General features: G+C 27.4%; 6 protein-coding genes across 12 annotated transcripts in view; 4 read left to right on the top strand and 2 right to left on the bottom strand.

Moving 5' to 3' along the window:
- The first annotated feature begins 6,072 nt into the window (after positions 1-6,072).
- Positions 6,073-19,081, top strand: LOC136980943 (patched domain-containing protein 3-like). Its single transcript, XM_067277142.1, has 4 exons — positions 6,073-6,220; positions 10,083-11,090; positions 17,368-17,694; positions 17,772-19,081. The coding sequence occupies exons 1-4, from the start codon at positions 6,073-6,075 to the stop codon at positions 19,079-19,081; spliced, it is 2,793 nt and encodes a 930-aa protein (XP_067133243.1).
- A 14,777-nt stretch (positions 19,082-33,858) lies between these two features.
- On the top strand, positions 33,859-40,889 carry LOC136980998 (patched domain-containing protein 3-like). Of its 4 annotated transcripts, none has more exons than XM_067277213.1 (4): positions 33,859-33,935; positions 34,008-35,010; positions 37,635-37,961; positions 39,574-40,889. In XM_067277213.1, exons 2-4 carry the CDS (start codon positions 34,020-34,022, stop codon positions 39,813-39,815), a joined length of 1,560 nt encoding a protein of 519 aa, XP_067133314.1. In that variant the 5' UTR covers positions 33,859-33,935; positions 34,008-34,019; the 3' UTR covers positions 39,816-40,889. The 4 variants fall into 4 exon arrangements, with proteins under 4 accessions (XP_067133314.1, XP_067133317.1, XP_067133315.1 ...); XM_067277216.1 differs by lacking the exon at positions 33,859-33,935 and having other exon boundaries at positions 34,006-34,200; positions 34,318-35,010; XM_067277214.1 differs by lacking the exon at positions 33,859-33,935 and having other exon boundaries at positions 34,006-35,010; positions 37,668-37,961.
- On the top strand, positions 39,941-40,903 carry LOC136980942 (patched domain-containing protein 3-like). Its single transcript, XM_067277141.1, has one exon. The coding sequence runs from the start codon at positions 39,941-39,943 to the stop codon at positions 40,901-40,903; it is 963 nt and encodes a 320-aa protein (XP_067133242.1).
- Positions 40,904-56,693: 15,790 nt separating this feature from the next.
- LOC136980922 (single insulin-like growth factor-binding domain protein-2) lies at positions 56,694-57,670 on the top strand. The gene is made up of 3 exons (XM_067277122.1): positions 56,694-56,824; positions 57,161-57,269; positions 57,351-57,670. Exons 1-3 carry the CDS (start codon positions 56,781-56,783, stop codon positions 57,483-57,485), a joined length of 288 nt encoding a protein of 95 aa, XP_067133223.1. The 5' UTR covers positions 56,694-56,780; the 3' UTR covers positions 57,486-57,670.
- Positions 57,671-59,353: 1,683 nt separating this feature from the next.
- Positions 59,354-113,757, bottom strand: LOC136980920 (uncharacterized). Of its 4 annotated transcripts, none has more exons than XM_067277119.1 (3): positions 113,706-113,757; positions 70,277-70,377; positions 59,354-62,214 (listed from the first exon to the last, which is right to left on the bottom strand). In XM_067277119.1, the coding sequence occupies exons 2-3, from the start codon at positions 70,356-70,358 to the stop codon at positions 59,621-59,623; spliced, it is 2,676 nt and encodes an 891-aa protein (XP_067133220.1). In that variant the 5' UTR covers positions 70,359-70,377; positions 113,706-113,757; the 3' UTR covers positions 59,354-59,620. The 4 variants fall into 4 exon arrangements, with proteins under 4 accessions (XP_067133220.1, XP_067133219.1, XP_067133221.1 ...); XM_067277118.1 differs by lacking the exon at positions 113,706-113,757 and adding an exon at positions 75,375-75,884; XM_067277120.1 differs by lacking the exon at positions 113,706-113,757 and adding an exon at positions 75,375-75,884 and having other exon boundaries at positions 59,354-62,211.
- A 29,493-nt stretch (positions 113,758-143,250) lies between these two features.
- LOC136980981 (leucine-rich repeat neuronal protein 1-like) overlaps positions 143,251-144,179 on the bottom strand; it is a 3,082-nt gene continuing 2,153 nt past the window's right edge. Inside the window, exon 1 of the mRNA XM_067277181.1 lies at positions 143,251-144,179. This exon is cut by the window's right edge and continues 2,153 nt beyond it. The gene's annotated coding sequence lies outside the window, so the exon portion shown is untranslated.

Here is a 144,179-nt window from a genome sequence, read left to right as displayed (position 1 = left end):
AAGACCAGAATTAAAGAACATGAAGCAGCAATCAGACTCAAATATAACCAATCACCATGGACCGATCACTGCAGCAAATTCGGATGCACAATCGATAAAAAAAGTGTAAAAATAATCCACAGAGAGAAGGACAACTACTTACGAAAATTCAAAGAACACTTTACAATAGTCAATAAAAGCAACACAATAAATCTAAACAACGGCATGGAGGTAGACGAAGTGTGGGAGGAAATGGGGAGGGGCTTAAGAAACGCAAATAAACTAAACGAAGGACAGTTAGAAATGCCTCGGGGGACGGTGACATAAACACCTCATAACGGAATGGTCTTAAAAAAGGTTAGTACCGAATAATACTAACAATAATAAAATTTGAAATAATCCCTTACAATAATTTGTGTTAAATCAATCTAAATAATGTAATAATTATAATAATTGTAATAACTCTTTATGACTAGTCCAAAAAAACTGTAATAATCTTTTATAACTTATATATATTAAGAAACCCATCTACAATAATTAATGTAACAAATGTATTCTCTACCAATTGTAGAAATGTAACACCTGATGAGGGGCGCAAAATAAACGGAAAAGATTGCACCCGAAATGCATAGTGAAATAAAGAATAATGTGAATAAAACCCAATAGTCTTTGTCTCTGATGAAATGCGGTACAGACGAAATAACTACGGTTAAACTAACTGTGAAGTTAAATCAATTAATTTATTGAAAAAAAGAAAATTTTTTCAAGGGAAATTGATACTTAAGCAATATATACAAAAAACCGCACCATTAACGTCTAATACTTATACTAAAATAATAACTTTTAGAAACAGAAATAAAATAATACAAAAAAATAAAAATACAACAGAAATAATTTATAATACCTAATACCATTTTTTAAAAAATAACTTCTCAAAAAACTTAAATTATTTAAAGTCTTATCTTCTAATTTTGATCAAATTTTTATACAAAATAATCTAGATTCCGAGAATACCCTCTCTGATTCAACTCTTGTTGGAACGAATGGTATATTAAATAATCAAATACTATTTGAATATACTTCCCCCGTACTTTTTCTTGGCAGAAGTACTCTAATTATTCTTTTACTATTTGTTTCCAATCTTTCGTGTTTTTTGCTTGTGGAACCGACTCTTCTTGACATTCTGTTTTTTTGTTTGATAAGGTCATAGAGTTTCTGCTATTGATAATTTGACATTAGGTGTAGAAATATCAATATTTTCGTTATTTGACTTTGAATTGGAATCCAAAGCAGGATCATTTAAGTGTCTCTGACTACTCTCAACGATAATCGAAAGTATTTCGACAATGCTTTTGATTATTGATGCTTTACTGTTTATATTAAAAATGTCATAATTTTCTTCACCCGACAAAACCAAATTAGAGTCTGTCAAATAGTGTAACATGTCTGAATAAACAGTCATTCTTTCCTTTATGCTATATATTAATGCTTTTTTTAGTTCAACGCTTAAAAAATGTATTTTGGTTGGTTAATTCATCCAACATAAATTTCAAAGTAACATCGGCTACATATAAATTAGTCTTTTCATTGCAGTGTTTCAACGGCTAACTTAATGGGTTGCAGGCTTGAGATTATATTTGTAGTAATTTTATTTCTCTGTCATTGAAATCTAAGTTCAGTTTCAAATCTATTAGACTTTTTCGGACAGCATCTTTAAGTAATAAAAATCTTTCCAGCATGTTTAGTAAGCTATTCCACCTGGTTCTACAATCTAAAATTAAAGAAAGTTCTTTTTCAATAATTTCATTGACAAATTTTTGTAGTAATGTATTTTTGGTTGGCGATTTTCTAAAAAGTCTTACTATCTGTCGTATTTCTGTAATTGAAAAAATTAAATTCTGCATTTTGTAGAGCAAGTTCGGTACAGCCAGTAGTTTCTTTGTTTATTTCAAAGTTATCGTATTCAACGTCCGAATTATCGGAATCAGAATCAGAATCTGCAGTAAGTAGTAAATTAGCATTATATTCATCATCATCCTGTACGTCTGATGTGCTTATATTGTAAAGAACTTTTATGACTGCAGTTTGCAATCCATGTACAGTACAAGACATAACTGATGGTTTTTATTGAGTAATTTCATCGTTTTCTTAATAACGTACAGCTCTGTCCGATGTTATGCAGACAATATTTTTCAAAGAAATTTGAAATTGTTTTAATTTATTTTCTATTAATTCTGCGCATACCTCAGCAGGCGCAGGTCCATAAATTCGACTAAATCCAAGATTACCCAAGAAAATAATACATATTTTGCACAATCTTAAGGCATAATATTAGAATCTTGTAATAAATATTTGTATTTAATTATTTTAAACAGTTGTTAGAAGTAAAAAATTTTAATGTTATATTACAATAATGTGGGAACGCCGAGAGGTAGGACGAAGTCGTACCTCCTTTTTTTCGGCAAACGGGTCGGCAACACCCAGCCCACTGTCGCGGATGGCTAAAATTTAATGATATCCCGACTTGTCGGGATTGGGTACGTATCGGTCAGGTCGAGTGTAGGAAGCGTGTGGGTTCGTCGATAAGTTAAGGCGATATTCGAAATAACGGAACCATGATGAAAACAAATAACGATTTATTTAGACAGATAAACAAAATACAGGGAATAGATCTACGCTGACGCGTCCGGTTCCTAACCGCGGGGGAGAGAGAGAGTTTACAAATTTCGGGGTCATACCTCTTCCTAGGATGTATCGGCTGTAATCGTAAGAGTAATCGTATGGATAAGCAGGAGGATCGGTCGTTATCCGGTCGTGGAGGTTGGCAAGAGGATCGGTCGTGACGTCTCGTCGTCGGCGGGCTTCGGAGTCCTCGGGTTTCGGCCCTCGATTCTCGACTCGAATCAGACGGGACGTGCGTCTCTTCGGACCTTCAGCGACCCCGTTCTCTGCCTTTTCCCCCTTATATACTACAGGTCACGTTATCTTCGATCACCAATCGCGATAGTTGGTGAATCGCTGATGATTCGATCTCCGTGACTAAGAGTTTGGATCCGGAGAGAAAGGAAGTGCTTTTCGACGGCGGAAGGCTGCACATCCTTTGAATTTCGACCTTTTCTTCAATTTTTCACGAGGGGATTTGAACAACAACAAAAAAAGATTTTCGGGCGGGTTAAACCTGGTCCTCACAATAATATTGCGTTAATGTCCTGTCATAATGTGGTGTGTTCAAAATTGCTATTAATTTAAAAAATACGTGAAATATTTAAGTATTATTATTTTTAAATATTAAAAAAGGAAATATTTACTTATTCTTTAAGAAAAGCGTTGATTGTAAACATTTTAAACGTTTAAAAATCTCAAAAACTGCAGAGCACAAATCCCATATGATAACTAGCTCTTTCTGTACGATTTACAGCGCCTCTCAAACCCAAGACAGTTTAAGTTAAAATCAAACAGAAAAATATCTCACATAAAATTAATAATCAGGTATATTGTTACTTACACTTACCTGTTTTTTTTTTTTTATTTTCAATGTCCCTTTAGGCCTTTCAAATATCTATAAACACAATATTTTCTACATAAAAATTTCTAGTATGGATTTTTCATTTACCGAATTACCAGTAAATTTCAAAAATTTACCGGTAAGTTTACCGAATGATTTTTTGTCAATTTATCGGTTAACCGGTAAATCGGTAAACCGGTGTACAATCCCTAGCAGTTTATAACTGTACGAATGTAGTATATTTTAAAAAAAATTATGATGTTTATATGTATAGAAATTTACAGACTTAATATTTAATAAATCACAAGTGTAATTATTTATATAGATAAACATATGGGAATAAAAGTTGTAAAAATCGTCTGCTGAGAGACGAACAGTCCGAAATGCATATCGATTTTGAAATAAAAGATATTAACTGAATGGACAATTAATCGTTAACGGAATATATGCATGATTAAAAATTAATTGTTTGTTTAACGTTACATGACTTTCATACTTATGGGATTCATATTCTCACCTACTCCTGTAATTATTATGTCTAAATAATTAATTTCTCTTTTTCAACTTCTACTTCAAACTGAATATATTTATGTAGCATGTTAGCATATTCGCTTATTTTTTCCGCTAAAATTATATTGATTTAATTAATTGAAGTTAAAATAAGAAAATATTGTCAATATATCGGACATAAAAATTTCGCACTTTTCAAATTAGCAATTTCATAATCCGTCTTGGACACACATTTCTTCTCATTGGGTATCAAAACCGACTCTGTCGATATTCCCTCTACTTGAATATAAATGTTTTTGAAGCACGACAAAATTATTTATAATTGTAAATTCGATTAGAGGTTTATATACTCAGCAACTTGATACCTGTTTATTGTTTCTTTGATCGTATTAAGTTTAATAGAAGGTTACATTAATTTAATATCCAATTTGATCATACGATGCGATGGGTTTACCTTTCTTTTAGTAATCTTAATTAATTCATCAGTATTTTCGATGCTATAACTCCCGTACAAAATTTTTAAAAATAGTTCTAGATTACACATCGTAGAATATCGAAAATATATTATAGGTCGACACTTTCTATCCAGTTTATGTTTTTAACCTTATGATAAGTTTTGGTAAGTTTATCTGAGTAAAATCCAAAATTTGTTGTTATGCTGGCTTGCGAATAACACATTAGATCATTAGGGATACTAAATTAGCGACTTGTCACTCTGCATAAGCAGTCCTTTCTTACCTTTGACCTGCATATACCTTATCTCATATACTAATCTTTGTGCGTAATATAATACGTTAACGTCTATAGGCTAACGTATACATCGTCAATTTTTCGAGAGAAATAGAAAAAGACGATTTTATTAAAATAAACAATTGGCAAGAGCCTTACTTTATTTACTTTATTTCGAATGTCTCGTTTGTTTACGTTATTCTCTCCCGGTTGTTATGTATACGTAATAAGAGAAAGAATTGATATTGTGCCAAATTTAATTCTCCGAGTTTTTTGCAAATTTCTACATTTTGATATCGCCTGAATCCAAAAAAGTCAACACAAACAAACAAAAGGCCCCAACTCAGTGTGTACAAACTTCCGGTCCAAACCGAAAGTTACGTTATTTCAATTGAAAAATTTTCTTCACAAAGAGCCTTTTATCTGTTTATAAAATTCTTCTTTATTTTAGGATATCTTCTTTCAATATTAAGTTGATCAAATTTAAAAGCCATCCTGGACTGTTCACGTGTTTCAAGTTGTCATTAATTTTATCGTGAATTATTGATGGGTAAATATTCTTGATGGGTAATGACATTATTCTAATATTTTTATGGATTTTTATTGTTTTCAATTTCTGATACAATTCATCTGTAGTGTTTATACCACCGGCTTCGGCAAAGTATAAAATACAAGGGCATCGTACAATATATAAGTAGCATCAATCTAAGGTCGAAAGTTAAAACTCACGAATTTTCTGTCGTTTGTTGTTAATGGAATTTGAGGCTATTTTTTCGGATTACGGAAAAGGAAACACATACCCCTTGACCCCGAATGTACTGAGGCTCCTCTTTTATACTATACTTAGAATTATCATATGAACTTCATTTACTTTTAAGAAATAATTGTAAAGTATACATGACATAATAGTTTATGTCAATTAAGGAACTATATGTAATCGGGTTTTTATAGATTTTAGCTCTGAATATAAAATTTGGATCTCGTTTAGAAAAGTCAGTGTATAGATGAATATGAATTGGTATCTATTGTATTATTTATCTTTAACACCTTAATTTCGTACTTAACCTTATTATTTAGCTTTTGTAACGGGGTATTATTAAGTTTTTTCATAAATATTATTAATGTCTCTTCTACTATTAAAATATAATGTTTAATAACCATTACTATAATTTGCTTAGTTTTATCAGCTTTAATTAATTTCAATTTATCGTTCATAAGCTTATTTGCTGGCTCAATATTACTTTTATATTTAGCCAATATACGTTAATTTTATTTGATTTATTTCATTTTGTTTCTTGAATATTTTCTTTTATTCTAATGTCATTAAGAATCTAAAAGCCTTATCATTGATGTATGACAAGTTCGAAGTATTTGAACAAGAAGGTGAGCTTAAAGAAGAACAATGTTTCTCTATTGACACACAGAAGAAAACTTTGGCTCCAAATTGTTCTGAAAGGTTATCTGCCGTACAGAACAACTACAGAAAGAAATTACAGAGTAATAAAATGTATTTCAAAAATGCAATTTCAGCACAACAAAAAAGAGGGAAATTTTGGATTTCAGTAGGATAAGAATACATACACTAAAATTTTATAAGAATACAAAGATTTAACATAAGGTTAAAAACATAAACTGGGTAGAAAATGTTGTCCTATAATATATTTTCGATATTCTTCGATGTATAATCTAGAACTATTTTTTAAATCTTTTTACAGGTTTATAAAATCAAACATACGGATATATTAATTAACAGATTTTTTAAAAAATGAACCCATCTTTTCGTGTGATAAGTTTGGATATAAAATCAACATATCCTTTATTAAACTTAATATGATTAAAGAAACATTAAACAGGTATCAAGTTTCGCTGCATATATAAAAACTTAATGGAATTTATAATTATAAATAATTTCTTGTTAGTGTTTCAAATTGATTTTACAGCCAAGTAAATGGAATATCGACGAGGCCGGTTGTAGGTTACAAATCAATAGAAATGTATATGTCCCAGGCTGACTGCAAGCAAAATTGATACTTTGAAAGATGTGAAATTTTAACCCTGATATGTTAATGACATTTTCTTATTTTATGATAACAATATGATTTCAGCCGAAAAAACAAGTGAATATGCTACCATGCTACATGAAAAAATACAGTTTGAAACAGAAGAGTAGATGAAAAATATCAATTTCGTAAATATGAAATGTTATGTAATATAAAACGTCTATTAATTTTAAATAATATTGTCTGAAAAAATTAAGAAAAATGCATATATAATAAAAATAATGAAAATATTATTAAAAGAAAAGGTATAAAAAACTGGAAAAATTTCATAAATATTCGTTAAATGTATATCCTAAGAACCTTTAAAAAAATGGAAGGATGAATACGTTTTTCATAAATTTAAAGTTTAAATAAAACCACAGTCTTTTCGATATTTTCACTTTTCGCATACAGTATACAGTCAAACCTGTTTTTATGCGGTGGATAGGGACCGCATAAAAAAGTCTCACATAGAAAATAGCTCGTTTTAAAATCGTAGTCTTAGTTTCTAAGGAAATTACCTTTCTCTTCGCTTTGTTTTTGCCCTTATTCATTTTCAGGGATTATGTCTAAACATAAAATAAAAATCCTAAAATTTTATATCTAAATAGAAAAAATAATACAGTACATTTACCTTCAATTTACGCTTTGAAATGAATCTTATCTTAATGGTCCAGGAATGTGAAAGCACTTTGAAGGTTTAATTAACGTAATTAAAACACACGTAAAATTTATTGACAACAGATGTCAGCACTTGACTGCATCGCCTTGTCTATTGTCTGTTTTACATATTTTTGTCCACGTGGTGTTTTGTTGACTTAAAAAATAAATTATTACATTTTTCGCATATTCATGCAATAATATTGCTATAATAAGTTCATTTATGCTATAATAAGTTTATTTAGCTATAATATGTCAACGTGAGACATGACAAAACGCATGAGACTAGTCGCCAACTATACCGCACAAATAAAAAATCGCACAAAAAAAGACCGCATAAAAACAGGTTTGACTGTATATGTTACGGTGAATGACCGATATTCGGCGAATGTTGACATTCAGCATGCATGGTGAATGTTGAATAAAAATATTTTTATTACGTTAAGACAAGAATGCAACTTCTTGTCTTAACGTCAACGTTAATATGTCAAAATAGGAGAAAGCTTAAGTAACATCACATGCAAATAAACTGTTGAACCTAAAACGAACGGTGGCCTACATTCTAAATCATTGAATAAAGTAATAGAATAATAAACTTACACATAAATTATATGATTAACATTATACAATCTTATTTATTGCAATAACTGTCATGGCACTTTAAATTACACAACAGTCCCTTGCTTTTACAACTGCATTTATTCGTGGAACACTTCTTTTTGCAATGACAGCGTGTATAGCCATGCTCTCCACTTTTCGAATTATCTTCAGCTGCATCTTTCAACGATATTTCTTGAGAAGAAATCTTATCTATGGAAAGTAACTTTCCTTTACAAATTACGAACTGATTACGGCTATAAAGCTGACAAACCGATCCCCACCTCACGGGATCGAAAGAACAAAAACGCCATCCAGTGACAAAGTGAGCGGTTTCTTCCAAACCGTTGCCGAGAAAACAGGTACGACCTTGGCCTACCTCCGACTATCCACAAAGAATTTGGCGACAGACTGTTGCCTCTCGATCGACATCGGTTTCTCGGGTGTCGTTTTTGACCTCCACCAAAGGTTATCATTGCTTGTCGACATACACAAGCGATTGTTCGAATGTATAATAACATAACCAAATATTCAGTCTTTCACCGACGTATGTTGTATCTGTGGACATTCACCTTAGAATATTGACATTCTCTAATTTCGATCTTTCACAGTAACATATGTAAAAATTATTTGAAAAATAGAATTTAATAAATTTACTACAGCATTTGCTCTCTCTCAAAAGGATAGAGTATCAACGTTACTACGTGAGAAAGAAAATAAAGAAATAAAGGAATCAAAACAATTTATGTAGTTTACAAAATATTTTGTACTTGTCAAAATCAATCTAAATATTATAAAGGAGAAACGAAAAAAACTCGAAAAATGATTAAACGGGCTTCCTAGTCACTATTAGATTAGATATTTTCGCCTGAGCATATTCTAACGTGCAACTGGACACAAAATGTGTATGGAAAATTTTGAATTGTGCAGTGGAAATTCCGTATTTGTGCAGTAATTAATTGTCCGATTCTGGTTTTATAAGTATTTGTTTCCTCCAGATATGTTAAAGTTAAGATAATTACCTAAATTTTATAGTGTATCGAAAAACCTGTCTAAAACGGAACCCGAATAAAAATGAAATTATCCTAAACGCAAGAAAATTTTTTTCGGAACGGAGCGATTTTTAATGTTAAAAGAGACCCGGTTCAAAACGGAAATGCATTCGGTACCGTGCGATTCCGGTATACACTTGGTTTACTGTATATTATATTCGGTACACGAAAAATGAGGTACGAAAAGAATGTCGGCAGGATTTACAATTTGTATTGAACATATACAATAGATATTTTTTACGCAGCCGCAACATTAATATTATCATTTAAAACTATAATTCACATCTACAGTGCACTTATCGAATTTTAAGTTATGTCATATGCAGGCTCACGTGTAACGATTAAAATTGAACGATTATTGAAATTAATATATAATTATATCAATCTAAGATTTGTATTATTGTCCTTATTTTCCATTTATGTCTTTTAGAAAACCTTATTAACCCAAAACAAAACCGGTAGTTGTGGAAACTCGGTTGTGTGGGAAACAAACGTTAAATTAAGTCCTGATTATGACCTGGCCATGCTATTTTCATTTTAGTTATGGAAATTGTAATGTTAATACAAATAATATAAAAAATACTGTTTAAAGAAAAAATTACTATGAAAAGAAGTAGTAAACAACATTCTGCTATGTTAAAAAAGAAAATTGTAAATACTGCAACATTCATTTAAATAATGGCATTAATATTCATGCATGTTGAGATAGAATTGTATCAATACAATTGTCACTGGAGAGGCCGAAGCATTGTCAGTTTAACGGAATGTGCGAATAAATTGTAATTGTATGGTGATGTTTAATAATTAAAGCAACTGTTCTATTTCAAGTATCCTTTAAATGTTTTTTAAACTACTTCTGAAGTCGGAAGAGGCAAAGGTTTTCTTCTAGAATTTTATATAGTTACAGGTATTAATAAAACTAATTTCCACTCTGTTGCTACGTTTTTAAATTTTTATCATTTTTACTATATACTTATAGATATTTTCACTAATAAAACGTTTTTTAAATAGTTTCAGTTTTTTCCAGATTTGCAATGAAATTTAAATACCTGAGTATTTACTTATCGCAGAAGCTGAAGGAATTAGGATTACGTGTTGGTAGAAATCCTATTTACTTTATCGTCGTTCCAATCATTGTATCCATGGTATTAGCTACGGGTCTTCATAAGTGGCACGATGAAAGGAATATTAAATATTTATTTGAACCCAGGAATACCAGACATGTTAAAGAAGAAGGAATTATAGCAAGACTATTTCCAATGGACCTATCTTCCGATGCATACATGGAAAGGATGAACAGAGAACCAAGTATAGCAGTAGTCTTAGTTACAGCCAAAGACGAAGGATCCGTGCTTCGAAAAAAAGTATTTCGAGAAATTATTCAATTAGATGAAATTATTCAAAATATAAAAACTGCAGACAATTTCACATACAAAGATTTGTGCGCAAGAAATAACAAGAGATGCTTCGAGAATTCTATTTTATTCATGCAAAATGAAATGGAAATGATGGAAAATAAAACTTATACCATTAAATATCCGTTACAAGAAATAAGTAGATACAAATTTCAACTAAATAGTTTATTTTTAGGAGGTGTTCGAAAGACTCCGGAAGATTACGTGAAAAGCGCGAAAGCGTTGCGACTCCTTTACTATTTAAATGATGATTCGTGTAATGAAAGAAACAGAGTAGAACAATGGCAAAATTTGTTTTCGGATCGTATTGCATCTAGTACTTTTGAGTACATTACAGTCGATCGATACACGTCGATCACAATGGAAATGGAACTACTTACAGTCATGTATCGTTTACTTCCTAAACTTCCGATTGCAATGTTAGCAGTAGTAATATTTTCAATGCTGACTTGCCTGTATAACAGTTGGATCGAGAGCAAACCTTGGATCGGAGTCATTGCATTAATATCGGGAGGAATGTCTTTGGCTTCGTCATTTGGATTGATCATGTATTTTAATACGCCGTTCGTGGCTCCAGCTGGATTTATACCCTTTCTAATTATAGGTAAGAATCGTAAGTTGTTTAAAATTATATAAACTTTTTTTCCCACCGTATTAATATAGCCCTTCACTCTTAAATTGATACTATATGCAGATAAAGATAATTGTAGATTTTGAGGTTTATTTGAATTGCTATCGGACTCGATTGGTAACCTGTGCAAACTTCACGCTAATTGTGATGCACCTGGTGTTGATAGGTTAGCATTGCGTAAATTTCGATAGAATAAAGAAATAAACACATTGGTTTATTTTTAAAAAGAAACTGTTTCGAAAATGTAAATTTCCGTCCGCCCACGAGACAGTTTATCTGGTACTTGATGTATTCTGTATAATATATAGAAATCTATATGACAACGTTGATCGCAGAAAAAAATTTGTAGATAGATATTTGTACTATTCTCAGTGAAATATTCGCTGAGAGTTGATCTCAAGCACAATATTCGATCTCTCGATGTTCCACTGTTCTTATAATTATTGGTTTCATTACGCTTTGATAAGAAATTGGTCTCCTCTGGTCATGAATATACGCTTTAAAGAGATTGCATAATGGCACGACATAGAAAACGTGACAATAAAATTACGTTTCCACACTGCAGAATTGAATATTAGAAGCTCGCGGGCCGCACATTCCGGGCTGCATGTTTCTAATCGATAACTAAAAAGTTACGTCACCAACATGCTTTCTGAACTTAATTTTACTTCTATTTATCAGTTTTAATTTTTAAAATTTGTTATTTTTAAACATGTTCACCTGTTAATTTTCTACAGGAAATAGCAATTTATATTATTTTATAAGACAAGATTTTAAAAATTTTTTAATGTTATTTATTTAATATTGTTTTACTTATTTACCTTGATTTTATCTCATGTAGAACCCTTTTTTAAACAATTTTATCCAGTCAGTTGCCTAATTCTTAATTTCGATTTGTAATTAATAATCAGCTCTATACGTAAAAAAATTTTTAAAAATGTTATCTATATAGTGTGATATAAATAACATCTATTATTTCTTTTGTAAAAAAAATAAGTGTCATTAAGACCGGAATTGCATTTTCTTTATTAATAAAGTTTATATCAATAACTATTATTTCCGTGATAAGTTAATAAAAAAATCCACAGATACCAGTAACGGTACGATTAATTTTAAGTGTGTACTGAACGTACGAGTCGTAATAAATGAGCTTTTATTATAGTAGGAGCTGGGCTTCTTCACTTGAATCACGAAAATATCAATCAAGCGAATCAAGAGGAAGCTATGCTTCTTGATTTACGTAACACCACACCTTTCACCAGGTGCGTCAAAATTTAGATCGAGATAGCCGATTGACCTCTGATCGCACCGAAAACACTTAATCACGTCAAAAGTTGAACGATATGCGAGAATCTTGTAAAAATTTGAGCAATATATCTAACAGAATGTTATTATCTGCGTATGAAGAGGTGTTTAGATACCACTTAATATTTTTTAAATATTGCGGTTTTTCTGTGGGAAACACGAATTGCACTAAAACAAATTTGAAATAAAAACAATAAAAATCGAAAAATTGCCCATTAGAAAATCATTTCATTATATTTGCTAATGAGCAAATTTTAGCTTATTTAAATATTAAAAATGGGTGGAAATACCGAATAAAAAATATGGAGCTTAATTATAATGCATTACAGTGGCGTGCCGTGACATTTGATGATAGGAAAGCTGTGTTTCTGTAAGAAGCCGACTTTCAGGGGCAATCAATTAATCGCGCGTCAGGGCCCGTTCGTATTCGTTTGTTCGATAAGCCAGTAAAAACCGTACTTCTTTAAATGTATTTTTAATAGATTATCTGACGTACTTAATAAATAAGAAAGTTCAATATAATTACCTCCGTTATTAGATTCAATAAATTCCCTACGCCCTCTAAATGCCAATTCTTGCTTTAAGAAAAAACATATAACGTCTATTAATTTAGATATACCTATTAATCGTAATTATCTCGTTATAATTTTCAATATTTATTTTATATTGTCTACCAATGTTAAATTCTATTCCGCTTTGATTTCCGAATTGCTTCAATTTTACGAAAGAATCGTCACTCGTTATAAATTTTATCGTCGAAATGTCTAAATTTTTTTGTCGACTTACTTATATTTAATTTAGACATTGGTCTTTCTCTTTTAATAATGTTTTCTTTTTCATTATATGGTCTTGAGCCAAAACTTTTTTAAAATAATTTTTTTAACCACTATCCACGATATAAGGGCTAAAATTAAAATTATCAGAAAAACTTACTTGGTAAAACAAAATGTGTGACGAATATACATGCCTAGTACAAAAAATTCTTCAAATGTATGAATATACTTTTAAAAAAACTTATAATTAAATATAACTTTGTGAAGAAACGTACATAAAAATAACAAAATATTCTTTACTTTTTAAATCTTAAAACACTTAGTGAAATGGCTCCCTACAAGTGGCTAATGAATGGAATCGGAGACGGTCCAGGTAGACGTGTGCGTGCCAAATCCCGAGGGTGCCGATACCGGTCGATTTCAAATGCCTCTTTTGTCGCATCACTAGTATTTATCAAACGACGCCACAGGGTTGTTGTAGATTTTAAACGTTTCTCACCGTAGCCGTAAAAATCTAAATATGTTAAACTTAACAGATTGTCCGTCGTTCGTTTTCTAACTAATTCGTTTTAGGACCTGGTGCTCACGGAAATTTCCAAAATTTACAACTTTTCGGTCACTCTCATTGAACTGGAAAAATTTCTGTCTTTATTACATTTAATATTACGAAGAGATCAGACCCCACTGTACTCGGCAAGAGATTGGTTCGGTTAAGCTTCTGTTTAAGTAAAATTTCGGCTCTTTCATCGGGGTCTTATTTATGTTTCTAATTCCTAATCACTTAATTATTTAACTACTACTTAAGTAAAAATAAGTCGAAACCGGTTACTTTGTACTTGAATATCTGTAGTCTTGGGAAAAAAGTGGAAAGACAAATTTTTATCACAACAGATACATAAATCGTAAATTTAAGGAAAATAAATTCTAGAGCTTTTCTTTACGTACCATTGTACGTCTCGTTCAATAAATTCGATCGTAAATGATGCTGCCAAAGTAACAGTTAATTTTTTAACATTATACTAGAATTGTATACGTATTTTCTGCATCCCCTTACAGAAGGGACATACTAAATTGTAATATCACCGGTTTAACATTGAAATCCGTAAGTAATATAAGATGGGAGAGCGGAATAAACGCAGAATAAATATATCAAATATTTTAATGGATTTTTTTAAAACTCCTGTCAACTATACAGAACTATCATAACATACCAGTAAATTCCTATTGGTTGGAATAAGTTATAAATCTAGTCTACAGTGGGCAACTTTTTTATAACGTGGGCCAGAATAAATTTTACGTTTATTCCGCGGGCCGTAGTAGTTAATTGACGCCTTCTTATGACTCGTAATTTTTTTAGTCTGCAAATACGAAATAAATAAATAAAAAGTTAATTACTACATTTATTTATCTTATCGTTTTTGAAAATTACAAAGAATTGGAATTTTTCCAATTTAATAATCTATTAAAGATCTCGCGGGCCGGATAGAAACTTTTCGCGAGCCGTAGCTGGCCCGCGGGCTGGGGGTTGCCCGCCGTTGATCTAGTCTACTCGTGATTCGCATAATCTGGCGAGGGCGGCCGAATATCTAGCGGGCAGGCGGCTAACAGCCCACAACCGGTCCGGGATATAAAATTAGATGCTTTATGCGTGTGTCGCTTCTACCAGCTAAACCGGATGAGGTTGGTGCTCTGTAAACCGCATGTGCCAATGCCTATATAATATGGCTGATTGGAAATTGACCCGGTTTCGACATTCCTTCCGCCACTGAATTATTCGAATATACAATAGCAATCTTATCGGTTTTTTTTCACATGTAGTATAGAAATTTGTAAAAGTTTCATAATGCAGTTATAATAAAATACTAATTTTAATTAATGCAAAGTACGTTAAAATATGAAAATTTATATTTTATAAAATACAAGGGAAGGTCATTGGAAGGTGGAATCGGCGCTTCCATCGCTTCCAATGACGGCACGCCACTGATGCATTATAATTTCGTATAACTAAATAGAAGTTACCAGTCTGAAATTGAAATTCCGAATCTTTATATTAAAAGCTGCTGTGAAATTGCAATACAAAACGTGATACAAGAGCTAATGAACACAAAATAAACGATTCTGTGAAGAAAGAACATTTATTAGATTAGTTCAGTGTTTTTCAGCGTTTTTATTATCTCACTTGAACCTATAATTAAATTTACGCGGAAAAATCACGTGATTTAAAGTTGTGTTAACATTCTATTGCCATATTACTTGCCGCTTAATCTAATTACTTTTATCTGTATTTCATGTGAATTAAATAAAATAATAATGTTTTTCCTTAAAAATAGAAGCAGGCTACTTAAATTAATAATTTTTATTTATATAAGAAAAGCAATTAATGATTTTTGTGAAACCGTGTTGTATTATTCTTCGAAGTATCAAACACAAATCCGTGTTAATAACAACCACTTGGCTTTTTTCCACCTTTATTTAGTTGATACGGTACACGTTTCGGGCCTTATGCCCCTCATCAGTCAACAGTTCCTCCCCCAGTATGGCACTTGTACACGGTAAGTTTGGACATTACAAACTCGAGGATAAAAGTTATAAAATTCTTTTACATCTGTTTTGAGTTAAAAAGTACAACTATTTAGTATAACAATAAATTTACATTAACTGTGAATAAAACTGGGACAAGTTCTTACTTTGTTGTTCTCTTGTACTTCTTAGTAGATGGTTAATACACAGTACATTTTCAAAGGTCGTTCGAGCACTTTTGGCTCGTTTATGTTGAGACAGAATCCAGAAAAATTTTTTTAAAAGACAAATTTGTAGACCAACTTTGGGTATAAGTTTTAGTCTGAACTTTCCCCTGTTGAACGTTGTTTAGGTTTTGCGACATTTAAAATTTGCATAACTACATGGGTTGAAATGAAGTGAGCCTCCTAGCGGTATTTTTGGTAAGATATTGAGATTTATTGTATCTTTTAACTAATATTAAAATTTATAATATATTTAACCAGTTTTTATTAATATTTATACTTGTATTTTTGTTTATACAATTTTTTGATTTAATTATAGCAAAACTTTCTTTAAACTTTCTATTATATATGTCTTTTTCTTTATACAAAACTTTGGTGTTATCCTTATCAATATTACAATTATTTATTAAGCAGTGGTCGTGGAAAACGGATTGCATCCTTTGGTGCTTCATATCAGCTATATGTTCTTTTATTCTTATTTTTAGTTTCCGTTTTGTTTCTCCGATGTAGGTATGTGGGTCTTTGCAAGTACATGGTATTTCGTAAACGACGTTTTTGGATTCTTCGATGTTTTCATTAAGTTGTTTTTTTCTTTTATTTATTATCCGTGATTGCAATTTTTGATATTTTGGTGCCAATTTTATATTTATTTTTCTCATTTCTTTGTTTATTTCTTCGTAGAGTCCTTTTATGTATGGGAAACTTTTGTATTTTATATCTTGTACCGTATCAAGTAAATAAAGGTGGAAAAAAGCCAAGTGGTTGTTATTAACACGGATTTGTGTTTGATACTTCAAAAGCAATTAATATTAAAACTTGATTAGCATTTAAAAGTGGCACGATAATTGTCTTTAGAAACCTGCCCAAGTCTCGCTATTTCTGAGTTAAAATACAGTAGAGACTCGTTCATCGGAACCCCGGTAATCGGAATCGCCGGTAATCGGCACGATTTTCAGTCGGACTTTGTCGTGCTGAATCGAACGTTTTTGATACTAAATTTACTTCTAAAGTATAATTTTCATGTTTTTTATATTCTTTAATATATTTATTTTGTTTGTACAAAATGCGGAAATAATTTTTAACGATACGATAGCCTCGATTATTATTATAAAAATTTTCGTTAGGCTTAAAATCGACGAAAATTCAACACGAAGCGACACGCAAAGGAGAAAAATTTGAACATTGGACAGGTTAATATATTTATTCGTACATAATCGGTAATCGGAACAAATTACTAATCTGAATAACCCCAGTCCTCAATTGATTCCGATTTTTCGGTTCTCTACTGTAATTTGTATTCAATGTGGGCAATTATAGATATATTTTTGATTTTAAAAAAAAATTTCGTTTTAAATGAAATAAGTCGGTTCTATTTATGACATTCGCTGTACAATTTCTAGGTTTTCAAAACAATAGATTTCGTTTCAGGTATAGGCATGGACGACGCGTTTGTCTTTTTAGCTGCATGGAAAAAAACTGACCCACAGAAGACCGTACCGGACAGACTCTCAGAAGTTTATTCGGAATCCGCCATTTCTGTTACCGTAACTTCTGTCACGAATTTCATAGCTTTCATTTCAGGACTGTTCACCCCTTTCAGAGCCATATTTTATGTTTCTTTATACGCATCGATTGCTGTTGTTTTCTGTTACGTTTATCAAATAACGTTTGTTGGTGCATGCATGGCATTTTTTGGATATGTGGAGAAACAAGGGAGACATTCTTTATTCTTCACAAAAATAAATACTCAGAAAGGTAAGAATCACATAATGAATCTTTTCCTCATTACTACTGAAACTAACAAGAATATTTATTCATTTATTTGTTTACAGAAAACCGTTCTTGGATTCGAAAGTTTCTGTTTTCTACTCAATCCTGGAAATCTACCAAGAATAATGTTGTTCCTACGTCATCAATTTTCATTCGATTCGGTTATATTTTATCTACTTGGTACGTGAAAATAATTATTTTCTTCATCAGCGCCAGTTTCGTTGCTGTAGCACTTTGGGGCATGACTCACACAAAACTTTATGGATCACTTTCCTACGCGGCGACATATGATTCATATTTTGTAGAATATTATAAAAAATATTTGAACAATTTCAATCACTTCGAATACAGATTTCAAATCGTTATCGATCAAGAAATAAATTACGCAGATGTACAAATTCAGAATGAAATAGAGAACTTTTTCTCAGAAATGGAGCGAGAAGGATTAATTGCAGATTTTCTTACCGAGTCTTGGCTCAGAGTTTATTTAAAATTCCTGAAGGACGAAAGAATCCGATTATCTGTACAATCATTTAACATAAGCGATACAAAGGATTTTATCTCAATTTTGCGCAGTGTTTTTTTACGTCATCCTTCTGCCCGACGATTTCGTAAGGATATTGCATTCAACAGCGATTATACAGCTATTGCGGGAAGCAGATTTCTTTATCAAAGTAATTTTACTACGGAAGATTCGTTACCTTTAATTTTTGTAAACATGAGGAAACTCACTGAAAAAATGCCTTTTAGTGTATTTTCGTATCAGGTTTTGTCTTATTGGGTCGATAGCATTGAATTGCAGGTAAAATTTACTGTGCAATTGTTATGTACTGTTGTGATCATCGTAATTTTTGTTACTTTCGTTTTTATAGCAGACATTTTCGTCACGTTAGCTGTTGTTCTTTCTATCGTTACTATCGAAATATGCACTTTGGGTTATATGGCTCTGTGGAATGTCGAGTTGTCACCAGTGTCTATAATCGTTTTAGTCATGTGCGCTGGCTTTTCGGTCGATTATTCTGCTCATATTGCTCATGCTTATAGATATTGTCACTCTGAAGATCCCAATGAACGTCTTCGTCATAGCATATATTCTATGGGATACGCAATATTTCAAGGTAGTGCGACAACAATAATATCCGTGTTACCTTTAGCCATTCCTTTGGCTTATATATTTGTCGCGAGTTTTAAAATAATTTTTTTGGTTATTTTATTTTCTTCTATTAATGCTCTGATATTTTTGCCAGTTCTTCTGTCCACATTGAATTACGTCAAATTGAAAATATGCGACAGAAAGAAACGTAATAAAAATCTTGATACAGTTGATGGGCATACAAATGTCGGTTTTTCTGTTTCAGAAACAGCAACATAAATGTCATATAAAGTAAATATTCGTGTTCCTTTTCTTTTTAATGTGGATAACTCTCTGTATTCGAGATGGTTATTTATTTTTTTTTGTTTTTTTGAAATTTCGAAAATACCAAAAAAGGTTTACGAGAAAGGCGAATTAGGTTTTCGTGGATTAAGCCAAAGTGGCTGAACTGAAGCATGTTTCAGTCTCGAAAATACTTAAAATTTTGCGGATGATTCAATAAACTAATATACCAATTAATGTTTTTTTAATCATATGTTTAATGATATTTTTATTATTAGTTTTACATTTTAAGATGATTGTTGAGGAGTGAAGTAATTTGGAAAAGCTGAGTTATTGATGATTGATGGGATTTTATATTCATGTCCTTTAAAACTTAAGCAACGAAAACCACACTGCTTCGAAACTCGGTGAAATTTAATACTTTGGTCAGCAATAGGGTCTTATTTTTGTAACTTCTTGCACTCGCTATGGTCGTTAACTGTATTAGCAGTTTTCCTGTTCCTGATCTTTTTCGTTGTTGTAAAAATTTTCTGTAAAATGCTGTCTTCATCCGTGGATTCTAAATCTTATTGGTATAGAGTATGTTTTCAGCTTCTTCTGATTAAATGTGCTAAAACTCCTCAACTCTTAATTGCTTTGCAATCTTCTATTGATATAGCCTACTAAAATATGGATTTGTTATTATTATTGATATATAGGTGTAGGCAATTACTGAATATATATTTGTCTGTGGCATAAATTTTGTCATGTTTATTGCTGTACTACGATGATTTTAGTATAACGGTAGTTATTGTACTTTGCTTGACTTTATTAAAAAGTGTAAAAATCGGCGATAACAGAGAGTACTTTTTACAAATTTGTATTGCATTTGAAATATTGTAAAAGCAATTCGCGGATATAAGAAATGTTTCACTGACAGTCGTTTGGACGGTCGTAACTTTTGAATTGCGAATTAGTAAAGTAGCGAGTAACTAGAATTATTTTTATGTGGATAAAATAAGAAAAATGTTAGCAGCTACGCATTGTGTCTTCTTATTTGTAGAAAATATATCTTCAATATTTTATTTGCCGTATTTTCCAGAGTATAAGACGACTTTTTAAGCCAGGAAAATCTTCTCAAAAGTCGGGGATCATCTTATATGCCGGAAAGTACGGTACGTTCAAATAAATATAAGTACTCAATCAAAGTTTTTATTATATGAAAATGTTTGGACAATCAACAATTTTATTTAAACTGTGGAAAAGTGAGAGGAAACGTCAATAATTTATGTATTCTCAGTTTTTATTCAGTTACTTTCTTTAAAGTAAACTTTATATACTAAGTTTATAATTAAAATCATTCATTAAATATTAAGAATAATGAATTCTCGTTGAAGAAGCGCGTAAAATATCAATACTATATAATATTTCAAGTCTTTCTTTCATTGTAGCATTGATGATTAACGGTACGATGTTAATTTTGTTTAATCACACGTTCATTAACATTTTTACAAATTTTCAAATCAATTAAAGCACAGAATAAGGTGAGTTATTATAAAAATGTAATTATAAAAACAATCAGTTTAATCGGAAAAAATGTACGTAAGTAATGTATTTGATCGATAAAATGTACACTTTTACTTCCTTGATTTTATTATTATTTTTAAATGATGAAAAAGTAATACTAATAAATAAGTTCTTGTAATTAAAAAAAGTTATTTTTTAACTTCCAATAGTTTTGTGTTTCAAAGGTATAAAGGCAGTGATTACAAATTTTATCCAAATTAACGAATTATATATTCACACCGTAATTACTTGCATAGTCTTAGGGAAAAATGTATACGCGTATTTTGTGCAAAATTTTGTCATATTGCCCATAAGATGTTCATTTTCGAAAAAGGTCGAACTACCATTTTGAAAGATGTAAAAAGTCGAGTCGAGAGATTGTCAAATTTCGTTAGAAAGTAATAAATAAAGCACGACAAATCAGCAGGAAGGTCATTATAGTTATCGGCAGGCAAGAATTGTACAATTATTAATGACATTTCTAACAATGATAGAAGTTTGAGATCATTTCCGTTATTTCCAAACATTTTTGTAAGCAAACTTATCATACTTCTGTATGCAAACTTAACCTCTGAGTAATATCTTTCCGAAACAGAAGGTATTAGTAATTTATTTATCAATCTTCGGGCTACAATTATCAGAGAATTTTACAATTTCTTAATAAACTCTGCGTGACGGTTTTTCACATTTAGACGCATATTTTGCAATATAGTTTTAAACAGTAGTTTTAGCAACCATTGGTGTTAATTGTGCGAGTATCCACGCATCTAGCAATGTGTCGCCATCTACTGGCACAAATATAGATTTTAGTGAATTTTAAAGTGTTTATTTGCGATAATTACGTAATTGTTCAATAGATATTCTTCACAATTTAATCAGTGATTCTTCTCATCTTGTACTAATTTGCAGAATTTGTAAAAATCGGGAATGATTTCGTTGAGTTATCGCGTCAGAGATCGATCATTTTCGAATTATAAGTCTTCGCTAACGGTTCAGACTAATTAGATGTAAAAATCTTCAACCATTTTATAAAATTACAGTTTTAGTATTTCACATTTTAAAACTTAAAATTTTTCTTTTATTTGTTAAACACTTAATTTTCTTGAATTAATATTCCTCAATGTCCTTAATTTATAATAAAGTTATTTTCGTCTACAAGTGCGTAATTTCTATTATCAGGACTTATTATACTGGTTTTAAAAATTCTGCAACACAGTTTCACAGATCAGAAATTTATTTTATTTAGTATACCTGAACACATATATTTAACTATTGTGTTTCGAACTCTCTCGTCCCTCATCAGCGGGTATTTACGAAGTAAATTCTATATAAATTAAAATTATAAATAATTTTAAAAACAACATTTTTTACATTTCCCGATAAGTTTGCCAACATTAATATAAAATTCTTACATTTTTAAAACTTTTTTCTCTACATCTACTCTTTCCAACCGACAAACAATTTCCCACGACAACAATAGTAAAACTGTAAACTCAAACCTGTACAATAACAATTCAATTTCTTATCATTTAGCATTATCACAATTTTACATTTAGACATTATAAAAAGTACAAACTAAATAAATTACAAAGAAAAAACAAAAGAAACAAGGAACAGACAAGAAACGAACGTAATGATAATTTCTTTCTAAATAAATACAATAAATTAGTTAAGAATATAAAATAACCGAGTCTTTAAGAAACAGAAGTGTATGAAAGACAATTAATCCTGAATACGACAGATGTTGAAATCCGGAGGCAAAAAATAAGAAAGTTATCATACTTTTTTCGGCGATCGCGCGATGATCGGGAGTTGCGTCGCTCTCTCCGCTAAGCCTATCGCGTGTTTAGCAGGCAGTCCGGCAAGTCGGCCACATATACCTTCAACAAAGGCAGATGTTGATCCACGAGCACACTGATCTTCTACAGTTTGAGTTAAGTTTTTTTTGCACACCCTTACGCTCGTCGACCTCGGGGGGAGGGGGGCTACGGCTCCTCAGTCTCGCTATCGCTCGCGGTCGGCTAGTACTACGAGTCGACCGCGCGCGATCGGAAGTCGCGATGCTTGAACAAAAGGGAGAAAGAAAGGAACTGGCGTTCGACTGTTCGTGCTCCTGACGGACTCCTCCGGGAGGGGAGCTGCCGATTGTTTAACGTCACTAGTTATTGATTCACGGTAGTTCTTGAACAAAAGAAAAAAAAAAGCAAGTGGCGTTCGACTGTTGGTGCAATTTCTTGCCTTTCAGAGTGCTTTTTTTTGTTTGCAGACTTTACCGCGAGATGGCAGCACTAGCAACTACGGTGCCATCTGCACGAAAGCATTAAAAAAGTATGATAACTTTTTTATTTTTCGTCTCCGGTCCAAATGTACGGTATCGTTGAGCTCGTCTCGGTCCCCTTAGTTCAGATATATACCCAAAGTCACGAAACTCTATAGGTGGTAATCTATAGTATCCCCAAAATGTTTATGTTGAATGATTATCCGAAAAATTCGTTGAACAAATGGATTAAAAATCTGACAAATGAAAAACAATTAAATATAATAGATAAAGAAAAAAGTTTTGTTAAAATAAAATATATTCCTAAATTGTTTGAAAGAATTAAAAATGTATTAAATAGTAGAATTAACTTAATACCGGGAAAAGTAAATACAACTAAAAAATATCTATGTTATAGAAATGAAGGAAAATATGACATATTAGAAAAAAAGGAGTAGTATATATCTTTAATTCTAGTTGTAAACCAGAAAAAAATATATATTGGAGAAACAAAAATAAAAATAAAAATAGTGTTATAGTATATAGTACATCAGAGCAATAAGGGGAAATTATGCAAATTTAGTAGTAGCAGAGCATTGTAATTCTACAGGTTGTAAAATAGTATTAAAATCAGTAAAAATAAGGGGAAAAAAATAATTATAAAAGACAACTCTATGAACATATCAATATAATCAGACAAAACAACAGAATAAATAATAACACGGGACGAGAAATACACTAATCGTGGAGAAGAATCTTAGAGGAAGGGGCGTGTCAGAAATATAAACAGAAAGACCGACAAAAGCGTAGAAGAATAAGTCAAACTGAACAAGAAGAAATGTAAGTGTAAAAATCAGTGGCGTGCCGTGACATTTGATGATAGGGAAGCTGTGTTTCTGTAAGAAGCCGACTTACAGGGGCAATCAATTAATTGCGCGTCAGGGCCCGTTCGTATTCGTTTGTTCGATAAGCCAGTAAAAACCATATACTTCTTTAAATGTATTTTTAATAGATTATCTGACGTACTTAATAAATAAGAAAGTTCAATATAATTACCTCCGTTATTAGATTCAATAAATTCCCTATGCCCTCTAAATGCCAATTCTCGCTTTAAGAAAAAACATATAACATCTATTAATTTAGATATACCTATTAATCGTAATTATCTCGTTATAATTTTCAATATTTATTTTATATTGTCTACCAATGTTAAATTCTATTCCGCTTTGATTTTCAAATTGCTTCAATTTTACGAAAGAATCGTCATTCGTCATAAATTTTATTGTCAAAATGTCGAAATTTTTTTGTTGACGTATTTATATTTAATTTAGGAATCGGTCTTTCTCTTTTAATAATGTTTTCTTTTTCATTATATGGTCTTGAGCCAAAACTTTTTTAAAATAAATTTTTGAATCACTAGCCACGATATAAGGGCTAAAATTAAAATTATCAGAAAAACTTACTTGGTAAAACAAAATGTGTGACGAATATACATGCCTAGTACAAAAAATTCTTCAATTGTATGAATATACTTTTAAAGGAACTTATAATTAAATATAACTTTGTGAAGAAACGTACATAAAAATAACAAAATATTCTTTACTTTTTAAATCTTAAAAACACTTAGTGAAATGGCTCCCTACAAGTGGCTAATGAATGGAATCGGAGACGGTCCAGGTAGACGTGTGCGTGCCAAATCCCGAGGGTGCCGATACCGGTCGATGTCAAATGCCTCTTTTGTCGCATCACTAGTATTTATCAAAGGACGCCACAGGGTTGTTGTAGATTTTAAACGTTTCTCACCGTAGCCGTAAAAATCTAAATATGTTAAACTTAACAGATTGTCCGTCGTTCGTTTTTTAACTAATTCGTTTTAGGACCAGGTGCTCACGGAAATTTCCAAAATTTACAACTTTTCGGTCACTCTCATTGAACTGGAAAAATTTCTGTCTTTATTACATTTAATATTACGAAGAGATCAGACCCCACTGTACTCGGCAAGAGATTGGTTCGGTTAAGCTTCTGTTTAAGTAAAATTTCGGCTCTTTCATCAGGGTTTTGTTTATGTTTCTAATTCCCTAATCGTTTAATTATTTAACTACTTCTTAAGTAGTAATAAGTTGAAACCAGTTACTTTGTACTTGAATATCTGTAGTCTTGGGAAAGAAGTGGAAAGAAATTTTTATGACAACTGATACATAAATCGTAAATTTAAGGAAAATAAATTCTAGAGCATTTTTGTACCATTGTACAGCACATCTCATTCATTAAATTTGGTTGTAAATGATGCTGCCAAAGTAACAGTTAATTTTTTAACACTACTAGAATTGTACACGTTTTTTCTGCATCCCCTTACAGATGGGACATACTAAATCGTAATATCACCGGTTTAACATTGAAATTCGTAAGTAATATAAGATGGTAGAGCAGAATAAACGCAGAATAAATATATCAAATATTTTAATGGATTTTTTTTAAAACTCCTGTCAACTATACAGAACTATCATAAAAACATGCCAGTAAATTCCTACCGGTTGGGTTAAGTTATAAATCTAGTCTACAGTGGGCAACCTTTTTTATATCGTGGGCCAGAATAAATTTTACGTTTTTTCCGCGGCCGTAGTAGTTAATTGACGCCTTCTTGTGACTTGTAATTTTTTTAGTCTGCAAATATGAAATAAATAAATAAAAAGTTAATTACTACATTTATTTCTCTTATTGTTTTCGAAAATTACAAAGAATTGGAAAAATAACTATTAATTAGTTATTTTCCAATTCAATAATCCATTAAAAATCTCGAGGGCCGGATAGAAATTTGTCTTGGGAAAGAAGTGGAATGGTCTTGAGCCAAAATTTTTGCGAGCCGTAGCTGGCCCGCGGGCCGGGGTTTGCCCGCCGTTGATCTACTCTGCTCATGATTCACATAATCGGGCGAGGGTGGCCGAATATCCAGCAGGCGGCTAACAGCCCACAACCGGTCCGGGATATAAAATTAGATGCCTTTATGCGTGTGTTGCTTCTACCAGCTAAACCGGGTGAGGTTGGTGCTCTGCAAACCGCATGTGACAATGCCTATATAATCTGGCTGATTGGAAACTAACCCGGTTTCGACACTCCTTCCGCCACTGAATTATTCGAATATACAATAGCAATCTTATCGGTTTTTTTCACATGTAGTATAGAAATTTGTAAAAGATACATAATGCAGTTATAATAAAATATTAATTTTAATTAATGCAAAATACGTTAAAATATGAAAATTTATATTTTATAAAATACAAAGAAAGATCATTGGAAGGTGGAATCGACGCTTCCATCGCTTCCAATGACGGCACGCCACTGGTAAAAATAATGTTTAAATGTAAAATTGTGATAATGCTAAGTGATAAGAAATTGAATTGTTATCGTACAGGTTTGAGTTTAGTTTTACCATTGTTGTCGTGGAAAATTGTTCGTCGGTTGGAAAGAGTAGATGAAAGAAAAAAGTTTTAAAAATGTAAGAATTTTATATTAATGTTGGCAAACTTATCGGGAAATGTAAAAAATGTTGTTTTTAAAATTATTTATAATTTTAATTTATATAGAATTTACTTCGTAAATACCTGCTGATGAGGGACGAGAGAGTTCGAAACGCAATAGTTAAATGTATGTGTTGAGGTATATAATAAATAAAATAAATTTCTGATCTGTGAAACTGTGTTGCAGAATCCTTAAAACCAGTATAATAAGTCCTGATAATAGAAATTACGCACTTGTAGACGAAAATAACTTTATAACTTAATTTTCTTACTTCCCGGTTGTTATATATAACAGAGGAAAAGTATAGCGATTGGTCAAAAAATAATCCCCCAGGATTTTTACATTTTCGGAGTTCAGAACACCTTAAAACGTAGAGAAATGCAAAACAAATTCGTGAGTAATTTTTGTATGTATGGATGTTAGTGTCTTTAGTGGGGCACAATGTTGTTCGCCCTCTTTGAAGCTTAATAACTCCCGTGCTTTTTGTCGAAAACTTCTGAAATTTTGCACGGAGGTTTGCTTATTAGAGGAAGTGGTGCTTTTAAATTTTGGTGATTAAAGGCCGAGGGGGTGGGAAGATAATGGGAGCCGTGTGTATCTCGAGTAGGGTCAAACTTAATGACGATTTTCCTCGTTTCTAGCATTTACAAATTTTTATAAAACCTAAAGCTATCTTCAAAATTAAGCTTTATATCAATTTATTATAATTAATTATATAAAAAAGTTTTAAATAAAATATTTTAACAAATGGCGCCACACTTAGTTTTAAATCTTGCCGAGAAATGTGGATTTTTTTTTTTTATTACAATAACAGCAAACTAAGTTCTTTGTGCATTGTATACAAGTATATTACATGTATGTACAGCAAATAACAGTGGTTTCTTGATGGACGGGAAACATTTCTTTCAGATTGCAAAAAAAACATTAACTTGGGTTTGATTTGCAATTAGCTTGTCTTACGAATCTTGGAGTTTATGTAAACAAAAGTCTATCTGCAATTTCAGGAGTTTATGTCCTAATGATGAAAGAAATTCTTGTTTATTTTCTAATTTCTTTCCAGAAGGATTTACAGTAAATTCTCTCGACGAACGATGTACGCATTTATGCACGCAGCACTGATCGCTATTTTCTTCAAACTGGAAAACTTTTCTCTACATTGTACTCAATTAATATACAAAAACATCTGCAAAAGAAACAAAGATTACAAACAAAAACAGCATTAGTAGAAACATTCTGAAAACCGTCAGCAATGACCGTAAATAAAAAAGTACGCAAACGTCACAGTGCTAACAAAATACATGAGAGTCAAGAATAAAATCACGTAACTGTATCCAGTATGGCCTACTCAAGCTTTCCGATTGTTTGCAAAGTTAAAAAGAGATGGAGAGATTCTAAAGAGGAAGCATTTCGGAACAGTAAATGAAAAGGAGACATTTTAAGAATATTTACATGGGTGCAGTTAAACGTTTTATAAAAGGTGCCACTTAGGCCTAATTACATGTCTCTTTGTTCATCAAAAATTATACACGATTTGAAAATAAAGTAATGCAATGTTACTTGAATAAGTTTGTAAGTTTCTGAGAATATTATTTACATCTTCGTTGAAATACTTTCATATAAGAATACACAAAAAAGCTATTTTTATGAACAAGTATTAAGCCAGTAGTGTGAGCGAATTCGTATGTATGTGACGATTGCTGACGATTGTGGAGGAAAGATGAGTCTTTAATGGCGTGAATATCCCCCCAGTTCTCACAAAATTGTCTGAAATAATTCTTGGCTGTTTGTGAATGTGTTGTAACTTCTGACCTAACGATATAATTATGGAAAGAGGATTAGTTTAATTTCTGATGAGTGATGATGATGGAGAGGGACGATAAAATAATAAGCAAATTTTCACTGATGGAATACTTGAACGACACAGGTACTATTTCATCTTACTTTAGTGATTATTACAGAGAAATTTATTATCATCATCATTTGTATTCCACATTGACTAGCATTTTGTTATAATTGTTTGCAATGAAATCAAATTTCCATTGAAAATATTTGTTGTTACCAAGTTTTTCATTCTGCAAAAAAGAACGTAATAAAACGAATAAAAATTGTGACACGGTCACAATGCCGGGTTCTAATTTTTAATCGTTTTTCATTTAAAATATATGCTCTTACACTGTTCACTCATGGAAGAAAAAACTTAAGTGGAGGTCATCTCTAGAACAAAATCTCGTCTGTAGAGAAACTCGTGAATTATCAAAGGATTAATCATTAGAAAATGATGATGGTTAATCTGCAAAGAAACTGCCAACTTTAGAAATGATTCTCATAACATCAGAAGAGACAAAAACCCAGCTCAAATATTAACCCCTCAACAGTGGAACAGTCAGCCGTGGCGCTACCACTTACATTTAGTTGTAGAGAAGAAGCGTGGGAAATTTTTTAAAAATTTTCCCACGCGTTTTTCTCGTTTCCTTTAGGAAAAAAAATTTTTAAACAGTTACGTCTAGTAAAGAAAAAATCTTTCTTTATCGTCACATAATTTTTTTATATGTGAATTTTTTCGCGGTTATTTTTTGCTAAATTTTTTTTTCAAATTTATATTAAATTCTTTTGTGATTTTCCATCCGTTACAATTTTTTCAAAAGTTTTCAATTTATTATCAATTTTATATAATTTTTTAAAGTTTCAGGCATTTAAGTTATGACGATTTTTTCCAACCTGCCAATCAAATTCAACAAAATATAATTGACAGTTAACGAATTTCATCCACAACGGTAGTTGACATAAGGTTATGTTTACAACTACGACGCCTGGCGGCCTTTCCCCCAGACTGAAATGTGGTGAAGGTCGTCTCGTGTCCTGCTTTCTTTAGAAGTGACGTAATCAATGTAAATAAAACAAAATTTCAGCACATCTTTTATTTAAAATCTTAAAATTCGTTGTTCAAATTTACACCGAAATATTAAAGCGGTTTAAAATATTAGCATTTCGTAAATAAACTTACTTTACATATAATAAATTTAAATAAATTAAACTTTAAGGTAATTCTCACCAGCCAAATCTTTGTAATCCGTCTCTCTTGAAAGGTCCAGTTGTCATGAATTCATGCACGTTTGGGACAAATTAGTCTCTTGCTACTTGTATCTGTTGTTCAAAGTTTTTGCATATATGGACCATTTATTTTGAAAGTGGTGTAAGTCCATTTTTAAAAAATGAGATATTACGTAATTTATGCTTAATTCAGTGTAAACTTTTTATTTTAACTAGTTAGTATTTAATTTCTTAAAAAATGCTCATGCTTTGTCTAGTTTAAAATTTGTCGGTAAAAGACATTGCGGAACCATTGATTATGAAAGTGGTGTAAGTTCAATTTGCATACACAGGTGTCAGGTGTTAGTACCTTAATCCAGAACGGATGTTTTTTGAATCCTGAATTAAACATAAGAAAAATGTATACTTTGTACTTGGAAAAATGTAAAGAAAATAACTTGTATTCAGTTAATGAATGGACATACAGGAAAATCTTTAAACGAAATTTCAAGTTACATTTCCATTTGCCACGTAAAGATACCTGTGCAAGATGCGGTTTCTTTGATATGAAAATTAAGACAAAAACTGATGTCGAAGAAAAGGCAATTATTGTTAAAAGACATGATGCTCTCTTGAAAGATTCTGAATTAGCAAGAAAAGCATTACAAGAAGACAAAGTTCTGGCATCAAAAAATGGCGATAAATACTTTGCCTTTTCTTTTGACTTACAAAAAGCCTTACCATACCCCAAATTATCCGTCTCAATCGCATATTATAAGCGAAATATGTATGTTTTAAACGAGGGATTTCACAATTTACACGACGATAAAGTTAATATGTACGTGTGGGACGAAACCACTGCTTCCAGGGATCACAAGAAGTAGCTTCTTGCTGTTTGAAACATTTACGAAATGTAACGACTCAATCTCGTGTTATTGCATAAAGTGATATGTGCACAGGGCAAAATCGAAATTTTAAAATGGCATTGATGTGGTTAAGGGTTGTCCAGTCGTTTGAAAATAACATTGAAACAATAGATCACAAATTTTTACTCTCCGGGCATTCATACCTTCTAAACGATGCAGATTTCGGTATTATAGAAATGGCACTACGAAAAAAGAATTTCCTGTACACACCACAGGATTGTTATGATGTCATAAAAGAATGTAGATGACGTAATAAATTCGTTTTGCAGGAAATGAAACGAGAGGATTTTGTTTCAACACAAAATCTACAGAACGCAATCAAAAAACAGATAAGCAGAAACACTAATGGAGAAAAAGTCAATTGGTTGCAAATATGTTGGATGAGATTTCTCAAAAGTGCACCATATACTATTTTATATAAAACATCTATGGAGGACAAAGAATTTAGGACTGTAAGTTTATTACCAACATATCCGGGAAGACCGCCAAAATTTGAAAAATTCGACCTGACGCCTTTATATCACGATGCTACTACTTACGAAAAATATAAGGACATGGAGCAGTTATTACCCTACATAACTCCTGTGCGTCATGAATATTTTAAAACACTGCCACATGAAGAGCACAAGTAAATATTACCAATATGTTATGTTAATTATAACAATATAATTAACGTTTAAAATTAAAAATACTACTACTATTTTATGTTTTGTTATTATTTGTAAATGAAATTGGATTAATATGAAATATTTTAAGTGATATTTGATTTTTAAAAATTGAAATTAAACGATTTTTACAATTGACTAATTTTGAAAGTGGTGTAAGTCCTTTTCCAGCTCGTAAATACACATTATTTTAGTTAAATTCGCCTAAAACAAATTTCTATAGTCAATTTACGTATCGATAAATCAGTAAAAACATTGCCAGACTTGATATAATTAACCTATATTTTTTCATTGACAGATATGTTATACTTTCATTTTCTCGAAACAAGAGAAAATGGACTTACATCACTTACAAAATAAACGGTCCATATATATATCTCTATTTTGTATTTTGACTTCTGACTTTTATTATACAGTAAACTCTCGATTATCCGTGTGAGGATTATCCAGTTTGCGGATTATCCGTGCATAAATTTAATTTTAAAAAAAATTATATGTGTATGTGTTTTTTTAAATAGTTACAACACGGCCCTGAATTCTGTTGACACTTTGTTGAAGTACATCGACCAATGGGAATTCGAGTATAACGACGTAATAGCTCCTAGAAAAGTTCGAAATGATATTAAAAAGTCATTAAAAGATTCCTGCAAACAAACCAAAATCACAGATTTTCTTAATAATAATGAGCATTAAACATGTTAAAATTATTGTCTGCCTTAGAAATGTATATAATATGTTGTATTTTAGAAATAAATAATTATAGTTCGGATTATCCGTGTTGTACGATTATCCGTGCCACCTCTCTCCCACCATTAGCCCGGATAATCGGTAGTTTACTGTATATCATTAATAAATGTCTTTAAATTTAATTAATCAGTTGAGAGAATTACTTCTGTGTTGTTTCTAGTCAAATTCCTCATTTAGCCTTTTAGCCCAAGTCTCCATACCTGTCACTCAGAGTGAAAGAGGTTGTGATCCAATCTCAACTGGTGTCAGGGGTAGGATGGTTGCATTTTTCATGTACAGTACAGTACAACAGTTGATTGGTAATAGTATTCTACTTGATTGACAACCCTCTTTTTTGCTTCAGCTAAAGAAAATGAATGGCTGTTTAGAGGTGAAATATTGTTATTTTGAGCTGATAAATTAATTGAATAAATTTTGCCTTAATTCTTTCTTTGCTGTCATTGTATATGTTCAGTAGTTATATGATTTTATTCTACATCAAAGTTTTTTGTCGCGTTCTTTGAAAGGATTTTCTGCTGCCCAATTGTATAATACCTGAGTACTTTTTTACTCAGGTATTATGCTAGATTAAGTAGGTAGATGTATGGTTCTCAGACAAAAGATTCCACGATGATCGTGATAAAGAAGTTAAGAATAAATGGCCTGTTCCAAAAGTTAATATACTGACTTTTTATTTAATGACTGTTCAGCTTAACATATCATTAATTAGTTTTTTCACGTTGCTAGACATCTTAGCAGCATGTCTACACCTGTTTCAAGATGATCGGTTAAGTCAAACGCACACAATCTCTGTTTGTGTAAGATAGTGTTTTATTGATAACACGTCCTTACGTTTGAAATGGAGAAAAATCTCGAACAACGTTACGCTATCAAGTTTTGTGTGAAACTCAAGAAATCTGCAAATGTCTCAGTTGCAGATTTAACCGAAGCCTACGAAGATACCACTTTATCGAGAAACATGGTGTTTAGATGGCACGAAGGTCCAGTGTAAAGAGGATGCTTATCATTTTTTTAAATATTCGTGGAATTGTGCACAAAGTATTTTACTTTCAGGATAGACAGTTAATCAGGCCCTCTACAAAGATGTCTTGGAACAACTTCGAAAAAGGGTCAAGCAAGTCCTCCTGTGTGACCTCGCAAGGGTCGTACTTCAAAGGAGATCGTTTATACTTTGATGTAACTCTTGTGTATTTTGAAATAAAAAATCAGTAAGTTACTTTTGGGATAGACCTTATATATCATTGGAAACTCCCTGTAGGTACCATTCGAATGTTTATAAATAATTAGTTGAAATGTTATTGCGAAGACACAGTAGTATTTTATGTAACCAAATGAAACATCAAGATATTTAATATTAATATAAAAAAAAAAGTTCATAACATTTTTATTTGCCCAATTCATGTAAGATATTGCATTATTCTAAGCTCATGTATGCAATTATCTTTAGGTAAAATTCAAATTTAGAAGAGAAAAAATGGATTTAAATTGTTTCATATTTACGAAAATATGTCAAACATGAATAATATTTTCATATATAAAATTCGAACTGTAGAGAATTGGACTGATGAATTTAAGCAAAACTTGGGCGATCTGCCAAGGGAATTCCTCAGAGGGATTCCTATGGAAAACTGTCTTTTATTTAGATGTTAGAAAAGCAAATAAATCCTGGAAAATTTCATTTGGCATGCACGTTGGTTTTATTCACTTCAACATTGGTAGGTGTTTCTATTTGTAGGAATTTCCCTACCTGTTATTGCCTTTGTTTGTTCTGGAAAGACCTTACACCATACATTGGTTTACGGTTTTCCAGGAAGAAAATGAAGGAATTCTCTCATTAGTTATAAATATCTCTAGTTATTTATTGATATTTTTAAAATTTGATGCAAAATTTAAAATATTTATTAACTTTGTTGAATAATAAATTATATCCTGTATATTTCTTGGAAAACTAAGAGTCAATATTTTGTAATTTTTACTATAGACGAAACTGATTGGTCAATCGTCTTGTTTACATTTATATTTTCTTTTATACGGGATAAATTTCCTTATTAATTACTTAGTTCTGTGTAACTGTATTAAGATCTATCGATTTAATAAAATCATTTAAATCTTTGCATTTTGAATACAGAAAACTGCTTAACATTCAAAATATTCTATTAAAGGTATGTTAATTTAGATACATTATTATATACATTATTATAGAATTGACGTAATTAAATTTTTTATTATTATAGAATTAAGTTATTATGAAATTAAAGGCCTTTAGCGAATATTTATCGAAGAAATTTAAATACTTGGGTAGGTATGTGGCTACAAACCCGAGTTATTTCATCGTATTTCCTGTATTTGTGTCAATTATACTAGCTACTGGATTTCAAAAATTCCATACAGAAAATGGTTTGAAACTCTTAATTGGACCTACTAATGGTAAGTTTATCAACCAAGAAGCTGTAATAGAAAGATTATTTCCTATGGATTTATCATCCAATGCAAGTCTACAAAGAATGAATAGGGAAGCTTGTGTAGCAATTGTTATAATTACAGCAAAGGACGAAGGATCCGTGCTTCGAAAGGATCTGTTTGAAGAAGTGTTACAATTAAACACGATCATTAAGGATATCATCTTGGAAGATTTCGAAAAGCTAAGATATGAGGACATATGTGCGCAAAACAATGGAAGATGCTTTGAGAACACCATTCTTCTTCTCGAAGACAAAATTAAAGAAATGGAAGGAGGAAACTATTCCATAAAATATCCACTCAGTAAAGGAGGAAGTTACAATTTTCATCTGAATAATTTGTTTTTAGGAGGAGTCGAAGTTGATGATGACGATAATGTAAAGACTGCGAAATCTGTAAGGTTATTTTATTATTTAAACGATGGTTCAACTTACAAGAAATTCATCGCGGAAAAATGGCTGAGTTTATTTCTAGATACGTTGGCCGAAATGGACTTTCAGAACATAAGCATAAATAGATACACTTCGTTAACAATCGAAAAAGAACTCAATGGTCTTATAGAAAAAATAATCCCTAGATTTTCCATAGCAGTTGTGGAGATTTTTGTATTTTCTGTGATAACGTGTTTATTTAATAATTGGATCGAAAGCAAACCTTGGATGGGATTAATAGTATTGTTGTCGAGTGGCATGGCTTTGGCCTCGTCTTTCGGTGTCGTCATGTATTTTAATCAACCATTTGTCGCATCTGATGGATCTATACCTTTCTTAATTTTAGGTAAGTTCATTCTTTATACTTTAATATTTAAGAAAATTTCGAAAAATATTTTTTATGCTATAAAGCGTACCATTCAGGAAATATGTTATAAGCTTATATAAGTTATGGGTCTATTTATAGATACGGTTGAGTCAGTTTAAAGTCATAAACAAGAATGTTTTATTAGTTAATTATGTCTCTGTGTACTTGATTCTATTTTAAATTATCATCATCTACTAGGACTTCTCTGTAATAATAGGATTATTATACTGGTATGAGGGACCAAGTAAAACAAAAGGGATATATTCAGGTAAAGTAGGTAAAAATATGGAAATTCTGTTTTTATTTTGACTATTGTTTCTTCTTTGTCCAATCAATCACACCAGTATAATAAGTTCTATTACTATAGATAAGTCCTAGTAGATGATAACAATTTAAAATAGGTGTTTTATATAGCATTAAATAGAAATTCGTTCTTTCTGAAAACAAATAGTTTTTTATATGTTTAGAATTTTTCTACTTCACATAAAATTTCATTATTTAAAATTTTATATGCAGGAAACGATGGATATATTTGTATGAAAAGCAAATGGATCGTTCGATTATAAAAATCCTTCGAAATATGGATTGTAGGATTAATGGGATATGGCATACACAACAAATGGGTAATCTGCTAAGAGGGGGTTGTCTCCCGAGAAGACTTTTATTGATAACTGGTCCCTATTTAGGTGAGGAAATGTGAGGAAAACCTGGAAAACTGCATGTCGTCAGTTCGATTGCGAGATGCGAACCCACGACTGATTATCGGTGTTCGATGGTTTTATCCAAAAACATTCGAAATATTTTGAACTTTACTAAAATCATCCCAATAATTCACTGGACTTTTTTTTGTGCCGATTGGATGGACAAGATGGTTAACCGTGGCTTGTGGCTTCTCTTCCATTGATCCAGTCTTTCGGAGCTTTTCAGCAATTTTGTAATTACCACTTGCGAGACACTTGCTCTATGGAGGTATCGCTAATTAAATGCATTTATAATGAATGACGCGTGAACTCCTTTGTTTAGACCCTTTATTTTCCATTGGATTACATTAGGGACCGCGGTAGATCAATTGTATAGTTTTAAGTATATCTTGTGCCTTTGTAGTATACCTGGAGTAATAAAACAACAGAGGATGATCTGTATTCATTCCTCACGCAATAGCGTTATTTAACACATCAACAAAAAAAGAAAATAGATTCACTTCATAACTGTTCTGCTTTCCAACTAATCGTTAATCCTAATGATTGGAGGTGAAAAACAAGAGCACCCTCACAATTTTTTCCTCCAAATTCGTTAGAATTTGGAGAAAAAATTAATTTTATGTATCTTATGATTCCATTTCTATTTAAAGAATTTCAGGCGAATTCAAGATGGCGGTTGTCGGATTGACACACACAAAGATTGTTGATCTTAGAAATAACACGTTTCTATTATGTCAAAATTTTCTCTGCCCAATTCAGTTTAATTTTATAAGGGTATTAAACAGCTTAAAAACTCACCCTGAAATGCGAAGCAAATTAATATTAAAAAATCCAGCAACGAGTTGCTTAACTTTTCCGGAAACATTTGGTGGCGCCATCTGTTATCATATTTTATTTTTAAAATTTCTAATATTTTTAACTATTATAAAATGGCAAAAATCTTAATTTCGTAGGTAGGAATGGGTTTTATAAAAAATTGTAAATGCTAATAACGAGTAAACACTTTAATCATCAAGATTTAATAGCATCAATCTCCTAATACACAAACCTCGCTGCAAAATTTCAGAAATTTTTGACAAAAAGACACGGGAGTTATTAATCTTGGCTTTTCGAAGCAATATCATAAACTTTTTATTTTTGTCTCTGCACTTCGCGTTTTTGCTTTATCAAAGTGGTGACGTGGTGAAGCTGTCGAGAACAAATTTCAAAGGCATTCTTTGTTTTCCTATACCCATACTGCACAGTGGCTAATCGGATTCAATCCTTTAATTTACACTGGTAGTGGGCTCGAGTTGGAGCTTGGGCCGACAGGCTGGCTCGTGAAGTTTTCTAGGTTTTCTTAGTGTCGATAACATCTTAATAGGGCCAGTTTTCCTTACAAGTCCTCCCAGAAGTCACATTCCCTCGATTGGCAGATGTTACGTGCCAGGATCTAAAACCAATCAATCACCCATATATACTCACACATTGAATTATTTTCTTTTTGAGTGGCTCATTTTTTCGCGTAGCATACGAGCTACTCAAAAAATAATACAAACATAAAGGTTAAGATATCTTTTTACAAATGCCAAATCTTTCGAGTATTCGTGTTGCGCCGTGTTTCGTAATTTTTACTTGGGCAATAGTAAAACGTATCTAACCCGGCGTGTGTTATATAGAGTATATGCCTACTGCGGTACTAAATAGGTTTTCCTGTAATATTTTAGTATTATTTGGGGAAATTGGTTGGGATGTTTTGGTTAGATAGGGAACGAGTTAGAATTGTTTTCATAAGAAATATACAGAATGCATTAAATTCAGATAATACGGTTACAGAAAATATAGGTATAATTATTATATTCATAAATACTCTGTATTTTATAGTTATCGAGATGTTTTCTATACACGGTTCTTTCATTTCAGGTATAGGTATGGATGACGCATTCATATTTTTAGCTGCTTGGAAGAGAACAGACCCGACAATGAGCGTGGTAAACAGAATGGAGAAAGTTTATTCTGAATCCGCCATTTCTGTTACTATAACTTCAGTCACTAATTTTATAGCATTTTTGTCTGGGCTTGCCACTCCGTATAGAATAGTAAAAAATTTGTGTATGTACGCATCGCTGGCTGTAGTTTTCTGCTACGTTTATCAACTGACGTTTGTTGGAGCGTGTATGGCCCTTACAGGATATCTGGAAAAACAAAATAGGCATTCTCTATTTTTAATAAAATTGGATAAGCCAAATGGTAAATATATTAGTTCAAAACATTGATAAAACCTGAAGTAAAAGGTATATTTTTCAAAATTTGCATAGATGCTGTTATAGTTTAACAATACAACAAATAATAATTTAAATGCAGTAGACTTTCGTCGATAACTCAAAGTGGAAAGAACAGAGAAAATGTTTCAAGTTACGGAAACGACCATTAGTTTTATATATATTTTCTCATCGACAATTCATCGCTTCTTAATTAACAATGGTTGCAATATAACTTTTATATTGCAACCCTTAGATAACGGGGTTGTTTAAAACTTTGAATTGCGATACAGAAAGGTTATTGTGCAAAAGATGTTATCGAATGATGCGGTCGACCTCCTCGATAGCATCTTATTTTATGAATGTTGTTTTTAGAAAGCCTCTTAAATGCTTTAAAGCCTTTTTGGCTTTTGTAGATGTACGAGGAGCAGGATATTTTGTCCTTTACAGGATTTATTTCTTTTTTATCTTCGTCGAGTTTCTTGCACTTGATACCTCAGCTATGGTGACATATTCAACTAATTATTCTCGGGCATCTAGATAATTGTCAATGTTAACAAAATTTTCGATGACACTTTTTCACTACTCACCGATCAGCCTTCTTTAATAAAGTTGATAGTTTCTGATGGAAATTCTGATTTCTTTGAAGCATCGACAAATTGTTGACCGAAACACACTCTTGTAAAAGTAATTTGCAACAGTGCTTTTCAAACTTCATTTCAAGCTCTGTCAATCATTCACATTGCATCTAGTTTACTCCAAACTCACCTGATCTATCTTCGATAATATGCAACAATCTTTCGCACAATAGGCTAATAGAAAATTTTGAACAGTCCCCCTGATTTAAAGGTCGCAATAAAAAAGTTTTATTTGCTAACAAATATTAAACTGTTAAAGCTTTCAGAATGGAAACGTGCACTGTAATTATCGATAAAAAAAATATTTTTGTTTTTGACAATCATGCTAGGGGTAAGACAACAAAGGAGGAAGTTAAGAGACAGCGACCCGGAAGTAATTCACTCAGAATCTTATTCAATGTTAAAACTATCAAGACTTATTTAACATAAAACTATTGACGAATACGACACTAAAACATTAACAATTAAACTTATTCCAACGTCTTATTATACCTTCGAGAAAGAAAGCGTACAAAATTAACTTGCATGTCGACCTTCCTAAATTCCTAATAATCACTTGACTCATAGTATCCGAAAGGAACAGTTCTTATTTAATCAGTTTCGGGTAAGACGAGACGGAGGATCGAATCATCTTTGGGCAATGTGGCGGGAGCCAAACACCGCACTTGGAGCACCTTCTCTCTCCTCTTCTTTTTATTCGGTTCTTCTCCACTCCCTCCGTGATGAAATTACTGTTTGAAGTATACCAGAAATGTGTTATTTATTATAATATATTTTCAAATAAGTAATTCAGCTGTTGCATTCATTTATTCTTTAATGTTACATACTGTTGTTTAAGTTCTTGTGTCTTATTGTTACAGAATAAACACTTAACGTTAATTACTATTATTTATTTATTTAGTTAGTTTTGTTTAAATGTTTTCAGATAGAATTTATAATAATTAAAATATGTATGACTTTCAGAAAACCAGGCTTGGATTCGAAGATTTTTCTGCACTAATTGGAGTTGGGAATCCAAAAATGGAAGAAAGAATTGCATTTCTTTAATATGGATTCATCTTGGAAACATTTTATCAATTTGGTATGTCAAAATCATCGTCGTGTTAATATTGTTTGGTCAAATTTCGGTAGGAATTTGGGAATTACGAAAACTCAGCACGTCGGAAATTTTGCCGATACTGTTGCTTACGATTCATACTTTGTAAAATACTACAAAAATTATTACAAATATTTCAATCGGTATAATGTTAGATTCCAGATTATTATAAACGACGAAGTCAATTATGCAAATAAAAATATTCAGGAACAAATAGAAAAACTTGTAACAGATATGCAAAATGAAAATTTAATCGAGGATTCTTTAACAGAATCGTGGCTCAGATCGTATTTAGAATTTCTCAATGACAAAAAGGCTTCTAACATCATAAGACTATTTAATATAACGGATAACAAAGATTTTATAACTGTTTTGCGTAAGTTCTTCCTTCGTCATCCTGCTGCTCGGCACTTTACAAACGACATAGCCTTCAATTCTAATTACACGTCTATAATCGGAAGTAGATTTTTCTGTCAATCTAAAACCATCAACTGCGATGAAGAATTTGTTAACGTCATGAAATCTATGAGAAATATTGCAGATAATGCATCCTTTAATGTCTTCCCTTACCATTTTCTTTCCTATTATTTCGACGATGTGGAGCAGCATATCAGCTTTATTACACAAATATTAAGTGGTATCATAGTTATAATTATTATTGTTTATTTCATTTTTATACCGGATGGAATCATTACTTTCTCTGTTGCCTTCTCAATAATTTTCACTGAAATTTGCGCCTTAGGTTTCATGGCCTTGTGGGATGTCCACTTGGACCCCGTTTCTATCAATATTTTAATTATGTCTTCAGGATTTTGCGCTGATTTCTCGACTCATTTTGCTTACCGTTACATAGAAAATGACAGCGAAGACCATAACAAACGTCTTCGTAACACTATTTGTTCCGTAGGATTTGCCATATTCCAAGGAAGCGTAACAACAATTTTCTCCATAATACACTTAGCATTTCCTATAGCTTACACATTTCTTGTCGCATTTAAAGTAATATTTTTAGTTACTTCACTTTCTGTACTAAATGCTTTGGTATATTTACCCGTTTTGTTAGTAATCATGAACACTATGAAGCAAAAACTATGTAGGAACAAGAAGAAAGTCATTATTAATAACAATATAAATAAAAGCGTTAATGGAAATATAAATTCCGGTTATCAATTTACCCAAACTTCATTACGTTTGTAATCACATCACACTTTCTCCTCTAAATAATAAAGAATGAAGTATGAGGCCTTAAACTGGAGCCACGAATCGCCAGGCTTTAATTGCAGCTTGATTATTTTATGTGTAATTCTGCCATTATGTAGAAAACTTAACATTTTTTAAATTGTAGTTTATATGTATTACGGGGAAATTTGAATTTTTTTTGTACGAGTAAAATGTAATAAATTAAATAACCCCCAAAAAAAGTATTTTAATGACTCTAAAACACGCACTGTCAGAGTTTAATATAATTATTTTCCCGAACCGTTAGTAAATTCCACTATATTGATGCAATAAGCCACTCGGAGGCTTGTTTTAACCACTATAAGTGGGTTGTACAGGGTGGTTAGAATTAAACTGAAGTAGAATTGCGTGGATGCTTGCTGAACCGAAATGAATGAAAGTTAGTTCACATGCAACGAAAAAAATTACTTGAAATTTTCACCATCGTGGAAAAATTTGGCGCTGCAAATACAATTATAAGACAAGCGAACAAAATTTTATTATAACAATAAAATTATATTTTATATATTTGCAGTGTGCTCGATACAGGATCCTTCTTTGTCGATTACATAAATCGTAAAAACCACGTTATCAACTGTCATACGTAACATTTCAAAGGGAATCTGGGAGACACATTGCACTGTGCTAGCCTTCAGTTCTTTCCAATAACCTTACAGCCAGAATCTTACATTTTCTGCTGAACAGCGCCACATTTCCTCCTATGGTAAAAATGTCAACTAATTTTTCTCTCCATAAATCTCTTCCGGATATCTGCATTGCAAGTATATCGTGTTTCATTACAACCGGCTCCACGTGTATCTGACGAGTTAGTCCAACCACTTTGTATGAAGACCAGACTCGAATTGTCATTCAAGTCCCTCGCTCTATAGAATATGAACAATAAATTATGGAATGTCTTACATAAATAAAAAGTAGCCCTTTTTATTAAAAACTTTAAATTTTTCCGACAAATCTCACAAATTCAAATTATTATATTTAATAAACTGGACTGTGATCGTATCTTTTCCTACATGTGTCCTTTCTCAAAAGGTTCGTGCCGAAATCTATACGAACCTCCTAGTAGAGGACATCAAGTGACCAAAGTAGTATTGCAGTCGCGTTTAAAGTACATTCGTGAGATGCTTATAAAGTGAAAGGACATGGTAAGGTGATGACACAATGAGTTAACAATAACCACGATGATCATATTCCAGCGAAATGTCTTTGATACAAATTTAAATTCTTAAACAAGAAAAAAACGATTAAAATTTTGGGAATTGTAAGTATACAGAGTGGCTTAAAAGTCACTCTGTATACTTACAATAAATACCTGAATTTAGAATTTTGATTTAATTATTATAATATCAATATTTAAACTTTGAATTAAGAGCAATAATTTTCCTGATTACATTAATCTAACTTATCATATGATAAGTTAGATTAATATTAAGGAAAATTTTTAATAAATATATTTGCTTATGTTATATATATATATATATATATATATATATACTAAATATGAAATATGAAGGAAAAGCATAGGCGAAAATTTTACGTTTAATTTTCTTAAATTCAATTTAAGAATGTTAAATTAAATCATTCAAATATAATTTTAACGTTTTAATATTTGATGCCTTTTTATATCATCTAAGAGACGTAATAACTATCTTCGTATTCATTTAGACCTATATAAAATTGAACATAAAGTAAATAAAGATTTAATTAAAGGTAAAGATCCTCTTCAATTTTCAGTTTCAGAAAAGTTCTTCATCTTCATCAATTGAAGATAAAGAGAGAATTTTTATCAATTGAAGAAAAGATGAGGATTCTCAACAACAAGTCACTGTTTTCTTTATAAAAAACGTTGGTTAATGTTACCTATGGTTCCAAAATGGCGGCTCGTCTCTGATTCCAGCAAATAGAAGCTAGGAAACAGTGGGGACACACGTTCTAACCTAACCTAACGTATTCTAATAATTTTGTTTGTAATAATTATGATAAATTATTAGAATAGGTTAGGTTAGGTTAGAACGTGTTTCCTATCTTCTATTTGCTGGAATCAGAGACGAGCCGCCATTTTGGAACCATAGGTAACATTTACCAAAACGTTCTATTAGAAGGAAACTTAAATTAAAATTGCAGAAGTACAGCACACCCCACTTAAACTGATAACAATAATATATAATAGTTGTCTGCGCTTGCTGTTAATCGGTTTCGTATCTTCGACACGAAACCGAGATAAATAAATGCCATTTTATCGAAATTAGGAGAAAATTTAAAGTTTTTTCTTGAATTATCTAATACATATTATAACATTTCCTGATTATATACGAGGAAAATGATAAATCAAACATATGGCAAAATAAGAGAAAAGTTATACTTCCTCATTGATAGAGAAAGTATACTTCTACACGCATAATTCTGGTAATTATATATAGAGAATTATTTTAAAATGTAGAATATATATAAAGAATTTATTTCTAGAATATACAGCAATGTTTAAATATATTTGCAATTCGATAAATTATATAATATTTTAATAAATTTCTTCGTTAATTTATCAATAAGACTCAATAATCTTCTTTGTAAACACACTTGCACGAAAATTTCTAAACGATTTATCCAAGATGTAAATAAATTTTTCTTTAATGAAAATGTATGTAGAAATTAGTAGCTTTTTTTAAACCATCCCGAGAAAAGTTTGAAAAGCTCCGATTCACAGTACAAGAATGGATCCGATTCGAGCTCCAAAGGTTGACTAAATGGCATCTTATCGCTTAAATATGTATTAAATTCCTTTAATATGGAACATTCGCTGTATAAAATCTGAAGCAGTTCCATGATGTTTCTGTTTCCCATTAGTTCTCGTAAAGGAATGTTTAGCGGGCGAAATTCTGAAGATGTTCCATATGTATGTGGAGAAGCAGCGAAACATTCCAAATCGCAGGAAATTCTCTCCTTCAGGCACCATATTTCTGTCAGCCATTCACTTTGGGACAAGTATTGGTTCTTTTCTAATTTAATTTCCCAATTGTTGATGAGGGTCTTCATAACTGCTGACTTTTCTAAAACTCTTAGATCTTCAAGCAAGCGACATAATCCTTCTAAATCAATGATATTTGGATGTGTAGTCGACGAATACTTCTTGAATAGATTCAAGCATTTTTCTTTAAATTCGCGGCTATCTTCTACATGTATTTTTTCCAATTTTGAAACGATAAACTTAGTTAAATCATTCTCCATTTTTTACAGATTTGTTTTCAATTATCGACGATTCCACTTATTATTGAGTTTGTTTTTTATTTGGAATATTATTATATCATTCTTGGTTAACAATATGAAAATCTCAATTTGAAATACGCAGTTTTGGCATAGGATTTTTAAAATTTAATATGTATATAAAAATATAAAAGTCACAATTTACTCTTTATAAAATAAGAATTTCTATTAATATAAAGAATAAAGTAAAAAAATAATAGTGAAAAATCCTGAATGTATTTAATATGTAAAACCAAAGAAGGTGTCTCCCGGGTGAATTTTACTAATGCAAATTGGCTCTATTTATATTTTATACAGGCGAAGAAAACCCAAGAAATTCCATATATTCAACGTTTTGGTTAAGCTCGAACCCGTGACCAATTGCCAGTGTTCGGTAGCTTTATTCATTCGATTAACTGTAAATACGAACAAACGAAAATACAAATTTTAACACAAATTAATTTAACAGTTCGTGTAAAGCAAACAATATATATTTTCATCACATGCAGACTGTTTTTATTTAATTAGTGGTGTTTATATAGTTTTGTATGAGCCTTGCACCCATTCCGATCCAAAGTATAATTGAAAAGAATTCTAATTCCGACTTTTTTTTATGAAATAAAATTTATTGGGATTGGTTCTGACCAAAACTCATTCTTGTCTGTCATCTTAAACATCTAAAAGATGCATAAATTTATAAATATGCAGTATTTTCCTGTTCGTCTTGGGAATCGAACAACTTTGGTTTAGTTTTATTTTGTTTATTTATTGTGACATTATCACAATGCCGGACTGCAATTTTTCGTTACACTTCTCTGTTTTAGTAGTGTTTTGTCCCTGTACATCACTCTTTTCCTGATAACAACAGAATCGCGCCGGTCATCTATGTACCTCGGTTCTGGGAAAATTTTTGACTAAAAACACGTAACTTCCGGTCTAGAACGGAAGTTCGTATATAATTTATCGGTGTGGTGGCTTGGATATGGAAGGCTTAGGTGCTTCCTGCCCCTAAGCTTTCCATATCTGGTCTCGAATTTCATCTATCTAACACCGTTCTCGATATTAAGTAAAGACAGACAACAGATGGACGACAGAGAGAATTTACAGGTCTACATTTTTTACAAATGGCGGTCCTTTACATAATCAAGAACTTTACATAAAATTTAAGACTAATGAAAATTTCGATAAGGTTATAAATAAGTTTGAAGTAAATGTAACTGTGAAGAAAAAAATTCACTTTGAAGAATATGTTGAGAGTCTTTAAAAAGTCCAATTCATGGGAGGTTTTTCATAAAAAATACATTGACGAAACAATAATAGAAATCTGCTATGAATGTCTTAACAGGTCTTGAATAAGTGTAAAATAGTTTTTCATTACATTCATAAAGCATTATTAGTATAGCCTGCTACTCAAGAAAAATAACTGATATATTGATTCTCAGATACAATTGGTACTTGTGTATTGAAAGGATTAAAAGGATTCATTTTGAGTGGATGAATTTAATGTTAATCTACATTTGGTGATTTACACTTGTCTTGTGGGAAGTGTTGTTGCTCAATTCATTTCTTACTTAGAGTTAACTGCAAACAGGTGTCAACATTGTTCCAATAACACTTGCACAAAAGGAACATTGAAAGAAACTGATACAAACCATGAAATGCAATTTAAAATAGATGACTAATTCATATTGGACAAGAATCCCTTTCGAGTCAATGTTTAATAGTGTTAATTAATTAGCATTATTTGGAAAATTAGTGTTTTAATAATGTTTTTTTTTACAACTTCATAATACTTTTGATATCTCAATATATAAAATCTCTCTTAAATTTTAAGTGTGGTTTCATTCCTCAAAACTGATATTTTTCTTGTGAAAACTTAATGTTTTTAAAGGAAAAATATTATATTCTCTCCTTTATAGAAAAACACTGAAGTATTATTTTCTAAAACAAAGTAAAATTTAAATTCAAAGATGACAAGAAAATTTTCTTTGCAAATATTTATGATAATCAAGTGTCAAATTTTAAATTGTTTAAGAAAACGTTCAAATAAGTTATTTATAAGACAAAAGTTGAATTCAATGCTTAATAAACTGAATAATTACTTTGAAGTTTATATAATATTTTATTATAATAATACAACGTATAATACACCAATATAAACAAATACAATACAATGTACAGTACAATAACAAAGGCACATATAATAAGGAAATGACAACTGGAAAAATAAGTCAATGAAACGAAAGATGAATAATACAACATGGAATATATTTTCAACTTACATTTGAGTCAACAGTAGAATAGCGTATCTAAAATTCAATAACCCAAGAAGAAGAATATTTTTTCACCAAAATTTCTTTTGAATTTTCTTAGATAAAATCTAAATAATAAATTAAAAATTGCAATAAGTTCGTCCACAAATCAAAACACTATAATATTGTACTGAAAACAGAAGTTTTATAAATCTATTTAAACAGTAAATTACCTGAATGTTTAGAAAAATAATACAAAATTTAATAATGTTTTAGTCACTTTATATTAATAAATAAAATTATTTGTAAACTTTGGCTTGTTGTCAACAATATATACTCTGTGCTAATGTATATTATATTGTGTATATATGTAAACATATACAGGTTATATTTCATATGTTAATGTATACAGTGTTTCTCAAAAGTAACTTTATAGAAAATTGTGCGGAGAAACCTGTAGGAAAAGCATTAGAGCAAGTGTAAAGAGTACTGGTTATCTTTTGGGTTTTCAATATTGTCAAACTGCAATACTGTGCATTTAATTACAAGAAAATACAGAAAAATTTTCTTATTTTCGACCATTTCTTATCAAAATGTAAAAATATTTTACGATTCTAGACCTAGCAATGTAATGAATCTCTACACCTATTTGGCTTTATTGTTGTTTTTATATAAATTTATCAGGAATCCTGCATAAATCTACAGTGAACAGTATCAATAAATAAAAACAATTTACTTTATTTACTGAAATACACTGCTTAATGATACATAATATTTTAAATTCATATATAAACGTATAATATCCTAACATACTTGTATAATCTATAATATAATATATAAAAAAATACAAATATAAAGCTAGTATCTATTAATTTATATAGGCTTTTTTTAAGTAAAGAATTCAATTGTATTGTTGATAACACTAAGAATTGTTTGTATTATCGTCAACAGATGGCTGTAGTGGAAAAATTCTTCCTCCATTCTATAGTCTCGCAATTAATATACCTTAAAGTTTTATTGATTTTAGCGTCACGTAAATATTATAATTTTAAATATTTAAATATATATAAACTTTTATTTTTCAATAAACAGTTTGCAGAAAAAATCTTAATAAATTATTAAATATTTATTAAGAGTCTTTATTATAGCTTTATTTATTTATTTTGATTTTTGCAAAAAGTTTTACACAATAAATTTTATAGAATTTATCAGAAAATAAGTCGACAAACGATGGATATTTCAAAGTCAAAATTACTATTCTTTGTTGATTTTAAGAAAAGAATTGACATCCTTTACTGGACTAAAAATATTCTTCGATTCGAGAGAGAAGAATTGTTTACTCTTATTTCAAAAATATAAGAATCTGTAATGTCTTTTTAATGCTCTTTCAGAACGATACAGAAAATGATACGAGAGTAAACTAAAGGATTATATATCTGTATTGAAACAAATATTTATCTCGATGATAAAAAATAAAAAACAAGTCTGGTAATTCGAGAACATTTTTAAAATTTAATACCTTTATAAACTATTATAAATCAGTAAACACTAATTTTTATAAACACATAAATTTATTATAAATAGGCAGATTTTGAGTATAAACTGGTATTTTACGTACTGTAAGTAAATTTTTCTTATGTTTTTTAAGCAAATATAATTTATACATATTGATTGTTTTATATAAGTATATATGTATTGTATTTAATATATATATTATTTATAATTTATATACAAAAGCTTATTGTAAATTCTACTTAGAAAGTTAATTACATTTTCTTTGATAAAATAAAAAATTTAAATACGAGAATTCATCGAAAAAATTGACATATTTAAGGGCATTACAGTTTAAAACTTTTTATTTGATGGAAATTAAAAGGTCTCTTATAAAATATAGACTATCAAGAGTTTAAATCTGGCTTCGTTAAGACATATAATACGCAGTGGTTAGTCAAGCCAGATTGGTACAGTACATGAGCTAAATAAGCATCTACTTATTAACTGTAGCTTAGGGCCTCACATTTTTATATGTATTATTATTTGGCGGAGGGGGAGAGTCTGTTATATGTTATTGCTTAGGGCCATAACAAATATGAGTCCCCTGTGGCTAGTCATTAAACATTCTATATAAAGTATACATTACCCGTATAAATATCTTAAAATATATTTTTAAACTCCTTAAATTGGTGAAATTCATAAAATGTAAATCAACCGCAACATTTTCTAACGAGGCAATAGGGATTTAATTTTTACCTACGAAAATTGACTATTTTCTAAAAATATAATTCGAAATATCATTTACTAAAATATAAATGATCGAGATAAAAATTTATAGAAAATCAATTGAAATAATCTACATGACATATCTAAATTCGAACTCACGAATCTGCATTACACGAAATTCGTTTAAATTTCTAATTTATTCAAATATCTAACGATGATAATCGATTTTAAGAATCGTACGAAAGTATATTTTTATCTATTGTACAATTTATTCATTTAAAATATATATATATATATATATATATATGATATATTGAAACCGGTAAGTTGATGTGATAAGGTTAGAATAATTTATTCTTGAAACAGAATAATAGTTTTACTATGAAAAGTTTTTGATATTAAAAGTTGATCCTAGAAAACATTTTCTTATTTGAAACGGATCAAAATAAGAAGGTATAATGCCTTAAGATTTCCTGTATTAAAGATATCAGGGCAGAGAAACAAGATAAAGTCTCCAGAGGCTGAAGATTTCAAGATGCAGTCGACGTAGACTATTCTGACATTCCATACAAGGAAAGACTATTATTGAAGTGTATTATCCGCGCAGGAATCCAATGTTAGTGTCACTAATTTCTCATGTAACTGCTGGGAATTTGTTACAGAATGGAAATATCTGTCGATAAACGTCTCTTCTATATAGCACTGACTCATTGGATGCTATCAATACGAAAGAAATTCTCGTACGTATTTATATAATTTGTATGCAAAATGACTACTTAATTTTAAAAATTGTATACGTAATTTACAATTAATGAACGTTTGTATAACTGTATAAAGCTGTAATTTGATTTAATTGTTATTTTTAACGAAAAATAATCGATTTCGATTGCTTCTTTTAAATTCGATTTTCACAAAATAATCGATTTCGATTATTTTATCGAAACGATTAAAATCGATTATTTACAAATGTTTTTTTACAATTATTTCTACATTTATTGCCTTAATAAAATAAAACTTTTTGGTATCAATTAATGCATTTTATAAAATTCATTATAAAAACCATTTTGATTTAAGATTATTTTATTTTATGATATTATTAAGTTAATATTGGAATTTTATACAAATTACTGTATTTTTAATTGTCTTTTATATATATATGTACTGTACAAAATGTATGTTTTTTTACATTATTCAAAAATAGCGTTACTAAATACAATCATCAATTGGTATTTACAAGAAAAAAATTCTGGAAAATATTATTTCGTATAAATTTGCTAGTCTATATACATGAATATAACTTAAATAAACATAAATTTGTATGTTCTATATTCTTTTATATATAATATATTATGCATACGAAAATATAAAATTCTAAAACAGGAAAATTTGAGTTATTTTACGGAAAAGAACATATTCGGGACAGTGGAACAGAAAAACAGAACGTATAATTATTTTATTTTTAGTTATTTTCAATTACATGTATTGTAACAAAATATTTGATTTCGAAATATCCAGTAAACATTATCTGATAAACAAAATATAAATTTTTAAAATTTTTTTATCGTTTCGATTAATTTAATTACATTTAAAAGTGGCATTAATATATAAATTCATATATTAACCTGTTAATTATTGATAAAGATATAAATATAACAATAAAATGATTGTATACTGTATTACTTACACAATGCCACAAAGGATTTTAAGTAAGGCCACTTGTTATCACCCTATTCAAAATCACTATAATTAATTTTATTGACTGTAAACTAATAATTTACATATACGACTTGCTGTAGCTCTGTTATAGTATATATAAAGGCCATCGTTAAATAATAATAATAGATAATATATATAAATTGTTTTTAACAATGGAGATATGCCTTCGTAGCTTGAGGTCCTATGTTTAGATTATATACAGTAAGTACTGGCATATACAGTAAATATCTATCCCTGCTAATGATAATGGGGTAAGATGATGTAAAAACAAATGAATAATTTAAGTTTTTTTCTCTGTTTTACGAGTATTATAGATTCAACTGGTGATAACATAATGCTGCAAATATAATTACTATAATAAACGTTATTATAGTAATTATATTTTATTGCCTTTTACAAAAATTAAGTAGGCCTATATAGTATCTCTGTATAATCATTTATTTTATGATATAAATTTATTATTTAAACAGTGATGTTTTTATGCTAGAATTGCAATTTTAGAACGAAATGAAGCGGTATATTCACTAGACTCTTGCTAATCCGGCCGTCCCCTCCATACAGGAGTGCCAGATTAACAAGAGCGCCGGATTACTAAGCCTGTGTAGACCTGTTGCCCTTGTGTTTTTAACCTTTTTAGAGCTGTACTGTTTATATTAATATGAAATTATGTACTGTAAAATCACACATACGTTTCTCAAGAAAGCAGAAAAATATCGTATAATTGCAATTATACTATATTTTTCTGCTTTATTATCAATAAAAACGCTTTTCGATTATTTTTAATCGAAGTTTTATAAATAAATTCTAAAATTTTATATATTTAAGTAATAAATTATACACTTACTATTTACACAATTATAACATCAAACCATACACAAATCAAATTTATTAATTTATATAGTGATGAATTTAAATATATTCATTACTATATAGATTGATAAGTTTGATTTGTGTATAGTAGCATAAATTATAGGATTATTACTTAATGGGTCTATTATGTATGAGGCAAGAATTGCAATATTATATCATGATCATATATATCATATTTAATATTCTATATAAATGTGTACTATTATAGTAAATTGTAATGAATTGATCAATATATTTATTCTAAAATTTATATGTATTATAATATAAATTTATTGTAAATTTATACTTGATAAGTAATAGAAAAACTCTATTAAAAAATTTATTCTTTATCATGATCTTGAATTCTGGATATTAAAGACAACTTTATGCTTTAATTTTTATTATTTTTCTGTAATATAATATGCTAAAACATGAGATTACTAAGCAAAATTATAGATTGTACGCTTATAATACTGTATAATATTTATCTATATAATAAGACTAGAATTTTCAAATAACCATGTCTCACTTTCCACTATTTTGGCATTAATGTACTGTACATGTAGGATAATATTTGAATATAAAATATATCTTAAATTATACTGTTACATTAAATTATTATTAATTAATGACTAATTCTATTCTAGTTTAATTATTTTTGGCTATAGCAGAGGGAAAGTATGGCAATCGAGCAAAAAAATTACACCTCCCCAAGATTTTTATATTTTTGGACTCAGGACACTTTTAAATGTCGAGATATGCAAAAAAATTGGGGGGTTTTCTGTATATATGAAAGTTAGTGTGGGGGGACACCATTTTGTTCACCCTGTTTGAAGCTTAATAACTCCTGTGCTTTTTGTCGAAAATTTCTAAAATTTTGCAGGGAAGTTTGTGTATTAGGAGATTGATGCTATTAAATTTTAATGGTTAAAGATCGAGGTTAGTGGGGAGACATACGCGAAAGCGAAATCTATTTCCAATTCTTTAAAATACTTGAGTATGAATTAATTAAATGTACATTTTATACGTTACTTTGGAGCTTACTTAATGTAGATAAACCATAGTGGCCCTCCTCCCTGCCATTCCGGTTATTAAGCATAAAAACGATTCTGAGAATAACTTCTCGAGTTGGCATTCTTGTATTCATCTCATTATTATTATTATTATTTTAATTTTATGCTATTAACGAAAATACTATCGTAAATTAAATTTTGGTCAGTAGAATTGACGTCATTTCTTTTAAATTTAATGGCGCCTAAGAGAAGAACTCTTACATAAATCCCTGCGTAAAACCCTGCACGCTACGCAAAATGGCACAGTATGCCCAGTGGCGCATTATAACTTCATGGAACCTAGGCAAATTTGAATTAGGGGCCCTTGTACAGTTTTGACTTTAGATATTTTTCTTCGGGAGAATTTTTGGGGAAATATTTTCTTGTAAAAGGTTGGTTTGAGGTCTCCTGTCAGTGAGTGAGTATGCCATTTTGTCCTAATCCGTGTCATTCACACATCGGCTAATTAAACCTTAACAACACGATGCTTTCATGAAAAACGTGATTAACACGTATTAATATAAATTAACATTTTCCTTGGTACTAATCCTGAATTGCATTTAGTGAATTGTAGAATCATCAAGAAACTAAACAGTAATAGATACATAATAATACATGAATGGGCTTAAGTTTAAGTGATCAAATTAAACCTATCCAACAATGCCCCATTGAAATTAAGCTTAATGATCATTAGTACTCACCAGGATGTAGCAATAACAATGTTATCTATTAGCAACGAATAAAAACATTATATTTCCCCAATTTATTTGTAACATAACAATTTTTTACTACAAATGTTCTGATGGGTTTAACAAAGTATAAACATAATCGAGTTTGTCAAAATTGTAACTATTTTAACCAAGAAAAATTCTTTCTTTTTAATACACTAAAGAAGCAAATTTCTGTTTTTAAATCTTCAAATTAATGATGTTTCTATTATTTTTACTTAAAATACTTAACAAGAGTCTGTTGAATAGCTTCTGTTATACTTTCGCTAAATAAATTCCCTTATAATAACTGGTATACACAGTCCAACTTTTAAACTTCTTTTTTGTTGGCATCATCATTTATAAAACTGTCAATAGCTTCGTCAATCAAATGCAGAACTTCAGAAAATTGTTTTGCTGTTAAAGTTGGGATCAAATGCAGAACTTCAGAGAATTGTTTTGCTGTTAACTAAAGAGAATTGTTTTGTTGTTAAATTGTTAACTCAATCAAATGCAGAACTTCAGAGAATTGTTTTGCTGTTAACTTCAGAGAATTGTTTTGCTGTTAACTAAAGAGAATTGTTTTGTTGTTAAATTGTTAACTCAATCAAATGCAGAACTTCAGAGAATTGTTTTGCTGTTAACTAAAGAGAATTGTTTTGCTGTTAAACAGAAATTTCTTTTAAAGTGCATTCTTCGGGAGCACTTTAATTAATGCAGATGGATTCATGTTTGTGAATCCAGCTACATTAACTATTCGTCGCTAATTTCCTCAGTATTTAAGAAAAGAAATTCATCTATCATTCTCATCAAATTTCTATTTTGCGCCAAACACATTCATACACGAAGATTTCACCTCCTCCCCATGAGCATAAAATATTTTCTACGGCATTCATTATGTTAAAAGTTACTAAAATTTCTGTATAGTAGTTTTATCTTGCCCATCAGCGGCACTTATAAGTTACTGAAATGTTCGTCCTAGATAGTAACTTTTAAAATTTGAAATGACTTCCTGATCCATTGGAAGGATCAATGATGTGGTATTAGGAAGCAAAAAAATAAAAATAAAATTTACATTTTCTGATAAGTCGTCAAGATAAACCGGGTGACCAGCAGCATTATCGAAGTTCTGTTTAATACAATAGGCTTTCATTTTAGGAATAGCACGGTCAGAACCCCAGTCTTTAAATAAACCCGCTGTTGTCCAGGCTTTTTTTTCTTTGCTCTCCAGCGGACAGAAACTCTATTCTTTGAATATCCTTTCATAGCTCTGGGATTTTCTGAATGATAGATAAGAAGAGATTTAAATTTTAAAATCGCCATTTGCGTTTCCTCCTAAAATTAGAGTTAGTCTATCTTTACTGGACCTAAATCCTGATGCAGGTTTTCTGTTTTAGCGATGTAAGTTGTAGTTTGATAGACGTATCTAAAATAACGTAATCTCGTCTACGTTAATGACTTGTTTCGGTGTATAACCACTTTCACTAATTATCACTCTCAGCTCTGTATAAACGTTCTTCAGCTACGATATCTGCACTGGTTCTTTCGCCCTCTAACGAAATGCTATGTAGATTTGCGCGTACGTTGAATCGCTCAAACCAATCATGGCCAGCTTTAAATTTTTCTTTCTTGTCGATAGAACCTGCACTAAAATCGCAAGTTAGGGACAGTCCGTTAATTACGTGTACAACTTTTAAGCCCGTTCTGAATCCTCTCTCTCCATTGTGTATAATGATGTATCCATGGCAAACCCTTCTCTTCAATTACGTGTATAAAAGTTCACGGAACCCCTCTGACATTGAAGAAATAACTAAAAAGTTCTGTAAATATTTTATAACTGATAATTTATTAGCATGACTAGAGAAAAGGCTTATAAGAGCAAAATTTGCATGCCAATAACACCACTAAAAAAAATCCACGTAGGCAATTCTTCGACCCCCTTCCTTCTCGTTTTCCCCCAACTTTTGCAACTATCTTTAAACTGTACACGTAATTAATTTTGTATCATTCAGACAAAATAAATTAAATTTTATCATCAGAACACCTCTTGTGATAGTCATAAATTTTGCAGGCTATTTTTCAAAGTTGTAGGAGCCATACCAAGAGCCTTTTCCTTTATCCACAGCCTTCTCTCCGGCATAAAATCTAGTAAAACTTCTAATTTCGTTTCCAATCTGATGCCTTTCTTCAGCTTCTCACTTATGATGTATCAAAAATTGCACGTATACTAAACTGAGCACAAACTCTTGCTCTATAAACTAAACTAAAAATGCTTTAAACTTGACTTTTAATCGTTAAATACAATGAACGTTGCATGAAAGACGTAACCAGCTAAATTCTTAATATCATCCATATATACTTTAAAGGGCTTAGTCTCGGTATAATGGTTTAAAATCTCAGCCCGGAAAAAGGTCATTAGTCTAGTCATCACAATGCTGAGACTTTAAGGGATAATGCTCGATATCACCTTGTTATAAATCAGTAATTTCTAGCAATACCACACGATGTAAACGGTAATTTTACGACTCAAAACGAAATTTTGGTATTTAATTTTCAACGCTGGAAAGCGAGGCCTTGGTGTAAGTTACTCTAATTTATTTCTTCCCATCAATGTGGCTAAATATTACCGTTTCCTTTTACTTAAATGCAAATTACTCTTGAATCTTAACAGCGGAAATTCTCTTCTAAACATATTCAATTTTCTAGCATCGCAATTTGATTGCTTACATTCATGAAAATTTAAATGGAAAATTACCCAGCAAGTCAGAAACGAAATCAAATATTTTAAATTATCATAAACAAAATTTATATTCATAAAAAAAATAACTATAATAAATTTATATATTTTTTTACATGTTAAAATTATATTTATATACAAAATTATTTATCTTACAGGTTACTTTTAAGTTATAAAATCAATTTGAATTGCTGAGTAGATACTGGAATATGGTAAACGATATCATAAAAGTATCGAATGTATCTGAATTTTAAAGAGAAAAATTGAAATTCTTTTTTGTTATTTGTTAAAATAATTTATTATGAATCGGAAAATTACTTTTTTTTTTTTTTTAAATTTATAAATCAAACATTGACTTTCAAATTGGTGGGTTATGTGTCATTCTTTAAACACTCGGTAAACAAGGATGAATATTAACGAGTGTTATTGATTTTTGACACTGATTACTTCACATTTTCAAAGTAAAACCCTTGGGAATAAACTGGTAAATCTTTTGTAAACTTTAATCTATTTTAACTTTAATTTTCTTAAAATTTCTCCTTTAAAATGATTAGTTATTGATCTGTTTGTTTACCGAAGTAAATTAGCGATTGCGATTGGATACACGATTATTTCTTATGTAAATATTTTTATTTATTAAATTAATAAGCAAATTATGCTTATTATTATCAAATCTTTACTAGTTTAATATTAATAATATCGCATAATGTAACGTGAAGTTTCTAAGTCAGCATCATGTAACGTCGCCATGATGCTTTCGAATGCTCACGAAATTCCAACCTAATCTAAATGGAAGCGTGAATATTACCGAAAGTAATTCGAATTTAAAATATTAAGAATATATTTTAAAATTTTATTCTTAATATATTTATGAAAATAAATGTTTAAAGCTTTAATAATTAATTTTATCATCTGTCGTGCATTGCTACTGATTATCTTCAATAACAGGATGATATTTTTTCATTCAGGATGCATTCACTTCCATAAAATTTTAATTATATAGATTAAAATTACTAAATTTTCCTTATTAAATTTATATATTTCTATACAGAACATATTTAGAAGATGAGAACTTCAAGCATCTTATTAATTTTTATCGTTATTGCGAGGTAAGTAATTTAATTAATTTCTTAAAAATTCCACATTTTATTAATTAATATAACTCATAAAAATTTAATTAATTTTTATGTAATAAAAATATAATTTACTTCTGTAATTCTAATTAAGAAAATAACATAATTTATTATTTATTAATTAATTAAACTATTAAATAATTAACGCTTAATTTTCGATATTATTTATTATAAATGTGTATATTATCTGTAAAACTATTTATTAATTAAGTTTTTTTAATGATATTTACTGTTCTAATTATTTTAATAATTAATTGATTGCAGTAATTACATTAAAACAATTGAATTTCATTTGTTTTTTTTTTATTGAAGTACTAACGCGTGCGACTTTTGTTATAACATCGAATGTCAACCCCCACCCGAAGATTGCTCATTTGGCACAGTTTTAGACGGTTGTGGTTGTTGTCAAGTGTGTGCTAAGGTAAAAGAATATTAATTTCCGCCATCTTATTTTACTTTTTTAAAGTTTTGTAATCATTAATTATAATTATCTGACTGGCAGGGTGAAGGAGAAAGTTGTGGAGGTGCTTGGGATGTAGAAGGAATATGCGCTGAAGGTTTGATATGTATGGGAAGAAGTAGAGTAATTAGAGGTGATGGCGATCTCCCTGGCATCTGTCGTAAAAAAGAACAATAATATAACTCAATTCTGTATAATAATAAAAATAAAAAATGTAATTGATCTGTTTACGTTCTACGAGACATGAAAATCGAAACAGGATATCATTGAAATTCACGAAATAAAGCAGTCATTCAACCATAGATATGTCAATTTTATAAAATAGATGAAGCAGAATAATAATAAAAAACAAAATGGTTAAATTTGTAGAATTATCTGATTTGAATCTCGTCTCTTATCTATGACAGTTCACTGTACATTAGAATTCATAGCAGGTTTCTCTTTATTGTATTTCGCTTCCAATATATATATACGTGTATATATATATACAACGTTATGAGATCATCCTGTCGCGATATCGCGTATCGCTTGAATACAATAGTCACGACTTTCTAAAGTTTCCTTTATCCACCCTCCCCTAATTTCGATCCATAGAGAACAATGGTTTGATATACTAAAAAATATATACGTATATATCTATACTGTTTATATTAAAAATGTCAATTTAAAATTTATATGTAAAATTCTACAGTTTCAATTTATGCGTTATGAATTATTTGATAAGATGCGGAAGAGGAAAAAATTTCAAAATTATGAAATAAATTTTTATATATTCCAGACGGGTCGTCATACCACTCCCCACTTTGTTAACGCATTATTATTCATTATATGCGTGTATAATACTAGAATTTTTTGTAATTTTTTTTTATACAGACAATTCTTTTTATTATACATGTATCGACTAAATTAAACACTTAAAAATAAAAGGAAATAAATTTAAATTTAATCCATTCATGCTTTAAATTTTCTTTATAAAAGACGAATTTAGTTTATCAGGAAGTTTTTATAAATTATTAAATATTTTTATTGAATTTCGTGTACTAATTTCGTGTACTTGAGTTGAAAGTGATTTTACAAGAAAGGGTTTAAGCGGAAATGAAAGTAGAACGTTCTATATAAACATCGACATCATACACTTTAATAGAAAATATGCGAAGAGTACATTGTTTACCTACTTATAAGTATTATGATAATTTTTCTGTCCAAGATCCACTTCTATGTCCTTCGAAACCGGTCCTCCATGCAGACCGCATTACACAAAAACCCTATTTTAACTATTCAATTGGTGGGATTTTTAAATATCTGACACATAAAGTATCGCACACAGTATGCTGTGTACACATACAGGACCAAAAACCATTATTATTACTACTAATCACTAAATTGGAATCACTTTATTACTTGAAAACTTCAGTGGAAAGACATACAGGGTCAGTTAATCAAAGTAAGGATTTGCCAATCCCATTATTAATTACGACCTTTATGAAAAGAAGTGTTTAAAATGGGATCGATTTACGTGCTTAACTGACCTTTCGGCTACTCTGTGTTTATTTATATTAAAAAGAATTGTTTGTGTAGCTTTAGTATTGTATGCCCTTATTTTTAATTCCATATCATATCTTATGAATTTATAAAATTTCATAGGCATAAATTGAACAGACACACAATTAGCAAAATATATTTTATTTATTTAAAGAGGTATACTTTTAAAAAAGAAGTATTTCACAGAAGAACAGATAGAACATTGTCACAAATTACAAAACATTTGATGATCCCTGAGTTATTTTTTACATTTTAACGGTATTTTTCTATTTTTTTATTTTATTTTTATGATAATTTTTATGTGTTAATAATGATATTTATTTAATTTTACAATTATATTTAACAATTTTAAATGTTTTTAACTTCTTTTTTACTAAAATTAAAATGCAAAAAAAAACGATCGAAATATAAAATAAATGTTTAAGTATTTTTAAAATTTATAATAAATGAAGTAATTAAAAGTAAATTTAACTAATTTTTTAAAATAAAACTGATAGGGCCTATCTAAATACCGTTGAAAGTATATTTTAAACAGGAGCAAACTATACAATAAAAGACATCAAGCGGAGATCAAAAAACATTGATGAAACAGGAACTTAACTATGGTATGAAGTATGAAAACCAATATACAATAAAACATGTAATTTAATTGTTATAATGCCAAGTGTGAACCGCTCCGAATCAAGCGTGTTGATGAAAGATTTAATATATTTTTTTTAAATATATACCCCGTATATATATATAATTTTTTTATAAATAATAAGAATAGTTCAATTTCTATTTTCACTAAGTAGGACAGATGCTTTTAGAAGTACAGCACCTTCACGTATGTAACTCTGAAGTCTCTCCAGAGAAACCAAAGCTGCGAATCCACAAGAATGTTCATTATGAACGTCTCTTGGCCTAAGAAATGCTTGTTGAGGACATTTCGTGTTCCTCGGATCGATTACTTTCACTAAATCTCTAGCAGAATTATTCTGATCCACTAGAGTCAGAATTACAGTATGGGTGAATGGCCACTTCATCATAGCATCGTACTTACCTTTAAATAACGTTAAATACAATCCGACAACGTATTCCTCGCCGTGATTGGTTAGCGATTGTATAGAAGGTTCTACAGCATTTAACGCCATGCTTAATCTTAAAGCATAGCCTTGATTGTTTGTATAAAACACTGAGCTCTCTACTTTCGAGATTTCTTGAGATTTTAGTAGAAGTATCTTATCCAACATACGTTCTATCAGCCACGAGTATTCGGCAATCATGTTGCCTTGCTGAATAACAGTGTTAGCAACATTCGTAGACAGTTCTTTTATAAAAACAGTAATGCCTACTTTCATACTTCCGTTTTTCTTGTAACCTCGGATGTTGAGGGTCTCGTGACTGATCATGCGACCTTCTCCACAGCTCCATTCTGCTAAATCTTGTTCCGGTTTCTTAAAAGCAACGTCGGGACAACCGCTAGAAGAAGTGGAAGGAAAAGTAGTCCTACGGATATGAACTTTTGGCCCCTTTTCGGTTTGATCAGAAACAATTAACTGATATTTATATTTGAAGGGCCATTCTAAGTCTTGGTCGTAGATACCCTTGGTGAGGACCGCGTATAAGCCAACATATCCGAAACTTTTTTCGGGATAAACCCTTAGCATCATCCTGTATCCATTGTTGGATAGATAAAATTTCTCACTGTCTATAAATTGTATTTCTCCTCTTTTGGCTTGTACTATTTTACTATCGATGTCTGGTATGGTCCATATATACTTAGCAACTAAATAATCGTCATCCACTGTTAATGAGGCGAATCGCGGTGGGTGTATTTCTTCGGTATATACAGTTACTTTCACTAACATGGCACCGTAGCGTATATATTTTTTACTATACAGCATCTCGTAACTGATGGTACTGGCGGAACCACACGCATCATTTCTTCCAACCGGTCTCCAAAATGAACCAACGCAAGCCTCATTAGTGATGTAAGGATTGCGAGGATCTACAGAAACTAAAATGTCTTTCCCGTTACCAGCAGGTTGTTGATCTATAATCACTAAATCAAACTTTTTAACGAAAGGCCATTCGAGTAGAGTGTCGTATTCACCTTCAAGTAAAGTTAAATAAAGTCCAATAAATCCATTGCTTTGATTCTGAAACTTCAATTGCATTTGCATCAGATATCCCTGATCAGAAGTGTAAAATCTCTCACTAAGTAGATTAATAAGTCTACCAGATTTTGCTAATTGCACCTTCCTTTCAATATTCGGAACTCTCCAGGAATATTCGGAAATTAAATGCGTATCTTTCACCGATATAGATGCAAAATTTGGCATCTTATCCAAGATGGTGGTGAATTTTACAAGAAGATTTCCGTTTTTCTTAAAATTTCGATTTTCTAACATTTGGAAATTTATAAGTCTTCGAAATCCACAAGGAAGATTGGGTTGATATTGCGGTTTTGTAAAAGAACTTAAAGAACATATCCCAGACGTAGGATCAACAACTCCCTTTCTATCCAGCGTTAAATATCCAGGAGACTGATCGACAATAGATAATTCGAAATTATAAGAAAATGGCCATTCCAAAGTATCATCAAAATCACCAGGAACAAGGGTCGTAAAAAGACCTAAATGTTCGTCTTCGGCATTTATGGTAAGCTGAAGCACCATTAAGTAACTCTCACTGTTAACGTAGAACAAATCACTAGTAACATAACTTAACAACCCATCTCTAGCTTGCTGCACTTTATCGTCGATGTCTTCAATCTCCCAAAGAAATTCGGAAACTAATTGATGTCCTCTCATATAAGCTTTGGCTCTCTTTGGTATAGTGCCTCTATCTCCTAAAAAGATGGTTACCCTAATAAGAAGCGTGTCGTTCACTAAATATCTGTTGTCAGAAGTTAAAAGTTTCGAATGAGGAACAAAAAATTCCTTCCCACATCCGTCATTATCTTTCTTATTGGTTCGAGGTCTTAAAAACTGTTTAAGTAACCTGCAAATGGCCGTCATGGGGTTCATGGACAAATGGATATGTTCGGGATCTCCCCTGTTGGATTGGTCCACAAGTGTCAAGTTGAATTTATATTGAAACGGCCATTCGATTACGTCATCGAATTTTCCGGGTATAAGCGCAAACCATACTCCTAAATAGGGTAATTTATCAGCTGGATTGATCTTTCCGGCAGACAAACTTAATCTTACTTTATAACCCGGTTGACCCGTGTAAAATTCGGGACCTTTGATCATATCTTTATGAGTCGATAGAGAAGTGTGAATGAGGCGATGTATGTCTTTAACCTTCCACTCATATTCGGCAACTAAAGTGCGATTATTTTTCTCCTTTAGTCTGGCAAAATCTTCGTCATTATCTGCTATAAATAAATAAATAAAGTTATTTTAGTTTCCTTTTTTTATACTTTTTATATCGGGTGTAAATTTAAGTACAGTACGTTCTTCTATTACAAACTTTAAATCAGATAAAGAAAAAAATGAGAAATGACCCGTAAAATACAGTTCGTGTGAGATAATCTCATAGGAATTATATTATATATATATATATTTTTTTTTTTCATTACCAAATTTAATTAACGCAAAGTAGTTTTTATTTTCTAATATAAACAAAACCTACAAAATTAATTTTTTTTAAATATTAGCTAAATATCGAGTAAAATATAATAAAATCAAATTCATTATATTTAAATCTATTTATATAAAATACCTAATTAATTAATTAATTAGCGTAAATAAGATTAGAGTCGAGAAAGCATCCTATTTAGCTATAACTTTAATTAGAGTAATTAAAGCTACAGCATCAGAGGGATGCTGAAAATTGATCTAGGAAGGTTTAATTTTATTCAAGATGCTTCGATTAATTTCATTATAATATTATATTACAGGTGATTTCTTCCATCTAAAATCATCGAAGATTACTTTTTTTGCATCTATAATTATATCTCAATACTCAGATATCATCAGGACCTACCATGGAGATAAAACCATTCGTTACCAGTCTCCAAAAATATTTCATACGTATTATTTATTCTAGTGTATTTCGTGTGATAAAAACCTTTATTTAAAGAATATAATACAGTTATTAACACTGTCTTTTTAATATTTCGGAGGCCTCAAAAGATAAGTATCTCGGAATATCCGTTAATCCCAGAGTACCAGCGCTGGTTTTGATTATTTAAATTCATTTATCACACGGAACAATCATAAATTTTAATTATAAAAATAGTTTTAGAGTATAAATTCTTTCCTTCTCGTTTATTTTTTGCTTCCATTTTGAATTTATTCTTCCGTTTTTTACTTCCTACTTCTATTTCTAAGTTCAATTTACGCGTTAAAAACATTTCATATCAGAATAATCTTTATTATTTTTTTTTTTTTTTTCGTGTAGTATTAGGTCAGATAGAATTAGTTTGACCTACTAGGAAATAATAATATATATATATTTCTTTTTCTTCTTTAAATTATTTTCGTTGGTCAACTTAGATTTATAGATAGCGATATCAATTTGTTCTTAAAATAATTATAAGATTGTGTAATCGAATGAGTTATAAGTGAGTTAAATGAAATTTAGGATACGGATGTAATTAATGATATACAAGTAGAGTGGAAAGTGATACAACTGATCTGTAAATTGATACAATTGAATTTTGTAAGACGCAATGGAGTAATAATTAATCTTTTGTGTTATAATGTTCTTGCATTGTGTAAACGATTTGGTAAAAATGCTAGAAGAAATTATGTAAAGTGGAAACAAACGAAAATTAAAATGATTTCCTTTTTATCTTCCATACGTAGTTCTATTTTACATGATTCTCTTTTATTTTCCACGTGGTTTCCTTTTACCTTTCATACGGCTCACCTTTTATTAACTTCCATACATGGTTTCACTTTATCTTCCATATTGTACTACTTTTTTCTTCCTTACATGGTTCCTCTTTATACGGTGCTCTTTTATCTTCCATATAATACCAATTTATATGAGTCTTACTGTGCTATCAAAATCTCTTTCACTATCTTTATGCTAGCAATATCTATAGCCTCATGGGGCCCAGGGTAATTTAAATTAGGGGGTCCCAAGTACTGTACAGTGTTGTCTTTAGATATTTTCCTTCGGGGAATTTTTATGGAGAAACATTTTCTTATAAAAAAATTCTTTTAGGCCCCGTTGGTGGGGCCCCGGGCAATTGCCCTTTTGCCCACAGGATAGCACTGCATTGTAACAAAATTGTCTTTGCTATGTTTACACAATGCAAGAACACAATTAATTATTATTCTATTGTATATTACAAAACTATAAATCAATTGTATTATTTTCCACACTGCATCATTAATTACATCCGTATCCTAAATTTCAGTTAAGTCACTTACGACCTATTGAATTATGTAATATTTCTTACAATTATTTTACGAACAAATTGATTCGCTAGCTACAACTCTAAGTTGGCCAATGAAAATCATTTAAAGGATAATAATTTTTGTTTTTAGTTATAAAAGATGTAAAATCCCTAGAATCCCAGATGCTAAATTTTCTCTACGCTCGTCTTCTATTATATTCTATTTACAATTATTCTTCGTGTAATTCCTGAGTGATATTTCCAATATACAAATATATCAATAATTTAAATTATAATACATGCTGATTTTTATTATTAATTCACCTTGATACCAGATATGTCTATTGTTTATTTTATAAACAATAAGTACAGTATATAAAACTTACAAATAAAAAGAAATATTTGTACTTGTTCGACTGCTCTTATAAATTTCATATTAAAAATTTAATATATTTTTTTAATATTATAAAATTAAATAATTAAATTTTATAACCTTCAAAACCATTTTACAATGAACAGATACACATTACAATACATTAATCACGTGGCTACATACAGAAAGGAAATCGAGACTTGTTCTGACCCATATTGTGATCCGAACCCTGTCCTAAGATAAAATATCTAATGCAGTAATTATTAATTTACCTCTACACCCTTTTCCTGTTTACACAGCATCTGGCACATTACAGAAAAACGTGGGTTCTATCCCGTACGAAATAAAACATATTTTTATAAAGCAATTTTACTTTTTTATTATGTAAAATATGATTTATATATAAAATAAGGTGATATATATAATAAATAAACATCACTTCAGACTATTTACTTATTTAACATCGTCTAAATTTTAAATTCTATTTTAAAAATACATATTTTATGTATTTAAATATTATATAAAACTGTGTTATACGGTAATTTAAACAAACAAGAGTTCAGTCTCTCACAGTGCGAATGAATCCACGGTAATTATTATGTCAACATAAGACAAGTAAATGACAGTCGTGGGTTCGTATCCTACATATTTTTTCCGGATTTTGACCCTTTTCTCTACGTTATCCACAATTTGCAAATTATATATTTTTTATTTAATTAATTATGAATAATTTTAAGTTATTACCAATAGATTCAAAGATAGCATCAAAAAATATATTTAAATAAAAAAGACCCAAAATATAATTATAACTCTTAACAGCGGATGTAATTAAAATCAAGGTCATTGTAAAAAACAATCTTTTGTAAAGTAAAATTGTTAGTCAACCTCGAAAATTAAAGGGTTTTTAGGGTTCTTCAACCTCGAAAATTAAAGGGTTTTTAGGGTTCTTCAACCTCGAAAATTAAAGGGTTTTTAGGGTTCTTCAACCTCGAAAATTAAAGGGTTTTTAGGGTTCTTCAACCTCGAAAATTAAAGGGTTTTTAGGGTTCTTCAACCTCGAAAATTAAAGGGTTTTTAGGGTTCTTCAACCTCGAAAATTAAAGGGTTTTTAGGGTTCTTCAACCTCGAAAATTAAAGGGTTTTTAGGGTTCTTCAACCTCGAAAATTAAAGGGTTTTTAGGGTTCTTCAACCTCGAAAATTAAAGGGTTTTTAGGGTTCTTCAACCTCGAAAATTAAAGGGTTTTTAGGGTTCTTCAACCTCGAAAATTAAAGGGTTTTTAGGGTTCTTCAACCTCGAAAATTAAAGGGTTTTTAGGGTTCTTCAACCTCGAAAATTAAAGGGTTTTTAGGGTTCTTCAACCTCGAAAATTAAAGGGTTTTTAGGGTTCTTCAACCTCGAAAATTAAAGGGTTTGTAGGGTTCTTCAACCTCGAAAATTAAAGGGTTTTTAGGGTTCTTCAACCTCGAAAATTAAAGGGTTTTTAGGGTTCTTCAACCTTAAAAATTTATTTATTTTTTTTCATTATTTAAAACTATAAAAACTTAATCTTTGTAAATATATTTTACGTTAATTAATAATTTTAATGATATTTAACATTATAAAATTTAATTATTTAAAAATTATAAAATAAATAAATAATATGACCTAATATTTTAAGTCTTACTTTAACATGTGTAAGTGTATTTTACGCTCGTTAAATCTCGTTTTTACGATATTTTAACCTTGAAATTAAAGTTTTAAAAGTGTTTTAAGGTTATAAAATTTAATTATTTAACTCTATAACCTTAAAAAATAAAAATAAAATTTTTAATCCAAATTTCCAAATAGAGAGCGGACAAACAACTACAAATATTTATATACTTAGGTATATATATACTTATTATTTATAAAATAAACAATAGGTATATCTGGTATCAAGGTGAGTAATAATAAAAATCTACATATTTCCGACCAGTCACACGAAATTGAAGTGAATTGAATTCGAGCAAACAAAAGAAAATAATATTTTTCTGAGTGAAAATCATACCGGTTATAGAAGTAAAAATTATTTACAAGGTTGAAATTTTCTTTTGTTAATTCAATTTCTTTTAGAATTTCACACGAATTTCTTTGTTTTTTAACGATATTTCAGCTGATAACGATGAAAAATTTAGGTAACTTCCTTCCATCTTCTTGCCTAAAGCAGTTTAACAAAATGGTTAGACAGGTTTGATACAGGTAATGCTTAGTATTTAGGACGATTCGATAAATAAAACACGTAAATAATTAATTTTTCCCATTGTGTAAAGTGTACTTTACACTTAAAATTCGCTTGTTAATTAATTGATAAATTTGGGAAGTTATAAGAAGAGTTTGAAGTGTATCAACTTTGACTCGTTAGTAAAAGTCTCTGGTTAGTATCTTATATTTTATAATGCAGATATTATCACTTATAAAGGTTAGAACTTATACTTTATTGTAAAGTTTTTCTATTCAGCTGATAACCTGGAGCATATTTTTATTACTTTCTCTTTTGTGTGACGGAAGCTTGCGTATAGAAAGAATGAAATATAATTTGGTCACGGCATTTAGGACAGGAAAATATTAAATTGCTTTACCTTTGTATTTTTTACACTCGTTTTTTTATCGTACAAACTTCAAAATAGAATGTCCGGAAACGTTAAAAACTATTTTTGAAGTGAAAGGTTCACACGCGGTTTACACTTGAAAGGTTCGAAAGTTACACCCTTAATCTACATACGAACGTCAAATATTTATGTATGTGTAAAGTATCCTTTAAACTGTTAGGGAATTTAATAAAAGGGTAAGACGTTTCAAAATTGATTTAATTCTTTTTAATCATGCCAGACAACATTAACTAGGATCGTATTAACTAGAATAGAAGCAGTTTCTCCTTGAAATGCTTCATTTTTCTGGTCATGATATACAATAACGAATTCACGGATACAGAAAACGTGATCTTTAACGAAGACAAAGCAAAAAGAAAAAAAAATAAAATAGAAAAAAATAAGCGCTCGACCTGATTACGAAAAGGGGATTTCTACTCGAATTTACAACTTGAACAATGTCTAGGCGTTTACACTTTACAAAATTATAACAATTTAAAGCTTGAATATGCCCTACAACGATCAAAATTTGCGATTGATGATTAAGACGTCTGCTCTTTGATAATGGATTTTATAAGGTTTCTGGGAAAGTAGATCAATGTGTTTCGGGAATTTGACACAAATATCGATAGAAGTTTAACTTATTTAAACGTATAATTCCAACAGAAAATCAAAAGTTGAAAGAGTGAAAGTTTATTATCTGGTGTTTTCTTCGTTTAAATGTTATGGAGTTAATGGAAATTTTCAAGAACATTAACCAAAAACACGGATTTATTTAGTCGATAATTAACAGAACCCGCTTTCAGTTGGCCAGAAGGAAAACGTTCTCATGATGATAAATACCTCCTGGTGAAGATCTAAAAACAGTTTCCCATTAAATGTTATATACTAAACATCCTTGGAATTACTGGTTTTGCTTCTTCTTATTACGATCGCAAGCAAATTAAAGAATAGAGAAGAGAAATGGAGATAAGAAGATGATAATTAACATATTTCTTGATATTTCCATTTAAAAAAAGCACTTAAATTTTTATAGATAAGCTATAAATTAATTGAAAATTAATTCAATTATAAGGAAATTTGACGGTAAAAAAGTATACAAGATTTATTTTTAAAGAGGTAAATGCCTCCATTTTGTGTGTGTGTGTGTGTTTTTTTAGGTTGATCGAAGCAAAAATTGGCAGATAAATTGTAATTTTTCTTTAACTATAATCACATCCATGAGTGATAAATGAGCCCGTTCGTAATATTCACATATATTAAGATAATCTGATTTTATTTCTCTCATAAATCACAATTAACTTCATATTTTAAATCTTCATAAAGGAAAATATACTTTAAAATTCTTTTTTCTTTTTAAGAAATAAAGTTACTTCCTTTTACATAAAACTGAGGCCACCCAGCATTTAAATAATTATAGAGGAAAAATTTAAACTGGGTGAGTCCCAAATATGTTTTATTTTAAATACTACTTTTAGAAATAAATTTATTTCCTTTAATTTATTACATGATCATCATTTTTTGTGCCTTCTTGATCGATCCAAATTCTTTTTTCTTCTTCTTCTTCTTCTTTTTTAACCCCATAAACTTTGAAATTTGTTTTGTTCAAGGTGAGAAAATCGAGGAAGTTCTAATGGTTGAGTTTATAAAAATATCACATTTATCAGATTTTAAAAAAGGTCTGGTGCATTCACCTGGTTATATGCCTCACCTGTTTATTACCAAGAAACAGGTGAGACACATAACTAGGTGTGTATAAACACCGCTTTCGTTCAAACAATGCAATGAAATTAATATATAAAAATCATTTTAAACACCTTTAAATGTATTTAAAAGATATATTTTAATCATCATCTATCTTAATTAGGTTCTTAATTGTTTTTTAAAACGAGAAAAGCATTAAAAAAGTCATCATCATTTTACATTGACATCTGAGAAGAAATAAGTGATAATAAACACTGTTCCTCCTTAAACACAGCCATATAATTGTTACCTTAAATAATTTTAAACACGAATATTCTTAAAGCATATTTAAATTATCATCCATATTTATTATTTAATTAATTATTCTTAAAACATAAACTGCGCAAATATTTTCAAAGATGATAAATTATCGTTTTATATTTTATATTTATTAATATTCGAGTAGAAACAAGTGAAAGTAAATAATGTTTTTCTATAAATAATACAATAAATTATCATATATTTTTATTGTTTTATTTTATATTTAATTATTCTTACAACAAATAAGACATAAACGTGTTTAAAGATGATAAATCGTCATTGTAAATTCTATATTTATTAACGTATGAGAGGAAACAAGTGGTTTTACATTGTTTCACCAAGAAACAGATGAGGATAATAAACATTATTATTATTTTTAAAATTAAAAATTAAAAATTAAATTTATCTAAGATGATAAATCATCATCATTCTAAACTTTATTCAATGACAAGGAACAGGTGATTTTTACCTTATGTTTTGTCAAGAAACAGGTAAAAATAAACATTGTTTATCTAAATATACTCAAAATATTTTTAATTATCATCTACCTTCGTCATTTGATTAATTATTCTTTAAATTAAAAAATAAATAAATAAAAGACACAAATTTATTCCAGGATGATAAATCACTGTTATCCTTATCATCATAAATTTTTATGCTAATTAACATAAATAATTAAAAAAGAATTACTTAAATATTCACGAATAATTTGCAAGTTGGAATTAATTTTAGAAATGATCGCATTCATGTATGCTTCTTCTTCTTCTTCTTCTTTGTAATGTTTACATGATAAATCAAAGCGTGATTAACATGTTTTTAATATTAATTAGTCAATGTTTACGTTAAAACGTGAAAGACATCACACAAAATGATTTCGAAAACTAATATACATATTTTAATAATAATATTTAAATAAATTTTTTAACTTATCGAGCATAGAAATGTAAAAAAAAAAATAAGGAAACTTAAGAGGAAAAATCTGCTGTAATTTTCGAAAAACAATTGATGTTAAAGGAAATTTTTAAGGAATATAAATTCACGGTCACTTATTTTATTTACAAAGAAAAACGATGTTTTAACGTAAACATAATAAATTTACTTACCAGTATTATCTAGGGGTGATTCCTCTGGTGTAATTGGTATCAGTATACCGAGCAATATCCAAAAAAGTAGCAACCTGTCCATTCCACATGCGGCTATAGTTCTGTTATATAAAAAAGAAATATACTGTTATATAGATATATTGGAGGTCATCAGAAAAATTCTTCTATTCACGCCTGACATGACCCTTAACTGGAACATTCATTGTCAAGCTTAATAACTTTTAGAATTTATAAACCGCCATAAAAGATTTGTAAAGAGATATGGGCATGTGATACTTTTCCAGAGACTTTTCTTTTGGATATATTCCAGTTCTTTCATTTATTATATATTTTTCCTCCATTTTTTACTGTACTAAATTCTTGACCCTGCTCTAAACAATCTCCTCTTATTATTATTTACATAGTTTAATCTTTAACTAGATACGTTATCTCGAAGATTATGTGTGATCGTGACTTATATCCCTCTCTGTTACGTTATTATTAAACAATTTTTAAAAATTTTTACCAGCAATTTACCAGTTGTACCATTAAAATTGTGTTTAAACGTATAGAATGGCTTATAAAAAAAATTTTTTTCTTAGCAAATGAGATAAATAAATAATATGAATTTAAATTTAATTAAGATGTTTCGTTCTTAATTATCATTTAATTAAATATTTAACACGTGAAATTATTATTTAATTTATTTTTCTATTTTTCCAATTATTTTGTATATTACATGTAACTGATTTTTATTTAATATTGTCTATTTTATTTAATTACAATCAAATGAAATAGACATAAACTAATTGAAATTAAATAAGATTTAATTGTAATTAAATCTTTTTAATTGAAATTAAGTGAAATGTACATAAAATAAGTAATTTTTTTTCCTTTTATTATTGAAACTGAAATTAAAAATAAAGTTTAAATTATTACTATTTTATTTAATTATAATTAAATGAAACAGATGAAAATTAAGTTAAATTGAATCAAATATAATTACAAAATTTAAATGTAATTAAGTGAAATATTTTTTTTTTAAAAAATGTATTTTTCTCTGTTACTGCCAAATGAATTTTTGTGTATTGATTACAATTAATTATAATTATTTAATTTAATTATAATTGATTAAAATAAGCAAAAATTAATTTAAATCCAGCCAAATTAAATTTCATGTAAATTTTTATTTAATTATAATTAAACGAAATTTACGTAGAATAATTCAATTATCTCCATTTTTTTTTTAATCGAATTCAAAATTAATGATAAGAATTCGAACAGGGAGAAGGTTTTAATGACCTTAATTAAAATAAATTCCACAAATTTACTTAACCGAAGAAACGAAAATGTATTCGATAATTCAATTTAATGTAGGATTATAGGATAAGAAGAACAATGAAACTTCCTTCCTGCCTACTTTCGACCAAATAATTGACAGTGTAACAAATATCAGAGTTGAAGTCCAAACGAATTTATTGTACTTTTTGTCTCATTATTTTGTAATAAAAAGTAGATAATGTCAAATTTCAACAAGAATTTCTTTGTCTGTAACGAAAAATCTATGTGTCAGATGTAAAGAAACGATTTTCTAAACAAATATCTTCTTGACATTTGTCAATGAGCAGAAAATCTGAAAGAAACAAACAATTTTCTTGTCCCATTTTTACTTTTTAACAATGACTTTATACAGAATTTCTTATATATTTAATTATTAATTCTTTCTTGCTGTTTTAAGATCTCGAAAATTGTATTTTAAACTCTGATAAATGTATATATTTATCATTAGAAAATAATGGATTCGCTTTATTCGTCCGTCTGTTTGTTTGTTCGTCTACTATCAATCCACTGAAAAGTGAATTGAAAGTATTCAGTCTGTTTTCACTTTTCTGTCTATATTTAGCATTAAGAAAAAGGTTTTTTTTTGTATTCGCTTTATCCGTCTGTTTGTCCGCCTGTTGCCGAATATTTTCTATATTAATTTTATTATCGTTCCACTACCTGTTTGTCTATCCTCAAAATTCGCAAATAAATATAGTAATAACGGTAAATACCGTAATTTAACGTGTTATATTTAATTTAAATTAAATTTTCCCGCGTTTATTGCTATCTAACTTGAGTTTTCTATATATAGAATTGTATAAATGTGTATATAGATTTTTTTTTCTAGAAGTATTTAGAGCTACACGCTGATTCTAGACACGTGTTTGTATGCAGTTCTTATCGAAAGTATTGAAAGTTAAATACAAGAAAGTCCAGAAAACCGATGAGAGGTGATAAAAATCTAAAATTCCAGTTAAGTTTTTTTACAAAAAAATTTCAAAGAATTATTTTACAATTAATTTTTTATTTTATTTTATGAGAACGAGTATTATTGAAAGTCACATCACGAAACATTTTAACATGCATATCAGAAGAGGAGAAGGAGGAGGAAGAAAAAAACTATTTATTGGTATCAATTCCTGTTTAAGGCCCAGCCCAATTCTCTTACGTAGCTTATCGAACCCAAAAATGTCCTATCCTGTGATTGGCTGTGCTGACTTATAACTAATTCCTTTTTTTTTTAAACTTTAATTGGGTTCGTTAGACTTTATGAATCGCGTACAGTGATTACGAAAACAGGTTAAAAATTTCAATTTTTTTTTCGTTTAATTTTATTATTATCGTGAAGAATGTTGTATTTTTTGTAATTTTGATAATAATCTAAATAAATTTTCTATAATAAAGTGATAATTAGGTAATTTTAGAACCAGGGCACAAGGTTGAAAAAAAAAGCGAAAGTTCCGAAAGATTAATTCGCAGTTATTGTTGAAAAAAAAAATGGGTTTTTAGGAATTTAAATAGTTATATTTTAAGTAAAATTGTGTTTAAGGATCTACATTAGGTCGTAAAGTATCTAATAAACCTTTTACAGAATAAATTACTCTGTAAAAAAGTTTGTAAAATGATGAAATTCCTTCGACGTTTGCCTGGTTTTGAATGTTAATATTCAGAATTCTACGCGGAATAATTTAATATATTTATATATTTTTTTTTTACGGTACATATTCAGTGACATCTTGTCGTGAATAATATACATCTTCTAGAATTTATATAAAGATTTTATACAGCCCGAGGGCCACATATAACCCACATACTTTCTTACTAGTCCATCGAAGGACAAATCTAGGTTGTTGATGGTACAATAAATGAAAATTGACCAGTTGACTTTCCCTTTCCTTATTGATGCATAGCAAGGTCAATGGAGAGAAGGAGGATCTCCGTTTCACTATATATTTATTTTTATCTTCTAGATTTATCTACGAGGATGAAACTCTCGGATATTTTACTACATTAAATAGAGCAAAAATTTGAATTTTGCGGATCAAAAACAAGAAGATTATTTAGTTACGCCTTTTAAAGTCCCTATAATCGATTAAACTTTTGATCTTGTTTATTTTATTTTTTTATTTTTTACATTTTTCATTGCCTTATTCAGATTTACATGCCCTCGATTTGCTTTAAAATTAATCGACTTTTCTAGTTCTAACCCTCTAGCTATATAAACTGATTGGTAAATTTTAAAGCAATTCTTTAATCATTTATATAACTTTTACGTATAAAATTGCATTAAAAATAAAATAATTTAAGAAAAATATTCGAATTATTTATTCTTAAATCAATTTATTTACTATTTATTATTATTATTGTTGTTGTAATTTTAAAGCACTAAACCACTCCTCGTTAAGTAGTTATTTCCTAAATTGAAGCAATTTATATACACAAATTTCATTAAATATTATATAATTGAAGAAAAATATCTTTATAATTTATTTTAAGATGAATTTTTTATTGTATTTTACAATATTTTTTGTAATTTTTAATCATTTTAAAGCGCTAAATAAGTGTGAAAACTGAGTTTAAACCTACGTGACTCACCGTGAATCAAGCTTAAATCGTAACTAATGAGTTTATTTTGTTCATAGACAAGAATATATAAAATGTCAGTCACACCCAATTGCGTCATAAAAACGGTTACAATCTTAAAAAATCACGAATTTCTTATTTACCTTTTAAAGTGTTCACAACATTAATTCCTCACTCGCCTATGCAACTTAACCCACACTCGATAATGTCATGAATATAAGAAGATAAACATGTACTAAAAATTTAATTATTTTTGTGCACTTAGCTTGAAAAAATTTACATATTCTTCAAGAAAAACAAGTATCATTTGCTCTGATTATTATATTATACACAAGCAAGCAAGCTATGTATATATATATATATATATATATATATATATATAGGCCTGCTGAAGTGTTGCAATACTCGATAAGTACACCTGAATTTAGAAGTTTTATAATATAAAATTACACTTCTATAATTGTGTTAAGAGACACTTAGAACTTAATTACGGCACATTTTATGTAATAATCATTTATAAAATTGCTCCTTGCCCGTCTGTAAAGGGGGTGGTGTAATGCTAAAAATTCGTAACTTAGTGGGATAAGTATAAGTATGTTTATATTATTCTTCGATTATTATCCATTCAGAAATGCATAAGACCTAAATCTGACAATAATATAAACGAGTTAAACAAGATAAAAATCTTCAATTGTCCATCTTCTTCCGTTATGCAAGCGTATAATCTTATAAACGTATCGAGTGTTGGTATCAAGATTCTTTCATACAAAAGCACGAATTTCTTAGATAGAAATTCTTATAAAATATTTAAAATTTATGATTTTAACCCCCCCAACAAGATATCTAGATATGTAAATTATATATTGGTGTAATTGCAAGAAAGATCAGATTGATCTCTCTTCCTTAGATTTTCTGGTTTTAAAGGTCGTTACACTAACATTTGCATACATCAAATCGTTATAGATTGCAAAAATCCATACATTTATTTGTTCTTTTTGCATATATTACGTGAAAAATTATAATAAATTAGCTTTTAAAAAACCCCAAAAAGTCATTTTTAGTAATCTTTCTACCACTTTTCTTCAGCTTAAACACTCATCTTTATAAATAAAGATGCGTGTCTAAGCTGAAGAAAGTTTAGATTTTTAAGTCATTTAAACAAAAATTATTTATAATTAAAATAATTAAGTGAAAAAGAATGCTAGTAACTTACCTATCTTTCACTGATAATCCAAATAATTAGCATGCGCTCCAATGCCATGTTCTGCCCACTTGATCGTGAAGCAATTGAAAGATAAATGGGAGAAAGTCCATCATATTAGAATACTGAGCATGCGTAACGAGAGTGAAAATCCTGTCACGGATGACCTCGATCCGTACCTTCCCGGAGGACCAGAAAGGGCAAAACTTAGGGCAGGGATGAGAGAAGAGAATTAGGACGAAACACGGGTTAGCGAACTTCGACGGAAGTTATACATAGACTTAACGTGCCCATCCGATTCAGAACTCGAGGTGGACAACCAGTCTTCATCAATGTTCCTATAGTAGTAGCTGTAGTAGGCCCGTGTCTAGTGTGACGCAACCTTTAACCACGCCTTTAGCACGCGATTTTTTCCGGATAACCGGATCTCGGGTAATACCAAGTAAACGAATAATTACCGAAATAAACTTTGTATCTATGTAATGACTCCATATAATATTCATTCGAGCGTGGCAAGGTCCCTTTTTTCTACGATACTAAATTCGCGTAAATGGACAATTCCAAAAAGATTAGGGAATTTTTAAACGGTGCCAGAGGTCGTTCCGACTCGAAATTAATCAATTTTTTTTATTTATTTGTTTAATTGCTATGGTGTTTCTTGTATCGGATGGTTTTTTAAGAGGCGTGGTAACTTCCGTTTCGCTGCATTTAGGTCAATCACTGAGCAACAATTGTTCGAAAACAAACTCCATTAACATTGTTTAGTTCGATTAGAGTCGAGTACGTTAAAGAATCGCTCGATTTTTTAAAATAATTGAGGAAATAATCGAAGTTTCTCATTGCGTATGGCTTCAATCTTTACGAGTTCCTTACCTGTTCTCCTCTCCATGATTACCACGTTAGCGCCAATGGTTTTTCATGCTAACAATTGATACTTTGAATCAATTTATATATATTTTTTTATGATTTTTCTCTTACGTTCTACTTTATAGATGAAGAAATCTTAATGACGACGTAGGAAACAACTTAATGAAAAATATAGGAAGGTGGTGGCAATGACATATAAATTAAAAACGTCGATCGCGCAAGAAAAGTTTATAACTCGATTTTTTTTAACTGCATGGCTACGGAATTCGACTCCACCCAAATTCGAAGGTCGATAATTCTCGTATTTATGAAAAATATTTAAATAAATATATATTTTTTCTATATTTTTACAACAATACAAATGTCCAAACTCTTAACTCTGGTGTTATATCTGTCCATAAAAATCACCTTCCACTATTTAACTATGATAAATATTTAAGGAATATTTTATTAAAAGATCATTTTATCGTCGTATATCAAATTTAACGTCTATAAATAATCAAAAATTGGCATAATTTTAGTTATAGCAGCAATTTTTTTCCACCAAGAAACGTTCATATATCTTGTATATGTCAATATATAAATGATGCCAAAATATGTGATGTGTTAAAAGAAGTTGTTTACCATCGATATATCAGTGTTATCCTCACATTAACCTTCTACGACTCCTCCCTGTGACCTCGAAACTCTTCTGCATTTGTATTGATCCAAATGACAATCTGCTTCAATAAGAACCATGCTAAAAGGGAGGTTGACGAGTATGGTTATGAGGAAACTTTTCGGCTTTTGCTTTTTTTTTTTTGTTTAAAACATAACTTATTCATAATTACTTGGCTCCATATTTAACCTTAATATCTACTTCCTGTTTATAATTAACATTAACTTTCGTCTCGTTGTCGTATATTTAAAAAATATGCTCGAATGTCCACGTGTATTGGACCATTGTCGACTTTGCGGGTTATACTTAGAAACAATTTTAAAAATTAGCATATAGTTATATATAATTAATTACTTTAAATTTAATGGATTCATTTCAATCGGAAATGAAGTAGATGGCCTTGTAATTAAAGAAGTTATATCTACAAATGAAATCATCAAAGTGTTTATCCTCGATTTTTTAGATGAAATCTGCGTGTAGACCTACCTTTAAATGTTAATTATTAAATATTACAGCGAAAAAATAGATATTAAATGAACATTTCTGTGTTATTTTCTTTATAAATTTAAAATTTTATTAACTTTTATAAGTTTTTTTTTTTTTACTTATGTGTATGGAATATTATGCACAAATGGTACACAATATGTAGAATTTTGTGTGTAAGATACGCATTTTAATGCGATTAAATGTGTTTAAAACTTTTAATAAAAGAAAAAATAATGCAGAATAAATAGAAGTAATTAAATTGGAAGGTTTATATTCCTGCTGATAAAAAGTAGGCTACCAAAAATTCACAAAACTAGATTTTTCATCTCTATTAATAGTACTAAAAACTGTATTAAAATTCATAAAACTTGAAATTTTTACGTTCCTGTTATGTCATAAAACGTACAAAAATCGACTTAAATAAATTTTAACACCATTAAATCATACAAATTAACGATTCTCTCTCCATTCAATTTATACAACTACCCACGCGTACAAACTCCAATACAAATTTAAAGGTAAAAATATATAATTTAATTTACATTTGACTATTCACACGTCACAGAAAACTAAATAATAATAATATTTACCTTGAATCGAACGTATCAAGAATGTAGGAAAGGTAATAAAAATAAGAAAAAAAAAATAAGGAGGAAGAATGGTAGAATTTATATAAAGCTATAATTAACTCTTCTTTTATTATTATTTTTATACAGTTAGAGGAGCATTCTGAGTGATAATAATACAGTAAAGTTATGAATTTCAACCTCATCAATTCATTATAGACACTTGTATAACGTGGCACCTACAACTTTCCTAGAATTGTAAGAGATGGAGTTAACTCTTCCTTGACCTTCGCCATAAAATAACTGTTTGGCCATTCAAGGTGAGCCACTTTATCGATGGAACTTTTCCAGATATTGCGGATTCCCACAAAGAAAATGATCTTTTTAGAATCGTGTAAGGTCGTCCCGTTATTTCCGTTTTACTCGACTTTCGTTCGTGTAATGTAAATCTAGGTTATTTACAATAAAGTGTAGGATGAACCCGAGGTCAATCTTTATTCATGGTCAGAAGAGTTTTAGTAAAGATAAGATCTGTAAGTGAAAATTTCTCTGCTTTAAATTATAATAATCTAAATTTATATTCTTGTGTTCGTGAGTTGTAATAATACTAATAAATGTCTTGATTTTTTCTACTGTGTAAGATGAATTAAATGATGCTTTTCTTGCTGTTTTTAAGGATGTATTTGCTATATAAATAATGCTTTTTATATAATATTGCTTTATAAAGATATAAATGATGCTTTTCTGCGACATTTCAGGGATGTAATATCGTTAAAGTGTAAAAATTACTGTGATACTTTCTACGTTTTAGGGATTTATTATTGTGTAAATGATGCTTTTCTGCAGCGTTTTCGGGATATAATTATAATATAAATAATACAGGAATATAACCAATGCTTTACTGCAATATTTCAAGGATATAGTTCCTAAAAATTTAATAATTTTTAAATTATATATGCAAATCTTTTTAACGTAGAAGAGTTATATTTAACATTTATAAGAGCGTGTTTACAGGCTGCGTGCGTATCAAATATATACAAAATCAGTTTAATGAATAATTTATTTCGAATTAGATAATGAGGATAATGAGTTAGAGAAAGAGAATTCTAAATAATTTTTAAAGTAAACAGCATCTAGTTATACGTGATAGAGTTTAAATTATTCAAGAATTTTACATGAGAAAGACCTGGATTCTACATAACACACCATTAAAAATTATTAATATATTTCATTTCCTTGTATAAAAATAACGCTTTCCATGCTTATTAAATATAAAATAATATCAAATTTTTAAAGATTTGAATTTTTTATAGGGTTTTAATAAGGATAACAGCGACGTCTCGTTGTAAACTGGTTCTAAGACAACCTTATATAGAACCTTGACCCATGTCCACTAGAAGAAGCTTTATGGAGTCGGAATATTTAATTATGTACTAACGAGGACATCTAATTTACTTTTATTCTTTATTCTCGACATGTTTGATGACATTTTTTCTATTTCTCCTCCTTTTTTTATGTCTACAAAGCTATAATTTGAATATTTTCTACGTTATTCAACTTCACGAAACCATCAGAATGTATTGAGTAACGTGTAATTATAAGCACAAAATAAAATAAAATAAGTTAAAATCAATCATTTCTAGGATATTATTTATGTAAATGTGAATTTTAATAATTAAAATTGATTTATTTTTTGTATAAGTTTCATTATAATAACTTCTATCATTGATGATTTCAATACGTAAAGAGTCACGTCGATTTTTAATTATTTTCTTAATTAATAAAATGTTTTTGTAAAGAAAAATAGAATAATGAATTTTTTTTTTCTAATTTCCAAAAATTTCATTAAGTTTTATAAAAAAATTTTTTTATTATTATTATTTTTAATAATCAACCTCCAGTTTCTAAAGTATGAGGCCCTTAACAAGAGAAGTTAAGCGAGTGTCGTAACTAAGAAACTTATTTAATGTTAAGAATCAATCAGGATTTTTAATTAAGATTTTTAGTTTTATTAAACACTTTTTCCTCTATTTTTAATCATTAAGTTAAAAATAGAGAAAAAAAGTGTTTAATAAAACTAAAAATCTTGCCATATTTAAAATTAAAAAATAAAGAAAAAGAAGAGGAGGAGGAGGAGGAGGATGGAGATGATGAATGGGATGCTGCGGATCAACAATAAGAAAGTCAAGTTATATATTAAAATATAATTTTTTTCTTCTAGAATTTCTGGTCATAATATAAAATAAATATATTTAAAACGTAATTTTGCTTTAAAATACTTTTAAAAAATTTATTTTATAATTTTAATTACTTAATGCTTTATTTGCAAATCTTTTTGAGTTAATTATATTTAAATAATATAAAAATATTTTAAATTTAATTGTAATTCAAAGCCTCAATTTTACGAAATTAAATTAATATAACCAATTAATATAATATTATAAAAAATTAAAGTTTTTAAATTTAAATCCAGAAAATTAACCGATACAAAACCAACCTTGTCACTCGATTTAAACATAAAACAAACGAGATACCGTGTCAGATTTATCAATAATAAATTATAAAACATAATAATTACATACTAAATAGTAAATTAATAAGTATAATTAATCACAATTAAACCATAATTGATAATTAATTAGAGAATATTTTAGTAAATTAGCCAGTTAAAAAGTCAACATTCCGTAAGCGATAACAACAAAAGAAAGATAGTTTATAAAGAATTTTTCTACTTAATTATATAGAAAAATGGCAATATTCATTAACCTAATTATTTTTTTATTTCTTAATTAAGAATAAAGTAGAAAATACTCACGATATATTAAGCTGTAATAACTTATAACTTCTCTTGTTTCGTATGGAACATTAATGAAATTCGACTGTCAGAAAGTACAACACTCACATCAAATTCGATTAATAGAGGCGGAAGACAATATATAGGACTAGTGAAGAAAAAGTAGATGCTTGTTGTTGTTGTGACCCCGATCTTAACTTGTCCAAAAACTGATCAAAAGTAGCGAGGTAAGACCCAGCATTATATCTAATAAAGCCTTTATTTATGTTGCTTAGTGTGGTTAAACACGAAAGGCAATCGAATACTATAAATAAAATTGATCCTCGACTCTCCTGATCATCATTTATTATCCTGTTCTTTGTAGGAAACTATATACAGTAAGCTTATATATATATATAGCCTATCAATCAGTCTTATATAATCTTTTTATGGGGTTGTAAGGAAAAATAATTTTTTTTTTCTATCGATATATAGGGCCTTTACTAGATTTAGTTAAAGTTTATCGTCTAGAAAACACATTAGATACGTTAATTATAAAATATTTAAAGGAGTAAAGTGGATTATCTTCTTTGAAATCTTAACAGGATGCTATAAATTTTCTTCTGTAATATATATTTGTTATACAGAATTATTCCGATTTTTTGACTATTTTTAAAGGTGATTTATTACCTTTATAATATCTGGAAACCAATTCTTTAAACTGCTTCTATATATCTTGCATAGACGTTTATAAATGATGCACCTGTCTCCGTTTACTCTATAAATATACAGAATAACAACGAGGATAACCCGCAGGATTTATAATTTTTTTATAAAAAGTTAAAAATTAAATTATATATATATATATACATTTAGACAGGGATTAATTTTCTTGATTTATATACAAAGAAAAATGGAACACGAAGAAAGATCATTTTACAAACGAGTACGAGAATGAATTCAGTTCCAGAAAATAGTTTCAAGGCTATAATTTAAAATTATATATTTATATATTTAAGCATATTTTTTAAATTCTTAAAACTAGATTTCTTTTAAGCTTCCTATTTTAAACCTTGACCTCGTGTCTACTGGATGAAGAAGTTACTGAATGTGAATAATAAGTATTATATTAATAACAAGGACACATATACTAATCCTCCTTGATATTTGACAAAAAAAAAATATATTTTAAATATGGAAGACTATCTTTAAAATATTCCTAACAATTATTTAATCTAATAATTCATCCGAATAATTCATAAAATATAAAAATATTAAGGTCGAGTCGCAGCTTAATTGATGCTAAATTACGTCTAAACCCCCTAAAAAATTCACTTTAAAGCCTTAAGATACGTCCGAAAACTATTTATAAATTCGTTTATTACGGCATTAACGTAAGATATTAATGGGATAAAGGATTATTCTACTAAATCTAGGGATATCATGTAATTTGTGTGGGATAAATATTTGATGTTGGATGCAGAGATTACTACAGATACATTGGAGTAAGTGGGATAATTGGACCCTGCACTACATTAACAATAATTAATTTAAACATTGATACATAATAAAATAATTCATTAATCCTTATAATTAATTATTGAATATATCCTGTTGTATCTATTAATTTTTTATTATTAAGGTAATAATTAATTAATTATTTTCTCTTTGTGAAAGTTTCAACGATTGTATCATCAAGTATTTACGATGAAGAATGAAATTCTTTTCCTTCTTCAATTTTTATTAATGAAATTAAATTGATTAAAATTTAAAATATCCCTATGTTATATATATATATATTATATTATAGTATTATTTTAAGTAGCCTGATTGTAAGGTTGTTATTTTCTAGAACCGACTGGATCCAAAATAACGTCACTTCTCGAACACCTTGGCCTGTTTAGAGGTTATAAGCTGTTGTATAATATTCAATTTACATATAAAAAATGGCCTACGAATGCGTTTTATATCAATACTCTTATATTTATATAAATAAAAATATTTTTTAATTAAAAATAATAATAATTTTAAAACTCGTTTCTACGTTTAATTTTAATATAATTTAAATTATAAAATGATTTTATCTAATTAATCTTATTAATAAAATAAATTCGAAAATATCTACTTTCGAAAATGAAAAATGTTAAAGGTCAAAGTTCACATTTGATAAACCTTGACTTTTCTATAGAAGGGTGACCAGAGATCGGATGTCATTTTGCAAGTATAAAAATTTGGAAAATATCCTAAAGGTTAAAGGTTCAAAAAATACATTCTAAAGGTCGAATATCCTTTTCTTAAAGTTTAAAAAACGTGATACGTAATTCCACGTCGATCCCCACATATGTTATTCGAGTAACATTGTACAGAGCTAAAGAATGGCTTCCAACAGAAATTACATCTTGGAAAAAGTTCCGAAAAGCAATTTTTTTTGATATTTCTCTTACTTTTAAATCGATTAAAAAAGTATATTTTTACGTAATTAAAGTAATGTAAAATATTCATAATTTATTTATAAAAAATGTCTAATTTTGCAACTATTCAACTTCTACTCCCCAATTACAATTGATAAGTGAATGCGTATTATATATTCATAATTTATTCAATTATATATTATATATACATAATTTATTCGATAAAAATAATTACAATTCTTTTTCCAATTTTATAATTATATATATTTTATTCAATAATAATTTATTCAATTGGATAATAATGAGAACGTCGGGAATTTATTCGCATTTATAGAAATATAGAAAGGTCAACAGGCTTTTGTTTAAGTAAAAATACTTTCAGTAATCGTAATTAAAGTTCCTTTCGTTCAATTGACATATTTAGAAATAATTCCCCCCTCGAAAAATTCAAAAAATGCCGTTTATTACCTTAAAATATGCGCGTGTAAGATACAGATCACTACAATTGATAAGATGATGGAGAAGGAATAATTGCGTATTTTCTTCCTTAATTTTGACTAAAATTACAATTTGTTAATCTTAATTAATTTTCTAACCTCGCAATTGCCTTAACTAAATACATTTTATTACTTTTTAGACCTTCTCCACCCACTTTGGATTATCTTTGCTGATAAAATTTCCAGAATCTGTCCTTCTCGCTATTGTTTTCAGGGTGTTTTTGATGGTCGAAACAACCACAACAACACCAAAGATGGTCATAAAAATATATCCTTTGTTTCTAAGTAATTTAACTCCACCTCATACTAAACACATATATCTAAATTTAAACAATGTGTCAATGTATATAAAGTGGAGTACTACAATCTGTTCCCATCCAAGGACAGAATTTATATACAAGTTAAGCAAAATATATTTATTATTACTCTATTTAAAGCTACAGGAAGTTACATATAACTTTATGGAATTATAATTATGCGTAAAATTAGTTCTGTAAATTTTACGTCTCGTGCAATTGATGAAGAGAGGGGAAGATTCATCTTTCTCATCCTTAGCATCGTTAGATACGAATTTAACTTATTTAATAATTAAAATTCAAGTCTTTGTCGTATAAATAAGTGAAAGCATTTACTAATTTCTTGATTCATTAAATATTAGAATCTTAAGTAGAATTTTATGCTGAAGTCTACGAAACCCATCTTCACATACATCAATAATTCTTATATTTTAGAAATAATCTTAAAAATTAGTTAATTAAATATTTAAAATATTAAAAAATCTAATTAGAAACAATTTTTCTGGATCTTAAGAATAACGAACTCTTGAAATCCTTAAAAATAAAAATTAAAAAAAAATTGAAAAATCTGATAAGAGATGGCGCGGTAAGTTTTTTAAGGTTACGGACATTATTGCTGTATTAATATTAAATATGAGTTAATAATAATATTAATAATAAATTATTTTATTAAGAAATTCAAAAAAATTTAAAATTCATAGAAAATAAATTTAAAAGTCAAAAAATTAAAAATAATTAAAACAATAACTTAAACATGAATAAACATTTACACAAAATTTCAAATCAGCCAATAAAACGAAATAAATTCAAACAGTTTTCATATTATTGGCTATTAAAACATTCAAATATTTAAAATATCCAATCCTATTGGTCAATTTGAAAATTTAAAAAATTTCTATCGCTTTATTGGTTCTTCACATACCAATAAAATGCTAAAGATTTTTAAAATTTTAAATTGGCCAATAGGATTCGCGCTTGTCTGGAATATAAAGTTATTCTATACACGTGAATTTGAAATAACGTCATATTGAATTAGATATAATTAGATATAAAAATTTAATTTATTTATTGTTTCATATAATCTCTGTTGCTACATCCCTTTGTAACAGGGTTAATAAGATTAAGTTCGAAACGTTAAATCTCTTTTTTGAGAAGAAAGGAAAAAAAATGGTAAAAGTCTGACTTTCGAATACAAATGAATCTCTTGAGAATTCGAACAAGTAACAATATAAATTTTTAACATCAAATTTATCCAGAAAAAAATTTGTTTGGACATTTTCTAAACTAAAACTTAATTTTAGGAATTTTAAAAAAAATATATTAAATAAGATTTGACTTAATTTAAAAAATAAAACAAAAATGATTCAATCTAGTTCTTCCTGTTATGTCTTAATCTGTAATTAATTTATTTCTAAATTTTTCCTTTCTACAATTATTTTCTTCTCGGAAAAGAAAATTAACATTATTGGTCGCGTAATTAAATGCTAACTAATACCCAAAAACAGATATTTACAGAAATTTTCAAATCAGCCAATAATATAATACAAATTCAAATAGTTTTCGTACTATTGGCTGTTCAGTAATTTAAAATTTGAAAATTTCAAGCTCTATTGGTTAATTTAAAATTTTAAAAATTCCCAACACTTCATTGGTTCTTCGCATATGAATCTCATATTGACGTTTTTTGAATGAAGAAACTGCGCGCCATCTCTCGCGTATATCGAAAGTATAATAAAGAAAATTAGAATTGTAAATTTAATTTACAAATTCCACGAAAGAAAGAAAATTTAATTATATAAGTACATATTTATACACGAAAGATGGCGATTTCTTCCTTCGAATGACGTCGATAGGAGTTTATTCCAGGAAGAAGCAATAAAATGTTAAGAATTTTTAAAATTTCAAATTAACCAATAAGAGTAGAAAATTTTAAATTTTAAATTATTAAATAGCCAATAATATGAAAGCTGTTTGAATTTCTTTCCTTCTATTGGTTGATCCGAAAATTTCTATAAATGTTTATTTCTGGGTATTTAATATTACTTAATTACACGAAGAATAATGTTTTTAATAATTTTCAAATTAATTTAAATTATAATTAATGTTAAAACATAGAAATTTTGTAATTTTTATTGTTTAATAATTAAGAAAAACTTCTATAAAATTACAAAACCAATTTTTATAAATTTACTTGAATCGTAATTTATAAAAACTGCAAAATTAATCAAAATAATAATAATATTATATTTAATTATATTTGCATAAATTTTTTTATATAATGTACTAGTTTGCAAATTGAAAGCATAGAATATGCAATTAATGCTGTTTCTGTATGATTAATTTCAATTAATTTGGCTTCAAACTTTCTTTGTTTGAAGCAACTCCCTTAAAACGAACTAATGATTTAAAGTGATTAATTGTTATCAATTAAGCCAAGAAATTAAGTTAATTACAATTAATCGAAATCACTCCCTCAACTACCCTCAATTTTCTCTCGAACAAGTAAAAATGATAAAAGTTTTCAAAAGTTTAGTAAAGTGTAACAAATTTATGAACAAATACAAGGGAGAAGGGGGAAAAAATTAACTTCACACAAAGTATTTTCACTATTTTAATATTACCAGGATGTTGTTTACATCCTGCAATATTGCATTTAATTAAACAACTTTCAAACGCCGTAAACAGACAGTTAAGATAATCACAATTTTATTTTTCTTCCCATTCTGAAACTCTGAATCCAATTTAAATCTCTTGTTTAAATATTTATAAATATAATATGAAGATTTTATTAATAAATTATTTATAATCAGTGACGTAACCACAACTCTTGGGCCCCTATGCGAAAATTTTCTCTAGGCCCTCCTGATAAACAAACATTTCAAGGGTTCCAAGGGCTCCCTATCTGCATCATATGTATGTGTTTACATAGACAAAAATCATAATTTATTTAAAGTTTAAATATGTAAATTTAGTTTACTAGAACGTCTAAGGGCCAGTGGCGCGTTATCCTATGGAAAAAAAAGGTAATTACTTGAAGACCCACCAACAGGGATCCTAGACAATTGCCTTTTATAAGAAAAATGTCAACACTACGTGGGAATTCTCAATTCAAATTTGCCTGGGCCCCATGAAGCTATAACCCGCCGCTGCTAATGGCCCAGGACCCCTATGCCACCGTACCTCGTATACCCTTATTTATGCCACTGTTTGTAATTTAAACATTAATTTCTTCCATTTTTAGGACATTCTATTCGCTAAAGGCATTGAAATGCCTCGTTAATGAATGCCCTACGAGGCAATCTGTAGAGGCACTAATTTTATTTTTCTTATAAAAATCTGAGCCAAACTTATCTTATCTCTGTGTTAATTGGGTACATTAGTATATCCGAACTCTTTATTTTAACTGATAACCTACAATTTACCTTCATCAGCACAACGTTAAGACTTTTCGGGTTACGTTATCGGGTTTCCAGACATACAGACGGATTATATAGCGCTACTTAAACCTCGACTCGAATTATCAGTTACGTTATACTTAATTTACTATTGCGGGACAGAAAAAAGCAAGCTAATAACGTTGCATCATTAATATTAATCTTATTCAACAGATGGCGCAATTAATAACAATGAATAATTAGTAAAAAGAAATAAATAACAATATTCAAAACTGTAAAATATCTTTTTAATATAAAAAAATAATCGTAAAAAATTAACAATTAACCACTTTATATACATATGCACCACGTGCATATGTATATAAAGTGGTTAATAAAGTGGTATTCTAGTGGTTAATAAAGTGGTATTCTAGAGCATATTCATGTATATAAAAGTATTCTAGAGCATAATAACGATAGAATTAAATGAGCAAAATTAATTTATCAAATTATTAAAATTTTGTACACAAAAAAATTTCACTCCAAAAATAATTTTTAATTTATAAAATTATACATTGAAAATAATTTTTATAGTTTATTTTTGTTAATTAAACAGTAATAAATAAATCAATAATTTTATTATTATTATTTTTGTGATTTTATAAATATTCAAAAGAGGAAAAATTCTTCAGAAAAAAAGTATTATTCTATGTATTTTTAGAAGTAGAACATTGTGTAAAATAGTTCAAACATATTTTTTGAACGGTTTTTTCGGCGGAGAAGGCAACATCCTTCATGTTTTGACATTTCACTCGGATGCATTAACGAGAGAAAATCACCTTCCTCCTTTCCCCCATTATTTTTTTTTTACTCTAAAAATATGCAAATTGCAGTAACTTTCGATAATTTCTGTTGACATTTTTAAGCTACTAAACAACATTTTACGTGTAATATTTACAAAAAAAATATATATATATTATTTTATTTACAATTCGAAAAAATTTTATTGAATTTTCTCGGTTTAAATACCTTTATCGATAGGGTAAAATCCCTGTCAAAATTGTATTTTTAGGGGTTTTTTTTAAACTTAATTTTGTTTCTTTGAAGAACGTGTTAGGATTTTATTTTCACTTATATATATATATATATATATATATTTTTTTTTTCTTAAGAAAGGAAGAAGTGAAAAGGAAAATTGATAAGATAAAAACACAATAGGATGGAAAGTCTTGCTTTAACAATTTTGTTTAGGTTTTTAAAATGAAGATGTATGAGCAACACGTCGACTTACTACATTACCTTTAGACATATTTGTAAATCAAGTTATAAAACTTTGTAAATAATTTAAACTTTAAATAAAACGAAAATGTTAGATTTGAGTATCAAAGTTTTTCCTTTACCTATACCAAAAATAACATTATAAACCTAATTTCTACCTCTTACAAGACGTTTATGGATACGTTTCTATTTTCGTACCAAGATTCTTTTACTTATAATAAAAAATGTATCAAATTTTTTAAATTTTTAAACAATTTATATCATTAATTTAAATTATTTTCGTATATATTTTCAATATTTGATTTAATTTATGCACTTTTTTTTTCTTGATTTATCATATGAAATTGTATACAATTTCTTTTTGTTTTTGCACTGTTGCTCCTTTCTTTATAATATAATAAATTATTTATTTTAATTCTTTATCATTTTAAATATCAATTTAAAATTCGAAATTTTTTTTTCGTATATATTTTTAATATTTAACATAATTTTTACACATTTTTTTTTTCTTGACTCATCTTTAATCATTTGTATGAAGAATTTGTATATATAAATTCACTTTTCTTTTTTAAAAAATGTAGCAAAAAATTAGAATAAAATCACATTTTCACTAACTCATAAAGTAAAGAAGAAATGAGCCAATCAATCAATGTTCTTTATCCAAAGAAATGATATTGCATTAACATTTTGATTTATTTTTATATTCTTTCCTCCAGGAAGAGAGAGAGAGAGAAAAAAAAAAGGGAAATTTTTAAAAAAATTCTAAAGTTGTAATAATTTTTGCTTCTTTTTTGAATGAATTTTTGTCATTTTAAACAATATAAATTATGAATTTGATTTCTTTCCAATCCAATTTTATATGAGAGCTGATCCGGATGACAGATGCTGATTTTTTTTTTCTTTTTCTCTTTAGAGATGAAGTTTCGACACGTAATTTTATGATATGACTGCATACTTTAGCATTAATATACCAAATAAAGAGATTATTGACGCTTTCTTACGATGGTAACAAGAAAACAAACGATTCCATAGCAATTTTCAACGTCAGAAAACAGATGGTCGAGTCGTTTAGTAAAGTAATAGTCATACACAGATTTAAAATAATATCTTCTAGAATTTTAAACTGATCAATTTTTTAAGATTTTTCCAGTAGAATTTCGATTTTTTAAAGCTAACCGTCTTCATAAATACATATATTTTACTTTAAAAAAATCGTTTAAACGTGTCTTACATCTTACCTTTATACACACGACCAGTCAAAGAATTAATAAATTGAATTTATTTTTTAACACGATGTATATATATATATATATATATACATTTTTATTAAGATTTAAGATAATTTATTGCATTAGAAAATACATAAATTAATTTCTGCGTGAGTTTTTATGTATAATTTTTGCTCCAAAAAAAAAAAAAAAAAATTAATAATAAAAGTTATTAGTTCGTCCATATGTCTGATCTTTTATAACGCAAGAAAAAAAAAACAATCTGGTAGATTTTATTAATAAAAATTTATCTTGTAATAAAACGGATAATGAAAATTAATAATGTTATATTTAATCTTATAAAAATGTAAATAATATTTAACGTGCAGATAAGAAATGTTTCGTGTATGAAAAAGTATAAATATATATAAACACTTTGACATTATTTATTTACATAAAAATACGTATATTAAATTGGTTTCTAGAGATTTATAACTAGAAAATGATGTAAAATTTAAGATAAATTATAGAAAAATTCAAATTTAATAAAATATAAACGAAAATTTAAGTCTTTAAGAAAAATAATTCTTAATCCCTTTAACTGATTCGAAATTAAATTTTTAAATGTAAATATATATATATTTTTTTAAAGATAATAATAATAATAATAATAATAATAAATTTTATTAAATTTTACCATCGCTTTAAACTTTCATCTGATTTAATTTTTCTTTAACAATATTGTTGATATTCCTTGAAGAGATTTTAGTAAGCTTCTTAAAGGAATAACGAGTATTAAGTACAAGAAAGGAGAAAATTTATTTCAGATTATCTTTCAATGTAAAGCGAAATATTTTCACGAATATCAAATATTGAATATGGAAGATATAAAAATGGAGAATTTGAAGGTGATTGATCACATAAAATGATTTATTAGTATGTCGAATAAAAAGATTACTTTGATACTTTAAAGGTAGCAAGTGTTAGAATTTTTGTTTATCGGGTATTTTTTAAAAGATTTATATAAATTTTTTTATTTTTTTTGCAAAAAAATCAAATCAGAAATTTCCTGTTAGATAACCGGAAAAAAACCTAAAAGATGAGGTATAAATCGGGTAAATTTATTACCTTATACGTATCCTCTTACTGTGTGACGTGTTATGGAATTTAATATGGAAAGATGAATAAAATATATATATATGTGTGTGTGTGCCGGTAGTTAATCTGTATGTAATGACACACAAAAAATTTTAGTAAAGCTACAGAATTAATTAATTCGATAGAAATGAATAAAAAAAAAATAATATATTAATTTAATAAAATGATTATTTTTATTTTAAGTAGGTTTTTTATGGAGAAAATTGCCTGTTTGTTTAAAATTATACAGTTTATATGGAAATTGTTCAAATTTTTAATGAAAAATTCTTCAAATTTTATTCATATTTTTAAATTATCAACATATCAGTTATTCATGGTGACTAAACGTAACATATAGATTCACTTGTTTCAATTGTTTATAAATCTCAGAATTTTGAACGAAGTTTACATTTTACGTACAACTTAGTGTATATTGTAATACATTTATTATAATTAAACAAAAATACTATCGATTTAAACAGCAGAAATCATTAATTTTCCAGACCGCCTGACTGATTGATTAACACGAAACATCAACGTATTATAGGCTCTGTGACTAATTACAATTACGCCCATTACGGGTGATCCTGACTCGCAGTTAGACCATCACGGGTGAGGGACAGCGAACTATTTTCAAAAATACTTTCCTCGTAGACACTCCTCAAAATTACTAATTAATAAAGTCACCTTTCAAGCAGGTATGAACAATTTCCATAAATTATTAAAGCCGTTTTTATTACTAAATTACTTACTATATTTTCACTAAATTGGAACTAAATTACTAATTAATTTTCTTATAAATTTATTTAATACCAGAAATAAAATTAACTCGTCACATATTCAATTAAAAATACATCTCGAATTTTACTCCTATGTTATTAATTTAAGAATTACATAAATTACTGATAAACAATTGTAAATTTAAGAAATAATTTATCAATTAAATAACACTATCGAACATATTTATTAATAAATTTTAAATGTATTTCTAACAGAAAAAGTTGAAGATAATCAAAATGAATATTTTAATGACAGACCTTATCCATTAAAACACAAATTACACTTTAAGAATTTTTAATTATATAAAATTTATTTTAATAAACATCCTCCTCTTTGAAGAGATACACAAAGATTAATATACCATTAATATCTCGTGTGTTAAGTAGGGTGGAAACGTATTAAATTCACCTGGTTGGAGGTACTGTACACTACTGTACATACTTATGTTATGGGATTGAATAGCTTTAGTAAGAGAATAAAACCGAAAATGCTCTTTACAGTTCATCCTATGGGACTTTCCTCTTCTTTTTTTTCTCCCTGTGTTCCTGTGGGTGTTACCATTGGACTGTTGGCAGCTTCACTTCCTATCGATTTTAAGAGTTCGGCAGACTGGACATAGAAAGTGGAGACAAGTTGAGAACGGATATTTCTCTAGAGACTGTCTGCCACAGATGGACACGAGGTCTTTACTGCAAGACTTATCAATACTTAAGCGAGAAATAATGTATAAAGATATATATATTTTTTCTACACTGCAAGAAAAGTTAAACTACAAAATCTATTTTGTCTACTGGTCCATTAATAACAAAAAAAAATAGTTAAAATTTTATATATTTTGCTATAAAGTAAATTTATCTTTAAGTAAATCACGGTAGTAAAAAACAGGTGAATTAATTTTATTTTATTATTATATTATATATATTTTCTTAAAATATAGTGCTTTTATCTCGTCCATTTTTCAAAATCTTTACGACCCATTTATGTTGAAATGAGAAGTTACTTTCAGACTATTGAACATATTATGATTGATATTGAATTTATTTCGGTCTCTAATGCATAGTTACCGAGCCCTTTTTTTCCTCTTATTTTATTCTTTAAAAAAAGTCAAAAGAATTGCTTTAAAGAGTTTTAAATCTTTGCAATTTCTTCCTTGGAATAATGCACGGCTATGGCTCAGTTCGTATACTTGAAAATATAAAAGTGAAGTGCAAATATATTCTTCATATATCACAACTTATATCGTATGGATTTTGGGATGAAGAGGGAAATTTATAATAGTTTCAATTATCAAAAAATGTATTACTTAATAGGGAAAAAATCGCCCACACAAAAATTATCATACGTATGAAAGCTGTTAAGAAAAATAATTTATGAAAATTATAACTAAGATAAGTGGAGAAGAAGATGAATATATTCACTGTCAGCATCTTATTCCTCTTCTTTATCATTATTTTCTCTTCTTTATTATTTAGAGAAAGAAAGAATAAGATGAATGAATTACATAAAATGAAAAATGTGCACTGAAGATAAATTAAATTTTTCTGGTTTTTCTTTATTTTAAATAATAATTAAAAAAAACGTTGAAAAAATATGAAAGATTTTCATTAAATAAATGTAATTAAATGTGTAAAAAATATTTAAGCGCTTAATTAATTTGATATCAAGCTTATTATTATTATTTTATGTTATATATTCTATCATATATCGTATATTAAATAATTACCTACAGATATTTAACGTTCCAACATAATTCCTTTAAAGGATTTAAAACATTAAAAAGATACACACCAATAAAAACTAAAAATTAAATTAACTATTACAAAATATTTAACTTAAAAATATACACTTTATTAATTAAAATATATAATTTTTTTAATTATAAATGTTAAGATGTAGAGAGAGGGCAACAAAGGCAAAGTAACTATAAATTTACTCTTTCAGAACAACAAGAAAACAAACGAAAACACAAATCTATCAACTCGTAAACAACTTACTCTGGTGAATTTATTCTCTCATAGACTATACACATGCTTAAAGTTAAAAAATAAATAAAGATAAAGATAAGTGAAGATGGAGGTGAGGAGAGAATCGAAGGTTGGGATGCATAATATCCTTAAATGTTAGAGAAAGAGAAGTAAATAATCCCGAATCTGCAATGGTGAGAAAAGACAGGGTAAGTTTTCGATCGATTGCCAACATACAGACCTTGGGGTTGTTCTGCTGAGTCGATTTAAATCGAACCTTCCGTCTGTCGAACTTTGACTGGAATGGAAGCATTTCTAGAAATGAAATATCGTAATTTCTTTTCCCTCGGAGGATAACTTAGTCCAAAGTAAAATAACTTTGTTATTGATAAATATACACACACAGAGAAAAAACATACTTTTATCTTCAACTGTCCACATTTTATTATCAAATGGAAAATTCTCTTCCTTCTTTACTTTTTATTTATTACTTATTCTAATGTAATTACTTTTCCTGTGTTGTATATAACACGAGAAAAGTATGGCCATCGGTAAAAAAATGATCCCCTCTCAAAATGTTTACATTTTTTGGACTCGGGTGGTAACCTTGAAACGTCGAAATATGCAAAAAAAATAAAAGAAATTTGCGGGTTTTTTCCTGTATGTATGGATATTAATGTGTGAGGGGGCACGATTCTGTTAACCCACTTAGAAGCTTAATAATTCCCGTACCTTTTGTCGAACATTTCTGAAATTTTTCAGAGAGTTTTGTGTATTAAAATCATTGATGCTGTTAAATTTTGATGGTAAAAGGTCAAGGGGATGAGGAGATAGAAGGGGGTCACTTTTCATATCTCGAGTGGAGTCAGACTTAATAAAGATTTTGCTCGTTATTAGCTTTTGAAAATTTTTCTAAAACTCATATCTTTACCCTCAATATTAAGCTTTTTTCCATTTTATAATAGGTAATAATATAAAAAGTTTTGAAATAAATTCTCGTAACAGATGCGCCACACACAATTTTAACTTTTTTGCCGGGAAAGTTACGCAACTCGTTGCTGGAATTTCTTTTTTTTTTTCTTTATGTTTCAAAGATTTTCTTAATATAATAACGTACTAAAATTAAAACTTCGCAGAAATTCTATAAATTAAATTTTTATCTTTACACTTATAAATTTTGCCATAATATAGAATTATTGTCGCATGATTAACGTACCGAGATAGACAATAATTATGCATATAATTCTGTAGTAGTGTATTTGAATAATGAAATGACTTGTACTTTATTTGCATAAATATACTTATAAACTAAAAAAGGAAACATTCCACATTTCATTATTCTAATAAGAAGAAATACAAATGATACTTTAAAAGGTTTAAATGTTATAAAATTAATCAAACAGAGAATAATTTTTTTTCCTTACTTTCTGCTAACATTTATTACGAAATTTAATGTAATTTTCTGATATTTATGTCGACTTATATATATATATACACAGTATTTAGATTCATATAACGTAGATGGAAAGAAATTTATCAATAACACGAAGCCAGTATCAGAGTAAAAGAATAGAGGCTATTGTACATTTTTGATTGTTTTTAGGTAGATAATATGCAAATATTACAATAAAAAATCGATGTAGTGATTAACAAATGTTCCGAAATTATAATTCTATATTAGATTTTAAGAAATTTCAAAAGTACTGCTTGCTGTATAAACAAAGAGAACGATGGGGTGGAAGTTCGAAGTAGCTTCTCTATGGGAAGATGAGCTAGAACGTCATAGGTGACACATCAATCAGTATCTATATTGATGTATCCTTCGATTGCTTATCTTATCTCAGTGCAAATATTTCGACAATAATGTGGACAAGATGATAAAGTAAACGACTGGAACACATCGACGTAATAGTCTCTATTGTTAACTTAAATGATCCAATTATAAAATTACAAATGATCACGATAAATTATTAAGAAAAATGATGCTTTTTCCCCTCTATTTTTTAAATAATATTTTCAAGAAGAATTTAATATTTTACTATCTGGATTAGAAATTTGAACTTCAAGGTTGAATTCTTTTACTTTATCTTCTTACTTTCTTCTTCTTCTTTCTTTTTCTTTATTTTTAAAGGAATTGAACTAGCTTCGACTTACAAAAACTATTTGTATGGTTCTCGAGTTACTATATTTAAAATTTTATATAAAAATATATAAATATATATAGTAAACTGTAGTAAGATATTGGATTTTTAATAAAACTTATTTAAAAAATGCATTTATTCAAAGATTCCTTTTACTTTTATGTATGTAATTCGATGAGGGTTTTCAAGGTATATAGACTCTAAATTTTAAAATTAATTTAATTTAATAAAAAGTAATAAATTTATATAAATAGTGAATGTTTTAATTTTTGTAATATTTTTTTGTTAAATTAATTAAATATTTAAATTATAAAAAAATAATTTACTTGTGCTCTTAAAAATACAAATCAATTATTGAATTTTTAATAAAATATTAATTTTTTAATTTTAGAAAAAGTCAAAAATAATAAAATTTTGTATTTATTTTGTATTTTTTAAATCAAATTTTGCATTATTATTTTGTTTTTTAACTTTCGTCATTTATTACATTTAAAAACACAGTAAAATTTAATATTTTTGCATTTTTGAATGCAAATATTCATTAATATTTTATAAAATTATGCATAAATAGCTTTATAACGAATATGTTTTTCTAAATTTATTAAATTTGCTATTTTTGTTATTATTTTCTTAATTAAATTTAAGAAAGGAATGTTAAAAATCAAGCTTTTGTCTAAATTTTTAATAAAAAATTTAATTAAGTAATAATGTTTATAAAATAAATAAAAACAAATATTATTGAGCTGCAATTTTCAAAAATTTCAGACATAAATTCTGTTTGTCAGTCTGTCTGTCTGTTCTTCCATAATCTCGAGGAGAATATTAGATGAATGAAAGTCGAGACCAGATATGAAAAGATTAGGGGCAGGACGCCCCGATTAACTATATAAGAATTTCCGATTTGGACCATAAGTTACGTTATTTTAATTAAAACTTTTCTCCTAAATGTAGTTAGATAGATGACCGGCACGAATCGCTTGCTAAAGGAAAAGTATGATGTACAGGGGCAAGACAGTATTAAAATTGAGTGTGTTCTGACAAAATAATTGCTCGCTCGTATTTTATAATATATAACATTTTAAATTAAATAAATAAATAAATAAATATACATATATATATATATAATGTATAATTCAATAAAGTTAATATTTTATTTTACGTGAATAGAGAAAACTTTTTTTAGTACTTTATTCTCAAAATTATATTTTAATATAAATTTTATTCATAAAAAATGACAAATTAAATTGTAAAAATCAATGGCATCACCTTAAAAATATTTTACACAATTTATTATCATTATTATTATTTAAATTTTAACATTAAAATAAATAAATAAAATTCAGAACAGAATAATAATCCGTTCTATTTTAAGAGTTCGTTTTTCTTTCTTGTTTAAATAATTTAAATTTTTTAAAAATTCAAAAATTCAGTAAAAAATATATTTATTTTGAATATAAAATAAGATTTTAAAAAAATTCTTGATTGCGATTTTATTTTATTTTTTTTTTTTTGTATTTTTTAAGATAAAATCCTAAAATTTAAAATCCAAATTTATTATTTCAACAAAAGAAGTTACGCTTTATAAAAGTTGATTTTATACTTTAATAAAATAAAATATTTAAAAAATAACATTTTAAAATTTCAATAAAATTCTTTTAAAATATTTGTTTTTATTTTTTATTTTTTTCCCCTGTAAATATTTAAATTCTTCTACTTGCAAATGTAATAAAATAAAATTTACAAGTAAAATAAAAAAATAATAATAATTTATAATAAATAAAATATTTGTTATAAAATATTGTAATTTTAATATGAAACTTTTAAATTATGGCTATATTTATATCAATTATTTAATTATAATTTTAGTTTTTTATTTATATTTTATTACATTTAATTAATATATTTAAAAAATATATATTTTTTGAATTAAATGAAATTTAATTTGTAGTTAATAATTACAAAGTATAAAATAATTAATGCCATCGTCACAATGCCGGGCTGCAATTTTTTGTCACAATGCTCTCGATTTTAGTAATATTTTCCCCTGTAAATCATACTTTTCCTGTTAGCAATGGTGTCATGCAGGTCATCTCCGTTCAGAAAAAAATTTTTGAATTGAAATAATGTATATATATATATACGTTATTTTAACTTAAATATACAGTTAATCGGCTAGGTCTGCAATTTTTGAAAATTGCATCCCAAAAAGATGTGGATTTAATCTTTACAAAGATTAAGTTGGTTTATTTATTTAAAAAATAAATAATAATAAAAATTTATTTTTAATAAGTTAATTTTAAAAGTTCAACTTTTAATTACAAAAGTTAAGAAGTTATTTTAGCATTTTAAATATTTAAAAAGAAAATATCACTGAATATAAAAGAAACACATGGCATGTGATTTAGATGTTATCAAAACTTATGCGATCGATTTAACATTCTTGTTCTTTTTGATCTTTCTCATTATCTTAAGCATCAGGCCGTGAACTTGAATCGAATTGAGAGGAAAAAAAAGAAAGAAAATCAAAGAATAAGAAGAAGAAGAAGTGAAGAGAAGGATGCCAATATGATCAACTCTTGAACGTAATTATTCTTTCAACCAAGCGGTAAATTAAAAATAGAAAAATCATCCTTTTGTTACTTCTAATTGACGTGATATAAACCAAAATCGATCCAAGTTTGAATTATTTTAAAATTTTGACATTTTTACGCATTGTTAAATCCCATTATTACCTTTAATCCCAACTGGTTAACTGCATGGTTAATTCTTAATAACATTCTCTCTTTATCCGTGTAAAAAAAAATCTCTAAAAAATACAAATAAATTTAGGAAAATCTAACAAATTTTTATTATTTATAAAAAGATTTATATTTATATAAATTTACTTTTTTATTTAAAAAATAATTAATGTCAACGACTTTGCATTTTTTGTAATGGAGTCGAGTTTTATATAAATTTGATTTAACTGGATATTTATTATGTTTATATTTTTATAAATTTTATAAGATTTTATTTATTTATTTGTTATATTAATGGTATTTTATATTAATTAAATATATATATATATATATTTTTCCATTCCTCTTTTCATTTTTTCAGTAAGGATGCTGTTGATCCTCATCCAAGAAAAAACTTGGATGAGGATCAACAGCATCCTTACTACTTATACTTTTTATTATGTTTATAATTTAAATTTTTTTAAAATAAATAAATTTACTTTTCGGAAAAAAGTCTATTAATTTATAAATTTTATTTTATTTTTTATAAACACGCAAAGTAAAATAAAAAAACTAACTAAATTAATATAAATTTAAATTAAATACAAATAAACAAATGCACATTTTTTAATATTTATTAATTAAAGCTTAAAGTTTTGAATTATAATTATTTTTAAACATATGAATCATTTTTTATAATTAATAAATAATTAAAATTAATGTAAAATTGTAATTTAAAGTATTTAAAATTGAATTAATTAAACAGAGGAGAGGTCATTTAGAAGAAGGGAATTAATTTTAAAATAAATTATTTTTTGAAATATTTTTATTTATTTTATTTTTATAATAATTTTACGTAAATGAATAATATAATTAAATTTTCTATAGTGTTACGTGTCTTATTTAACAATAACAGATATAAAAAGACTAATTTGTTTACAAGGATTTCATGTTTAAATAAAAGAAAATAAATTATTTATTATAAGTCTATATAACTTTTAGAATATTTAACATAAAAATAATCTTATAATTCTTAATTATAAATTTAAAGTATTTAAAACTTTCTCAAAATTTACATAAATAATATAAAATAAGTTTATACCGGATGGTTTTTAGATAAAAAGCATTTTTTAAAGAAAAAATTAAGGAACAAATCTATTGAAAATAAGCAAGTACTTGCTCCAGGAAATAAGCAAAAAATCTTTTATATAAAATATGCATTATATCTACTATAGAAAATAAAGAATCAGAGAGCTTAGTATAGGAAATAAACAAGAAATCTTTTACAGAAAATAAGTAATAAATCTGTTATAAGAGAGAAAATACAAGTTATCTCTTACAGGAAATCTGTTAGTGGAGATAAGGAATAAAATCTGTTAAGCTCGAACAGATTTATATGTTGTCTTAACATTTTACCTTCTAAAATAAGTAATTTATTATCTATAGACCCATTATACTGGACTTCTAAACAACTAGACTTTTTTTAAAAAAAAAGCTAAAAAAATCGAAAATAAATTCATTGTTTGATACTCGAATGGAAAAACATCATCTCGAAAAATTATTTTATTATAATATTATATGAGAAAATGGTTATAAAAGCGAATAACAAAGTTATAAATTACATTATCTAGTTACATTATGACATTTAGTTTAGTTAATGCTTACGGTTCCTGAATTTTCGTAAAGATAAGAATGTTAATGTTAAAAATGGAAATTTGTAAGTGTTGAGAAATGTCAAGGGTGGTGTATAGCAAAACTCGTGTTGTGCTGTATATAGAAGTAATAATTTCACCAAGAAATTACTGTTTATAAAATTACTAAATGTAATTTTAGTAGAATTTCATTAAAGGAATGAAACTCTTCTGTACGAAGGTAAGGTTTAAAGGAATTTTTATATCCTCTTTCTCCTGTAAGAATCATTGACAGATTTTTTCAAATCACGTTTCTGATTCGTTTTCTCTTCTTTTTTCCCTCTTCTGAAGTATAAAAGGAAGATTCTGAATCCAGAAGTGGAAGTAATCCACGGTCGTGTCGGAAATGTCGAAACTCTCTTCTCTATTGGAAACTTATGGAAAACCGTTTTTCAATGGATCATTGTTTCGTTGGAAAGAAAATAAAATCAAATAAAACACAAATCGAATCAGTATCAATAAAAAATCCTTCGTTGAACCTAATAAAATTGTATTTTATACTCATCTTGATATCGTATGCCCTCGATTCAGAATAAATTACTATAACTTTACGCGCTTTGCTTCCTTTCATGGATATAATAACAGTAAAATTAATGCTGTAAATTGTTAATTTAAATCATTTTAAATAATTTTATTCAGCTACTTTTACAATATTCCTCTCACGATTTATTTTATTTTAAGAATCGTAGTGCTTTCCCTTCGAGGTGGCTTTGAGAGACTTCTACATATCCCAAAAGTAATACAGCAATCAATCCAGACGTGACATTCGAGAATAGATAAATAAACAGCGGCGTATAGGAATATCATGGCAATATTGTAAGTTAATGAATAATATCTTGGAAGCCACAAAATCCATTTTTATGTTCTTAGATCGTGGATGTTTACATATAACTGATTGCTACTGCTTCCATGTTATTAATATATTTTCTTCGCTGTTTATGTTTTGATCTTGTGTATCTTTGTTTGTCTTTTCAAAGATAATAAAGCTTTTGTAACAGAAAGAAAAGGGGGGAAGAAAGGATAAAAAAAGGACAACTGACGTCTATAGAAAATTTCTTGTCCTTTTGTTTTCCTTTATTACAAAAGAAACAATAAAGAACAGATATGTCATCTACTTTTTCCTGAGTTTTCCTTCTACTTTTTTTACATTAATCAAAATTACATGTTTGCTGAATTCTTTAACTTTTAAAAAAAACTCTAAAAAATCCATCAAAAGCAATAGCTTAATATAGAAAATAAAAAAAAAAATGTAAAGATTGGTAAGTGATTTTACCTAGAAATCATCTGACTTTTAAAAAAGACGAATCTTTAGAAAAGTTTCCTTATTATGAAAAAAGCTTTTATGATAAATAATATAGAAGCTGACTTTAAAAACGTAATAAAAAAAATCGAAAATAGTAATTTGACGTTAGGAAACTTTTAGTATTTTATCCTATTATCTAGAAAATAGCATTAAAAGAATCTATAAGTAAACATTGTTAAGACTTTTAATCTCCTGTCTTTAAATGTCACGATAATGTTTACTTGTTTTCTCTTGTTTTCAAATTCTCTCCTCCTCTTCTTCCTTCTCCAGAAGATTTGATGTATTTGGATTTACTTCATCCCTTATCGTCAACTCAGCATCAAGCATCCGGCATCACTGCCCTGCAGCAGTCAAGCTTTAACTTTATCAACATTTGTCTAAATTAATGTTTAAAAAAGAATCTCTCTAATTCAAAATATAAGCTTCTTACACTCATTTAAATTACAGTGATGTTATACATTTAATATTAATTTAAATAAAGAATTTGTCTTTAAATTGAAGAATTAATTTATAATTTTAATTATGTTTATAAAAATAAACAATGATTTTAATACAATTTTATACAATTTAATCTGTCATTTTTATGTTTACGCATCCTAATGGAAACACAGCAATTAATTTTGGAAAATTAATAACTCCGCAATTTACAGCATTGTAAACGAACTGTAAATTGTAAATTAATTTTTAGAATGTAAACAATAATTATATTTAACTTTCCTGAATTAAAAATAACAATATGTTTTTTTTTTATATTTAAACCTTTTGTAGAAGAGAAAAGACGACATAACAATGAATCCTTTAGAAATTAGTGAAAACAATGAGAAACAATTCATTATTTATAATAAACAAATTAATTTAGTTAAGATAAAATTGTAATTTAGAACAGATTTACTAATTTTATTTGATTAAAACTTATATTTTAATTAAATTTCCTTTAGTGGAGAGACAGAGAGAGAGTGGAAACTTTAATTTATAAACATGCAAGAATTACTGTAGAAATCAATGATCTTACATCATAAATTGGATTAAGTCGAGACAAAAATCAATATCAGACGTTGAATTGTAATAAAAAATATATACTCTGTGTTCCTATTTTTAATTAATTACCACAATTTTATGTTTATTTTATATTTATATATGTCTACGAGAATTTATTAACGTGAACGACATGCTTTGACCTTACAATTGTATCTGTTGGATGATCAAATGTTATTCTACAGATCGTTTGTTTCATTCAATGTTGTATAATGAACAGAAAATTTGTCATTAACAAATTTTCTAGTTAATTCAGCGAATTACTTTTATTAAAATATATATAAAGGCAACTGACCAGAGCCACAGAAATCATCCCTCATCCTTTTTATCCATTAAAAATCGATCATATTAAATTCTAGGAATGATTTATAGATAGAATAATAATAATAATTCAGTCCAAAAACATCGATATTACTAGACTGAAGCATATTTAATGAAAACTTCATCGATAAATCTAAATCTTATAGATCTTTTGCAAACGTCTAGATAAGAACAGCATCCCTCTTCATATTGATTGTGTAGCATGCAGAAAAGATTATGAAAAAGCATTCAACCGTCTACACCAGAAAATATTTAGTTTCTGAAAAGACTAAAATGTTTAAAAAAATCATAAAAAAATAAAATATAAATAAAGTTTCTATCGAAAATTTGCATTATCAGTAAGAGTCTCCCTCCCTCCATCTTTCTCTTTCTCCCATTTTTTTTTTCTATCTTGAATTTTCTTTAGTTGCATTTTTAGTAAATGCGATGAAAGTTTATCCAGAAATCATTCTAGTAATCTTCCATTTTAAAAAAAAAAATACATAAATATAACATGTAAACAATAACTGTGACTTGTAATTTATGAAAATAAGATGATGGAAGATAAGAGATGATGGATGTAAATCTATTTTGTTTAGTTATATTCGAAAGACGATAACTTTTATATGTGTTTATCCATAAATTTAATACATTATTAGATTAAATTTTCCGATAGAATAAATAAATAAATTAAAAAACAATTTCTTTTCTTGTGGTGTGATAAATGGTTTCAATTTTTGAATCTGATGATAAACACTCAAAAAATTCAATTTATTTTTTTATTTTTATTAATTATTTTTGCTTATATTATAGCAAATATATTCTTTAATAATTCATTTTTGCTTAATTTAAAGTTTAAAAAGTCTTTTGATTCAATTTTTCTTAAATTATATACTTAAACCTTATTTTTTTATGTTTATTTTTAGGGTCTTTTCTTTTTTATTTAAGAGAAAAAAGCCAAAAATAAAATGCATAAAATAACTTTTAATATTTTAAGTAAATTCAAACTCGAGAAATGTTAATTTTTAAAATAAAAATTGCAATTTTCTCTTCAAATTTCCTTAAAAAAATCAAAATTTTCGAATCTGTAATTTCTTAAAGTGACAAAAAGCTTTTTTTTATTAATTGAATATTTCCATTCAAAAGTAATTTTATAAAACAAATAAAAAAGCAAACATAAATTACATTTTATATAAATTAAATACAATTAATTAATTGTAATATATTACATTTTATAACACGTGGCATAAGAGTTTTATGTTTAATTAAGTTTAATGGTTAGTAGCATTATATATTATTAAATATTGTTATGCATGATTAAATATTTAATTAGAAATTAAGTGAAATAATTATAAACATTTCACATTACACTTAATTACGTGTAATAATATTATATTTTCAAAATATTACTTTTAATTATATTTTAATTTACTTTATTTTAATGTCGACTCTTTAATCTTCTAAACGAAATTTGACCTTTATAATCTTCAAATTCTTCATTAATTTGCCATAAATAAACTATTTTTTCTTATTTCTAAATGTATATTTTATTCATTTAGAGTTAAAATCTATAATAAATAACGCAGAAGAGTTATCAGTTTAATTGAAGATTAAAGATGAAGATGTAATGAGAATGAGATGTTATAAATATTTAAGTACAGATTATTCTTATTTATGTAAATAATATAGATAATTAATGGATAATATACATTAACACACGTTAAAATATTAATGATAATATATATTTTAGTATAAATTCTTAAAGGTATAAATTAAAAAAGTAAATTTATGCCTACATTTTGAAGCATAAATTTTATTGTTTTATGAACAAAATTTGTATAATTTATAGGAAAAGTAACTTTAATCTCAATAATAATAAACTGGAAAACTTTAATTCGGTGTTATTTATATGTGAAATAAATATAAAATAATATTTAAATCCTGAAATTTTCAATCAGACTCTCTCTATCCTCCACAGACCTCTATCAGAGCTTATATATAAAATGCCAGACCTCTGTTATAGTCAGACGTTATATATATAATAAGGTCTGACTATAACAGATCTTATATAAAGTCTGATAGGGAGGAGGTGGACCAAAAACGTAGAATCAGCAACAAATTTAGGACTCCACCCTTTGCAAAAGCCATAAAAATGTATGAATAAAAAGAATAAAAATAGATTTTTTTCATTATTTACTAAAAGAAACTTTAATTTAACAGTTTAATATTATATTTTTTTTACATATAAGTCTAAAGATTTGATTTCTTTGTATACAGATCCAAGACCAAAATACCCTGCTCGCACCTCAACTACGTGTTTCTGCATATGTATGTATAACATTACTGTATATAAATATCCATTTATTATATTAAAAACATTAAATATTTACGTGCACTTTTTATTAAGAAAAAAACCTTTTTATTCGTCAAAACATCTAGATGTAGAAATTTAATATGCAAATTAACTGTTTGTATTCTTTACAGAAGTTATACAGTCGATTTTATGTACGCTTATTAATATTTATATTATTTTTTGAAAAAAAAACATTAAATAATAGAATTTAATACATCTTTAAGAATAATTCTTTTAATATTTTACATTGAATTTTAAAAATAAAATAAAATAATTCGTGTTATTTGATCTGAATATTTTATATAAATATTTATATATTTTTTGAACAAATATAATAAAATTTACTAAATTATACATTAAATGTGCATTAAAATAGTTTTAAAATTTAAATATTTATTTTTAAAAAATACAACTGAACACATAAAAAAAAGCAATTTTGCGTAAACAATCAAATAATTTATTGCTTAATTCAAAATAATTCAGTTTTTATTATATTTTTTTAAGAAAAATTAATTTTTTTAAAATAAATTATCATGTGGCGCATTTTTAACGATATCTCTCAGTTAATTTTTAATGAAAATTTTATAAAAAAAACAAAATAAATGAAGCGTTATTATGCTTCAGAATTAATTAAACACCTTTCCATTTTGTAGCATCCATATATGTTATTTGATAAAATCTACAGGAACAGATGGTTAGATCTCATTAAAAGGATAAATTAAGAAAAATGACGTCTTCTATGCGGAATTAATTCTCAGTCTTAGTATAACGGCTTTAACGCTATCAAACTAACTACTTTTCTTTTAAAAATCGATGAATTTCCTCAAAAGATCACATGATCTGTAAGTTAGTAACTTCTCTCCATCATTTTCTCATGGGAGATTTGAATAGATGAGAAGATAAATCTTACCTCTTTACAGAAATTATCGTTTACTACGATATTAACACTCCATTTGTTTCGGAGATTTTAAAACGTTATATACGTTAATTTTCTACATTTTTTCCCCTTCTTAATGTATATATTAAGACTCTCAACCAACAATTTTATTGTTGAAATTAATTTCATTTTCAACATCCGGAGGAAGAGCATCCTTAGAGAAGGGATGCTGATGCACGAAACAGATTAACTTTAATAATATATTCGACTTAAATTGCTAGTTTTAGGCAAATTTTTTGAAATATTATCGTAGAAACATTAGGCTTTTTGTGTAGATACGTGCTTAAAATTGTTAGATAAGTTTAAATGTTAGGTAACTTACGTCGTGAAATATTGCTTTAATTAAATGTAAAAATATTGCTTAATTAAATTTATTATGCATAAAACTTTAGAAGAAAGAAAGAAAAGAATAATAATTATTCTCTATATACCTTGTTAAGTGTACTTTGATTGGAGGAAATTACAAAACTAACTCTTTTGTTCTAATTAGTCTGGTGGGAAACGATGGCATCAGTCGATAGTAATGAAGTTTCTGAATAGATTCAGTCCAAACACAAGACATATATAAGACAAGTTCGGTACAGAACAGGTGTTGTGTAACGGATAACGAGAACATTATCAGACAATGTCGTAGTTTGTGGCTTTCCCAACTTTATTTGCTTCTACACTAGCTCTAAATACCATTAAGCTGGGGTTTCAGATTTCCATTAATTGATCGATGCTTAACAGGAAATAAATAATTAGCCATTTAACAAAATCCTCTCTGTAAATGTCACGAATTTTCGATTATAAATTGTTTTCCAATCGATTTATTAATGCCTATAAACAATTATCTTCTGTAAACATCCCTGGAGTGATGGAGGATAATTGTAGATATATAGATGAATAATGAATGCATTTACGTCATAACTGTCACAGAACACGAGTAGAAGAAAGCCAAACAACTGCATTTTCACATAAGGCAGCTGCTAGAAAACATTAGCTATTGAGGAAATGAATCCGGAAGATGTTGATCTGTAACGACTTATCCAACTCCATCCATTCCATCTCATATCCTATTATACCTATACGACTCACAATGCGACGTTACGTCATTAATATTTATTAATAAAATAAACGAAAACTTAATTAAAATAAACATAATTAAAATTAAGGAAACCATCATTAATATATTCATATATAAAATAAACATAATTAACACAAATATTGATAATTAAAACTTAAACGAATCGTCTCTTTACTCTATAAACTTAAGCGAATTTTTATTTTTATTAATTAAAAAAATCTCCTTTAATTTCTATTTTTTTTCGAGTATTTTTAGAAGATTATCTTCTTAAATTGTGATTAAATGCAACATTAACAATTATAAACGAGCAGTTTAGCCCATCATACAATTTTATTCACGATTAATAAGGGCGATAAAGTAGAAAGTTATAAATACTATCGAAGGATTATAACCAGTTATTATACAGATAATAATTATTTATCAGATTTATAATAATTTACTGCTAATACTCTTCATCATAAATATAGAATTAATGTATTAAATACTATAAATTTCCTCTTTATCCTCTCTCTCTCTCTCTCTCTTATCTTCTTTTCATAATTATAAATGTTAAAATAACTTTTTAAAAACATTTTTAAAATAGAAAAATTTATTTATTTTCTATTTAAAAAATTTCAAGACTTAAATATAATTTTAAAATTATTTTTTAATAATTAATTTTCAAGCTTTATAAAATTATTTAACTTCTTCTCAGATAAGTAAGAAAATGGAAATATTTTAAATTGGATTTTCTTTTAATTTTTTAAATAAATTAAAATTATAAAATATAAAACTAAATTTTTTTAAATTATTTTTTTTAATTATAAATTTAAACAGATAATTTTGTTTATATAATTTCATTAATTAACTTCCTAATCTTGTTAAGGAACTTTACAGTTTTAACATTAAAAAAAAATTATAATTTTTATTTTATGATAAAAAAATAAAAATTTTATTAATAATTTTTATATTTATATAATTTAAAATATTATTTTTTAATTATTTTTTTTAAATATAAAAATAAGAATTTTTACTTTGGGGTTCGTGAGCTACCTGTTGGTTTACCCTTCCCAACACTAAATAGCACATTACTTATTTATTTATTTTTTTGTTTATTTTTTAACAGTCATTAATATATTATTAGTGTTTTTGAAAAATTAATTTCTGTTCTTTTAACGTTTAGAGTTATTAAAGATGTAGAAGTTGATCAATATTCGATCGGATCACTTTCCAACGTGATAAATACGAAAACGGAAGAGTAGCTTGACATTTTTTATTCCCAAATCCCATAAAGATCTTTTTTTATTTTATTTTCATACCCTATTGACTAAACTAGTACAAGAGTGTATCTCTTGTACACTCGATTACGTATCAAAACAGGCTGGGGAGCAAGAAGAGCACCATGATAAAAGCATCTTCTTTGCTCTCTTCTTCGACTCTCCACTTGTAAAAAACTAAAAAAGAATTGAAAAGCAAATGTATTTTTCAATTTGTTTTACAGTTTTCAACCCACTTTCAACGTAAATTCGCGTTTGGATCGCGTACTACCTGTTGGGATGCTGTACATCAATAGTCCATGTGCTTCTTTTTAATATCGGAACCTAAAAAGTCGTTTCTATTCTAATTTCATACACCAATAAAAAAAAGTAAACGAGAGTATATCGTGTGTATAGTACGTTCAATTACTTCTCGATACACGCAGAGAAGCGGAAGAAACAAATAAAACATACTCCTTACCTGCATCACCCAACCTTTTCTACTTTTCATCCGTTTACTTTTAATATAGTAGTACGCGATCCACTGGTTGAGATACGCTTTCATACAGTAAACATCGTGTATTTTTTTAAATCGAGTTTATAGACACTAGACTCATATACATTCGTCAAATTTAAGTATTCGGTTTACGCAGTCGAAAGGATTTAGAGCATAGTTTTGTATCATAACCGGGAGGAAATGAGCCGGAAATTGCAGATGGGATTACGGAAGTCGAATTATCTAATTATAACAGTAAATTTGCTAGAGAAGTTTTAAAGATTCCAACGTTTTCAGCCGAAAAGTAAAATAGTCATAAATCTTTTGAAGTCGGAAACTCCATTTTGCCTTCCACTCGTTACGGTAAAGGACAAGTAGTAAAACACTTAAGTAACTTATATAACATATATAAAGTAGCTTTACGACTGAAACACGAGACTTTATAAAACTTCTGCCTTTGTCTTTCTGTCGATCCCCTTTTATATTGCACGTTTTCTACAAAAGTACATAAACATCATCTCTGTACGTTGCTTACTTTCATTTATCGCTTCCTTCTTATGGATGAAAGCCATAAAAAAGATAAATTTGCTAAAATGTTTTGTCCTCGACTACATTATATATTCATTTTTCTTTATTATCCTTTTCATAAACGTGTTAAAGCTTTGCTTAAAACACGTTAAACACATTTCTCAGTTGTTGAAAAACTATAAACGTTTTTTATATTACCGTAAACTATATTCAATGACTTTTGGTTAATTATTGAGTTTAAAACACAGTTTATTTAACGGAATTTTACGGTTAACGTCTAACAGAATTTTAATCAAATTTCTTATAGAATTATACACAGAATTTTCATTGGTTTTTTAACCCGATTATGAATAAACTTGAACGGAATTTTTGCCAATATTCAATGAAATTATAAAGAAAATTTGTATCAAATTTAATAATTTCATTACAATTTAACACTTCATATTAATATAAATTCGAAAATTAAATGTATATTATTCTGACGTCACAATTTCTGGCTGCAGTTTCTATCATCTTTTAATTTTCTAAAAAAATCATGTGATTTCCGGTCAGGCGGAATGTTCCCTAATCTTTTCATATCCGGTCTCGATTTTCATCCAAGTAATCGTTTTCGAGATTAACAAAGGACAGACAGACGGACGGAGCAATCAGTAAAGGTTGCTTGAAAGTAAAATAAATATATATTTTAATGTGTAAACATAGAAAATATTCAATATAACAGAAAAAATTTGTCGCTTGGAATGATAAATTGCTTTACGTGATGCTGTTGTTGATACATTTAGCACGTGTTCGTGATCATTTCAATGATACTAAACGAGAAAAATACCCACTTGCATGGTAAAAATCTTAAAAATTAAAATATAATAAATATATAGACTCGGAGCACACGAAATACTACGGTAAGCAGTGCACCAGCTAACACGTACGACAATTTATCTTGCATAAAAATCACTTTTTTTCTGCATAAAATAGAAGGAAAAAACGTAATATTCACACGAAATTTAAAACTAATAAAATAATAAAATATTCAATGACGTAAGAATAAATTTGAAAAGACAATGTTTTATATTCTAATAATGAAAAAAATCTGTGATGTAACAAAACGTTTGATTCGTTAATTATTGCATTTTCTGGCCGTTTATAAAGGATTTCAGTGTGACGTAACACTACATTTGAATAGTCAATTTCTGTATTTTATGGCCATGAAAAAACTCAGTGACGTAACAATGAATTGTACTTTTTAGTAGCAAAAAAAACAACTTTGTGACGTAACAATGTGTTTGAATCGTTAGAGTTTTACTTTCTAGCAATAAAAAATTCAATGACGTAACAATATGTTTAAATGTATTTTCTAGCAATAAAAGGGAATTCATAAGCATAATAATTAATTTGAATCGTCACTTGTATTTGCTAACAATAAAAAACAACGTAACGCCATAGCAAAGAATTTTATTGTCGTGATTATTAACATAAATTTCTGTTTTAATAAGTTTATTAATAAATAATTAATATTTTTTTATTATTAAGTAAAACAACATTTTTATAAACTTTTTATTAACTTAAAATCATTAATTTATCTATAATGTTTATATAATAATATTTTTAATAGTTTTAGTAATAAATACAACTTTTAAAAATTCATAAACAGATTGTTTAACAATTCTATAATATTAAATTTTAAAATTATAATTAAGTTTACATTTTAAATTGATTTTAAATAATTAGCAAAGATTTATAATTTAAATGGAATAATTCGAGTTGTTAAATTGTATTACAGAAGTAATCATTTATGTAGATTAGTGAAACTCGTGTTGTGTGTAAAGGTTAACAAAGAGCATTCTCTCCTTTCTCGATATGCAAATTTTTTAAAATTATGAGCGCATAAAGCATTTATTGTTACGTAGCTAAGTTGTTTCTTTGTTGATAGAAAGCAAAATAAATTGACAAATAAAATTCTTTGTTGTATCGTTAAATTCTTTTTTTCTTTGTTGTCAGAAAACACAACTGATGATTCAAACACGTTGTTGCGTCATTAAATTGTTTCTATTTCTAGAAAATACAAGCGACGATTCAAGTTTATTGTTACGTCATTGAATTGTTTTATTGCTAGAAAGCACAACACTAAAGATTCAAATTCATTGTTGCGTCATTCAATTCGTTTGTGTTTAGTTTTTGAACACAAAATAAAACAACTGACTTGTAAACCAAACTTTTGTTGCTAGAAAGTAACTTGACCGATGCAATTTATTCCCTTATATTTTTGAAATGGTTTACTTTAGTAATTTTATTTTGTATTTTTTGCGCGTTTGTTATTTCAAAATAAAAATTTCATCTATCACTCGGCGACATTATAAATGATGTAAGATTTTGATTTATAGAAAGTCTAGATCATCTATAATGCAGTAAATAACCTTTTCTCACATCAAAATTCTCGAACGTTACTAGCTAAACTTTATACAAAATTGAAAATTTTGTAGACGTTTTCACCGATATGTCATTAATAATAACTTTTAAAAATCAAAAATAGATTTTGTAAAGTCTCAAAAAAAAAAAAAAAAAAAAAAAATGTTGCTCGAAAGCAATGTAACATTTTATTATTGCTGTAGATATGCTGCTATTCCCTTGTTGGCTGTTTATGGGTTGATGCTGGAGAGAAAGCTGAGCTTTACTTTGTATGAGCAAAATATCCACGCTATAGAAGTCTCATTTAATACTATTTTAAAGAATTATTTCTTGCTTGGTGTACCTATACTTTGTTTATGTGTTTGTGTTATGCTTGTTCTGCTTGTGTTTTGCTTGTTGTGCTTGTACTTGTGTTCTTTTATTTATTTATAATCTGAAATGACGATAAAAATAAAACGCTTGTTCTTACAACAGCATTCAAACTCTATCTTACACAGTCATGTGTCTGCTTTCTAGCAATGAAACCGCTCGTTAAGTAGCCATACTTTGTATTATATTAGCATCAGATTAAATAAATAAATAATACTACAAATAAATTTATCTATTAATTTTAGTCTTGTGCTACTACAGACCAAAAATATGGCTATTTTCGAACAGTTTTCTGTTTTTTTATTGCTAGAAAATCAGCATGTAACTGTGTAGTACTGTATAGTTGCATAATAATCAATAAAGTTGTGGTTTAAATTCTAATGCTTGAACAAAACTTTTTTACTGCGTTATTCTTGTAGAATATTATAGAAATAACGCTTTAAAGTGATATTAAACGCTACTTCTATAGCATAGATATTCTGCTCGTGTAAAGAAAATAGAGTTTACTGTCCAGCTGACCTCGTAAATAGTCGATACATACACAGCAATTCAATACGATGTTATCTTAATAACAATTAGATTTATTTATTTTATAACCTTAAATAATATTAAAATAAATCTTTTAAGGTTATAAAACAAAGAAATTTATTATTTGTTATTATAATAGCATCGTATTAAATTTCAGTAGATGTATCTCTGCTCCGTTGAAAGTTGACTGTACGAATTGATGCTAAACACAAACTTTTGCATAGGCAGAATATTTATGCTAAAAATATTATTTATTATTGTTATATTTTTACATTAAAGTATTATTTCTATAATATTTTATAAAAACACTGCAATAAAAACACTTTTATGTAATAACATTTAAACCATAACTTTATTGATTATCCTTCAACTGTACCACATATTCATAGATCGACTTTCTAGCAATAAAAAAGAGAAACTGCTCGAAAGTGGCCATAATTTATTATTATAGTAGCACCAGATTAAATTAATAGATAAAAAAAGTTTTATTTAAATCATCATTTTAGAATATAAATAAATAAAAGAACATAGACACAAGTATAAGCATAACAAGCAGAGTATAAGCACAACGGAAGCACAACAAGAAAAACACAGGCACAACATAAGAACAAGCAAAACATAAGAAAAAACACTAATATAAACTAGCACAAACAGAAAAATAATTATTTAATTGTTATTATAGTAGCATTGTATCAATTTACAGCAAAGGATCATCACATTTAAAATTGTATTAAGTAATTTTCAGCATTAAAAGAGAGTTGATTAATTGTTATTAAGGTACAGAGCCTAACTAGATAAAATCAGCAAATAAATTTAAATAAAAATTGAATTGAATTAATTACAATATTGGCATTATAAATAATTTATTTTAATTTTAAGTTTACACGTAACACAAATGTAAATAAACGATTATAAAACTAGAAGAATAAAATAATTCTGTACCTACATTTAAAATGATGTGATCTTTACGTGTAAAGATAAGCTCAGGAATAATTTACATGAAAATTCGATAGGTTCTTTGGTGGTAGTATATACATTAAATTCCCATTTGTATGCATCCATTTTCATGTAAACACAATTCAATATATTCTATAATAAATATATTGAAACAAAAGTCATGTATATAAATTTATTATGTTAATTTCAATATATTATTCAAGTTAGTTGTATAATGTCATGTTATTTCCATAATTTTTCTCTCGTGTCAACTTTGACTTGTCACCAACCTGATTTAACATGACAAAACAGCATTTTTTCCATCCCCTGACAGCTTTTACTTTACATTTATTTTATTCTTCTTTTACTCATTTCGTTAAAAATTCTCACTCATTCTAAAACAACTCGTTATAACGTTTTGTAAATTAATTAATACGGTTTCGATTCTCGTTATAACAAAGTTTATTTATTTTTTCATTTGTTTTCCTCTCTCTTTCTCTGTTCATTTATTCTAAATAATTTAATAAACTCAAACTGTTTCTTTTTAATTATTCATTATAGTGAAATTCGGTGTAATGAGATTTTAATTAATACTTTTCTAAATCTCGTTATAACGAAACATTCTATTAATTTGTTCATTTTAAATAATTTTATTTTATTTAAAAAAAGTCGAATTTGTTTTAATGAAATTCATTACAACGCCTAATTTATTAATACCACTTTTCTAACTTGTTACAACGAATGAAAAAAAAATTTTTTTTTTATTTTAATTTTTTTTAAACATTTTTAAAGTTTATTTTTATATTATTTTAATTACTTTATCGCATTTTTAAAATTTAAATATCTGTGGTTTATACCATGAAATTTCGCCACGATCTTAAGAGATTATTTTTTTATAAAATTAATTAAATTAATTAAGATATTAATAATAATTTCAAAAGTTAAGGTGTTTATAAGGTAAAAGAATTAATGACATTTTTTACATTTAAATTTAAAGCTGTGCATTTTTTAATGTGTGTAAGAGTTAGTGGTTATCAATATTGTAAGAACTTTTCCACGCTAAATTGCAAAAAATAAAAAAATAAATAAAAAATATGACTAAAGTGTCTTTTAGATTGAAGCAAAAGACTTATTGCAGAATGCAATATGGCACATTGTTACCGGAATAATAGGAATTTTTGGTTGTTGTCATGAATCATGGGAACAATGCTATTCAATACGAACTGCATAACTACAGAATGCGAATCTGCACCTCATCCAACAGTTTGAATTCATCGAATGATTTTTGATGAATGAGAAATATTTCCAATAGTACGTGCTCCATCCCTACGTGTTTTAGTGAATTTAAATCAAAAATTTCTAATATATAAGCTTAAAATTGTGAAGTATCTCCAGTTTTAGGATGGGTTCTCTTGATACTTTGCACGGTATTCTGTCTAAAATATTTTTTTTTTGTATTAAAAAACTTTCTTAATAAAAATATTTTATACTTATTCATAAAATTAAATAATATATTTTAATGATTTAAATTTTTTTCTGTAAATTATACTCACAGGATTTCTTCTGTAAGCTCTGATGCTATACGTTGTTCTAATATTTAATATACTAGTTTATTGTTTGTATATAAAGGTTATATTATTATAAATAGTTTGTATTTATTTAATTAGCGTTATTAATTCAATACACGTGCAATTTTCATTCTATTTTCTTGCGGATGACAGTAAAGATAACCGGGAGAAACCTGTGACTCTATCATTATCTCTCTTCATTTTATGCGTTTTTATTCACATAAAAATTAATTTAGTGTTTAATGTTTATTAAATTTCATAAAAATTTTGTTAATTAAATATAGTTGACGTGTACATAATTATAATTTAAAAAATTTAATAAAATTCGTCCTTTATATAATACATTTTATATGACAAACGTAAATTAAAATAAAACGCAAAAAACATTTAAACAGTCTTTATTATTTTTAACTGTATTAAATATTTTATTAGATTTTCGTTTATAATTATATCATTTATATTTTTAACTCATTTCAATTTAGCATCCTTCGATTTATTTTTGCTAAATAAAATCAGGAAATAATATAAATTAAAAAAGAAATCTTATTTAATCAATTCTACTAAATTTACTTTTAAAATGTTATTAAATTAAATTAATTTACTTTTTTAAATAATCTAATTTTATTCATTTTAATTAAGATAATTCTCAAAATAACATTAAGAAAATGATCTCTTACGAGAATTGATGCTTTGCTCTCGGTTATCTTTATTACTTTCCATATAAAAATAAATAGATATTTATATTAAATTAAATGTATTAAACGTTTAAAAAATTAAAAATAAATAAATTTACAATTTATTATTTTTAAATATAAAAATATTCTTATTAAATTAAACAAATAACAAAAAGAAAATGAACCTTGTAATGGTTACTCGAAATATTTTTATTAATGAAATAATTATTTTTAACAAAATTTTGTACACTTAAAAATAAATAAATTTTGGGGAAATTAGAAAATTAATTTTTTTTTAAATTCTGATTTTTATTTTTTTAAATTGAAGGTTTTTTGTAATTTTTTCCAGTAATGATGTTTCGCTTAACGATAATCCTCTTTACTTATAAAAAAAATTCCAGATTCTTAAATTAATTTTAGATGCGGTAAGTAAAAGTTCTTGTAAAATAATTATCGAAATCTTTAGCTTAAAAAAATTAATAATGTTCGTACTTAAATACGTGTATTATTTTTTTAAAACTAATTTAAAAATTATAATATTGTTACGAATTAAATTTTTACGATAAAAATGTTTTAAAAGGATTTTCTAAAGTTACTTTAAATGATTTTAATATTAAATTTTCTTAAAATTTAAATAAAAATTTGAAATTTTTTAATAGAATTTTTATATTAATAAATTTATCTTATGATAAATATAAGGGATAATCTTTTTCCTAATAAAATAAAGTTTTATCTTCTTTATCTCATGAAAAACAAGAATATTATGATGATATCCTGTGATGATAAAGTCATATTCTCTTCATTTTATAAGGATGAAGTGAGAACTGTGAACTTATTGATGAAAAATAATTATTTCATCAATAAAAATAATCATGATTTTTAAAATAAACCAGCAATTATTTATTCTGACATCTTTACAATACCAGGCTGCAATTTTTCGTCACAACGCTCTCAATTTTAGTACTGTTTTGCCCCTGTACATCATACTTTTCCTGTTAACAATAGAGTCATGCTGGTCATCTAACTCCATTTAGGAGAAAATTTTTTAAATGAAATAACGTGATTTTCGATCCAAATCGAGAGCTCGTATATAGTTAATCAGGGCCTCCTACCACTAAGCTTTTCATATCTATCTCTACTTTCATCTATCTAACTCCATTCTCGAGATTAAAGAAGGGCACACACCATGGAAATTTATAGGTCCTCAATTTTTGAAAATTGCAGCCTAATAATTTTGATAGTTGATAGCAGAATTAAAATTTTTTAAAATGTAGAAGGTTACTATACGAAATTTATAAGTTTTTAGAAGAATTTTTAAACAAATATCTGTTAAAGATATAGTTGATTTTATGAAGAGAGATATCACGTGTCAATGCTTAACGTAAATTCTAACCTTAACCTTTGATTTAAAAAAATAACTGTATAAGCTTAATTCTCCGTTTAAAATATCAAAATGATGTAAATATTTTAAAACCTGAATAAGTTTAATGGTATAAAGTAAAATAATTTAAAGATAAATTTCTGAAAAACTATATTTTACAACTTTTTAAATGAAATTCTGCACTAAAAAAATATTTTCTATAATTTCTGATGAAATAATCTTGAAATGTTACCTTAATCCTTCTATATTACTTTCTTATACTTCATTTTTCTTCATTTGTACATTTAAGGTGACTATTACTGCAATAGATTGTTATTAAAGTGGGAGAAACACACCTGATATAGACACGACATCACTAAGTCCATCTGGACTTAAGAGTTTAGAACAGAAATATTGATTGAACATACAACTATACTGTTATATCCGAATTATAATGTTAAAAATAAACTTATTTCATTAAAAGTTATCATGAAAGTTAAGAATCATGCATATTAAAGCATTAAATGTATCCTTTTTTTAATTATTTAAGATGTATAACGTTGCTAAACTCATTTATTCTCACCATGAATTGCTACTGTCGTGTAAGAAAGAGGATAAAGTGAATTAGTGATCAATTTATTTCCTCTTTTCACCCTTTCTTAATAGTCTGTCTACTTTTGTACCAAATATTGTACCAAGTGTAATGATTTATGACGGGAGAACAGGAAGATCTAAAATACATTTTGTCCAGAGCTGTGAAACTCCGGTAAAGAAAGACAGATCATAACTTTTTACCAAGTTTATCATTTTTTAAACACTGTATTTTTCTATGCCAAATCACGTACCACCAGAACAGACAAAACACTACTTTAAACCCATCCAAATTTGATAATAATAATTACAGAAGTGAAGAAATGTTAGTTTTTTAAGACATAAAAGCTACGAATATGCAAAATTTATCGATTTTCTTTATGTGGTTAAAATGGAAAATATTCCATCTTCAAAATTGGTTCTTGGTATTCAGGATACGTCTTTCGGCTCTTGGGCATTATTTGTGTCGTTATACATATTTAAAACTTCATACTCTACCTTTTAAATTTGAGGAAGAAAAAGTATACCAAGCTACATTTCTATAATTCATACAAACTTCCGACTGATATTTTTCAATTTTCTATTAAATAACATATGAAAAACGGCCAAGAAAAATGTTAAGGAAAGCTTTCTGATAGAGACATATGGAAAGAAATATATCTAAACACTAAATAAACAGAAGTTATAGGTTAAATATAAGATGCAGTTTACAACTGAGCATTACAAATGCACAGAAGCAAGCCGTTAGGTAAGAAACTATACAAAATATAACCTTCATCCTTTGTTTATTAAAGAAAACACATCTTACTTTTTGATAAATGATCGCCTTTTACGTAAACAAAATGTAAATAAAGTACGAACTTGGGGCTTACAATAGTAGAAAGTTAGAACCTGAAAAGGTTTCTGAATCGTAAGATGTATCGTTTATCATTCAACAGCATCAAGAAAACTCTTATCCTCCGGGAAGAAATCTTGTATATTTTTATGTTGTGCACCGTTTGTGGTAAAATATATCTGTTCACAACAGTGGCACCATTCAAACGGATCTGTTTATGAACCAATACAATGAAGTATCTTGCTTTAGCTCCGGGAACATTCTTCTATATCCTTTTTATCCTTCTGTAACAACAAATGTCCAGATATTCTTGCTAAATGAGTCAGATAAGGAAGTCATTCACTTATGAGATGCCTTTCCCCCTTTCATTCTTTTCAATTTCAGTATTTTTCAGGCTGGAAAAAGTTGACAGATTATCATTATTATGTGTTCCTCTTTCCTTCCCTACTTTACCAAGCGTAAACTAAGATAACAAATGACAGTAATACTTTCTAAAGATTAACATAAACTTAATAAACTTCATGCACATAATAATAAATAACTCACAATTTCCTTTCTTCTCGTTCTTGTATATATATATATATATATGAGGATTGGAATAAAGTAAATGGTAAGTTATACGTGATGATATCGATATATTATATCGATTCATAACATTAAAGTTGAAGTAGTTTTTTATGAAAATATCCTTCACCAACATAAAAATATTTTTGTTTTCTCTCATACAATTCGATTCCATTTTCCATTACTTGATTTTCGTTAACATAACTTTGCTTTTTCCAAAATTTGATTCTCGTTTGCTTCCTTTATTTGAACTCTTTTATTAAATTTTGGCTCTATTTTCTGTAAATAGCTTCAACTTTTTTAACTAAATTTATAAATATTTTATCTAAAATTATACTTTAATTTATGTAATTTCTACACGGCATCGATTCGTCCAGCACGAAATTACCTCCAGTTTATATAATTTCGATCAATTTTATATTATCGTATCCTTACTTTGATGCTATTTTATGTAAATTATATACAATTTTCACTCGTTAAAATAGAATTTATAACGTTTTTGGTTTAAATTAATAAGTAAATAGCATCAAACGTTAAGATAACACACATCAAAAAATAGAAACAAAAACTAAATCTTAAGTAAAAAAATGAAAATTTTTGTATTTTTTTAGTGTTTACGTTTAATATACATTATTAGTAACACCGATTTTACACAATTAATCACAAAATACTCGTAAAAAATCAACTTATTCAAATCTTTATTGGAAAGAATCCAATAAAAATGAAAAGAAAAAGGGAGAGATGGAGTAAAAAAATCTATTCTTAACTACCAATCGGATTAAAGAACTTAACTCAATACCTCGAGATTAGAAAAGGAAGTCTTACAAATATTAATCTCTAATCAATACAACTTTGTAGCAAAGTTTCAAAAGTTGAATAAAGATTATAAACCTTTACCCCCTTATTACATTTTTAATAATTGATTTCATCATTTAATACTATTTTCCATAACTTATTTTACTTTTTTCTTTTCTTTCTTCTTCAAATTTAATTCGTTTTCTCCCCCTTTTTCCATAAGTTAATTCGTTTCTTTCGAAAAATTTGATTTCCTTTCGATGAGATTCTTTATCATACTACCCTTACTTTTTTTCTTTTCGTCTTCTTCTTCTTCTTCTTCTCTCTCTCTCTCTCTCTCTTTTTAAGTTGAACGAGAGAAAAATCACAGTTCTTGTAAATGAAATTAGAATCTTAAAGCTTCCATTTAAAATTACAGAATTAAGAAATTTTCACTCGGAGTGGAAACACGTATATAAAAAAAAATTAGAAAAATACTGAAGAAAATGTTGTTCCTAAAAAATTCAGCAACGAGTTGCATAACTTTTCCGGCAAAAAATTTAAAATTACGTGTGGGCCATCTATTACGATATTTAATTTTAAAAACTTTTTATGTTATTAATTATTAAAAACTGGCAAAAAGCTTAATTTTGAGAATAGAGATGAGTTTTATACAAAAATGTAAATGCTAATAACGACTAAATTCTTCATTAATTCCAAACCTTTCTATCTTTTTATGTTCTTAACTTTTAACCGCCAAAATTTAACGGAATTAATTCACCTAATACACGAACCTCTCTGCAAAATTTCAGAAATTTTCGACACAGGGCACGGGAGTTATTAAACTTCAAAGTGGGTGAATAAAATCGTCCACTCCCACACACTAACATACTAAAAAACATCCCCAAATTTGTTTGTATTTCTTGACTTTTCAAAATACTCCAAATCCAAATCTAGAGGGGAGTTATTTTTCCATCCATTTCTATACTTTTCCTCTGTTCTGGAAAGTAAAAATAGAAGAGAAAACATGAATAATTCCCTCAGCTCGTATTGATTGACTGTACATTTTTTATGAATCTTATTTGTTTTTTTAATGGTATTTCCCGAGGATTGAGATGGATTTGTCTTGTTCATAGCTATTATTATTTAGTCAATGTGTCCGACAAGGTGCCAAAAGTTATTTATTAACAAGAGAGAGAAGAAAACCAATATAAAGCCAATCGTATATTATTGATGTTTCCTTTGATCTTCTTCCAATCACGAGTCAACGAAAGAAAAAAAAAGGAAGAGAGAAACTAAACTATTTGTTGATATTTATAAAGCTACGTCATATTTCTCGCCTTATATGGCTATAAATATGGACAATATTATTATAATATTCTGTAGTAAATGCTTTTATATAATAAGTTGAAAGTAAATTGCAACTGGCTGATCGTAAATTGAGGTTATTGCATGAGTTTCCTCTATACTTTTATAAGTAATATGGATTTATCTAGTAAATAGCCATCTTTAAATGGCTTCCCTACTGATAATATTATAGCTTATTTTTATATTTATTTTATTTTATTTTATTTTTTACTAAATCATAAATGTTTACAGTTATTACCTTGTATCCTGTTTAAATTTTTTAAAAAATATTTAAAATTACTTGTTGAATTTGACATTTTTTAGCAAGTCTTTAGTAATATTTCATACAGTTTTTAATTTATTAATTTATTTATTTTGCGTTTTTAAACTATAAAATTAATAAATAAATATATTTTCTACGCTTTTGAAAATATAAATTTTAAGCGAAATTTAATAATTAATTAAATTATCGGTGAATTTTCTTTAACAAAATTGGCGAAAAATACAAATAATTCAGAAACTTATTTCTTACAACATTAACTGAATTTTGGGCTACCCTATACATGTATTTATATTACAGTACATTAAATTTATTTAAAAGAAGAACATCAAAGTAATGTTAAGCAATAAAATTTTCACTTTATAAATTATTATATAATGTAATTTTATACAAATTAGATTTACGAAGATGCAATTCGAATTTTAGAGAATATATTTATAAAGTTTAAAAATTAATAAAGGAATAATATATTTTATAAATAGATAAAACTTATATATTTTATTTAAAATTCTGTTCGAGTTTTTCTCTTATTCTTTTATTATTGTACAGAATTTTATTTACAAACATATCAAAAGAAAATCCGGCAACGAGTTGCGTAACTTTCCCGACAAAAAATCAAAGTTGTGTGTGGCGCCATCTGTTATGAGATTTTTATTAAGAATCTTTTTATATTATTAATTATTATAAAATAGGAAAAAAAGCTTAATTTTGAAGGTAAAGATGAGTTTTATAAAAAGAAAAACATTGTCACAATGCTCACTGTTTTAGTAGTGTCTTGCCCCTGTACATCACACTTTTCCTGTTAACAATAGAGTCGTGCCGGTCATCTATCTAACACCGTTCAAGAAAAAGACTTTGAATTGAAATAACGTGACTAGTGGTCTAAACCGGAACTTCCTGTGTAGCTAATCGGAACCTCCTGCCCCTGCGCTTTCCACATCTGGTCTGAACTTTCATTTCACTCCAGAAAAACCCGCCAATTTGTTTACATTTCTGACGTTTTAAGGCCTTTCCAGTCCAAAAATGCAAAAATTTCGAGGGACCATTTTTGACCCATTGCCATACTTTTCCTCTGTTATATAGAACTGTTGGGAAAGTAAAAAAAAAACTTTAATCTTCAAGAAAAAAATATATAAATGTAACATCTGAAACATTTAATTTGAAGTTTTGTATATATATATATATATAATCTGTTAAAAGTTATTTTCAAAACATTTTTTGGATGTTTTCCTAAAGGGTAAGAAATAAACTGCATGACAGCTTCTCCGTAAAGCACATAACATCGGCAGAGAAGCGGTTATTAAGGAGTAAAAACTTGTGTTGTAGTTACTCCTTAATGTCGACTTCACTGCTTGTGTTTTCTGTTATACGGAGAAGCTGTAGAGGAATATCCTTTTATATTCTCTTGATACTTGAAGAAATTGTAAAAAGAATTTAATATTTTTTAGTTTAAAAAAACCTTACGAAATTAATTTTTATGTTGTAAAATATCAATTTAAAAAGAATTTTTTAATTTTTCTTTTAAATCTAAAATTCGAATTAGCGTCTCTGTATTTTATTATAAATTATCTTTAAATGATTAAAAATTTAAGAATTTTAATAATAATTTCTCTACTCCATACAAAAATAAGTTAGCTGGATAATAAATTTATAATATTCACATTTTATATTATATTTTATAATGTAATGTAAATAATTATATACACAATATATGTAAGTATAATTATGTATATAATTGTAAAGTATTATTATTATTAATATAATGTAGAGCCTACTCATGGATCTAGGCGGAAGAGAGAAAGAGAGCGAGAGGATGAGGAAGAGGATAAGAAGGAAGACAGAAGGTCCCAGTGGGATGCTGAGCAGATAGGATGAATCAGAAAGTATGAAAATAAATAGGTTATTTGTTGAGAAATGTTTACACAGCAGTTGTTATAATATAAATACGTCAAATTTCGAATTAATATACTAAAATGCACTTTAACTTTAAAAAAAAACATTCATAAATATTTTAATTTTTAAATATTAAATTAAAAATCAATAAAGGTAAAATTTTGAAGAAACATTATTAATATTTTTTTCAGTATTTTTTTTATTATTATCCTTTTGTAAAATCGAAGATGAGGATGATAATGTAAAGTAGAGAGAATGGATTTAACTCTATTTATTGCCTAGTTATCGGATTTTGTAACAAACTCTAAGCAATTCAATTCGATTACTGAACTTAACACCATCCATGGCATTATCTGCTACAATAATTTAAGTCAATGGTTCATGCTGGAGGTATGAAGTCAGTAAAATGATCATGTTTCCACTTCAACACCAACAACTGCGACGACAGGATTTAACGTTTATACTTTAGTTTAGCAATTAAGTTTTAAGTATTTTAATTAAAAATAATAAACAAGATAAATGTTTAATTATCGGTATTAAAATTAATCACTCGGTTTGCCCCTAGTAACGATAATAATATATCAAGAGAATTAGAATTAATGACAGTTTGAAGAATCAAATTAAATTTACTTCCAAAAATCATGCCAAATGGAAAAGAGAAAAATCATTAAAAGAGATTTAAACTATTTTTAGTAAGAATACTGAATTTAATTTGATATAACAATCTCTGATCAGATTGGATACGCTGTTGGTGGGCTTCACTGCAGAATTCAATTTGATCTCTATGATTTATGATTTAAATTTTGTTTTTTTAATTATATTTTGTTGTTTTTTTTAAGATTTTATCATCGAATTTAATGATTAATGTTATTTTTATATATTTAAATAGAAATTCTTATAAAATTTATAATTATTTACGTATTAATCCAATTACTTTGAACTAACAACTGGAAAAATAATACCAATATAAAAGTTATACTTAAGAAGGATTTTAAATTTATCTCATCATATTACTAGCATAATAAAATATGATTTTAATGGAAAAATATATGAATTAATTTAATAATAAATTACTTTATCCAGCTTGTAAATTCTATATGAGTTTTACTATTGACGAAAGGATAAGAAGGATAAATTTTGATGGAATATGAATGTATATAGTAGACAATGTGGTGCCAGGACAATAGCATCTGTCGAATAAATAATTCAGTACCATTTTCAAGCAAAGAAGTTCTATGAATAACGATGGTCGTTGCCTGAAAATCTGAAACCATAAGACAAAAGTAACTTACAGCAGATGAAGTGGATAAGACGTAGATGTTGGCTTTATTTCTCACTGTTAGCTTCGTCAACCTGAAAAAGTAGATTCTGTAATCTCTTCTTGACATATTACGTTGAAATCTGTAGTTGAAGCAAAGTACCGAACTGAGTGCTCGGAACGATTCCTCTCTTTGATCTCTGGCTATATTGTCCATTTAGGTCGACTCTTGTTCTAACCATCCCATTTAGCTTCTACAAAGGTATCTCTGTCACGATTGAAAGCTTTGAGTGTAATTTCTTCTTAACTCAGAAGTTCTACAGACTTCTTCAATGCCTACTACTGCAAGAAGAGCTTAGTTTTTTTTCAAAGTTGGAAGTATAAATCTCGTGTAAAATTTTATAGCTGTTTCCAGTTAAAATCATCTCTCTGAATGAAAATATTGTTCTCGGAGAAAAAATATTATATTAAAAAATGTATTCTTTTATTATTGTTTCGGTTCAAACTTAGGTAATATTAAAGATTTATTGTGCTTCTCTCTCTCAATATATATATATATATATGTATAATAAAAATGCTGAACAAGATGAGATGAGCAAAAATATCCCACAGGTATACTAAATTTTACAAATATTTTTTTTTAAATTTATACAAATTTTGTTAGGTAAAGTTACTCCAGAATGATTGATGAATGTTTATTGATGTCTAAATTATTGTTGTAAAAATACAGCAAAAAGTTTTGTGAAAATTTTAAACTGTACCTTGATATATATAGATATATATATATACTTTCTTTTTATATTTTTCCCTTAATTCTCTGATGGCATTTATGATCGATGGCATCGGAGAAACACAAATTTTTACGCACTTTTTTACTTTATTTTTCTTTTTTTTTATTGAATTTTTATATTTTTCTAATGGAATAAACATACAATATTTTTTTCCTTAATTATGCAACGTGTAACTTTAATAATTTACATGCAAATCAATAAGGAATTTTAATGATAAATCGATTTAAATGGTTTATATATATATTAATTGAATCAATTAAATTATGTAAAATAATTCAGGGTGAATGCTTAATTATTAAATATAAATTATTCAGAGTTTGCTGCGAAGAATAATTTTTCTTCATTTACTTTATGTAAAGATAATCACAATTTTTGTGGAAAAAATTATTGGATAAATGCTTCTTTATATTAAAAAATTAAATGTTTTTATATATTTTTAAGGTTTAAAAGTGATTTTTTGTTAAATATTTTTTTACTTTTAGTACAATATTAGTCGAGAAAATTAGAAATTTTCCATAAAGTTTGTTGGAGAAATCCTTGTAACAGCATTATGTATCTTCGCGTTATTAGTAACATGAATGGAAAATTTAATACTAGGATATAACAGCAATTAATGAAAGTCTTCTATTTAATACATGCTGTCAATCTGGTTATTATCAACAGGGCAACAGACATTTGTTTCATATGTAATATTAACCATTAGAGCATCTGTCAGATGATGTCTCTGTGATGAATCTGACAGTTGTTAATGCAAATGAACGAAGCTTAATCAATATATAACTAATTAACTTTAACTAAACAGCATTATTTGACTAAAAATAAGTTGTTATTGATACGATAACATTAAGAACATCGATCGATTTTATTACAGGATAAGTATTATATGAAAATAAAGCAATTTATTAAATTATCCACCAGTAAAGATGTACAAAAATATAAGGAGGAAAAAAAACTAGTTCAGAAGAGACCGAGTTATTAATATTATTTATTATTAGACAATAGAAAGAGAAGTTATTTGTTTAGCCTGGAGAAATTGTTCCCATGGAGAAAATATTCTTTTTTTTCTAACCAAACATTCTTGTTTAATCCTCTTACTGTTTAATCTCTTCCTTAAATTGTCGAAAGATTAGTGTAAACAAGCCACATTTTAGTTTTAATACAAAAAAATAACATTTTTTTGGGTTAATTATCTTTCTTTTCTAAACTTTTTAAAATCCTCGAAGAGTAAAGAAATATCATTATTGATCAAGAAGAGAAAAATGTTCTTGTTTCAGTTGTTATTAATAAAATTCAGGATATTTTTTTCCCTTTTCCTGTCTAACATCTCATTTTTAAATGAAAAAATAGCTTAGAACTAGTTTAATTCAACAATAATCCTTTACAAATTCAGTTCTTAAATTTTTCGAATTATTTTTAATTAATTTTTTCAGTAATATTAATAAATTAAGACACGTCTCTTCATTATCTCTTCTCATAAAAATTTTAAATACTTTTTTGAATTATTATTTAAAAATATATAAATGATACCTTATCTAAGTGGATTGTATTTCATTCTCAACTGTTTTTTTTAATACATTTATAAAGAATTTAATTTATATATTACCCATTTTCTAAAAATATCTTCTGAAATATTTATTAACGAATCTTTTAAAAAAAATTTTCTTAGAAAAATTGTGTAAATTAATAATAATCAATAGTAATTTTTCATCAGCATCCTTGATAAAAAAGTTGATGAAAATTTACTAATAAATTAATCGAATTTGCTTTTCATCTTGGATTTATCTTCACTATTTACTTATATTTTATGTAATAATTAAACTCTATTTTAGTTTTTTTTAACAAAAAACTTAATTAAAGTAATTTCTAACTGAAACTTAAATGTATTCAAGATTTTAAATTACCCACTTTATATACCTTTTTTTTAAATTTACATCTTGAATTATTAACACGTATATTAAATTTTAATTTACATATTTTAAACTAAATTTTTAAATATATTTTTATAAATAATTTTATGGAGAGGGAAATTTTTTTAAAATTATTATTATTATTTTAATTTAGAAATTATTTATTTTAAAAACATAGATTTAATAATTTTTTAAAATATTTTTCTAAATTTATTTAAAAAATACCCAAGTTATGCTTTTAAATTACATTTTCTATGTTATTTTTAAGTTTGTAAAATTTTATATACTATAAAACGTTCTATTTTTAAACATTATTACGAGGGGGAAAATGCATCATTTCTTCCATTTATCATGTATAAAAAAATATATTTACTCTATCGAAGACATTGTAAATCTATTTAAAACAACATAAAAAGTACCTTTATCGATGTAATTTTAATAGAAATAAAATATCTTTTATATCACGCAACCTCCTTAAATAGTAAGGATGAAAGAGCAACAATATAAAATATATTGTTCCCTCATGTTAAAAATCCAGGAGCAGCATCTTTTGTCGACGTGATGGACTCTCTAGGAAAATAATGTCTCGTTTGTCCAATCGCTTTTAAAGTTCCCATGTGGAAAGACGAATCCGCATAAAGAATGTGGACTTTTTTTTATCCAAAGAAGTTTTCTAAAGAATAACTTGAGTTTGAAAAGATGGATGTCGTGGACAGAAAAGAACATACAGTTACAAGAATTGTACAAATATTCCTTTATAAATAGGTAGGAAGAAAGTTGAATAGTTTGAACAAAGTATATTTTATTTAATAGAGTTATAAACTTTAAAAAAATCTACAATTTTATTATCAAAAAACTTTAATTTCTCCTTTAAAAAAATAGCAAAAGTTAAATGTATTTTTTAAATTATATTCTTGATTATTATATATCATGAGATTTGAGTTGATAGTTTTATTATTACTATTATTATTATTAATTTTTCTTAATAAATCATTCATATACATTTAATAATATAATCAGATTTGATACAGTGTCCTTGTTCTAAATATAAAACTAGTGTACTTCATGCATTATTGATGTTGAAGCCTCTCTCCATTAGTAAAAGTAATCTTGTTTCTCTTAAAGTACGCTTTCCTTTGTTAATGTTTACTTGATTAAGAATTTTGCATTATTTTCTAATTTAAAATATTCATAAAATTTCGGTTTGTTTGCGTGTTTAGCGAAAATTAACGCAAAGAAAATGTGATGATATATGCGAATTTTATTTATTTTAATCAAATTTTTCAAGAATATTCTTTTTCTTCCGAAATTTTAAAGGTTATTTTTGTTTTCTTATAAAAGAATATACGTTTATAAATACATATTTGAAATTTTATATGCGCACTTCAATATAAATGCTTATATTTATTCAATGCTTTCGGACTTTACTCGATTTAAAAAGAGATTTATAGAAGGAAAAAAAAAATGCTCAAAGATGTGAGCCTTTAACCTTTTTATCACTCGTTCGCTGATTTTATTTACTGACTTGTTGGATGCGTTATAAATAGAGACATTATTCAGAAATTCTACAAAATCTCTTGGATTAAGAAAATACACTGTTGAAAAATGGGAGCCTGTATAGATAGCTTCACTGCAAAACGTTAATCGATGTGCAGTAAAGACTGCTTTACAGGAGACGTTTAAAATTTTTGTTTATAATTTCGTTGTTTTTTTCAGCGGTTTTAATAATTACTAGCACCATGTTTAAAAAATAAAATTATATATTAAAATTTTAAGTTATAAATATATATTTTAGTTATAAAACTTCGTTTTTTTTATAGTTTCTATAAAATTCATGCTTTAAGTAATAATACAAATTCTTCTTTAATTTATAAGCACATTCTAGAGTATTTTCAATTAATATCGATTTTCCTATCCTAATTTCCATCTTATTTTACCATAATACTCTAGTCCTCCAAGATTCTTCAATCACATAGCCTGTTGAACATCATCCATCCATGTCTTTTGCAATCTTCCTCCACTTTCTTCTTCTTTCAAACTTCCGCATCTGAAATCTACTTAGATGTAGTCATATTCGGTGCAACGATCAAATAATAAAGAAACTAGTAATGCAGAAAATTGTTCAACATACGAATTTGCACTTTAATGTTTTCTCTGCCAAAGCTGTAATTCTCACAGAAAATAATTTCAATCTTCACTTACTCCTAATCTGTTCTGATTTGTCAAGTTCTTATTGTACTGTCAATTTCAATAATCATTTCGCTTATATTTCTACAGAAAGTCGAAAAGAAGAAGATTAAGGAAAGATATGTACAATTTTATTTAATCTATACGATTCGAATCAAAAAAGAATTACATGAAATTTCAATTTTTCTAACCATTTTCTATGTCAATAAACTTGAACGTCGTGTCTATAAAAGTAAATAAAGCATTTAGATTTTTAAAATTTAACACTTTTTCAATTAATTTTTCTATTTTTATGATGAAAACATCAACCCTTTTTCGTAGTAATCTCCGATCGTTTTCGTGCATCCATCTCGGGATGGCAGTTTCGAACAGACAATTTTTCCGGATATCATTCGTGGATATATTTTTATTGAAGGTGTGATGGATTGAATATTGATGCGAAATATTGTGGATGAAGTTGATATAAGTTATTCCCATAAAAATCTTTTTATAGATCAAACTTTCGATAAAATATATCATTTATGATAACTTTTCTTAACATAAAAGAAGAAACTGTTTAACATAAAATTACGATAAATAAACAATTCGTATTAAGAAAAATATACCGTAAAATCAACCAAATTTTAATGTACTCCCTAAGACATTAATATTCAATCAAGTTTATATGCATTAAATCTAATTATCTCGGTTTCTTGGACATTGATTTGATTAAATTAATATTCTGGATTAATTTGTGAAATATTACGGTTAACTCGTAATGAAATTTTGGAATTTTTGACTTGTAAATCTCAATTTTCTATGTAAACATTCTTGATAGAAGCATTTTTCAATTCATGACGGCGAAAATAAGCATTTAATTTCTTAATGAAACTATTGAATAAACAGAGTTTGTGTTTGCACAATCAAATTTGGTATTGGACTCAAAAGATAGCTTTCTCTATAATCCTAAAAATTATTAATATGAAGGAAATATTCTATAATTTCAAAATATTTACTCATTTTCTAAGCTTCTAACGTTTAATTTAAATATATTTTCGCACATTATAAAAATTATCATGAATTTACTTTAATACACTAAAATTCAAATTAAGATACTTAAATATTTTATACATATTCTATTAAAGGAAAATTAATAAAGTAAGTAAATAAAAATAATATCAAGAGTGGCCCAAAAGTGTTTTAATTGATAAACTCTTCTCCTGTGAAAACATTTAATTGCTTAGTTACAAAAACTCAATATTAAACGTATAGGGTGGGCCAAATTCGAATAATCATCGTAGAAACTAAATTTCTGTCTTATTCAAATGCCTTTTTAGTTACAAAGTTTATAAAATAAAAGTAAAAAAAAAAGGTATTCGAAATTAGATTCGTTCGTTCAATACACAAATTACAACGCTTCGATACTCTTTCACAAATTGCTGACTTTCTTGCAAAAACTGCTGAGTTGCTGGTAAATAACGCGGTTAACTCACTTTAGGGCCCTGCCGTATATTTAATCAATTAATTATATTTACGTTAGTTTTATTGCAATTTAAAAAATCAACTTCAAATTTTTCTCTCCGTCTAACTAACAAATCAATTAACTCGCCTTTACAGATAAAAATGATGTCATTTAAGTACTGTAAATATCAAAATACTCAAGTATATTTAATGCAAACATCTAGTAAATTTTAAAGTATACTTCGAATAATAATTTTCGTGGGTTCTTAGAAAATTAATCTTAGTTAGTAAGCAGCTACATCTTCAAATTAATTATTTCCGGAATGCTGTTAAAATGATTACTCGTTGATGGTCATTATGAACACAGCCGGAATGGATGATGACAATGATCAATTATTAACAACACTATATTGATTTATATAATTATTTACAATTAATATATATATAAAGGAGAAGAAGGGAAGAAAAATTATAACGTAAAACACTTTCGTTATCTTAAGCGATTATATTTAATAATAAATAGTTACTTGTACATTTTACTTTGTCTTATATTTAAAAATTGATAAATGAAGTATGAAATTTTTATTTATATTATTATTATCTTTTACTTAATTTGATGGATTTTTATCCATTTTTCTTGGTTATCTTATATGCAAAGTGATGCTGATTCACTAAAATGATAAATACTTTTTTGATTAAAAAAAAACCATTAGAAAATTTCTTTTTAAGGTTTAAATAAAATTATAAATGGCTTTATAAGTAAAACATAAAATAAATAAAGATATTCTATGAAAGTTTATTTAATACTTATACATTTATAGTGATGCACATACAGGCTATTTGTAATGATGCTGATACAGGAACACAATACATACGTTTTTTGATACAAACCTTTAAAAAAATCTATTTTATTTTTATTTGTGTGTTTTAAAAATATCTTAAATAGTATATAAAATAATCAAAATTATTCTATGAAAGTTTATTTAATATTTTTACGTACTTATATATATATATATATGTTTAAATATATACAGCTTCTATAAAGCAAGATGCGTGTTGATGTAGATAAAATTTTTTATGAAATATATAATATTATTTTAAAATATTTAAATTATATAATATAAATATATTTATTTAGAGAGGTTTTTAAAATAAATGTATTAAAATAGAAACTATTTTCTAGAATCTAGAAATAAATTCTCAAATCAGATATGGATGATGTGAAGTCTGAAATAAACTGCAAAACATCGATAAGATAAATAGTTGAAGATTTTTAAAAGGTCCTTAGAGGAAGAAAGAATGAAAATCCTACTTTTTAAGAATTGAAGAAGGAATTTTCAACTTAAACCATCAATAAATGTCTTCAGGGAGATAAAATTTTCGTAATTCACTGAATGAAATTTCAATACTCAAAAATATTTTTAATATATTTTATTTCGTACGATTAATATTATTTTAATTTAAAAAATAAATAATATTGTTTTTCTTTTATTAAAAATATAAAAAATATAACTTTTTTAAATCAAACTTTACTAATTTTTTGATTATTCACTCATCATTCAGCATCTTCATCCTTGTTTTATCATTCAATAAACATTAAGAAAATCTCCTGAAATTATATTTTTATCTTATTAAAATTTGAGTTTAATTCCTCTCAATCGTGAAGAAGATGAAGATGAAGATGATGATAAATTTTCTTTTTCTTACATCATCAATTTAATTTGAAAAGTATGATGATTTAAAAAAGGAATAAATGTGATTTTTAAGTATAATTATGTTTCGTAAACTTTAGTTTTAATATTATTTTTCTGTTATTGTAAATATAATAAAATATTTTTTTTATTTTAAAGAAAGATCTGTAATGTTTAAAACAATATCCTTTAAATTTTTAAAAATAATTTTACTCGTCATTCAACATCATCATCGTTATCAACATTACTTTATCATTTAATATACATTAAGAAATCTCTTAAATTTGTATTATCTTATTAAGAAATTAAAAGAATTCTAATGCTTTTCAGTCATGAAAACTGAGATTCTGATGCTGCTGATGCTAATGAAGATGCTGGATGATGAAGATGAATTTTCACTTTGTTAAATAATAAAATTAATTTTGTAAACATGACTTTTAAACATAATTAAATATATAAAAATTTGAAGTTTGTTATAGTAAAAATAAATAGTTTTAAAATGAACTTCAAGATTCAAGATGATTAAAAGTTTTTTTTTTACATTACAGTACATTAAAAATAAAGAACAAATTAATTTAATGCATTTACTAATCGTTCTTGTTTTTCAGTTTAAAAATTTTATAAATTTAATTTTCAATTACAAATTTTTATATAAAAAGTCGGTTTTATAAGAAGAAATTCGCTTTAAAACTTAATAAGATTTGTGCTATTTTTTATTTATTTATTTTCTGCTTTAAAAATTTTAAATAATGAAAATTTCAATGTAAAAAAATATATATAAACTTAAAGTAAATAAATTATTTAAGGTAAATATTTAAAAATGCAACAATTTATTAATTAATTTAAAAAGTATTGAATTAAATTATAAAAATAATACAATACAAATTAGCAATACAAAAAGAGAACAATTTCTCTGTTATGGGGGGAAAGTAAATAAATTATTAACAAATAAAACAAGATTAATTTATAAATTAATTATAAATACCTACAAAAAAACTTTTGATCTTGTAAAGATAAAGAGGATGAGAAAAAATAAAAATTGATTTTCTCTTTTAAATTGATTTCAAGAATACATTAACTAAATAAATATTATTTATATAACATTTCAGTTAAATAAAATTAATTAAATGTAATTTAATTAACTAAAATATTTATTTCTTTAACATAAAAAAATGTTTAAAATATATTCGAAAAATTGACTGAACTTTAATCATTTATTAAATATATTTAGTAATTTCACGTATTAAAACAGTAAAACTTATATTTTAAACCTATAAAACTGCAAAGCTGACATTAAATTTAATTATAACGCGTAGAACTATATACAAATGCTACATTTGTTACTGAAGTAGCATCGAGTATCGGTTTGTAATAATAATATCAGCATCTTAATATCCTTTGACGTTTGTTTAGTATGCAATCTTCGATTCTAGATTAGAGAGAATTCTTCAAATTCTTGAAATGAGTAAAGAATCGTTGGAAAACATACGAACATACTTTTCATTGATTTGTCAAAGCTATAATACAACTGCTACTACAACTGCTGCTGTGTTACCTCCAGGCTGTCTCATCCTTTTTTACTAAACCAATTTCTAGTATAAAGTCGAAAAAATGGTTTCGAAAGTAAGAATATAACTTTAAAAATCCCAAAAACTATCTCAATACTTTCCATTATCATCACAGCATCCCACTGACAAGACATTTCTTTCTTAATTTAAACAAATTCTTTTCTTTTATTCTACTTATTTACTCTTCTTTTCTAGTAATAAAGAAGACATTTAGGAATTTTTCTACTTTTTTCTTCGTTTAGGGATTTTTCCAATTTTTTTCTTTATTTGGGGATTTTTTATTTAGGGATTTTCTATTTTTTTCTTTATTTAGGGATTTTTCTAAATTTTTATTTAGTAGGGATTTTTCCGATTCTTTTCATTTGGGGATTTTTTTTCAATTTTTCTTCGTTTAGGGATTTTTCCAATTTTTTCTTAATTTAGGGATTTTTTTAATTTTTTTCTTAGTTTAGGGAATTTTTAATTTTTTTTTTCATTTAGGAATTTATCTAATTTTTTCTTCAGTTTTTGGGATGTTCTTGAGCATTTTTCGTTAAAATTCTGTGAAGATCAAGCGTTATTGCTTTGCAAAGTTTCGTTCTTAACTCATTAATTACAGGCAGAAACTTTTGCAAACTCCCTGATTAATATAATGTAAAGTCTTTGGATTGAATACGAAATAAAAGTAGAGAGAAAAAGAAAGAACGATTTTAGTAAAACTTAAAAGTAAGATTAATGTTAGCTTGAATAAAAATGAAAAGATAAATTATGATTTATCTCTTGGCTTACATTAAGATATTTATTTGAAATTTCTCGAGTTAAATTCATTCGATAAAATATAATTTTATATCTATACATTTATATTTATATATTGAATCGGCGGAGAGAAATTTGATAAGTTTGTAAGAAGATATAAATTATATAAAAAGTAAAGAATAAAAAATAAAAATAAAAATTATAGAAAAATAAAACTTAGTTGGTAAGATTGAACTGCTCAAGTTTCCTTTGTATTTTTTATACAGTTTTTCCGATAATCACTAAAATTATTTTATAAATTTCTGTAATTTTTTCCTCATCTCTTTGGATGTTGGAGTATTTTACAGAATGTTGTTGCTCAGCATTCAGTTCAGATGAAGGACAACATTCTGTTGTTTTTGTGCAATGTTTACTTGCTTTAAACATATTTTTTTTTCATTTAAAAAAACATATATGAGCATAAATAATCTCTGAAATTATAAATTCCTGTAATTTTTATTATTTGTTTGGATGTTGGAGTACATTAAGGATGCTGTTCCTCATCTTACTCTTCCAAGTTAGGATGAGAAACGACGTTCCTCGTCCTTCACACAATACTTTTATGGTTTTATATTTGTTTTTCTACATTTTTTAAAAAAGAATATTCGTTTAAATTTTACATTTATATATATTTTGTCTTATATATTTATGTTTTTGTATAATTATCTTATAAACTTTTACGTTTGTTTACTAAAAAGGAGCGAATAAAACTTCTAAATTAAAAAATTTTTATTACAAGGATTTTTATCTTTAACTTCTAGAAAACTTCTCAACACTTTTTAATTTTTATAAGCTGAGAGAAAAGTTTTATCAGTTAGTTTTTTTAAAATAATATATTAAAAAATAAAAATATTTTCGTAACTACTTAGCATTTAAGAGGCTTAGGAAAAGAATTCTTAAGAATTTTAAATCTTTCTAATTTTTATGCATAATTTTGAGCAGTTACTTCATATCTCGCTCTCGCTCTCTCGCTAATTTTAAAGCTCTGAGAACTATTTTTCTTGCATTTCCAATCCTTACACACCTAAAAATAAGATAATATTTTTAACATTTTAGAAAAAATCAAGAAAATTTCTTTATATTTTTCTCTAATTTAGCTTTAAGAACTAGTTTACTTGCATCTATAATTATTAAATATCAAAAAAATAATGTGATTTTTTAAGATTTTCTTAGAATTTTAGGAAAAAACAAAAGAATTTCTTTGTATTCTCGCTCTAATTTAAAGCTCTAACATCTGATTTTTTGCATTTTTAATTCTTGAATTTTTTAAAAAGTCAGCCTTTTTCTACAGATTTAATTTTTTGGAGCACGAGAATGAGGTCATTTCTTTATATATATATATATATTTGCAGTTTCAGAGCATCAGAAAGAAAATATATTTTTTGAATTTTTTCAGTTCAGACATAATAAAAATAACATAAATATTTATTTCTAGGCCATTCATTAAAATGCCAAAATATTTTTCTTTCTTATCTTTACAGTTCTTTCCAATATTTTACAACAAGATTAAATATTATATAACACAAATAATAATAAATAACGGAAAATAAATAAAGTAGAAAAATTCTAGAATGTTACATAAAAATCCCTAAAAATTCCCGGAAAAATATTAATTCAAATCACGTAACGGCTATAAATGTACTGTATATATCGCAACACATACAGAATACGAGAACACGAGACAATCGATAAAATATCAAAATAATAATATAACTGCAAATAATACTAAAGAAATCTTTAAATTTCATGAAAAAATTAACATTTTTATTAGTACAAAATGCAAAAAAAAGCATATAATTTGATCGAGATATATTCATACACTATGGAAAATGTCATGCAAACTGATGGTGTATAAGCATTGTAGTCTATCACATACGAGCTTAATTATTTTAAAAAATAGTAAATTAGCTTGTTTATGTTCGTAAATATTGGAAATCGCTACTAAATTAAGTTATATATAAATATAAATTCTATTTATCTGTGGAGAAATTAATTTCTACTAAGTTTAATTTATGGAAGAAATATTAAATTAAGTCGCATATAAACATAAGTTTTCCATTTGTTTATGGAAATATGAATTAAATAAGCATTTATGTTAGCTTAAATTATGAAAAATCAGTCAAGTTGGTCTCTAAATAAACTTAAATTATGGAAAAAAAATCAATTAAATGAACTCATGTATAAATCACGAAAAAATTTATTAAGTTATTTATAACTGTATGAATGCTTGAATTATGGAAAAATTTATGAAATTATATTGCATATAATCATAAATTTCACTTATTTATAAAAATAAATCTTTTCTATAATATTAAATAACAGAAAACTCTAGCAAAAATAATCCGCATTTATGCGTAAATCATATATATATTTTTAAAAAAATTATCAACATACGTACTACAGAAAATCCATTAAAACATGGAAAAAAGTCGACTAAATTAAGTTTTATATATACAAAAATTCTATATTTTTATCATTGTTTACGCTTATCACATCCAAAACGAATATGGATTTCAGTAGATAAGTTTTGCTAAACGATAAACGAGATAGCAATTAATTTCTGTCTTCCCTTTCAAAGATTGTATAGTTGATATACAGGATAACAGGACGAAAATAAAGAAAAAGTAAAATAATATATAATATATATTTTCTACAGTTTAAAAGAAAGAACAAAGTAAAGAATATCTGGAGAAGAGCCAAAGAAATTCTAGAAGATTTGTTAATATCGAAAGAGAGAAGGATAGAGAAGTGCATCTCATCCCTTAACCACAACAAAAATAAAGAAAGAATTATAAAATATTAATAAAACGTTGCAAGAAAATAAAAATATTTTTCGAATAATCGATATTTAACGTATAAAACGACACAATTAATCATCATTTAACGAGGCAATTTACAGCATATATATACATAATATACTTAGAGTTTAGTAGGAGCATGTTTGCGGTTTAAATTCTTTATCAGTTTCTTAGAAAAAATAACTCATTAATCATCTTTTTAGCTGGGATGATAAGCAATAGAATCGATTTAGTAAGGTCACGGGGTCATAACCTTTAATGCGTGTCTTAGATGGACTATAGCGACGTATGATAGATAACATCTAATTATATCTACATCATCTGTCGTGGAATACAAGTTCTCAGTGCCATTAGGGTTTCAGATGGAAAATTTTCTTCCTTCACGTGTCATTCTAATGGAAATGGGACAGATATATATATATACCCCCGTTTAATGCCATTCTCCATTGTCAATCATGGATCTTATTACCATGAACTTGATTAAATTAATTATTCATAAGTATACCGAAACTAGGAGATTAAAGGATGTGAGAATTCTTCTCCTAAACCGACTTTAATCAAATTTGCCAATTGAAAGTATTTACTTTACGGTACGTACTGTATGTCTGTACAATTTTTAAAATAATTTTTCGACTCGGAGGACCTTGAAATATCGAGAAATGCAAAAAAATGAAATTTTTTCTGTCTATATGGATGCTTATGTTGTGTGGGGGGCAATTTTGTTCGCCCACTTTGAAGCTTAATAACTCCTGTGCCTTTTGCCAAAAATTTCTGAAATTCTGCATGGAGGTTTGTGTATAAGAGGCGTTAATACTTTTAAATTTTGATGGTTAAAGGTCGAGAGGATGGAGAGATATAGGGGATCGTATGACATATCTCTAGTAAGATGACATTTAAAATTTTTTATGAAACTTATCTCTACCCTCGAAATTAAGCTTTTCCCCATTTTACAATACTCAATTATACAAAAGTTTTTAAAGATAAAATTGTGTAATAGATGGCGCCACACGCAATTTTAACTTTTTTTGCCGAGAAATTTATGCAACTCTCTGCTGGAATTCTTTTAATTGTAAATATGAAGAATGTTGCAGTATTCTTTTTAAAATTAATTGTGTAATATTCTTTCAATTTTGTGAAAAATTAATTTATAAAAATAAGAATAAAATGTGCTACTTTTAAATGCACATATAGGACTGCCCAAAATATTCTACTATTATTTACTGAATACATTTGTGAATATTTCTAAATATAAAAACTTATTATTGATATACTTTTTAATAAATTAAGAATTATTCTTTTAATGTTTAAGAAGGGTTTTAATGTATAATTAATGTATTTAACGTTAGAAATTGTGTTTTTTTTTAAGTGTCTTAACATACTATTGGGCCAAAATTGAAAAAATCCAATTTTTCAGGAATAATTTAATGCAGAATTAACATTAATAAGAGTTTTTTTAAACGTGTTTTAAGCTTTAAAAATTTATTGTATCATTAATTAATGCCAATTTCAACATATTAAATATTAATAATAAAAAATTTATAATTTTTTAAATTAAATAAAACAAAATATATTTTATAGTTAACTAAATACATTTATTTTTATAATTTAAAAAAGTTATCACAAATTAACTTAATTTGATGCCAAAACTTAATTCTTTTTAAAAGAAAATTTCGGAGGAAATTATAATTTTTTTTTATTATAAAAATCGATAAAATATATAAATGTAAGTATAAAAATTTATGTATTAAATTAATTTACTGTTTTAAAAAATCATTAAGTAAATCAATTTTACGATTTATTTTTCTATGAATTTGCCATTCATAATAAACAATTTTTTAACTTTAATTATAAAATTATAAACTACTGTTTTTTACCAGTAAATTTTATCATTTTTCGTTAAAAAATACTTAATTAATATTGAAAAAAATCTGTAAAAATATCCTTAAAAAACTGTTAAATATTCAAGATAATTAGTAAATTCTTATTAAGTCTGTAAGGCATTTAAAAGGATTAATAAAACCCTTAAAAACACGTATTAAAACATTCAAAAAAAATCTGTTAAAATTGGCAAAAATATTCAAAATATTTTAACGAAATTTATTTTATAAATAATTTTTTTTTTTTTACAGAGTAAAAAGTAAAATGCTTTAAAAGTAGTATTTTAGGCGATTTTTTGTTATAAAAATAAAAGAAGTTCTTATAAAAACAAGTAGCAAAAATAATTATTTTACAATGTTTTGATAATTGAGATGTTATAGAAAACCAAAAGTAATTGTTTAACTGTTACAGAATGATCGATTTCGGTAGAAAAAATAAACTTATTACATAAAAAAAGACCAAAATATGTTGACAGCTGTCATAGAAGAAAGGCAGAAAAAACACAGGAGTGAGTGATGAACAAGATTTTTTTTTTCTTTTCTTTGATAAACTCACCCCTATACAAACTTCATTTTTTAAAAAATTTATTTCGTAATATTTAAATATTAAATCTATAATTTTTTAAAGAATTAATTTATATAATTAGCAGAGAAATAAGCCATTAAAATTTTGATACGATGGGTTAAGTTGTGTTGTAATTATTAAATTATCTATAAATAAATTTGTTTTTTTTTTATTATTGGTTATAAAAGTTTTAAAATAATTTTTTTGGATAATTTTTTAAACGTAAACTTAATTAATTTAATTGACTTCTGGTTGCTTAATTATTAAATAGCCCAAAAGTCGATTAGCCAAATTTTCCATGTGTGTTTCCTGAATACTCGAATAAGACAGATATTTAAGCTCGGTTATCGGCTTTTTGGCCCACCCCTTTATGTATGTAGAATAGTGTTTTAAGTTTTAAATATTTAAATATATTTTTTAAAGTTAAATTATTACATAATTAAAGTAGTAGATGAGGAAGAATTTATGTTAATGTAAAAGTTGTTTAATTAATTATTTTTTCATTTGTTTGATAATGGAAAAAAGAATCTCTAGAGGACATCATCTTCGTGTAAGTAACTAATAAATATTAAATTTATTAAGTAATAATTTATATATTTATAAATAAAAAATATTTTCCCTTCTCTCTCTTCTTATTGATTAAATTAATTTTTAACGAGTAAGAAATTTATTTTAATTTAATCCAAATATTGCAATTTCTATGATTAAAATTCTTTCTTATCCTCTTCTTAAATGTTTAATAAATAAAGAATTAAAATTTATATTTTAAAAATATTCTTTAATTTTTTAAATATTTAAAAATCATTTTAATAAAGTTTAAATTTATTTGCAGTTTTTTAAGTCTCCGAGACTGGAAATGGGTGAATTTTTTTTCTTAATTTTATTAATTAATTTTCTTTAAAAATCAATATATTTTATTTTACTTTATTAATTTTTCAATTTTTAATATTATTTTCCAAAGGTATTTTTTTATTTATTTTTCTCTAACAAATTAATCAAATTTTAAATCTTTGTCTCTTAAAAATCTTCTTCTACTTTATTAAAATATATATTTTATTTATTATTTTTAAAATAATTTATTAGATTATTTAAAGAATATTCTTTTAAAAAAATGTCTTTATTTTATTTACTTTTTTAATGTATTTATTATAAAATTATTTGCATAGTCTCCAATTTTTGTAATGTATTAATTTTTTTAACAATTTCTTGTTTAATTTTATATGAAAAAAGTAATCAAATTTTATAATATTTAAAACTTTTAAGCTTCATTAACATCAGAATATATCATAAATTATTAATGAAGCTTTAAAAATACGAGCATTTATCAATTTATTTCTTGCATCTCCTGTCTAAAATTTATAGGTGTGTATCCTAAAAACCTATGCAGATTTTAGTAGTATTTCTCTGTAATTTCGGATAATTGCAAGCGCGCACGAGATAGCATACATTATTTCTAGATTGTTCTGGATTCTATTTATGGAAATGATCCATTTTTAAAAATGGAAGGGTTACTGAAAATCTTATATAATTAAGCATTTCTTTGCAATTGGAGTTTTGTGGAGTACAGTGTGTAGCATCTTCTCAAGGGTAGAGCGTGGATAACCTGCAGAAAGAAAAACGGGAAGTGGGAAAAAGAGGGGAGGAGTGACCGATTGGAGGAAGAAGCCTTGAGAAATATTGAATAAATGCTCAGAAAATGGGAAGATAGTTTAAAACTTCGCCTGGACACGTTCGCAAACTGTTCGCAAACATCAGGTGACTGTTAAATCTACTCCAAAATACACGACAGAGCAACTCTATACTCAAAAAAACCCTCCTGCAGAAGCTGCTAATTAGTCTCAAAGACGCCAAACAATGTCAGATTATGGACAACGAGTCCTTTTTCACTTTTGACGGAAGTGTATGCGCTGATAACAGTCACGATTTCACCAAAGAAGGGCTGGATGTGAGTCCCCAAGTCAAATTCAAACGGCGCTTTAAGTTTGGCTGACAATCGGTCCGGAGGGACGTTCACGAACCTTCATTGCCCCGCTACGGCGCCCCATCACCAAAGAAGAGGCTGATGCTCCTTCTAAACCGAGGGTATGTCTTCTGTCCAACATTGCCACTGCCCATTATGCTTACGACACAGTTACCAAGTTGTATCATCACGAAATTCGATATATCTCCCCTGAAGCCAACGTTCCAAACGTTCGTTAACTGAGGCCGATTGAGAGATTTTTGATACCAACCGAAGCAAAAGTTTATGAAAATATTTGAGAAGGTTGTTCTGCATCTCCCGCGAAGGAGTAAGTTGGAGGAAACCAAACTTTGCCACTTCAAAGCTGATCATTCCCAGAAATTAATAGAAAAAGTGAAGATTAAAGATCGAATTGCATCCGGTTGCGGTCCTGATCATCTCGCCCGAACGTTGAACAACTCACCTGTACCCAAAAAACTTAATTTCAAAGTAATTTATGAATTTTAAACGACTTTGAAATTTGTGCAGACTTCTAGGATATACGTCTTTTATTTATTTATTTATACAGTTTTAATGCTTATAATTTTATAAATATTTTCTTCTACTTGTAAACTTTAATATGTTTTTATACGAACTTCTTAATTTATCGCTTTAAAATGCTACATCCAAAATTTCGTCTCTAAAATTCAATATCAAAATTCTACTTTAAACTCGTCGTCATCTTCCAGTAAAGAAAGGTTATATAAAGGATAATAAATCTTAAATTTAACTTTTGTTTAAGTTACAAAATTTTATAGCCTTCTATAGATTAACTTCTATCAACTTAGTCGTAAACACGGTGTGATAAAGTGTGTGAAAATCAAGTTTTAACTTCTTAAAAATAAGGTTAAAATTGAGAATAAAAACTGCAAAAAATGTATCTACTTTTTTCAACTAATTTTATTTTTGTTTATTTATACAAGACTTTTAAGAAGAATGCAATAAAATTGAAAATGACGCGAGGTTTTTGATAAAATTCTTCCTCTTTTTTTCTTATTTTCTAGTTATTTTTGAGTTAAAATTTCCTGGATATTCATCCAAGACGACGACAAATGTTATATACTTCTTCTTTTTCCTTCTTTATATTTTTTCTGGCTTGCAACTAAGAAGAGATGGCGATGATATGTGGTTGTCAGCTAACGTAGAAGTAGTGAAGTGAACATACTTCAGTCTTTATCACAGATAGGAGGACTCACTGAATGGAATCCTAGCACTCCAGAGACACATTTGGTGGCTGCCCCTTTCCAACATATAACACATCCCCAATAGGGGATGGCAAAAAAAAGTAATAAAAAACCATCTCCTACTTTGATGCGACTTTTTTCCGACTTTTAAACAGTGGAATTTGTTTTTCTAACTTCCTTTTTTATTATTATTATACCCTTTAGGTAATAATTGTGTAGAGGATGAGTCGTAAATATGGCAACCGGGCATAAAACTTTCATGGTTATTGTTCTGTTACTTGCTGGAAAAACGTACAGACAAATAAAAGAAATTTAAATTTTCGCGAATGAATTTAATCGAAAAATATTTTTTATGATATAGAAAAACATATTTTATTATTACTATTATTATTAAAATTAATTTTGTTTTATATTTCGTCATCTTCTTGCACCCCTTTTTTTTATTAAGCTCAATCTAGGAGGATTCTATTGAAGTTTCTTCGCATTATTCTTGCGTGGATGGAATTTTAAATGATCGTTTGAACTTTAAAAATATATATTTATTCGAGTTTTTGGTCTT

Source organism: Centruroides vittatus, unplaced genomic scaffold (genome assembly GCF_030686945.1).
Source record: "Centruroides vittatus isolate TY-2023 unplaced genomic scaffold, ASM3068694v2 contig_738, whole genome shotgun sequence".
Lineage (NCBI taxonomy): Eukaryota > Metazoa > Arthropoda > Arachnida > Scorpiones > Buthidae > Centruroides > Centruroides vittatus.
This window is presented reverse-complemented; position numbering and strand designations above follow the sequence as displayed.

Bases quoted from the DNA above. Each gene is read 5' to 3' on its own strand.
- LOC136980943 (XM_067277142.1), top strand. From the start codon at position 6,073: ATGTATGACAAGTTCGAAGTATTTGAACAAGAAGGTGAGCTTAAAGAA. The intron at 6,221-10,082 runs GTAATAAAATGT...TTTTTTAAATAG, and splicing joins CTACAGAAAGAAATTACAGA to TTTCAGTTTTTTCCAGATTT. The intron at 11,091-17,367 runs GTAAGAATCGTA...ATTTCGTTTCAG, and splicing joins TATACCCTTTCTAATTATAG to GTATAGGCATGGACGACGCG.
- LOC136980998 (XM_067277213.1), top strand. From the start codon at position 34,020: ATGAAATTAAAGGCCTTTAGCGAATATTTATCGAAGAAATTTAAATAC. The intron at 35,011-37,634 runs GTAAGTTCATTC...CTTTCATTTCAG, and splicing joins TATACCTTTCTTAATTTTAG to GTATAGGTATGGATGACGCA. The intron at 37,962-39,573 runs GTAAATATATTA...TATGACTTTCAG, and splicing joins AAAATTGGATAAGCCAAATG to AAAACCAGGCTTGGATTCGA.
- LOC136980942 (XM_067277141.1), top strand. From the start codon at position 39,941: ATGCAAAATGAAAATTTAATCGAGGATTCTTTAACAGAATCGTGGCTC.
- LOC136980922 (XM_067277122.1), top strand. From the start codon at position 56,781: ATGAGAACTTCAAGCATCTTATTAATTTTTATCGTTATTGCGAG. The intron at 56,825-57,160 runs GTAAGTAATTTA...TTTTTATTGAAG, and splicing joins ATTTTTATCGTTATTGCGAG to TACTAACGCGTGCGACTTTT. The intron at 57,270-57,350 runs GTAAAAGAATAT...TCTGACTGGCAG, and splicing joins GTTGTCAAGTGTGTGCTAAG to GGTGAAGGAGAAAGTTGTGG.
- LOC136980920 (XM_067277119.1), bottom strand. From the start codon at position 70,358: ATGGACAGGTTGCTACTTTTTTGGATATTGCTCGGTATACTGATACCA. The intron at 62,215-70,276 runs GTAAGTAAATTT...ATTTATTTATAG, and splicing joins ATCACCCCTAGATAATACTG to CAGATAATGACGAAGATTTT.